Source organism: Mirounga angustirostris, unplaced genomic scaffold (assembly GCF_029215605.1).
Source record: "Mirounga angustirostris isolate CCGP_5_RB_7025 unplaced genomic scaffold, mMirAng1.0.hap1 SCAF_11, whole genome shotgun sequence".
Lineage (NCBI taxonomy): Eukaryota > Metazoa > Chordata > Mammalia > Carnivora > Phocidae > Mirounga > Mirounga angustirostris.
The window spans coordinates 9,490,337-9,633,434 of NW_026991719.1; the positions used below are offsets into that span (position 1 = coordinate 9,490,337).

Below are 143,098 nucleotides of genomic sequence, written 5' to 3' on the forward strand. Positions count from 1 at the left end.
ATGAGATATCCAAGTTGGTAATTCTAGATGTTGCCTATAAAATTGGAAATGGCACAGTGCACTTAACACGTTAAAGTAGTAATGTTCAATGTCCATAGATCAGAGCAGACCAAGCTTCAACGTAGGTCCCATTGAGGCTTTTCATCTGCTTTGATTTCAGAAGCACCAAGAAGAGTTCCTGCTCTCATAAAGCAACTACCTCTTCAGTGACGCTTTAAGTTACTCTTGTGGGACAAAGTAAATTTCTAATTACGTTCTCCCGCTAAAGCTTGGCTTTAAAGTGTGGATGGTGCTGAGAGGGGCAGCATTTTGTCTCAAAAGTTTGAGTAAAATACAAAGAACTAAAACAGCCTGCCAGAGAAGATCACAGCTTAAGACATAACATGATGGAATGTACTAGAAGGGAGGAAGAAAATGAAGGAGAGCTGGAATCCAAAAACTTCTACTTCACAATTACACCTAATAATGCTGTCACCCCTCTTCGGAAGTGCTTCATTTCATCTCGGCAGATCCTAGCAAATCTACCAGCTAACCTACGGGGTGGACAGGTTAAGTGTCAAAGGGAAAGAGGAAATACTAAGGGGTTCAGAGGATCGAATCGGGCTGGGGAGATCAGAAAGGGCTTTGTGAAGGGACTGCCATTATAGATGATAATTCATGGCAGAATTTTCCAGAACCAGATGGCTGTATTCCAGCAGCGACTGAAGCAGGACAGCATAGGGCATTTGGTACGTGATATGTTTGAGTGAGGATGGCCAGTGAAGATGGCAGTTAAGGGCTGAAGCATGTCACCATATTGTTCACGGATATTGCGTGGAGAAGTAAACAGAATCCCTCCTTTCTACTCCAGATCTTCACCTTGCTGATCTATTTCCCTGTAGCCCAGGAACACGCCCCTCCACCTCCCTGCCCTCGCTTTCCAGAGCTGTGTTCTGAAATGGTTTGCTTTACTGTAGTCTCTGAACTCTTGTTTTCCCCTCTGAGAGCAAAGTACATGATGCTCAGGAGCAGATTTCATCACTTAGTACAGTTAAAACAACAATAAAAACTCTTTGGGAGAGTTGCTTCACCTTTTGTGCCTCAGTTTCCAGAGATGAGAAATGGGATAATAGTACCTCTGTCCGGAGGTGATGAGGATTGAATGAGATCTCCGTACAGGGCTTAGAACTGAGTGTTTTGTACACTATTTTCACCTTTAGAGCAGGCATCTTAAATCTTCCCTTTGAATGAGTTGTGAGTAGATGTGAAGCAGCAAGATTTTCATGCATTTTCTAGATACCAAGCCGTGTGCCCGTGTGGTCTACTCACAAGCACCACCCCTCACCCAAGGGCACGTTGTCCTGGCGTGTGACCGTCTCTGTCCACGGCAGTGTTTGGTGGCAACAAATGGTTGTGTGTTGAAAATATTTCCAGTGGCTGTAGAAGTGACGGGGGACGGGGAAGAACTGCCTACAGTAACAGAGACCATGATCAAGGCCATTCACAGCAACCCGATTCGATTCTCCTTCCCAGCATAAAGCCAACCAAAAGTGGTGCCCAATATAAACAGGGCAGTTTATACTTTTTTTTTTTATCCCCAGCTGAGGATTCATTGGTGTAAATGCAACCAAAAGAGAATGTCAGTTACAGAAAACACATCCACGTTGTGCTCTCCCCAGCCCAGGCCCCTAGGACCCCTTCTGAAGGAGGGAATGAGAGGAAGGGGGAGCCCCCGGGCCCACACAGGGCCAGCCCGGCCGGGGTGGGAGAAGCCAGTGCCCCCTCGGCGCGTCCCGTAGTCGGTGGAGCGGAACAGCTCACACAGCTGGCCCGTGAAGACCAGGTCGTGATTATTCTCGGCACTGGGCCCCATGCCAATGGCGCCAAAGATCTCCTCGCCTGTCTTCGCTGTCAGATGGTCCTCCGCGCAGAACACAGTCTGCTTCAGGAGCGTGGCGGGGCCGGGGGGGCTCGGAGCTGGGGGAGAAGCTGGTGCTCTTGCTACAGCAGGTGGCCTCGGTGTTGAAGTAGGCCACTGGTGCGGGCACGCCGTCATCCCGCATCTTGCAGGCAGAAGGGGGAGGTGGAGGTCGGGTCTTCCACCTTGACCGTGTAGATGTCCACCTCCTTTATGAGGCAGGCCTTGGGTAGCAGCTACATGGGGTCCACCACATCCACCAGGGGCTCCTTGATGGCCACATCTTTGATGCAAGACACGTGGAAGCCATATACATTCTCCCACCAGTGGCTCTTGTCATCTTTGTACTGCCAGTCTTCAATGGCTGTCACGTACCGCGTGGCTCGGTCTAGGAAGATGGGGCCATCAGGTGCCAACCACTTGTCACGGGCACAGAGCACGGTGTTGAGCATTGACCCGTCGGAGAGGCAATAGCCCATCCACTTGCTGATGCTGATGTCTACGTTCTCCATGGACACTCTACCTCCTTCACCTTCCCCTTGATGATGGTCACCACGTGGTCTAATTTGCTGGCTTCAGCAATCTTCACCGCAGAATCAGAGATACTGGAACACTTGATCCCAGTGACCTTGCGGGCTCCAGCCTTGGCAGCCAACATACGGAGGATCCCTGTGCCTGAGCCCACATCCGGCACCACCTTGTCCTTGAAGAGGTGCGGGTTGTGAAACATGGAGTTTCGGTATCTAAGGGCGCGCACCTTATCTTTCAGCATCTCCTCGTGAGTGCCGAACTGAGCATAGGAATAAAGTAGTCATCTTTGGACGTTGTGTCCTCGGCCTTGGGCTTCTCGCTGCTTTCTGCCTGGCCACGGGAGACCTCCATGATGCAGTTCGTGGCCTCCGCTGCCACCATCCTCACCCGCACCTACTCCTCGCCATCCGCCCCCGCCCCCGTCCCTGCCCCGGTTTACACTGTTCTAATGGCAGAGTCCCACGAGCAAAAGAAAAACCAGCAGAAATCATTTTACATTTTCTTTTATTTTTCCATTTACATTTTAAAAGAGCAATAAAAAGAGACTGGGAGAGCGAAAGATGGCATGCCGTGGACAGTGTCCTAAATCAGGAGTGTGGCAGTCTAGAGTCTGGTTCCTGATATACCACTAGCAAGCTGTGTGACCTTGGGAAAATGTCTACACCACTCTGAGTCTGAGTATCTCTGCAAAAATGAGAGGGTAGATGATTGCTGAAGTCCCCTTTAATAGGGGGTTTTATAGTCTTCGGAGGCTATGCTATCTTTCTACATTTAGTGGGAATAGCTAGTAACTAAAGGTTGTGGTTCCAAAGAGGCCAAGACGGTTACGTACCCATCAGGTGAACCACTTGTCAAGTAACTGTAGAAGCCGAAGGGCTGTAGTCACGAATAAAGGAGGAAAAAGGGAGGCACTTTTAGAAAATGCATTTGAGGGCGCCTGGGTGGCTCAGTCGGTTAAGCGACTGCCTTCGGCTCGGGTCATGATCCTGGAGTCCCAGGATCAAGTCCCGCATCGGGCTCCCTGCTCAGTGGAGGGTCTGCTTCTCCCTCTGACCCTCCTCCCTCTCATGCTCTCTCTCATTCTCTCTCTCGCAAATGAATAAAATCTTAAAAAAAAAAAAAAAGAAAAGAAAAGAAAAGAAAATGCATTTGAGACCCGGCTGCCATTCCTTAGCACAGCAGCCCTCGGCACTGTCAGTGGTCTTTAGAAACCCCAGGGCAGACTGTCCCGAGGGTTCACTAATGGGCATGGCCCTTCTGAGCATTGAGGAGGGGTCATGGATCTGTGAGCACTTGGCCCTCCGTGTCTGAGGATGTATAATTCTCTGATTTACCCTAAACAGGGAGCATGAAATCCAGTACCTTCTTACATTGACGCCAAGACTATGAACCACAGAAAAAAAAAATGACTCAAGCTGAATTTGTGTCACTCTTTAAAACCATCAGGGTGTTTCCCCGGGGGGCACATTTTGATGTATATTTGCTGTAGAATGAACTCAGGAAGTGCCACTGACAGGTACTCACCTGAGGGACCAAGGAACGAACCCTAAATTTCTTCAAGCCCCACAATCTCCTCTGTTTAGGACCTGGGCTACTGAGCAGCCTCCTAGTATTGAAAAGGGGACAGACCCCTGTCCTCAGCAATGGTGCGTTCATTTCCCCCACTGACTGCATTCAGAGCCCTCAAAGGGCAACACTGGGTGAAGACAAGATTCACAGACAACGTCCTATGAATTAAAGTGCGTGCGGAGAAAAACCAGATGGCACAAGAAGACTAGTTTTTGATGAGTCACTAATTCCTTCCCAATTTGCATCGGTGCAGTCATGAACGACCCTGGTCATTTGAAGCTGTTTTGTTGTATGCACACAAGTTAGGCACTGTAATCGATCTGAGAAATGCCACTTGCTTCCACGGATTTTGATTGGATGTGATTTATTTGGGACCAGGGCCGCCACAGCGGTGGGTGGTCAGAAAGAGCTGATCACAACGCTTTCTCCCCCTCCCTGTTTTCTGCTATATCCTGCTTTGGTTTTGTGTATGTTTGATGGTGTAAAAAAAAAAATCTGAAATCAGAATCATTTCTATCTTGAGCCTACCGAGGCAGTCACACTCAGCATTAAATGTAAATAGAACAAAAGTGCACCTGTTTAAAAAGTGCGAGCACATCTCTTCCAGGTTAAAAACCTGCTTTAAGTTGCTTTATTGTTTTAATTGCCATTTCTGCTGCGCTCCTGATGTTAAGCACTTTTTCCTACATTTACTAGCTTCTTCTGTTTATCACATATTTTCCCCAGAGCCAGTTTTGTCCCCAAGAAATGTCTCAGGGTCCCTGATGGAGGCATTTCAGAATGGGGGCAGGGAAGGCCTGAGGTGAGGAAGGAAAACGGGGACGAGGGGAGCTGCTGAGTTTGGAAAGGGAGGGAAGCTGGATGAGCTAATGAGGACCAGCCTTTCCCTGGGCTCAGATGCCTCTCCCCGGGGACAGATCCCCTCTGCTCCATCCTCTTTGTCCCTCTGGCCATTTGCTTTTGCTCCCCCCCAGGAGAATTGTGTCAGGGTTTCTCAACCTCAGCACTAATGGTATTTTGGGCGGGATCATCCTTTGCCGTGGAGGCTGCCCTGTGAGCTCTAGGAGGTTTAGCAGCCTCCCGGGCCTCTACCCAAGAGACGTAGGCAGTAATGCCTCCCCCCGACCCCCCGCCACACACACACATATGTAACAATGAAAAGCATGTCTCCAGACATTGCCACATTTTCCCCGGGAGGCGGGGTGGGGTGGCAAACTTGCTCCTGGTCGAGAACCACTGATGGATTTTAACCAGGACCTTCTTCCTTGATCCTCTTTCCTGACATTCATTCAGGTCAGAATTCCAGAGTAGATCCATCCTGGCTTCTGGACCATTTTCAAGTAAAAAAAGCATTCTGGAACAAAGTGAATAAGGCAATGGCAATCATCAATCACTTAAAAAATTAAGCGGCATTGTTTGGGTAGGACTTGAAATTAATACTGAAATAATGACATTATCCTTTTGATGCAGGGCTACACACACTGACCCCTACATCTGGCAGGGGTTGGCTGAGATTTGAGTAAGTCACTAAGTTATTTGTTTTCTCAGTTTCCTCTGGGAATGGTTCCAGCCTCAGAATGGGTCATGAGGTGTGGGGTTTTTTGGTTTTGTTTTAATCACGAAACTGATTAAAACAGAGCAAACGTCGGGGTGCCTGGGTGGCTCAGTTGGTTAAGCGACTGCCTTCGGCTCAGGTCATGATCCTGGAGTCCCGGGATCGAGTCCCGCATCGGGCTCCCTGCTCGGCAGGGAGTCTGCTTCTCCCTCTGACCCTCCTCCCTCTCATGCTCTCTGTCTCTCATTCTCTTTCTCTCAAATAAATAAATAACATCTTTAAAAAAACCCCAAAAAAACAGAGCAAACGTCAAAGAGGTGATTGAATTTTAGTCTGACTTCAAGTGACCTCCGGAGAGCAGAGTTTCCAGTGCACTGGGCAGGTGGCGGGTTTCCTGGCCCTTTGGTGATTTTTCACCCTGCTGTGAGAGGCCAGCACGAAGACTAATGGTGGTGCCCAAGGCCATCGAACTCCTGGGCGCTGAAATGGCCAAAGTCTTCCGTGCTCAAACCATAGACTCCATCACCTCTCTTGCCAAATGTCACGGAATTGATTGGATTTTGGAGTGAGATGGAACATTCGAGACCAAATGAGTCCCCTCCCATTTTACGGGTGAGGAAACTAAGTTAAGGCTCAAAGGGATGAAGTGACTGGCTCAGTAAGACCACACAGTTCCTTAGAAGAAACAGGACCTCTTGCTGCCTCAACCAGAGATGTTTGCTGGAACCCAGGCAACCTCTGATGACTAACCACTGTATGAGGAAGGTGCACTTTATCATTAAGCCTCAGGGCAGTGAGGAAAAGCACAAAGTATGCTGTGCTAACTTCCATCAACCTGGATGCTTGCTTCTGTAGATTTGGTTGTTCACCTTCTTTCTTCCAGAAAGTCCCAATTGCACTCCCATCATTGCCTGGTCCTTTTTCAGAGTCATACCAACATGGGGAGATTCAAGATAACGGCACTGGGTCATGGGTGGTTTTCAGATAATGGTAATTTTGTAGGACAGTTCTCAAAGTTTGGTCCTGGATGAGCAGCATCTGCGTCACTGGGGAACTTAGGAAAAAGGCAAATTCTCAGACCCCATCCAGCCGTATTGTATCAGAAGCTCTGGGTACGGGGCTGTGGCATGCACGGGGAGGAGGGGCAGCCACGGGGTTCAATACACCAAAGTTTGAGAACTACTCTGCAAGGCTAAGTTTTCTTGGTTGCATATTGGAACCACCTAAGGGGCTTCGAAAAAATACTGGTTAAAATGAAATTGATTTAAAAAAATTTGTAGCTGTGTGTGGTGGGGGAGGTTAAGTAGACTTATTGTGGTGATCGTTTCTCAATATATACAAATATCAAATCATCACGTTGTAACACGTAAAACTAATGTTATATGTCAATTATATCTCAATTTAAAAAACAATGAAATTGGGGCACCTGGGTGGCTCTGTTGGTTAAACGTCTGCCTTCAGCTCAGGTCATGATCCCGGGGTCCTGGGGTCGAGCGAGCCCCGCGTCAGGCTCCCTGCTCAGTGGGGAGTCTGCTTCTCCATCTCCCTCTGCTGCTCCCCCTGCTTGTGCTCTCTCTCTCTCTCTGACAAATAAATAAATAAAATATTTTTAAAAAACAATAACAACAACAACAACAATGAAATTGTTGCCTGGCCCTTGCTGAGGTAGTGATTCCTGTGTGTCATGTAGGAGAAGATCCTTTCCTGCTTTAATAAAAATGCTTCTGACTCCGATAAGTTATAGTCACATTTCATTGTGCATAATTGTAACTATTGTATTCAACCCAAAAGTTAGGCCTGCTTTGTGGACATTTGGAGAGAATAATGGTTTTCAACTCAGTTAACCATTCAAATGTACCTAGAATAGAAGTTTCTGATATTTGTGTTCATTTAACTATCATTGCCAGGTACTTAGTTGCTTGGGGTATTTGAGTTATTTCTAATGCTTTTATTTTATTTATTTTTAAAATTTTTAAAAGATTTTATTTATTTATTTGAAAGAGCATGAGAGAGAACATGGGTGAGGGGGAAGGGACAGAGAGAGGAGAGGGAGAAGCAGGCTCCCCACTGAGCAGGGAGCCTAAAGCAGAGCCCCATCCCAGGACCCTGGGATCATGACCTGAGCTGAAGGCAGACGCTTATCCGACTGAGCCACCCAGGCGCCCCTCTAATGCTTTGATTTTATGAAGAGAAAAAGACAATGCTGGTTTTTTAGGAACACAAAGTATAAGATAATGCTCTTATATTAACATTCCATTGGTGAAAATATAGTTATTACCAAAAAATATTAAAACAAAATAGTGCTTAATCATTTGTAATAAGGGGTTCAACACACACTGCTTAGTATCTAAGTAATTTCCAATGGTTTTATTAATATGAGACTCTCCTTTAATAAGTAGGAAGGAAGCTAGAACCAAGAGAAAAATAATTGAAGTAGTTTTATTTGACACCATTTTTTTCAATATCATTGGTTAGGTAAAGAACAATAAAAAGTCAATGAAATCATGGTTACTTTTTCAAATCTGAATTCTGTAGGGCAGACCACAGGCTGGAAAGTCAAGTAGGATTTCTGTGTTACAGTCTTAGGGCGGAATTCCTTGTCCTGTGGGAAATCAGTTTTTGCTTTTAAGGCCTTCAACTAATTTGATGAGGCCCACCCACGTTATCAAGGGCAATCTCCTTTGCTTAAAATTAACTGATTATTTAAAGGTTAATCGCATCCACCAAATACCTTCGCAGCAACATCTCAAGTGTTGTGAATGATGGTGCTTCTAACTCAACGGAATCATCAACAGGGTGAAGGAACGTGCGGATGCGAGTTAACGTTTTTTATGAGATAGCCCTGTCCCTCAAATCCCAAGCGAGTGTCTTTCCACCGTGCCTCGCTACTAACAAATCCGCTCTTGGGGCTTTGGAAACCAGATGACGAGACAGACAACTGCCTGGAGACCATTACATCCATAAATAGCCTTTTCTCTTTTTAACCACATCATCTACGCCATTATTTGCATCTGGGGCCTTTTTTCAAAGCATCTGACCCTTTGGAGTCATCTGGTGAACACTAATACTTACTGGGGACCAGCCCTTGATGCGAAGGAAGGGTTTTGTTATACGAATTTGCATATCCTGTCGAGGGCATCTTCAGAACACTTTCATTTCGAGGTGAAATGAAACTTACAGGACTAAGCAGAGAGGCACTTGGTATTTCAGTTTATGGGGTGGGGGGAGAGAAGCAAAAGACAAGGTTAACGATGATACTGGGGCTTTACAATGAATTCTGTAGGCTTCTGCTTCTGCCTCTCACAGAGAGCCGGCTCACAGTATCTGCAAATTTCTAACAAAGAATATTATTTGAGGGCGCCTGGGTGGCTCAGTCGGTTAAGCGACTGCCTTCGGCTCAGGTCATGATCCTGGAGTCCCTGAATCGAGTCCCGCATTGGGCTCCCTGCTCGGCGGGGAGTCTGCTTCTCCCTCTGACCCTCCCCCCGCCTCATGCTTTATCTCATTCTCTCTCTCTCAAATAAATAAATAAAATCTTTAAAAAAAAAAAAAGAATATTATTTGAAAACGGTCATGGTTCTATCTAACTGAAGGGGTTAAAAGTTCAGACTCATCGTGGAAATGGCACTCCATTCAGGATGTATTAAAATAATTTGTTGGGCGCCTGGGTGGCTCAGTTGGTTAAGCGACTGCCTTCAGCTCAGATCATGATCCCGGAGTCCTGGGATCGAGTCCCGCATCGGGCTCCCGGCTCAGTGGGGAGCCTGCTTCTCCCTTTGACCCTATCCCCTCTCATGCTGTTTCTGTCTCTCTCTCTCTCTCTCAAATAAATAAATAAATAAATAATCTTTAAAAAAAATAATTTGCTTTTCAGGTATTAATATGACATTTGTCATTGTCACTGATTTTTTAAAAAAGGAATGCGAATGTTGGTTGTGGCTGTTTTCCGCATGCTATCTTCATATCTAAATGCTTCATTAATTATCCAAGCCTCCGGAGAATTAACTCTATTACATTTGTATAGTAAGTTTGTAAACTGCTTGACAGGTTTCTTTCTTTCTTTCTTTCTTCTTATTATTTTTTAAAGATTTTATTTATTTGACAGAGAGAGACAGCGAGAGCAGGAACACAAGCAGGGGGAGAGGGAAAGGGAGAAACAGGCTTCCCGCCGAGCAAGGAGCCCGATGCGGGGCTCGATCCCAGGACCCTGGGATCATGACCTGAGCTGAAGGCAGACGCTTAACGACTGAGCCACCCAGGCGCCCTGAAGTGGCAGGTTTCTGGTAGAAATCGGGCGAGTCCAATTTGGAGTTTTGAGTTCCTTGATTGATGAGAATAAAAAGGCATTTGGGGGGCGCCTGGGTGGCTCAGTTGGTTAAGCGACTGCCTTCGGCTCAGGTCATGATCCTGGAGTCCCGGGATCGAGTCCCACATCGGGCTCCCTGCTCAGCAGGGGGTCTGCTTCTCCCTCTGCCCTCTTCCCTCTCGTGCTCTCTGTCTCTCATTCTCTCTCTCTCAAATAAATAAATAAAATATTTAAAAAAAAAAAAGGCATTTGGGAATAAAAAAAAAAAAGTTCAGACTCGTTATAAAAATACCATGATGCTTGCCATTAAAGTCGTCTCTTCCTTTTATCCAGCAGACCCTGAAGGCCAGCATCTGCGGGTGGGAACAGCAGAAATCGGCGAATGGGAGTGGGGGTTAATACCTACCCCTGGCTCGCGTGCTCACCCAAAGCAAGCAACTCACACAGAGAAACGTAAGACGTCATACTTCCCCGTGCTGGGAACTCAGCATTCGGTGGACTGGAGCAATTTGTGTAAAGGGACTTAATTTAGGTTCCCATCAGCTTTAGGAGAGGATGTATGATGCAAAGTTCGTGCGGAACTACTCTGGTGTCCGTGTTGGAGTCCAACGGCAGGATAGGGACTGCAACATGGGGCTCTGTCCCCAGCTGAGTGCTTGCTCAGCTGCCGCGCTGGATGCCAGCTTTCAATGGCAGAGACCTAATCCCAGGAGTTTTGCAATGTTTAAGTCGCTAGATTAAAAATATGACACTAAACCAGGGCTGCCAGATAAAAGTCCAGGATACCCAATTAAATTTGAATCTCAGATAAACAAGAAATAATTGTTTAGTATAAGTCTGTACCAATTTGCTACATTTAGCAACCCTGCACGAAACCGTAACGACCCGCCAAGGGCCATGCCTGATCCTCTTTATTTCCACCAAAAAGGAAAAAATACAGTCAGGCTTAGAAAACCAAGTACGAGGCATCCAGCCAATGAGAGGCCTGTTCTCACTGCTTCATTTCTCTTGAGCTAACGAAGCCGCAGGGGACTGGGCCAACAATGTGGCCATCTGTGTGTCGTCACTCAGCCTGTGGGGTAGTCGACAATGAACTCTTCAGCAGAAGGTCCTTCATAGTTCAAGGTTAGTCGTTGCATGACTGCTTGTAATAGCGAAGATCTGGAACAAGCCACATGTCCGTCGATAGAGAGATGGTTAGACAACTTGGGGAATATCCAGAAGCGGGATGCTTTCTAGCTGTGGGAAAAGCAGGAGGATGCTCCCTGTACATCCTCAGGGGCAGAAGGCGTAGAAGAGCTCTGAATGGAAAAAGCAAGAGAGGAACAAAGTATTTGCTAACAAAGTGTACTGTGACCCAGCCCAAGTTCGGCTGGCCTTCGTCCGGAAAGGCCATCACTCAAGAGACCAGTTTTGACCGGCAAGGAATAGGAGCTTTATTCAGGAGCCCGGCCACCCGGGGAGAAGGCAGGCTCTTGTTCAAAGGCCAACTCCGAGGTTTCTGCCTGGCCCAGGGGTTTTGAAAGGGCTTCAGGGTGGTTCATCAGCAGAGAGAATGCAGTGGCCTGCAACGTTTCCTGATGCCGAGCCGACGTTCTGTCGGTGCTCGGGCTGGAGCCAGGGGCATCCGGTTTCTGTTTCGTGACATGCGGGAGGACTCGGTTCTTTCTGCAAAGGAGGGCAAGGTCTACAGATACACAAAGGGAGGTCAGGAAAATCCTTTGTGTGACCTAGAAAAAGAAAAACATTTCGCCAAAAAAGTAGCTAGGCTAATCAGAAAGCCGAGGCCGCTTCCGACAGACGGGCTGGCTTCTGGGGCCTGGGAAAGTTCTGGTCCTTCACTCCCCGAGGCCAGTGGTCTGCAGATATAAAGAAACCTGGGAAAGACAAGTAAGGATAAACCACAGACAATGGTTCCTTGTAGAGACGGGGGTGGGGGTGGGATGGAACTGGGTGGATGGTGAGCGAGGAGAGTGGACCATCTTTCCCTCCGTACCCATCTGTGCATGGGTGTCTGTCGGTATCGTACAGAAGAGACGACAGGGCAGGCTGCAGACGGCTCTCCTCAGAAAGCTTTGAAGGTCGGCCTTTGGAATCTGGGGACTGGGATTTCTAGTGGTTTCTCACCATTCCCAGAACTGATAAGAGTGACTCACTGCAACTCAACTGTTTTTGTAAACACTAAGATGTATGTCGAACACCAGCTGTCTGTCCGGGAGCCTGGAATTTTGGCACATGCTAGATAGAGGGTGCCTACATGGCCAGTCCCCCACAAAAAACCCTGGGTGCTTCGTCTCTAAAATGAATTTCCCTGGTAGACAACATTTTACATGTGTCTTGTCAACTGGTTGCTGGGGAAATTAAGTGCTTCCTGTGGGCCTTCCCTGGGAGAAGATTCTGGAAGCTTATGCCTGGCTTCCTCTGGTCATTGCCCCATGCACCTTTTCTCTTTACTGATTTTGGTTTGTGTCCTTTCACTATAAAGAATCATAGCTGTGGGTAAACTATATGCTGAGTCCCGTTAATCTTCCTCATGAATCGTTAAACCTGGGGTGGTCTTGGGGGTCTAGTATACATAAATGTATACTATCTATTAAAATACAAAACAGAAGTCCTTTATATATATATATGTTTTTTTTTTTTTAAAGATTTCATTTATTTATTTGACAGAGAGACACAGCGAGAGATGGAACACAAGCAGGGGGAGCGGGAGAGGGAGAAGCAGGCTTCCCGCGGAGCAGGGACCCCGACGCAGGGCTTGATTCCAGGACCCTGAGATCACGACCTGAGCCAAAGGCAGACGCTTAACCGACTGAGCCACCCAGGCGCCCCCAGAAGTCCTTTATATTTGCCTAAGAGTCCCAACAGTCTATCTCCCTTCTTTCCTTCCTTCCTTCCTTCCTTTTGTTCTTTCTTTTTCTGTTTTCTATACATAAGTTCTTGCCTCATGACTATGTATTTTCTGTTAAAAGTCAAGAAAAAGTTAAAGGCCTTGCCTTATGGGGCGCCTGGGTGGCTCAGTCGTTAAGCGTCTGCCTTCGGCTCAGGTCATGGTCCCAGGGTCCTGGGATCGAGCCCCGCATCGGGCTCCCTGCTCCGCGGGAAGCTTGCTTCTCCCTCTCCCATTCCCCCTGCTTGTGTTCTCTCTCTCGCTATGTCTCTCTCTGTCAAATAAATAAAAAATCTTTAAAAAAAAAAAGGCCTTGCCTTATATTTGCCCAACTAAAAGCCCCATTCAGAATGTTCTCAGGGGCACCTGGGTGGTTCTAGTCGGCTGGGCGTCCAACTCTTGATTTCGGCTGGGGTTGTGGTCTCAGGGTCATGGTCTTGGGGTCCTGGGATTGAGCTCCACATCAGGCTCCGTGCTCAGTGGGGGTCTGCTTCTCCCTCTGCCCCTCCCCCTGCTTGTGCTCTCCCTCTCTCAAATAAATAAATAAAACCTTTAAAAAAAAACCCAAAAAACCAAAACCAAAAAAACCCAAAATGTTTTCAGAGAGAGGAACGGGTGGGGGTGGGAGTGGGGGAGAAAGAGAGAAGAAACCCAAAAGAAAAGAATATAACAAATTTTGCTGCCTCTATCTCTAAGGAGATAGAAAATTCTTGTAGCTTTTAAATGGCAGTGTTCTTTTTTTTTTTAGTTTATGTAAAAAAAAAAAAACTTTTTTCCAGCTTTTACACCTTAATGTTTCAAAATCTTAGGGCTTTGTTCTAGAAGAATTTGTCCCTCTTTGTATATATGAAACTGTCCAGCACATAACTGGAAATACAGGTCTGCCATTCAGGAGAACGTTTTTGTCACAGAGCTTAAAGTCACCTTTGGGGGTGACATCCATTAAAAAAAAAAGGTTTTGTATAAGGAAAGAGTGTGAAAAGTTTACAGAGACATAACCAAACTCACTGTGTGAACACTTGAGTGTCTCCTGCATCAGAAAAAAAAAGGAAAAGCTAATAAAGGATGGTTTGGGGACACATTGGAGACATGTGAATATAGAATCAACATGAGATAGGATTATGGGATTATTGTTAACTCTTAGTTGTCATCCTTATTTTAGGAGATACAGGCTTACGTGCTTAGGGTACAATGTCATGTTGTTTGCAACTTTCAAATGATTAAGAAAACAAATACATACACATATATCCACAAACAAAGAGAGAAAACCAACGGGGTACACTCTTAACAACTTTTGCACTCAGGCAGCAGGCCTCCAGGCTGGGTCGTGTAATTCCTTCTGCTCTTCTATAGAGCGGAAAGTTTTCAAGATCAAGTTGGGCAGAAAAAGGAAGATTTTATTTAAACAACCAGGCCACTGATATAATTGAAGTTAAAGTAGAATGACATTATCCATTATTAGAAAGTCAATAACCATTCTGCTACTGAATTCACTACATTGATTTAAGGAGGACTTAGGATCTTTTGAATAAAAAAAAAAAAATAGGCTTTCTTTATGCTTGACTACTAGACAAGTGGCACTCGACCAAACTGGTTAATTTAAACAGCTAGTGAAACTCATCAGATGACTGGTCACTTCAATTGATTAATCTGTGTAACCATCTTCCTCTCAAGATTAACCTAACTGATCGAATTGTTCTTGTTTTCAAGATCACTTTCATCTTTCTCATCATGAAGCTTGATTTCTTCAGTACCCGCTGGGGACAGGATGCTGGGGACATCGCATTCCTAACTCTCGGGATCTGCAGTATCATTGGGGAGCTAGGAGATACGAATCGAAGATCAATAACAAGACAAGAAAGCATAATCAATACGCCACGTACAGAGCATCATCATTTCTCAGTATCTTACCATATGAAACCTGGATGTGTCTTTACTGATCACAAAGCCTCCCTGGCAGATGAGAGAGTAGATTTATTTTTATGTAGTCAAATATTTATTTCAGTGTTTCCTTTCAGACTCTGAGGTTGTTGCTGTTGGGTTTTTGTTTGTTGTTGTTGTCTTCATATGTGGAACAGCTTTCTCACTTTAAGATTGTAAAAATATCTCTCTATGATTTCTTCTGGTACTTTTAATGTTCAAGGTCTTACATTTAAATTTTTGAACCATCTGAAATTAATTTTGGTGTAAGAAACGAGGTAAGACTATAACTGAATTTTTTCTAAACTTTAAGCCAGCTGCCCAACATTATTTTAATAATTTCTTTTGTCATTGATGGGACTTTAAACTAATGTCCCATATGTGCCTTTGCTTAATTCTGGTATCTCCTCTCTTTCATTGACGTGCTGGGACTGTGCCGTAGGCAATGCATCGTTATAATGCATTTATAGATCTGGAAGCGAAATCCTCCCTTTGGTACTTTTCCATTTAGAAGTTACCTGGCTATTCTCACATGTGGTCTTTTCTTTTTTTTTTTTTTAAGGATTTTATTTATTTATTTGAGACAGAGAGAGAGAGAGAGCACAAGCGGAAGAGGATCAGAGAGAGAGGGAGAGGCCTACTCCCCGCTGAGCAGAGAGCCCCACATGGGGCTCGATCCCAGGACCCCGAGATCACGACCCGAGCCAAAGGCAGACGCTCAACCGACTGAGCCACCCAGGTGCCCCCTCACATGTGGTCTTAACCCAGTCAGATCCAGTGCCTTGTTTCTATAACAAATATTTTCTCTATGAAAGGAGATGACACTGGGGGACAAACTGGGCAAATTTGAATACAAAATCAACATTGAGATATTATGGGGTTATTGTTCATCCTCGTAGGTGTCATTATTTTAGGAGATAACCCTAATCTTTGGGATAAAGAAAAATGCCCAACTGATTTCCAAAATGCCTCCCTGTTTAGAGTCAATCTGGCAAGTTACTCGTGGAATCCTATTGGTATTTGGTTGGGGTTGCACAGCATTTATAAATCAATTTAAACAAGATTTCCATTTTTTACAGTGTTGTGGACTCTAGCCCTAACGGCGACTTACTTCTCTTCATTTATTTACATCTCCTTCACCAACTCCTGGGTCCTGGCCGGCAACAGGTGGCACGCTCAAAGAAAGAAATTGATGAATTTAGCAAAGTGCCTTATTTTTTTTTTCCTACTAAAAAGTGAATTTATTTTCTAGTTACAGAAATGGGTGCACTGAGGAAAAAATAAAACAAACAAACAAAAACACATATAAATTTGTAGATACCGTAGTAAGGAACTGACCTCCCAATCTTTTTTTTTTAATTTTTTTTATTATGTTATGTTAATCACCATACATCACATCATTAGTTTTTGATGTAGTGTTCCATGATTCATTGTTTGTGCATAACACCCAGTGCTCCATGCAGAACGCGCCCTCCTCAATACCCATCACCAGGCTAACCCATCCTCCCACCCCCACCCCGCCCCAGAACCCTCAGTTTGTTTTTCAGAGTCCATCGTCTCTCATGGTTCGTCTCCCCCTCCGATTTCTTTTAAAGACAGTTTGGACAGGATTCAGGGAAATCAGGTGAGTAGGGCACTTCAGGGCAGGTCTTCACAACCCCAGGCCTCCAAAGGCAAGGGGAAGGAACAATCAGTAGAATTGGGGAAGAGTGGTCTTAAGGAGAGCATCACCTGACGAGAGCATCATTAGAGGGTTTCAGCCCTACCCCCAGCCTTGCAAAGGGAGGGAGCCACGGGGATAAATACCCTGACCCCTTTCCACGTTGGCTAAACCCACCAAGCAGCCTTTAGCACCAACCAGTTGATGAAGTTCATATAGCTCAGCCTCCCGGGACACAGAGCAGGATGGAAAGGCGTGCAGAGTGGACCTGGGGGCAGGTGGAAAGCCTGCAGCCCGCGAGGTAGAGCATTCTAGTCTCCTGCCTTCCTCCCCACCTCCCTTGTTCCTGAACGTTCTGTGCCGGTTTTCTTCCCAAGTAGTTCATATTTTTGTTACTGTTTTCAATGGGATCTCTTCTATTGCCACTCTGGATCGGTCATTGTTTATATGTGAGACAATGACCGATTTGTACATAATGTTTGCATAGCAATTTGGTCTGATAAGAAGGTATTTGATGTTTCCTGCCTGTGTAACTATCACTTACCTGGTATGTGCGTCAATTCCAGTACTTTTTTTTTTTTTAAAGATTTTATTTATTTATTAGAAGAAACAGGGGCGCCTGGGTGGCTCAGTCGTTAAGCGTCTGCCTTCGGCTCAGGTCAGGATCCCAGGGTCCTGGGATCGAGCCCCGCATCGGACTCCCTGCTCCGCAGGAAGCCTGCTTCTCCCTCTCCCACTCCCCCTGCTTGTGTTCCTGCTCTCGCTGTGTCTCTCTCTGTCAAACAAATAAATAAATAAAATCTTTAAAAAAAAAAAAAAAGAAGAAGAAACAGCACAAGCAAGGGCGAGGGGCAGAGGGAGAAGCAGACTCCCCGCTGAGCAGGGAGCCCGATGCGGAGCTCGATCCCAAGACCCTGGGATCCTGACCTGAGCCGAAGGCAGATGCTTAACGACTGAGCCACCCAGGTGTCCCAATTCCAGTACTTGTAAAAAAAAAAAAAAAAAAATATATATATATATATATATATATATGTATGTTTACCTCTTTTTTCTTTCTTTCCTTTTTTTTTTTTTTTTTTTTTAGTATTTGACGAGTTAATACATACAAAGCAGTTAAAACAGTGCCTGGCTCGTAACAACGCCCCCGGAAAGATCTTTATTTTTATTGCATCTAGTCGTTTTTCAGCTGATCCAGGGCACTGGTGACTTTTCAGTATATTAACCCTGATCCTTATCAACTCATCTCCCCACGCCAACCTGCATTTTTCAAATTCTCTTCAGGTCGTCGAGATGGACTCAAGACCTTTAAACATAACTACCGATATTTTGCCTCTCCCTGCGAAAGGACCCAATCGTCAGTGAAGAAAGGGAACAGTTCTCGCGAAGACCCCACTTCGAGAAGCAAGGCTTTATGTGACACCAGACTACAAGTGCAGCTGACCTTTTTTACTGAAGTGAGTCAACCAGCTGGAAGCTCTGCTACTGCTTACAAACCAAAGGGGCCCTTTCAGAAAGGGGGGGTGGCAAAGACAGAGCAAGGTCAATTTAGGCCTGTCTCTCGATATCTATAGAACCGTGGCTCTCAACCTGGGGCGCTTCGGCCCCCCAGGGGATATTTTGCAATGTCTGGAGACATCTGTGGTTGTCACAACTGGAAGGGCAGTGTTTCTGGCATTTCGTGGGGAGAGGTCAGGGATGCTGCTCAACATCGTACAAGGCGACACAGAATTATCTCCCCAAAAAGGTCCATAGAGCTGAGGTTGCGAAAGTCGCCCATTAAAAAAAAATGGAAGGTCAGCCTACCGGGTTGTTCGGACTTAGACAAGACATCGCCCCAGTTAGGGTGGTAGAAATAAGAGGAACCTGGTGCTTCTGCAAACCTCCTGTCTGGGGTGGTTTTAACAGTCATGCTCCTCCCCTCCACCCCCCAACCTTGTCTTCGCACTGGGAAACCCTCGGGCTGGTAGCCTGGAGTCTCTGAGACTCCATACTTCCTGAGCACCATCTCTTCATCTCCGAAGACTCCAGACATAGAGTCACTCCATGCAACCCAGAAAGGTATTTTTCCACCCCGGGGACAAATTTGGGTAGTTTAACTAATTATGTGTGTGAGCCATTCTCAGGGAGTGGGGAGGAGAGGAGAGGGAATCCAAATCATATGCCAAATAATAATAATAATAATAAATAATAATAATAATAATAAAATAATTTTTTTTAACCTAAAGGAAAATTTTGGTAGTCTAGAATGTCAATTCTCTGAAGATAAAGTCAGATGTTTAACAGTACTAGAGATGGTTTTCTGGAGTATATCTCTAGTTTACATAACTTTGAGGAAGTAAATACTATTAATGGCTGTTTTCAAGAGCACATTTTTGAGCAAGTTCCCAGTGTGTTTTGGTACAGTCCTTTAACCTCTTTGAAATGTAAAATGCGGTGTTTTCTCTTTATCTTAGTTGAAGCTATTGGATCCATCTCAGGCTGATCTTGACATCTTTCCTGCTCTGCTCTCTTCAACCAGACTTCTATATTTCTTTGTGGAAGAAGACTAAAAATGGTAAGAACAGCCAAGAGATTCCCTAAAAAATTGTTCTCTGTCCTCTTGGTGGGAAGAACTGAAACCAGCTGGCAAGAGAGATGTTTAAGAATTTGTAGTTTGGTTATTTGCGGGGGGGGGGGGGGGACTTCTTTGTGATTGATATTTCATAATCCAGATTAATCATGGCAGTATTACTCAAATTCAGAATAATCAACGCTTGCGCTGTCCAGCTTCCTGCCAGAGTTAATGCGATCTGTAGTGAGGAGGAACAGATGTTCGAATTGGGGAAATTGCTTCTATGGATCTAATTTGTCCATCCTATGTTTTTGGGGAAAAGAAGCCTCGGTAGAGTACTGGGTTCTGTTGCTTGCACGGAAGGGACTCGTGGGGATTTATAGCCAAGAAGCAGGGTGGGGGTCGGTGGATGGAAAATGACTAAGGTGAAACATCAGGGGTTGGGGTGGCTTCTGGATAAACCGACTTGACAGGATTCTCGCTGCAAGCAGGCCAAGGAGATCAGCTATCACCTGGAGGATGGGAGGGGCTGAGGGATTTGAGCAGATATCAAGGATGATCAGAGATCAATGGTGAGGGAGTCTGGAGAAACTGACCTAACCAGACCTATGCTAAAACTGGGAAGACCGATACTTAAAGCTAACGGTCAAGGCCTAGGGACTGCGAGGAGCCTGAGTACCCGGCCTCACCTTCTCTGTCGAGGCAGAACATTCTAATACCTCTCCAGGTGCTTTCCAGGGCCACCATGAGGCTCAAGTCACAGAATATGTGTTCAGGTTCTTTGCGAGCAGTGTGAGCTATTAGGGATGCCGAAAATTAGTCAGAAAAAGATATCAGTGGCCTTTTTCTGAAATTATTTTGTCACCCAAATGAGCCATGATGGAGTACATTCAGTGGGAACCCATCCTGATTTCTAGATCTGAATGTGGGCACCATGGCTCATTTTGTGCCTGAGGTCTAATGAGGAGTTAACCCCGGGGGGACTGTGTTACAAAGGAAACAACTGCTTATAGTTTCATTTCCTAGAAACTCAGATGTCTATTTTTATGCAAACCCATGCCCACATCTGCCTTTGCCCCTTAAGGGATGGAATGAGGGCACTGGTAATAATAAAGACCGCTCAGGTTTATTGACCACTTGCTATATCAGTCAGGCGTCATGCTAAGGGCTTGATGTCTAGGGTTCTGTTTCAGTTTCCAAAGCAGCCTCGTGAAGCCCAGATGAGGGAGCTGGGGCTTCAGGAGATTAAGGAGCCTGAGTGGTCTTGGCTGGGCGGCCTGACTCCGGGAGTCGTGCTCGAGCCCCTCTGCTCTCTGCACCTAGACCGCCCCGGAGACACTCAGAACCTGTGATACCTTACTCCTGACGAGAAAAGGAGCACTTGGTAGATCTTTTATAAGAAAAGACTTGGAAACAATTTTCAAAAGAAGAGATACAAGAGGCCAGGAAGCACAGGGAAATTATTCGACCGTATTAATAGTTATATGTCCTCTCCTTTGATATGGAAACTCCACTTCTAGAAGCTCTCTTAAGACATGATCAAGGATGTGGCAAATTATTTATGAAGGTTGTCTATTCGGCATGGCAAAGAGAGTATCTCATGTCGAATGTTGGGGAGGGATTACTTAATTGTGGTCCCCCATTAAACGATATGTTATACAACCATCAAATCATGTTTTAATTAATTAATTTTTAAATATTTATTTTAGAGAGTGTGTGCAAGCGGAGGGGGGGGCAGTGGGAGGAGCAGAGGGGAGGGAGAGGGAAAGAGTCTCAAGCAGACTGAGTGCAGAGCCCGACGTGGTGCTCAATCTTAGGACCCTGAGATCATGACCTGAGCGAAAACCAAGAGTCAGACGCTCAACCAACCGAGCCACCCAGGCACTCCTCAAATCATGTTTTTTAAAAGAACACTGAGACACATAAGTACTTATAATATAGTGGTAAGTGAAAACAGCAAGCTAGAAATTGATAAGTATCATATATTCCTGGTGTTTTTAATGTGCACATGCTAGATGCTTACTCGGTGTTGGTTAATCTGGGAGGATGGTTTACATGAACACGTGTTACCTATTTTTCTTAATAGTTTCGCAAAATGCATTCTAACCATTTTACAGTTGAGAAATGAAAATTCTCATGAGGTAAAGTGATTCACGAAAGTCAGAGAGCTCTAATGTGGCAGAATAAGAATTGTTCTGGGACACCTGGGTGGCTCAGTCGGCTGACTCTTGATTTCGACTCAGGTCATGATCTCAGGGTCATGAGATCAAGCCCTGTGTCAGGCTCCCCGCTCAGCCCGAAGTCTGCTTGAGATTCTCTCTCTCTCCCTCTGCTCCTCCCTGCTCCTCCGGCTCGTGCTTGCTCTTTCTCTTTCTAAAATAAATAAATCTTTAAAAAATAAAATAAAATGAAATCTTTCCATCGACAGAGCCCTAGCTAAGACTGGGATGCTTCTCACTATGCGAAATAGACACAGAAATGCGGAGATCAGTATTTGAAAGAACATGCCAATGTGTAACCGTGGCTAAGCGGTTTTAAAAGTAAAACCATTATTCTGCTCTTAACTATAGCAGATTTCTCTGTGGCCAAGCAAGGAGGTAATGAGAAATTTATTTACTAAATGAATCAAACCTGATCATTTAAACATTTGAAAGATTGTGCTAAAATTAAAAACCATCATTACAGATGAACCAACCAGTGTCTTTGCACGCCAAGAGCAGATCCCTTCTATCTCAGAAGCTTGCCAAAGCTGAGGGCTGAGCGGCATGTTGTGGCCACGGCCCATACCCCGCTTGCCACCTACGTTTGCACAGCCTACAAGCTAAAAAGTTTTTATGTTTTTTTTTTTTAAAGATTTTATTTATTTATTTGACAGCGAGAGATACAGCGAGAGAGGGAACACAAGCAGGGGGAGTGGAAGAGGGAGAAGCAGGCTTCCCGCTGAGCAGGGAGCCCGATGCGGGGCTCGATCCCAGGACCCTGGGATCATGACCTGAGCCGAAGGCAGACGCTTAACAACTGAGCCACCCAGGCGCCCCAAAAGTTTTTATGTTTTTAAGTGATTGAAAAAGTCAGAGGAAGAGGGCGCCCGGGTGGCTCAGTCCATTAAGCGTCTGCCTTCGGCTCAGGTGATGATCCCGGGGTCCTGGCATCGAGCCCCGCATCGGGCTCCTTGCTCTGTGGGGAGCCTGCTTCTCCCTCTCCCTCTGCCCCTCCCTCCCCTGCGTGTTCTCTCTCTCAAATAAATAAAATCTTAAAACAAAAAAAAAGAAAAAGTCAGAGGAAGAATACTATTTCATGACCCATCCCAGTTACGTTAAATCCAAATTTCAGTGCCCACAAATAGTTTTATTTGTTTAGATATTGTCTCTAGCCGCCTTTGCACTGCATGGCAATCTCCTCGCTGGTTGAGTAGTTGTGACAGAGCCTAGATGGCCTGCAAAACAGAAAATATTTACTAACTGGCCCCTTACAGGAACGTGTGCCGACGGTTTGGTGGTGGTTTATGGGAAGCAAGCAGACAGGTGTAAGGTCAAATGAGATTTTTTTTTTTTTTAAGATTTTATTTATTTATTTGAGAGAGAGAGAATGAGAGACAGAGAGCATGAGAGGGAGGAGGGTCAGAGGGAGAAGCAGACTCCCCACCGAGCAGGGAGCCTGATGCGGGACTTGATCCCGGGACTCCGGGATCATGACCTGAGCCAAAGGCAGTCGTTTAACCTACTGAGCCACCCAGGCGCCCCTAAGTATTTTTTTTAAGATTTTATTTATTTATTTATTTATTTATTTATTTATATTTATTTTTAAAGATTTTATTTATTTATTTGAGAGAGAGAGAATGAGAGACAGAGAGCATGAGAGGGAGGAGGGTCAGAGGGAGAAGCAGACCCCTAGCCGAGTAGGGAGCCCGATGCGGGACTCGATCCCGGGACTCCAGGATCATGACCTGAGCTGAAAGTAGTCCCTTAACCAACTGAGCCACCCAGGCGCCCAAGGTCAAATGAGATTTAATATCTTCTGGTCTTTGGTGCCTGTTGTGATGCGTAATAGCTGTCGAGTTGCTAATTTATAGAGCGACTACTTTATATCATTTCATTCTTTTATTTTGAAAACTAGGTCTGTTGGGCTAAAATGGTAGGAAATAAATGATGAAAAGTCTCTATTTTTAGAGTAAGTCGGTTGTATCCTTATACTTTTTTTTTTTTTGGTTATATAATGAGACTTTGACATTTGTGGTAATTACACTTTACAGAGATTAGCCTATAATTAGAAATCTTCTGAATTTGCAAAAAAAAGGGGGTGCTATTTTGTCATAAATTTATTAGGGAAATTCCAAGTGGAGTCTCAGTCTATAAAGCAAATAGAAAAAGAAGGAAATCAGAGGCTCTTGAGGTAAAGTGATTCACCAAGGTTAAGTGACTTCCTTATTCCCAGGGCTTGGTTAGCCCTTAGGGTGATGTCCACATCCCTACCTCATTATCAAACAATTTGGGGTCCTGCTGAGTGGATGGGAGTTCCCTCAGAGAGTTCCAGATAGAGAGCACATCAAGTGGGGTGGTCCCGCACAGGAAAGTTTATTTGAAGCAAATAAGGAGACCTTGGGGAGTCACTTCCAAAGCCCCTGAGCAGATGGGACTGGGTTCCTTTTATTTATGGTTAAGATGAATATTCAGAAACGGGAGCTTTGTCGTCCACCGTCAAGGTGGGCTTCGGGCTGCGTGGTACTTAGCCAACGGCCTAAGTACTACATGCCTACAGGCTGGAACCACATCGGTTGACCTTGAGGGGAAAAGGGTTGGCTGAAAAACAAGCTTTCAGCCTTCTGGTAGTTTCAACCTCATTAACCCCATGGGGCACAGTTTCAATATCAGCGTGGCAAAAGGTGAGCAAATCCAAATTCATGGGTTTCCAGCAATTGCTCCCCGACTCCTAGCCTCTTCCGTGGCCCTTTGTGATTCCTTTCCAGCCGGGCCTCACCTCTGGTGCAACCCAGCCCAGCCATTCGCGGGATCCCCACCGTGAGGTGAGACCCCTTGCTTCCCAAGCTTGCCTGAAGCGGTGCCCGCCACCAGAAAGACATACTCCAATACCCTTTTCAACTCGGGACTTGGCTTTTTGTGTGCTGTGTGATCTTGCCCGGAGCTGTGGCCCCCTGAAGCCTGGCACACGGTAGCCCCAGGGGGCGCCCCGTCTGTTGGCCTCCTGACCCATTGGCTGGGTAAAGGAATGGCGGTGAGCATGGCGGTCATTGTTCCTAGGCCATCAGTATCCCCATCTCAAGATGCATTTCCCTCCGTGAGGGATGCGGCTGAGAGGACCGAACTCGAAGCAGAGTGTAGCTCTGCAGAGCCTGTGCGAGAAAGAGCCCAAGGGGAAGGCAAATTACCTACAGAAAGGTGAGGGGCTTGGGGGGGTGGCGTTCCTTGTTGTCACCGGTAATCACAGATTTCTTCGTGTGGCCCCCTCCAGGAGGGCCCTCTCCCCCTTCTCCCCTCTCTTCCACCCCTGCCCTCTCCTCACTTCCTGCTCCCCTGAGCACGCTGCAGCCACGGGCCGAGGACCCCCACGGGCCCCCTTCTCCTTGTGCGCCTCCCCGGCCTTCTGTGCCCACACGCCGGGCCTGCACGCCTCACAGGTGGCCCCGGAGTGCCTGGGCTTACAACAACAGCAATCCTATGCTCTTACGTGTCCTGGGTTCGAGGCTCAGCTGGGCTCCGGGAGGCGGCTCTGGTGCTCGGTGTCTCAGGCCCTGGCAGTCAGTTCCCTGGGGCCGGGCTCCGCTGAAAACTGCCTCCCTCACGGGTGTGGTGGGGCCGGGAGCTCGGCCGAGCCGGGGCTGCTCGGGTGTCTCCGGCGCCCTGCGGCTCTAGCGTGGCCAGGCCTCTACCGAGGCTGGTGGCTCAGGGCTCTAAAGAAAGCGGGGAGACAGAGAGCTCAAGAGAGAACAAGCGCGGGGCGCCTGGGTGGCTCAGTCGTTAAGCGACTGCCTTCGGCTCAGGTCATGATCCTGGAGTCCCGGGATCGAGTCCCGCATCGGGCTCCCTGCTCGGCGGGGGGTCTGCTTCTCCCTCTGACCCTCCCCCTCTCATGCTCTCTCTCTCTCATTCTCGCTCTCAAATAAATAAATAAAATCTTTAAAAAAAAAAATGTGCAGACTCTTAACACTAAGCATGGGATTTTTCTGCTCCTAGCTGAGCCGGTCTCCCTGCTGGTGCACTAGGTCTCCTCCCTGCTCTCCTGCTCCGGATCCACATTCCATTTTCTGTCCTTTACATTGTCATCGTCATCGTCATCCTCATCATCATCATGAATGCTTTTTGGTAGGTTTTTTTTTTTTCCGTTCTCACCAGCATTATAACATGCTGTTCTTTCTCTCCTCCTAAAATAAAATCTTTTGACCCTACTGGCCCTGTGAACGCCTGCCAGTGTCTTTGTTCCCCTTTGTAGGAAATTTCCCAGAAATGTTTGCTGTTTCTTTCTTTCCTTTTTTTTTTTTTTTTTTAAAGATTTTGTTTATTTATTTGACACAGAGAGACACAGCGAAAGAGGGAACACAAGCAGGGGGAGAGGGAGAAGGAGAAGCAGGCTTCCCGTGGAACAGGGAGCCCGACGCGGGGCTCGATCCCAGGACCCTGGGATCATGACCTGAGCCGAAGGCAGACGCTTAACGACTGAGCCACCCAGGTGCCCCTGTCTGCTGTTTCCAATCCCTCGTTCTTCCAAGAACTTTCAAGTCCTATTTTATTTGGCTTCACCTTCAAAATATATCCAGTATCTGGCAAGTTCTCGTCACCTGCACCCTCGCCAGCTGGGTCTGTTGCTTGAAATCCTGCAATGGCCTCTTGACTGGCCTCTGTCCTTCCACCTTTGCCCCTCATTGTCTCTTCTCAACACAGCAACCAGCATGAGTCTTCTAAAATGTAGGTCAGGCCGTGTCACTCTTTAGCATTCCACTCAGTAAAAACCACCATCCTTCCTTGGAATGGTTGGCAGGGCCCGGCATGTGTGATGCAGGGCTGGGGGCCCCCCCCTTTGACTTCATCTCCTGTCCTTCTCCTCCCCTTGTTCCAGGCACACCAGTCTTGTTACCATCTTTGCGAATATTCCAGCATGTTTTTCTCCTTTGCATGAGTCTTGTCCCTCTGCCTGGAATGCTTTTCCCCTGGATAGAGCTGCATGGTCAACTTCCTCCTTCCCTTGAGATCTTTGCTCAAATGTCTACTTCTCAGTGATGTCCACCCAAACCACCCCATTTATGGTCACAAGCCCGCCTCACATGCCTGAACCCCTTCACTCTGCCCTGCGTTTTCTTTCTAACCCTTATCACCTGACATCGATATGATTATTATAGTTCTATATTTTTCAGTTTATTATTTAGAGAAAATAAGCTTTAGGAACAGGAGGAATCTCTTCTGTTTGGTTCACTGATATGACCCAACACTTAGAAGTGGTACCTGGCATGTAGCAGGTTATCAATCAGTACTTGTTGAAATGTTCATTTTTCACCATTTCCTTCCACATTGTTATGCTAAGGTTTTATTACTTGCTCTGTAATGTTTAAAATGTTTTTAAGATAAAAGCAACACATAGCTTTATGAAAAAAAAAAACAACTCAAGGAATAGAGGATATCACATGTTCTTGCACTCTCTCAAATCAATCAATCAATCAATCTTTAAAAAAAAAAAGTCTAGGGGCGCCTGGGTGGCTCAGTTGGTTAAGCGGCTGCCTTTGGCTCAGATCATGATCTCAGGATCCTGGGATCAAGCTCCCTGTGGGGCTCCCTGCTCAGCAGGGAGTCTACTTTCTCTCTCTCTCTCTTTCTCCCTCCCTCTGCCCCTCTACCCTGCTCATTCTCTCTCTCTCTAATAAATAAAATCTTTAAGAAAAGCTCTAAATAGCACAATATGGAAACACTACAATGCTCAGATTCCTTGAACTGAAATGGAAATAAACCAAGACATAGGCAAACATGCCAAGTGCATTTGCTATAACTATATGAGGTAACTTGAAGAGGATTGGTCAGCATGGAGTTGGGCTCTTAGTTCAGTTGCCTCTCTGGTCGCTACCTCTTCATCAGTGAAATGGGAATATTTATATGTCCTTTCAGTTTCACTGTCAGGGCTCAGTAATATCAATACTGTGTCTTCTTTAGCATCTGACATGTCATAAGCACATGATAAAAGGCAGCCATTATGAAAAAACAAAAATGACTGATGACTGCTCAATGTGAATTCTACATTTTCCATTTTAGCAAAAAGGTGATTTACTGAGAGAGGAGAACACCTGTGCGTACACAGTCAAACATTCCCATTTTAACCATATTTAGCTCGCTAATTGAGCCTCCAAGTTTACCCAGTGTATTTGCCTGTGTAATTAGCTGTGATTCACAGCCAAAGCTGAGCTCATGTCATGGTGTCTTCTGTCACTTTACAAATCAAATTACTGAAGGGTGCGTGTCTTTAGGCAGTTGTTGCCAAAACAAGCAAAACAAAATAATGTGGATTCTTTGTATCAGATGAAAAAATAGGTCTGGCTCAACACCGAGTGAACTCTTTCTAAAGACTTTTATTTATTCATATATTTTAAGTAATCCCTACACCCAACATGGGTCTCAACCTCAACCCCAAGATCAAGAATTAGATGCTCTACCGACTGAGCCAGCCAGGCACCCCTTTGGCATCAAGTGAACTCTTACATTACCATTAGTTGAAGCTAGGGTCCCCACTTTAGTCCGAAGCAGGTAGTTCCCAGTGGTCTGAAAGGGGACATTTCCACACTTAAGGAATAAAAGAAAACTTCACATCTTTCTAAGACTTTATTTATTTATTTATTTTAGAGAGAGCGAGAGAGAGAACGAGCAGGGGGAGGAGCAGAGGGGGAAGGAGAGGGAGGGAATCTCCAGCAGACTCTGCATTGAATGTGGAGCCCGATGTGGGGCTCGATCTCACGACCCTGAGATCATGACCTGAGCCGAAACCAAGTGTCAGACACTCGACCGACTGAGCCACGCAGGTGCCCCAAAACTTCATATTTTTCAGTCATCTTCTCGAGAATATCTTTTAAATTTGGAAGCCTCAAAAGGTATTATTTCTCTTTAAAAAATTTAGAAAGGTTTTGTTCATTGAGTCCATTTTTCTTTCCTCCTTTGCTTGATCAGAACCCAACCTCTCGGGGCACTTGGGTGGCTCAGTCGTGAAGCGTCTGCCTTCGGCTCAGGTCATGATCCCAGGGTCCTGGGATCGAGCCCCGCATCCAGCTCCCTGCTCCGCGGGAAGCCTGCTTCTCCCTCTCCCACTCCCCCTGCTTGTGTTCCCTCTCTCACTGTGTCTCTCTCTGTCAAATAAATAAAATCTTAAATAAAAAAAAAAAAAAAGAACCCAACTTTTTGTTGCAGTTATTTTTCCCTTTGGCACCAATCGTAGAATGCGAACTCGCTGGTACCTCTGAGTTCCAGGCTCCTGGTGCAGTGGCAGGAGACCTGCCGCCTGCCATAGAGCATCACAAGGGCCAGCTGGGCTGGGGCTCAACTATGGAGCATAGGGTGTGCCTGTTCCCAGGAGAGACAAAGGATCAAGTAGGGGACCTTCTGCAGTTTCACTTCCCATGGCCTTCCTCTGACACTGTCCCCTTTCCTTCTGTGGCACTTTTCCCACTTTACCCCTTCCTTTTAGAGGTCCCAAGCCCTCCTGGTGTCTCCTCACTTCCTTGCCAACAGTCTGACCTTTGGAATACTTTACTATTTATGATCATTCAATATGTGTCTTCCATGGGATTTTAAGAAAGTTCAAAGCCTTGATTTATTCAGCAGATATTGATCTCATGCTCACTCTGTGGCAGGCATCGTAATGATAGAGTGCGTGTAAAGGCAAGCAAGGTTCTGGACCTAAGGTCGTTCACCACCCAGAGGGAGGAATGGTGTGTTGACATGGAGCCTTCTAGAAAGGTGGTATAACAGAGCAGCCAAGAGTGCAAGCTCTGTGTCTGGATTGCTTGAGTCTTACCTTGGTCCGGTTCTGTAGGCTCTGCATTTCACTCACCTCATTGCAAACAAACGTATTTCTTAGAATCACAGTGATGATGAAATCATTTGCTAAAGGCTATTGGTTGAAACTGACGACATGTGAACAGACTTACAGGCTTTGTAGGCAATATAATTTCTTCTCATCTTGGCAGTCTTAGGTTGAATTTGCTTAGAGTTAATTCTATGCGCAAGTTTAATACAGCCTAAGATTTTGTCTAGACCAGGGGTTTGCAAACTACTGCCTGTGGGCCAAATCTGTCTAGCCACCTGTGTTTATATGGTTCATGAGCTAAGGATGGTTTTTACAACTTTAATGAGTTACATTCTAAATGGTAATTTACATACCCACATAATAGTCTCAATTTTGCCTAAAATATTTACTCTCTAGCTCTTCACAGAAAAAGTTTGCCATCCCTTGGTCTAGACCAGTGTTCTCTAATAGAACTTTCTACAATGTATCTGCATGCTCGGACACTAGCCTAGTGCCTACTGCGGCTCTTGAGCACCTGAGGTATGGTTAGTGTAACTGAGAAACCAAATTTTAAAATTGCATTTAATTTTAATTAATTTAAATTTAAATAGCCACATGTGACAGGTGGCTATCATATTAGAGCAGCTCCAGACCATTTTAAGTGTAAAGATTCTGTATTCTGTCAATGTTCCTCAGTCTCAATGTAATCAACTCCCCAGAGGCTGTATGAGTCAAGGGCAAGGCAGCATTCCTAATCAGATTCTTTGCGCTAGACTGGCTTCCATTGTCTGCTGGAAAATACTTAATGGAAAATGCTTGAAAAATGCATGTGAGCACACACTTATGTTCTCTTAAGGCTGCTATTGACTCTGTCCATTCATCTGCTTTCCTTTGGGGTAAAGCAGGAGGCTTTTTCAGCCCTGCAAGGCCCCAGATTAAGGAAATCTTAATCAACTTTAGAGTTCTGGCTGCAGGCAGACAAAACCTCACTTGGTAGAGCTGCACTTCCTTCCATCCCTGCTTGCAGATGGCTGACTTAAGCCACGGCTCATGCCTCTCCTAATACTGCTAAAAACAGTCAGAAGCCCTCAACAGACATCGTCGTTCCCAGTCTTGCCAAACCATTTGCCCTAAGAGTAAAGTCACAAGTCACAGTTGGCATTCTGAGGCTGTCCTGTGCAGCATGGTGACTAGTTAACAATATTGTGTATTTGAAGGTTGCTAAGGGAGTAGATCTTAAAAGTTCTCACCGCAACAAAAACAGTTGTAACAATGTGAGGTGATGGCTGTTAACTAGACTTGTGATCATTTTACCATGTATGCGTTTATCAAATCATTAGGTTGAACACCTTAAACCAATACGATGTTATATGTTAATTGTATCTCCATAAAACTGGGAAAACAAAACAAAAGTCACAGTTGATGCGTGTTCTGCCTTCCAAGATGGCGTAGGTGATAGTTGTATCAGGTGCTTTGCTATGGTGTGACATGGGTTGCTAGCTTTCCAGCCTCCGATGTCTGAATCTGTCTTGCCCATGGCCTAATAACATCAACGTCACATATTTTTGGTTCTCTCACGAGCAGCAATTTACTTCCAAGTTCTAAATTCTACACTGGCTAAAAGTAGGTTTGCATTTGTACAATAGAAAGTCCAGGGCGCCTGGGTGGCTCAGTTGGTTAAGCGACTGCCTTCGGCTCAGGTCATGATCCTGGAGTCCCTGGATCAAGTCCCGCATCAGGCTCCCTGCTCGGCGGGGAGTCTGCTTCTCCCTCTGACCCTCCCCCCTCTCATGTGCTCTCTCTCATTCTCTCTCTCTCAAATAAATAAATAAATAATCTTAAAAAAAAAAAAAGAAAGTCCAATTAACCCTGGCTTAGTATAACAACTTTATGATTTCTCATAAACTCCTGGAGGTCAGCAGTTCTGAGCCATTATTTATACTCTGCTCTATGAGATCATGCAAGGATCTGGGTGCTCTGGCTCATCTACCTTGTTGCTTCATCATCCCTAGCACATTTTCCTCATTTGCAAAATTCAAGATAGGTGGCTACCACACCCATATTACAAGAAGCTGGATGGAAGTAGACAGGAAGAAGGGGAACAGCCCCACCATTTAAGGACATATCCCAGAAATTGCACATCTCGCTTCCTCTCACATCACATTGGTGTTAACTTAGTCACAAGGCCATGCTTAGCTGCAAGGGAGTCTGGGATATAGACTCTTTTTCAGAGTGGTGCATGTCCAACTATTAATGGAGACTCTATCACTATGAGAAGAAAGAAAGGGGACAAAGATATGGGGAGATATTTAACAATCTCTAGCTTCGATGAGGATGATAAAAATAACTAAAGTGTCAGAAAATACCATGTGGAATAAGAACAACATACAATTAAGCTCCACATACACAAGTGTCAGCATCTTGTCTGGAAAGAACTAATGGTCTTTCCACGTTTTTAGTTTAAATCCATATTTTTTTCTCTCCTCTGCTGTGTTTTGAACTCTTTAAGGGCAGAGGCTGTGTGTTTACTGCGCCTAGTAGGTATTCAATAAATATTTGTCAAATGAAAGAATGAATATGTCAGTGGAATTCTGTTATATTTTTTTATAAATTTTTTCTCACCAGTTTTCGGTGCAATTCCTCGCTAAGGAATTGTTGGGGAATTTTCTGGTCCAGGTCCACTGCCTTGGTCCTGGGCAGTTGTCTGGGCCCTTGGTGTGTCTTGTATTGTTGTTTCCATGTCTGCCATTCTCTTGGAGGGGGCTCTTCTGCTGAGCACAGTGGCTGCTTCACAAGGGGACATGGGTAGTGGGGTACCAAGCCAGGACTGGGAGCCATTTCTTCTAACCCTCAGTCCGGAGTGGTGTTTCACAACCTCATGTATAATCAGGGCAGTAGAAGATGAGAAGAGGGAGTGACTACTTCTGTCTGGGTTGATCCCAGAGAGTGTCTTGAAGAAGACGGGTTCGAACTGGGCAGTAGAAAACAAGAGCTCCTGAAACCTTTCTCCCCAAGGAATCCTCGGGCAAATAGATGAGACAGAATGTTATCTCTCGGCAAGTCCGGGGCTGTAGCCTAAAGCAATCGACTCCAAGGAGAAATTTGTTGGAAGTATTTTGCTTTATTTCATTCATGCACGCATTCATTCTTCTATTCATGTATTTAGCAAACATAATGCAACACGAATTAACTGCCAGGCATTGTTTTACACAAGGACACACAAAGCCCGGCTCTCTCAGAGCTTATCTTCTCATGCAGGATAGACATTAAACAAATAAGCACACAAGTCATAAGCACATAAACTACTGGCAAGATAATTTCTGATGGTGCTAAGGGCCATGAAGGAAATAAAGCAGGGTGATCTAGTACAGAGTACATATACCTCTCTGTACCTCAGTGGACTCATCTGTAAAATGGAAATTAATAATAGAGGTCCACAGTTCCAAAATCCCCAACCTGAAAGCTTTGTCTTTCAGAGGAGGTGAATCTTGATCTGAACTGAACAAGCTAGTTCTTTTCTTGCTTGGGTGCTTGCGTGCTCGCTTGCTTGCTTTTCTTGATTTCCCTCTCTCCCTTCTCTCCTCACTTAGTGTGGAGAGTTCTTTGTTTCACTGCACAAATTTTTGTGTGTTTGATTATGGGATGCTGCCCTGGGCCTCAGTAAGGATATTATATAATATGTGGATACATATATCATATTACCTTCTAAGATCTGAAAAATTCTTAGTTCCAAAACACATCTAGCCCCAAAGGTTTTGGGTAAGGATTGAGGATCTGTAGTACCACTCACATGTGGTTATTAAGAGGATTAAATGAGTTAATATATTTAAACACTGCAAATGATGCTCAGAATATAGTAAGTGATACCTAAGTTAACAAATGCTACTGTCACGATCATTAGTATTACATGGGAGGGTATTGGATGAGTTGGCCAGAGAAGGTCTGTCCGAATGTGTGTTATTTGTGCAGACACCTAAGGGATGAGAATGACCTGGCTACGGGAAGAGGAGGAGAAAGATAATTTCAGGAAGAGGGAACAGCAAGTGCTAAGACTGGCTCAAATGCAGAACAGAAAACAGGCCAGATGTCTGGCATGTGGTCAGAGTAGGAGAAAGATGGTTCAAGGTCATGGAACTAGGCTTGAGTCAGAACATGCATGATATAAGCAATAATAAAGATTCAAAGTGTAATAGGGAGTCATTGCAGTTGGTGTGATTCATGTTTATAAAGACTATTCTCATGCCATTTGAAGAATGAATTGTAGAGGAGAAGGAGAATTGGGTGGACCAGTTAGGAGTCTCTTGCGGTAGTCCAGGTAAGACCTAATGGCTAATGGCAGGAAGAAGGTGCTAGTAGACAAGGGGAAAGGTGGACAGGTGCCAGACAAAGTTTAGAAATAAGGGAGAAAAAAAGACTTTCTGATTAATTTTTCCTTCTAGTTCATACTATGTCCATATGTAGAGGCTAAAAATTTCACAGTCATTGTCGCAGGTGTGTTAACGGGCAGGGTTTGCTGGACCCGCTCCTATAGGCTTGCCAGAGCAGTTCTGCACATCTCTCCCCACCTCCGCATTCGGTGACATCACAGTGGCAGCTCACGCTATGGGAACTGGCAGATGCTATAAATCAGGACTTCGCGAATCAGAGATGTGGGTTGGGGGAGGACAGCCGGTTGTTAAACATTTACTAACACACCGCTGTTATTTTTTCTATAATTGAACTGCCTTCATCTTAGAGCATCTACTTCCCCCCATCATAGAAATACTTAAACTAGGTATATTCTGGAAACTCGGTGTGGTGATTGCTGTCACTACGTGTTTTTACCTCTGCTAATTCAGGGATCCTCCCAGTTCTTCCCAGGAGCTCATCAAGGTTCGTGGGAGTGGGATCAGAAGAGGGCACCTGGTTCACAATTTGTCCTTTATTTATTTTGGCCCCTTTTGGAATACAGCACACCTCCCAGGTCCACAGTAACGCCCTTAGCAGCATTACTTATTACCTTCTGATACTGGGGTTCATGAACCCATCATGTCTTCTGACAAAAGCATAGCTGGAGATGGGGTCCAGGGTCTGGGATCCTATAATCAGGGACCATAAAAATAGCTCACTCTACTTCTCTCCTTTTTCCATCTTGGCTCAACCCCTCTTCCCTGAGTGATGAACATTTCTCTTAAATCTTTTTTTTTTTAATTAATTTATTTGACAGAGAGAGACACAGCGAGAGAGGGAACACAAGCAGGGGGAGTGGGAGAGGGAGAAACACGCTTCCCGCTGAGCAGGGAGCCCGATGCGGGGCCCGATCCCAGGACCCTGGGACCATGACCTGAGCCGAAGGCAGACGCCTAACCAACTGAGCCACCCCGGCGCCCCTTTTTCTCCTAAATCCTTGAGTAAAATTCATGCTCAAGGGAGATAGGCCATATTTATCTAAGGGCCTCCTGTACACCCTGGCCTAGTGCCATATCTTCCCAGGGATCTGAATGCTCTAGATTGGGAGGTAAAGCCTTAAAGGATGACTAGAATTCTGCTGGGTGGAAATGGCAGAAAAGAGTAGTCCAGGTGAAAGGATTTGCAAGTAAGGGAGCTACAAACTGGGCTTGGGTTAGTGACTAGAGAAACTGGTAGGGGCAGTGTATCAGGGAAGCCTGGACAAGTAGATAGGGGACAAAGTATGGAAGACTTTGGATGCCATGATAAAAAGTTAGGGCTCATTCTGTAAAAAAGAAGAAAAAAAATCTAAAATTTTAAAGACTTTAGAGTAATGTCATCCGATTAATGTTTGGGAAGTTTGATGGTTAGGGTGGATTCGAAGAGTGAGAGCCTGAGGACAAGGATGAGGTTTTACAGTGGACCAAGGGTGGGATCATCTCAGCTGAAATTGTGTCAGCTAAAATGGCGAAGCAAGGAGGATGTCAAGAAGGTCAATGAAGAATGTCAACTGGACTCAGTGAATGGTTTTGATGATGAGGAGAAGACAAGGTGGTGAAAGAGAAAAAAAAAAAAAAGACAGTGTTGCACTTCTAACCTCAACAAACTTTAGGCACATAAAGATGTATGAAGAAGCACTCGAGATCCTTCTGAAACATCTTGCATTAGAGGAAAAAAAAGCTGAGGGAAAATTTGCTTATTTATTTATTAGAGGAATTAAGGAAAGTAGGCATTTGGTTTATTAGATATCAACACAATTGGCTGATTCAGTCAATTGGGATGACAAAAACATTAATTGATTTAGAAGCCTGTTGTAGAGACACAGGCTAGATCATTCCATGGGTTAACACCAGTTAAACTGAAACCAGTGTTCTGGAGTAAAATATTGATAGAAATCCTGAAACTTGAGGGCAAGTCCCTGGTTAAACCACCCTCTAAGGCAGGGCCAGTTCAAGTTAATATGGTGACTAGCAAAGCTCTTCAGTACTCCCCATACCACCTTTTAAGGTCTTTCTCCCCAGGGTCCCATTGTCTCTCATGCTAAACCTGGTTGCCCAAGAACCACCATTATGGGTAGGTTTCCATATGTCCCAGTTTGCCTGAGAGAGTCTTGGTTTTCTGCCTATAGTCTTAGCATAAGTATTACTAGGTCCCCCTTCCTTTTCACTCCCATAAGTCCTGATCAATCAGGACTCACTGAGGCAATGCCCTGACTCTCTGCTCTCTCCTTTCCAAATTTACGTAATGTAAAGCCAATATGTAGGGGAAATGTTCATCCCCAAATCATCTTGGATTTCCAAAAACAATCCAAGAGGAAAACAAGCTCATAGAATGGCAGCACTAAAATGGGAGTTGAGTGTCCTGGGGCAAATCAGCTACTATTGCTGAGCTCGGTCTTCAACTATAAAATGGGGATAATGGATCTCTTAATTTTTCTACTTAGAATATTAAGAGGATCGGGGCGCCTGGGTGGCTCAGTTGTTCAAGTGACTTCGGCCTTCGGCTCAGGTCATGATCGTGGAGTCCCGGGATCGAGTCCCCACATCGAGTCCCACATCGGGCTCCCTGCTCAGCAGGGAGTCTCCTTCTCCCTCTGACTCTCCCCCCTCTCATGCTCTCTCTCTATCATTCTCCCTCTCAATAAATTTTTTAAAAATCTTTAAAAAAAAAGAATATTAAGAGTCTTGAATATTGTGAAAGCCTCTTGTAATATGTACCAGAGCAGGCTTATTAGCAAGCAAACAGTAACTGCACTAAAGTCTTTTTTTTTTTTTTTTTAAGATTTTATTTATTTGAGAGAGAGAGAGTGCACAAGCAGGGGGAGGGGCACAGGTAGAGGGAGAAGCAGGCTCTCCGCTGAAGACGGAGCCTGATGTGGAGCTCCATCCCAGGACCCTGGGATCACGACCTGAGCTGAAGGCTGACGCTCAACCGACTGAGCCGCCCGGGTGCCCTGCACTAAAGTCTTAATGTGTCATTCTTCCCAATATATTTTTGTTTTAATATTCCTTCATCCACAAATTTCAGACTTTGGCAGCTAGTTGATAGCTCCTTCATTGTACTATTTTAAATAACAGTGAATAGGAAAATGCTGCTTCTACCACCTTCAAAGCTATGGAATCGAAAAGCTAACATGCTAAAAGCTAAATGTGTAACTCGATTATTATGAACCTCCGTAGTAGGGCAAGTACAGTCATGGGGGGTGGGGAGATGCCATTTAGGCAATTGAGAATAAGACCTGGGTTGTTTATTTTTTTTTTTAAAGATTTTATTTATTTATTTGAGAGAGAGAGAATGAGAGACAGAGAGCATGAGAGGGAGGAGGGTCAGAGGGAGAAGCAGACTCCCTGCCGAACAGGGAGCCCGATGCGGGACTCGATCCTGGGACTCCAGGATCATGACCTGAGCTGAAGGCAGTTGCTTAACCAACTGAGCCACCCAGGCGCCCCTGGGTGGTTTACTTTAAACTGTAGCACAAGAGCGGCAGCAGATGGGAAATTTCAAATCTGATTCTTGGTATGTTCTAGAATGACTTTGAATGATGATGATTTGGTCTTTCTTATGCTTTCAGGTGTTTCCAATGTGGACATTGAAGAGACAGTTCCTTATCTTTTTAAACATAATCCTAATTTCCAAACTCCTTGGAGCTAGATGGTTTCCTAAAACTCTGCCCTGTGATGTCAGTCTGGATGCTCCAAAGGCCCATGTGATTGTGGACTGCACCGACAAGCATTTGACAGAAATCCCTGGAGGTATTCCCACCAATGCCACCAACCTCACCCTCACCATTAACCACATACCCAGCATCTCTCCAGCCTCCTTCCACCAGCTGGACTATTTGGTCGAAATCGATTTCAGATGCAACTGTGTACCTGTTCGACTAGGGCCCAAAGACCATCTGTGCACCAGAAGGCCACAGATTAAACCCAGAAGCTTTAGTAGACTCACTTATTTGAAATCCCTTTATCTGGATGGAAACCAGCTTCTAGAAATACCTGAGGGTCTTCCTCCCAACCTGCAGCTGCTGAGCCTTGAGGCCAACAGTATCTTTTCTATCATGAAAAATAACCTAACAGAACTGACCAATATAGAAAAGCTCTACTTGGGCCAAAACTGCTATTTTCGCAACCCTTGTAACATTTCGTTTTTCATCGAAAAAGATGCTTTCCTAAGTCTGAAAAATCTAAAATTGCTCTCCCTAAAAGATAACAATATCACATATGTCCCTACTACTTTGCCATCTACTTTAATAGAACTCTATCTTTATAACAACGCCATTGCAAAAATCCAAGAAGAGGACTTTAATAACCTCCATCAACTTCAACTTCTTGACCTAAGTGGAAATTGCCCTCGTTGTTACAATGTTCCATTTCCTTGTACGCCCTGTGAAAATAATTCTCCCCTACAGATCCACCCATCGGCTTTCGATGCACTGACAGAATTACAAGTGTTACGTCTGCACAGTAACTCTCTTCAGCATGTGCCCCAAAGATGGTTTAAAAACGTTAAAAAACTGAAGGAGCTAGATCTTTCCCAAAACTTCTTGGCCAGAGAAATTGGGGATGCCAAATTTTTGTATCTTCTTCACGACCTTGTCCAGTTGGATCTGTCTTTCAATTACGAACTTCAAGTCTATCGTGCAGCTCTGAATCTGTCAAATGCATTTTCTTCACTGAAAAATCTGAAAGTGTTGCGGATCAAAGGATACGTTTTTAAGGAGCTGAGCAGCCATAATCTATCCCCATTACAGAGCCTTTCCAATCTTGAAGTTCTTGATCTTGGCACTAACTTCATAAAAATTGCAGACCTCAGCCTATTTGAACAATTCAAAACATTGAAAGTCATAGATCTTTCAATGAATAAAATATCACCCTCAGGAGATTCAAGCGAAGTTGGCTTCTGCTCTAGCACCAGAACTTCTGTAGAAGGTCATGCACCTCAGGTCCTCGAAACATTACATTATTTCAGATACGACGAGTACGCAAGGAGTTGCAGGTTCAAAAACAAAGAGACTCCTTCTTTCTTGCCTTTTAATAAAGATTGTTACAGGTACGGGCAGACCTTGGACCTAAGTAGAAACAATATATTTTTTATCAGGTCCTCTGATTTTCGGCATCTTTCTTTCCTCAAATGCCTAAATTTGTCAGGAAATACCATTGGCCAAACTCTCAATGGCAGTGAATTCCAGCCTTTAGTGGACTTGAAATACTTGGACTTCTCGAACAACCGGCTTGATTTACTCTACTCAACAGCATTTGAGGAGCTACGCAACCTGGAAGTTCTAGATATTAGCAGTAACAGCCATTACTTTCAATCAGAAGGAATTACTCACATGTTAAACTTTACCAAGAACCTAAAAGTTCTGAAGAAACTGATGATGAACTACAATGACATCGCTACCTCCACCAGCAGGACCATGGAGAGCGAGTCTCTTAGAATTCTGGAATTCAGAGGAAATCATTTGGATGTTTTATGGAGAGATGGTGATAACAGATACTTAAAATTCTTCAAGAATCTGCTGAACCTAGAGGAATTAGACATCTCTGAAAATTCCCTGACTTTCTTGCCTTCTGAAGTTTTTGATGGCATGCCTCCGAATCTAAAGACTCTCTCCTTGGTCAAAAATGGGCTCACATCCTTCACCTGGGAAAGACTCCAGTATCTGAAGAGTCTAGAAACTTTAGACCTCAGCTACAACAAGCTGAAAACTGTCCCTGACAGATTATACAACTGTTCCAGAAGCCTCAAGAAACTGATTCTTAAGTATAATCAAATCAGGCATCTGACAAAGTATTTTCTACAAGATGCTTTCCAGTTGCGGTATCTGGACCTCAGCTCAAATAAAATCCAGATTATCCAAAAGACTAGCTTTCCAGAAAATGTCCTCAACAATCTGGAGATGTTACTTTTGCATCACAATCAGTTTCTGTGCACCTGTGATGCTGTGTGGTTTGTCTGGTGGGTTAACCATACAGAGGTGATCATTCCTTACTTGGCCACGGATGTGACTTGTGTGGGGCCAGGAGCCCACAAGGGCCAGAGTGTAGTCTCTCTGGATCTGTATACCTGTGAGTTAGATCTGACTAATCTGATTCTGTTCTCACTTTCCCTGTCGGTGGCTCTTTCTCTAATGGTGATTACAACAGCAAACCACCTCTACTTCTGGGATGTGTGGTATAGCTACCATTTCTGTAAGGCCAAAATAAAGGGGTATCGGCGTCTGACATCCCTGGATTCTTGCTATGATGCTTTTGTTGTGTATGACAGTAAAGATCCCGCGGTGACAGAGTGGGTTTTGGATGAGCTGGTGGCCAAGTTGGAAGACCCGAGAGAGAAACATTTTAATTTATGTCTTGAGGAAAGGGATTGGTTACCAGGGCAGCCAGTTTTGGAAAACCTTTCCCAGAGCATACAGCTTAGCAAAAAGACAGTGTTTGTGATGACAAACAAGTACGCAAAGACTGAGAACTTTAAGATAGCATTTTACTTGTCCCATCAGAGGCTCATGGATGAAAAATTGGACGTCATTATCTTGATATTCCTTGAGAAGCCCCTTCAGAAATCCAAGTTCCTCCAGCTCCGGAAAAGGCTCTGTAAGAGCTCTGTCCTTGAGTGGCCAACAAACCCACAGGCTCACCCGTACTTCTGGCAGTGTCTGAAAAATGCCCTGGCCACAGACAATCATGTGACCTATAGTCAGGTGTTCAAAGAGACGGTCTAGCCCTTCTTTGCAAAATGGGACTGCCTAACTTACCCAGGAGAAGGTTGGCTGCCTAGATTTTCCAATAAATGGCTCACTAGAAGGGTGTTTTCCAATTCTCTTAAGACCGGGATGGTCCGTATCAGAGAGGAGAGTCACAGTGACAAAGAAATTGGAACAATGGACTTTGTATAATGCACCGAGTCATCTTTTCTTATCTCTCTGTGACTCCATTTGCACTTGAGCCTCTCCTTTCTGTTCCTGGATAGATACTATTGGGAGAAGACCGGCAAGGAGAGGACACGAGGCTCTGATTCTCCCATAACTCTCTTGTGATTATGAAATATACACACAATCTCGAAATACTGAGAAGAATTGCACTTCTACCCATAACAAGTACTGGCGTGTCTAGAAATAGGGTAAGAGATGCTCAGGGTCTGCGTCTATGACATTACAATGTACCAGAGTTAGTGAAATGAAAACAGTCAACTCCTTAACCGATGGCTTCTGTATCACCCAGCGCCCCCTTCTGTGTAGACTGAGAGTTGGCTCCCGATGGGTCGTTGCCTAGGTGCCACTCTCTCTTCGCCGTTGAGCCTGTTGCAGGGTTCCGTGTGGAAATAGTGAAAAACATCTATACCACTGATGGACATAGTGCACTTACACACGGAAAAAATTAAAGTGATCTGCCTTTATACAAAGTGAGGCTCTTTCCCTTTGATGATAATTTACCTGCTTAAATATTGCTATGGACTGACTGTTCCCTCCCAAATTCAGATGCTGAAATCCTAACCCCCCAGTGTGATGGTTTCAGGAGGTGGGCCTTTGGGAAGTGATCAGGTCATGACGGTGGGGCCCTCAGGAATGGGGTCAGTGCCTTATAAGAAGACAGCAGAGACCTAGCTTGCTGTGTTCCCACCGTGCCTGTGTGAGGATACAAAGAGAGGTCAACAGCCCGCAGCTCGGAAGAGGGCCCTCCCCAGAACCAGACAGCGCTGGTACTCTGAGCCAGGATTTCTGTCCTTCAGAACTGTGAGAAATAAGTGTGTGTTGTTCACGTCACCCGGTTTATGATGTTTCCTTATGCAGCAGCCTGAGCGGACTCAAACAAATATTTTTATCTGCGTTGCAAAGTTCTGTGTCCAAAGTAACATTGTCTCATGCAATGGTTCTTTCAGACTGCTTTGCTAACTACTATGGTGTATCTGTAATTATCTGCCAATTTGATCTGTCAACATTAGATGGTTTTGATAGTAAACTCTGCAGGAGGACCCCAGGAACATTTATTTATTTACAGTTATCGGCCAGGGATGACAATGATATGGACTCCTTTACATTGCAGGGAGGAGGAAGGGAGAGGAGAAACCGAGGTTTATAGACCTCAACGCTCAGAAGGCTTCAGTCTTGAACGCCAACTTTCCTACTCAAAGGCAGCAACAGAAAGGACCAAGACATACTGAAGACGCACCTACTTCCAACTGGGTCTAAAGTCACAGGAGTTCAACATTTGAAATCCAGTCGCTTGGCTTTATTTCATGAGACTGATTATCTACAGAGAGAGGCGTCCGTGCCCTTTGGAAAACAGTGTGCGTGGGTTCAAATCTTAGAGCATTCGTTGGGAGATAACTATGTATGTATGAAATGCCAAAGGTTTGACTTTAAGTATAGTTGTAAATACACAGTATATGCATTCTTTCCAAAGGACTTGTGATCAGTAAGGATTACAAATTCCCAAATCAGTCTCTCGAATGAATAAAGACATAAGCTGCTAGAACCAACTATTTGACAACGTCTGTAAAGCTTTATTGTACTTAATAGATGCCTTTCTTCTTCTTCAGTGAAAACAAAGATGCCATAAAACTTGGCTCTTGGCCATCATAAAGCTTCTTCGATTAAAACACATCAACACATAAGGTTGAATCGCTTTTGGTGATTTATACACCATAAAGCACTTGAAGACAGCTTAAACATCTTGTGAAATGGATTAAGAGGAAGGGAAACTGAAAATAATGCATCTCAGAAACCACAGCATATTTTGACAATGAGGTTATGTACAGGCTTTGTTGTAGGAAACAACCAAAAGCACATCGACAGATGGTTTTCATCTTAAATTCTTTGTAATCTTGGGTAGTCACTCTTTGAACCTTCAGAGGGCCCTCTGTGGACTTCTCTACGACTAGAGCTACTAACTCAGGCTACCAGGAGCGCATGACTGCCAGGTCCTCTCCAAAGCCCTGAATGTCTTGCTGCTCGGCTGACCCGCCTCTGGTGGGCTCTACCCCGGAAGGGACTCTCGACTGTCCACATGAATCCCACTCCACTGTCAAGGCTTGGCCCCCAGCTCCTTTGCCCCCTGGACTTGCGAGGTGGTGTCCTTCTTCCTCAGACGCATCCTGTGCCTCAGCAAGACTTGGGATCCAAGTCTTTGTGGGATCCAAGCCAGGTGGGGTGGGGGGACATTCGGCAGGGCAAGTGTTATAGCTGAGAAAAGGCAAAGCAGGCGTCTGCCGTCTCTAGAGGAGAGAGGGGATGAGCGTGATCATAGCCCTGTTCCTGCGTCAGGGTCTCCTGGCCCCATCCTCACATCGAGTGTGATCATAGCCCTGTTCCTGCGTCAGGGTCTCCTGGCCCCATCCTCACATCTGTTTCCAGCTCTGGACACTCCTAGAGCTAGATGGTCTCTTAAATGTAAACAGAAAGTATAGAGCACGTTGGGGAGGGGGGGGGCGGGGGATGGTGACCTGAGAACCTGGGCATGTCGGTCCCCAGGCTCCCAGGAAACTAAAAGCGTAACAAGGACACACGCCCTTCCTTGTGGGGAGGCTGCCCCCTCCCCCCAAACATGCTTTTTATGTACTTCCATCTTCTCCTCCTAACCAGGATGAATGGCAGAAACAGGTCGTACATCTGGCTGAATTTTAAAATGGGGGTGGGGATAAGGTTCGATTTGTCCGCCGCCTCTTCCGCACCTGCTAAAGTGAGCAGATGGACGAGACAGGCCGTGGGGGCACATCCCTCCTTGGAGCTTTGGGTGCCCGTATTCAGGAGCAGTTGGCATGGGACACACCGCCAGTCACCTCTGCTGAAGATTGAGCCCTTGACCCTAGGAACGCTGGGGACCACTTGTAGCTTCTGAGGCGCAAACAGCAGTGTGGGAGGGGAAGTCAAAAAGGGCTGTGCTTTGGGGAGCCCCAGGACCGAAAATTAACTCCTTTCACTGAGTTAATGTGATGCAGGAGAGCAGGAGACCAAGCCACCACCCACCCACCCAACAAAGTGAAAGGGAAGGGTAGAAGAGAAAGAGTCCCCAGGTCACGACGCGCTCGTGCAGACAGCAGGGCGGGCTCACGCTGTTTTAGCGTTTTCCTTCTTTTGCCTCCCCTGCCTCTCAGTTTCCTCTTTGGCTTTATGCGCCCACAGCGAGCCTCGGATAATGCACACGAGTGAAGAGAAAGAGCAGTGGCTGCAGGTGGGATCCTTCTGTCTGGAAGCGGTGGTTTGGTGTGTAGTGTTGGGTAAAACTGGATCTCCTTGCCACGCACCCAGAGCAAATCGCCACCTGCCTCGGTGAGCGCGACCTTGTACAGTCGGCTCCGTGAGACCTTCCCCAGGGGACGCTGGCCGGACTCTCTGCCCCATTCAAATTCATTTTCTCCTTATCTCAAATCTTAACCATTGAGGTAAGAAACCGGAGAAGATCTGGGCCTCTGCCTTTAAGATTACCTTCATCTTGGATGCTAGTCACTTTCTAACAGGGTTGCCATAGGCTTCAGTGGTTGTATTTCTCCACATTTATATGGATCCCTTCTCCCTCTTGGAGATTTACGTTAACTGTTTTGGAAGAGCCCCGACTCACATTGGCTGAGGAGGCCTGAGTTCCGGTGTCTCACGAGGAGCATGGTCCAGCAACAGGCTGGTAGGATCTGGAAGGAGAGAGGAAGTCCTGGTGGCCGTGTGGCAGTTTCCTGACCGCCCTAGAGCCCCCCAGTGGGGCAAGGTGAGGTGGGCAGACCGCCCAGCCAGCTAGGAAGCCCCATCTGTCTTGTATGATACACGTGACTGCTTCCCTTCTCACGGGCTGACGCAACGCACTGGGCCGTAGATTCTAGGCGCTTCCATCATGGCGAATTGCATGAGTCGACATCTTGAGCAGAAGTGTAGTAACACCTCCATGAACCTGTAACTGAGTCTCATTGTCTAGGGGTCACACTGCTAAGCAGAGTACTCTATTTTGGAAATTAGAACTAGTTCCCTGACCTGTAGCACCCCCGGGACAGGGGTTAATTCCCCCCCCCCCCCAGGGCCAGGTCCATATGGGAGCCCGCCAAGCAGGCCTCCGTCACCTTAAATACAAGGGTTCCCAGCGCCCACCTCTCTGTCCTAGGCCTGCATTTCCCACGATTCAGTTGCCTTTCGCGTGAACCACGGGAACTGAAATACCCGGTTAATTTATAACCTGCCAGTTATTGTTTTAACACACGACTCTTCTCCATTAACACATCATGATGGATTAATCTGTGAGATAATCAACTCCCCAGAGCTGGCCACCTCAGTTGACAGAACACAGGAAATGTGTTCTGAGTGGAGAGAATGAATCTGAAACAGTCTCGAGTTTGGCTCCCATTCCCAAGGGCAAGGCCCCCAAAAGGAATGACAGGGCAAGGGGAGAGTGAAGAGGATCTTAGGAAGAACAGTATAAAATGAAGTTACTGGTACCTGGACAGTGTTATGAAATGGGGTGTGGAGGAGGGAAGGAATTCACATTTCTTAAGCAGTGAATGCAAATTAATGCTTCATTTACTCCATTAAATCTTCACGTTGCCTCTCTGAGGCTAGTATTAGGAGCTCCATCTTAAAGATGATGGGTTAACGCAGAGATGTAGGTGAGATCAGAGGCGTTAAGCCAGCTACCCAAGGTCACCGAGGACGGACATTGTCCCACCCCAAACGGACCCAGCTCTGTCCCACCAGTCCAATTGGTTTTCCAGTTTTACTGGGGACCAGAATCACCTACGGCGCTTGGAAACCATGTGGATTCCAGGCCTCCACACCAGAGAGCCTGATCCCTGGGGCCCAGGAATCTACATTTCTAAAACGAGCCCAGGTGCCTCTGGCGCAGCTGGTCCGCAGAGCCCAGTTTGGGAAGGACCGCAGCTTCCTCTGGGACACCCGGGACGGTTAATAGAGGGGTCACTTCAGCAAGGAAAGCCCGCGTTCCCCCAGGCATGCTCAGTATCTCTTTCTCCTTCTGTGTCTAACCCTCAGAGCTCTTACCCGGCTGCTAGGGTCCCCCTAGGCACTTGTTTTGGAGGGATATAATTTACATAGGATTGTTCGAGGCTAAAATGTGTTCAAGGCTAAAATGTGAAGACAATTTGGACAAGAACACGGGACAGATTTAGGTAGAGACGGGTAAGTGGCCAACTGGATTCACAGTCCCTTAAGTCCTGACAGATAGAGCTGCTTATATTCACAATTTAAAGGGCGCCTTTGCTATAATTTTCCTACTATCTGACGGAATTCGTGGTTTTATGTATACGGTGCAGAGCGCCACCTAGCGGAACCTCATGGCTGTTGCTGTTCATTTCCTGCCACCCCCAGCTGGGTCTCCAAAGTGAGGTGTAGGAAGAAAATATAAAAATAGATATCATCTTTTCAAAAGTGTGTTTGTGGCTATTTCATCATATACCCATTGCGTTAATACAGAAATATGTAAGGATGTATGTTAAATGTTGTTTACTGATGAGAGGACAATATAAAACAATGTTGAAGACCATAGATTATCGAATCTTGGTTTTGAGCATTTATTTCCCTTGCTTTGGCTTGGTGTCTCAAGTTGGGGGGTCATGCATTTCCCTTTGCAAGTGCAGGTGTAGATGAAAAACCTGAGCAGCCCTCTTTCCCTATGACACATTTCTGTTTTTCATAGACAGTGGCCCCCAATGTTACACTTTGGTTTAAGCAAAAATGGAATCCCTCTTATTTTTGTCTCTGGCTCTCCGACTCTCAACCTCTTTTGCTGAGCACCCCCCACTCATATTTCTGAATAATCTAACCACTAACCATTCTCTCCTGCCACCACTCTCACCCCACCGGTCCATAAATAGCATCTTTGAAGGCTGCTGAGACTTGATAGTTCGAGAGTTAGTGGTCTTTTTCATCCTAATGACCTGTGAGTTCAGGAGCACTGTCCCTGGGTGGGCATGATGCTTGGGTGCTCCATGCCCACTTCCCACAAAGTTAACCAAGTCAAAGATGATGGAATGCTCACATGCATATATATATATATACACATATGTATATGGCATATATATATTCATTCATATATATGTGTGGTTTTGTGTGTATATACATACATATATATGCATGGGTGTATATATTTGTGTTTATGTGTATGTATGTGTGTTATTAGAATTGCTAAGTCTAACTTCTACATGGGTTAGTTGTAAAACTAAGTGATATAATCCAAGAAAAGTACTCAGCATGGGGTGTGATATCTACCAAGTGTTCCATAAATATTAGCTTATATTACTATTTTTAGTTTATTACTTTAGATATATGGTCGATTTTATATTCTTGAGCGGTGAATAGTTTTAATCTTTTTTTTAAGCACACAGATTCTGAGAATTTTCTTCTACTAACCATTTCTGCTGTGTATAAAGTTTATGCTCAACATTTCATGTACTATATTCATATACTGTTTTAAAATTTTTTCATGTAAGGAATGACACTCAATTTGTTAGGTCTTCCCTTCATTACCTATTCTCAATCACTGTTTGGTCTACTCTTGTTTTCTTTGGCTGTAAATCTATCAAACTTTCCAGAAATGTCTCAGATACCCAGAGCTCATTTCTGTAGGCTTTTTTTAAATATAATTTTTCATTTTCCCTAATCTTCTATCTAACCATGAGAATGCTGACCACTTCCTGCTTAAAATTTATTTGAGGAAAGTCCCTTTTTGTTGGTCCAAGTTCCTATATTTCCCCAGTTCTGCTTTTTCCTATGATCTTACAAGAAGAAAAATAAGAAAATCCAAACATATGAAACCCTGTGATGGTTCTTTTTTTTCTATTTTAAAGATTTTATTTATTTATTTGAAAGAGCAGGAGCAGAGGGAGGGGCGGAGGCAGAGGGCAGAGAGAGAGGGAGAAGCAGACTCCCCGCGGAGCAGGGAGCCCGATGCGGGGCTCGATCCCAGGACCCTGGGATCATGACCTGAGCCGAAGGCAGACGCTTAACGACTGAGCCACCCAAGCGCCCGATGGTCCTTTATCTGTAAGAATCAAAATTGAATTCTGATACTTGCCCTAACTCTGGGTATAATTGGTCTTCACTGTCACATGGGAGTTTACATTTTTCCTGATATAGCCTGTTTTCGTGAAACTTTATTCAAAAAGCCTCCTTGAGAGAGACCATATCAAGGTTTATATCCAAAAATATAAAGTGCTTTCTTCTGAGACGGTGATGTGCAGGGTTTAATCTCTCCATAAGAGGGGCTGGTCGCCAAGTCGAACCACGCCCAGCCTTGCTGAAGCTCACTTGGTCGTTTCGAATTCCACTCAGAAAGTCTGCAGGTTTCAGAATTGCTGGTGTCTGAGGGACCAGGTCACTTACATCTCTCGGCAGCTGAGCAAGACACACTGGCGCCAGGTGGGGCTCAGATCCAGCACTGGCCCAATTTGATGCCCAGAGCTTGGACTTGTCATCTTGTGACTCTCCAATACCCCGACTCAGCTGAGGTGACCCACCCAGGCATAGGTCGAGAAACAGAAATGCAAACCTTCAAGCCAGAGTGAGGACTTCCTGCCATACAGAGCTAATTTAGGGCAGTGGAAGCAAAGACAGGGTACACTCTGCTTATGGGCAGACGGTCCCAAGAGAAGAAGAGCCGGGAGACAGGAGCAAGCAGGAGCAGAGACCATTTCCCCACTGTGGCCAACATGGCAAGTCACTCTCTGCCGTGAGAAGCACAGGAAGGGGTGAAGGGCAAAAAGGACATGTCTCCGTCCTTCACTGTGATTTTGATTTGCATTTCTCTGGTGATTAGTGATGTTGAGCACCTTTCCATATATATATATTGGCTGGTCGTGTATCTTCTTTGGAAACATGTCTATTCAGTTCCTTTGCCCATTTTTTGAAATTGGGTTTTTTGTTTTGTTGTGTTGTGGGTTTTTTGCTTGTTTTTTGTTTTGTTTTGGTTTGGTTTGGTTTTTGTTTTTGCTGTTGAGCTGCACGAGTTCCTTTGTATTTTAAATATTGACCCCTAACCAGATTTGTGGTTTGCAAATGTCTTCTCCCATTCTGTAGGCTGCCTTTTTCATTTTGTTGATGGTTTCCTTTGCTGGGCAGAAGCTTTTTCGTTTGATGTGCTCCTACTTGTTGATTTCTGGTTTTGTTGCCTGTGATTTTGGCTAAAAAAAAAAAAATCATTGCCAAGACCAATGTCAAAGAGCCTTCCCCCTATGTTTCCTTTAAGGAGTTTTACGGTTTCGGTTCCTACGTTTAAGCCTTTAGTCCACGCAAACACACAGGTGGGAGATGACTCTGTCCCATGAATCACGAGGGTTGTAACCGCAGAGATTCTCAGGCTGGGGATAATACCAGGGTATCTCACCAGGGAGGACATATTTATTGTGAGACAGCCACAGAGATTTGGATATCGGCTCGCCCACCTGTCCTAGTAGGTTCTTAACCTTGGTTGCCCCTTAAAATTACCTAGGGAGCTTTAAAAATCCCCATGCCTGGGCCCCACGTACGCAGACTTTGGTTGAACTGGTCTGGGGGATAGCCAGGGCTTTGGGATGTGAAAGCTCACAGGTGAGTCCAGGATGCAGGCACAGTTGAGAACGGTGGCTTCAGGATAACTGCTCTATGACAACCTCTTCTCAGACTTGAGCACGCAGCGGAGTCACCCGAGGGGCTGATTAAAACTCACTGCAGGTGGATCCCACGTCAGTTTCTGATTCAGTAGGTCTGGAGTTGAGCCCGAGAATTTGCATCTCTAACAAGCCGGGCCCCCGGGATGCCAACGCTGCTGGGTCGGGAACCACACTTTGAAAACCCATGCTCTCCTGAGTGGTCCCCAAACTTCACTGGCTTCGGTGGCCCGGCCCTGGAGCTCCTGGGTCCATACGTTTGAGTCCTGATTGCTGCATTTTATTTTATTTTATTTTTTTTAAAAGATTTTATTTATTTATTTGAGAGAGAGAATGAGAGACAGAGAGCATGAGAGGGAGGAGGGTCAGAGGGAGAAGCAGACTCCCTGCCGAGCAGGGAGCCCGATGCGGGACTCGATCCCGGGACTCCAGGATCATGACCTGAGCCGAAGGCAGTCGCTTAACCAACTGAGCCACCCAGGCGCCCGATGGCTGCATTTTAAATAAGAGCCGGATGATCCCCTACCAAGTGATCTAAAGACCCGTCTTTACAGAGCTGTCCCCTGGGCACAGTTTATATGTACCACTTTAGGTGCTGAGATGACACTGGTAGACAGTAACTGAGAATGTCACCTTTTCTTTCCCTTTGCCCCTCTTCCTTTGTTTCCATCCAAGCTGACCTTCGGCTCTGTGCACGTTGCCTTGGGGGACATGTGCGGGCTAAGTTATTTGGATTTTGTCTTCTAGAGGCCTACTGGTCTTAGGGGATCATAGGGGGTGTTGGGGAGGTAAGGCGATGCGAGGACATCTGGGTCTCCAGGAAGGGCAAGGGGAGAAAGCTGCTTCTCCACCCGTTTTGAAGAGGGAAGGGAAGAGGCGGGCCAGGGAGGCCCGTTGTTCATTCTGAGAAAAGAGGGAATGTGCCAACTTCATGTGCATAATGATTATGAAATGGATGGTGCATGCACACGCGCGCGCGCACACCTCTCTGAAACTATTACATCACACCCGGGAACTGCGCGCAAGCCCTGGGAGGCATGGCTCCTCCAGGCCTCCCCAAGGCTGACTTAGGCTTCGGGAGAGTCCGGTAGGGTGAAGCTCAGAGATGGAAGAGAAACTGAGTCCTAGAAAATCAGTGTTTCTTTCTGCACATCGCAGGGGGTAGACATTCACACCACATACACTAGCCACACGTTCAACTACGTGAGTGTTTTCCACCTGCCTAAATCGGATTTTGTTTTCTCAAAATCAAACTCAGTAAGTGGACTTAGAATATGCATTGGGAAGTCTGAGCTTGATTTCCTATCACTTAAAATTTATAAAATTAAGCCTTCTCTAGCTCATCGCTTAGTTAGAATTCTCTACCTATTCCCAAACGGGGGAGCAAAAGTTTCTTGTTTTGCAGTGTTTGCATTTCTTAAATCTCAAATCCTTTTGAGACCCATAGGCCAAATCGTGAATATCAATTCTTTTTATTTAGAAACTTGCGCTGCCTTCACTGAAACTGCCCCCAAACTAGGAATAAAGCCTTTATACACGTGCAGATTTGTATTAACTTTTACAGTGATTTAAATTTTCATACTCCTGTATACTTTATCACACACAAATGACTGGGCCTGCTAGTCAGGAAATCCGAAATATTGGGCTGGGAGCGCCACCTGGTGGCAGGATGGTTATTAACACCTTTGCCCTTGGCTGGATCTTCCAGAAGTAATTTCTGACCTTGAAGGCCTTTCTGCAATCCCCTGGGGTGCAGATGCAGAAAGGAAGAAGCAAAAATGGTTTTCTCCAACTCTAAGAACACCCCTGTAAGAGAGTTGGAGACTGGAAAAAGCGAATTCGAAGGGAAGAGAAAAGAAAACATGTTGGGGGTGGGGGGAGGGGAAGAGGTACTTGAGATGGTGAGGAATCAGGGGAAGACTTTATGGAGTCTTCCTCTCCACTGGAGCCCTGGGCCTCCAACCTAACAGACTGTTCTCCAGTTTTCAGAGTGCCCTCCTATTTGAATTAATTGGCTGTTCCCCAAATCTTCCCGCATGGTTTCAGGCTCTGGTATTGACCCCCTCCCCCCCAGCAGACGCTCTCACCCCCAAGTATCCAACGTGACCGCCTACATCCCAAAGACACCGGAGGCTCCCCGACATGCACTTTGTCCAATGCCCTCCGCTCCACACCAGAATGTTTGGTGTCACGGTCTTCCGCACCTTCGCACAAAAATGAGATTCTCCCCCCAAAGAGCCCGTCCACCAAGATGCCTATCTTATTCCTCAAGGAGAGGTGGGCCTCCCATAGGGGTTCCTTCCCCTTGGAAAGTGAAAACCCCGCCCAGCCTGCTCTGGGCTCGATGACTTTTGCCGACTTGGAAAACCTGTTCCATCAGGTATAGCCCGTGTGTTGTACAAACACGCTTTTCCGTTCTGCAGGCGTTTCGTCTTCCCGGAACATGGTTCTGTTACTTTCCTTACAAAGATGTTTGTTGTGGCATTGTTTGTAATTAAAAAAAAAAAATTAGGCAAAATCCAAATGTCAATCATTGGGAGATTCGTTAAGTAAAATGTTACATCCGTACACTGTGCACGGCAGAGCCATTAAAAATGATAATAAGACAGAACTACAAATTCAAAACAAGGCTAGGTGGAAAAAATGGTACAGAGTAGTACTCGTCGTCTGATCCCAGTTTTGCAAAAGAATTGCTTGTAACGCGGGGCGCCTGGGTGGCTCAGTCGTTAAGCGTCTGCCTTCGGCTCAGGTCATGATCCCAGGGTCCTGGGATCGAGCCCCGCATCGAGCTCCCTGCTCGGCGGGAAGCCTGCTTCTCCCTCTCCCACTCCCCCTGCTTGTGTTCCCTCTCTCACTGTGTCTCTCTCTGTCCTATAAATAAATAAATAAAATCTTTAAAAAAAAAAAAAAGCAAAAGGAATTGCTTGTAATGCCAGGTCATATACGCAGAGGGAGTATCTTCAAGATCATACACCAAATTGTTACTACTGGTTTTCTTTGACGGGTGGAATTTGGAGGGCTTTCAGCTTCTATGTTGTACATTCCTGAATCTGAATGTTTAGAACTCTGTGGTAATATTATAATCAGGAAAGATTTATATATATATAAATGTGTGTGTATATATATATAAATATGTATATATATGTGTGTATATATATATGACTTCCCTTAATTTTACTGATCTAATCCTCTGTGTCTCCCTTCCATTTTTCCCCAACATTTATCAACTGATACGGGCACTGGGGCCGTGCTGGCTGAATAAAACAGCTCTTGGACTCAAAAGGTTTGCAGTCTGGCAGAGTGGAAAATGGACCCGGACACATCGAGTGTAGGGCAGGATGTGACAAGTGCCGCAGAGCTGTCGGTTCATGTGGGCAAATTACTGAACCTTTGCAAGCCAGCTTCCTCCTCTGAAAGTGGAAACCGTAACCCCCACCAAAGCTGAATGTGGACCGTAGATGGGGAGAGCCTTGGAGGGGTGCCCGGGAAGCCAGGAGGGGTGTGGAGGACGCCTACCTGCTCTGCGGGCCGGCAGAGTGGGGGGCCGAGAGCGCACCGGCCCACCGAAGGCAAGCTCCCGTGACTCTCCCAAGTGGGGCGCAGGGGGGCAGGTGAAGAAGGCTGCAGAGTCAGGACCGGGCGAGGGCGGTCGCGTGAACTCAGGAGCAGGGCTGAGGTCTGAGCATACGGAGAGGGAGAGTTGGCAAGAGCTGGGCTCTGGATTGCAGAGAAGCTCACATCGCCGCCCTCTGGGGCCCTGCTGATGATGGGCGCTCCGGCCGAGATGCTGGCAGCCCGTGCCCTCCTTCGGGAAGCTTCCGCGATGTGCCGGGCTCGCTGCTCCGTGGGCCCGGTGATCGGGTCTGATTGCCTCGCCTGCTGCTGTGAAACCCCTTCTAAACTGGCTTTTGAGTCTTCTGCTCTCAAAACGACTTTGTCGAATGTCGCGGGTCAGCTTCTGTTTGCCAAATTAGGTGACTTTTTATAGGTCCCCGGGACCCTTTCTGTTGGTGGAATATCCGGTAGTGGTCAAGGGCACAGTTCTGGAGCCGGAGTAACCTGACTTTTTTAACCTCTTTGTGCTTTAGTTCCCTCCTATAAAAACTGAGCACAACCACAGCCCCTCCATCAGGGGTTCCTGGGAGAGGTGAGCAAGTTCGGAAGGGCCAATCTACTGAGGCTCAGCTACGGCTTGGGGAGCCCTTCCTTTCTTCTCCGACTCTCCCTCCCTTTATTCCAGAAACCTCGACTGAGCTTGCCACTATGCTACAGCCCCTGGGCTGGGCGCATGAGGATACAGTGATGAAGTCCCTGCCCTCAGGGACACTCACTAATCAGTGAACGTATGCTAAGACTTTGGAAAAAGGGCAACAAGGATGGCTTGGCCCTTTGGGAGTGCAGAGCATGAGGCCCCGCCGGCTGGGGTGGGGGGTGCAGTTTAGACGAGGCCACTCGGAGTTGATGGAGTCCAAACTGAGTCTTGGAGGAGTCCCAGAAGGGAGCCAAGTTTGGGTGGAGGGGTGACATGGGGGCACTGTGCGTGGCACTTGGGAGGGGAGACGGAGGACTGGGTCGGAAGGGGGCTTGCCCTTGGGGAGTTGGAACGGTCTTGTGTATCCACCCAGCCCTCTGTTTTGGATCTGTGGATCTGCCCTCTGCTTCCCACCCCCCCGCAGTACTCGTTGTGCGGAGGTAACATTGTACTTACTGATGCTCCTATTGATTAACATTTGGGTTTGTCCTAATTTTTTTTTTTTCTAAATTACAAAGTCACATCAAGTATCTTTGGAGGGGAAACAACACATCACGAATGTCCACACCTTCTGCCTGTGCTTTTCTTTGGAAAAAGCTGTTTGTCTTCTTGTATTGTTTTAAGTGGGAACATTCACCTTTGATTTTATATATCTTTACACCCATTTGCATATACAGAGAATCTTAACCTAGCTCAGTTTATATAGTCATTTTTCTTTTTAGTGTTTAAACAAATCTCTTATTTTAGGCTGGTTGTAGATTTACAAAACAGTTGCAAAGAGAACACAGAGAGTCCCTTAGAGCCGGCACCCAGTTTCCCCTGTTGTTAGCATCTTCTATTACTATGCTACATTTGTTGATACGTTATTATTAGTTAAACCCCATACTTTCTTTGGGTTTCATGAGTTTTCCCCTAACGCTCAGAATACCTTATTCCATGTAGTCAGCACATCTCCTTAGGCTCCTATGAGCTGTGACAGTCACTCAGATTTTCCTTGTTTTTGATGACCTTGACAGTTTTGAAGATTACTGGTCAGGGATTTTGTAGAGTACCCCACAATTTGGGTTTTTCCGATGTTTTCCTCATGATGAGACCGGGGTTATGGGTTTTGAGGAGGAAGAGCCACAGAGGTGAAGTGCCGTTCTTGACACATCATACCAGGGATAACTGTTAGCAACAAAATTCTTTTTCCCTTTGTCCATCAGTATCTATTAAGCTAAATATGGGTTCCCACTGACGTCTCCAACCAACCCATTGCCGCATGGTTCTTTCTGTCCTGCTCCCCCCACCCCTCCCCCCCGCCCCCGGCCATAAGCTCTATTTTTGACCGAGCCCCTTTATATCTTAACTTTCTAAAAAAACCCCTCACCCCCTCGCCACCCCCCTCTTTAGTCATGGATAAGGATGGCTAAGGCTTAAAGCTTTACAAGCTATAAACACCTTTCCATGTGACTGCAGGCTCAATGGAACAATCACACAGGATGGTCTCGCTTCATCACCCAACTCCTTCAACTGTGGCCCCTCCTTCGCTCTGTCCCCACCACCTGACCTTGAAAGCCTCCCCCTGTGTCAGCCAGCTTTCACTCCCCTCTCGGAAGCCTTTCCCTCCACGATGCTGTGGGGTTTAGAGCAAACCAGGGCACAGCCGTGTCAGGCCTCCTTTGCCTCCGTGCTCCCCACCGCTCTCAGGTAGTGAGGAAAGTTCCAGACACTGCTTCCCCTGCTCCTCATTCCCAAAACTTATCTGCGGCTTCTGAGTTTCCTCTTGAACTTAGCACAGGCCAGGCCCTTGTCTGAGACCCAGCTGGCATGTCTCTCTCTCTCTGTCAGGCTCCTCTCTGACCATCCCCTCCTCTTCCGGCTGGATAAATTAAACCTTGTCCAGGGAAAGGAAATGCCGTTTTATGTGTGGTTTCATATATTTCAAACATCTAGAACTCAACTGCAACTTTTGCAACTGCTCTTTGCTCGGGTCCTGTGGCGCCGACCCTTCCCTGAAGCAGTGACCGCCTCAGAGCCCCCTTCCCACCGGAGGGAGGTCGGGGGGTGGGGGGAGGACTCTCACTGGGAAATGTCTTATGAGGCCTTTCTGTCTCCCTAATCCCTTCTGGCCTGGGAACCCCTGTCAACACCTGAATTGGCTTTGGCGGACCGGGAACAGCCAGAAGGGACGTCAGGACACACGCAGTGCGTCACCGGAGAGAGAAATTGTATGATGATGATGAGCTGTTAGCAGAAGAGGTAGGGAGTAAGAACACAGAGTTGGTGGGAGCCAGAAAACTCACCCTCATCCTCTTCTCAAAACGTGGATGGGAGGCTTGATCCTGTCTGGCTTTTCACTTAGGGCATTCGTGAAGGGAGAAGTTGAAAGCACACAGAGCAGAAGTGGGGTGGTGGGTTCCCATGCTCCCTTCTACCGCTGCTGCCCTCCTGACCTTTGCTTTCAGTTCCCACAGCCCTGAAGTAAGGTGGCCCTTCCAGCTCTCAAGGGCGATGGCTTTTTGTGGTGTTTTGGCCCATTATTTGAGACACTGGCTTCAGGAAACACAGGAATGCGTTGCAATGGATGGAAAGACCCAGATTTTCAGATAACTGGTCTGCAACCTGGGACTGCCTCAAGAAGGGAATTTGTGGAGGATTGCAAGACCTTGCCTTGGCCCTGCTTGTGCGGTCAGACGTGCTGTTGAAAGGAGACAGTTCTATTTATGATGCTGAAATAGGCTTCAATTTGGTTTAGCTGAGCCACCATGTACAGTTGCGCAGGTTGTCCACTGCTCAAGAGTAGTTGGCCATATGACCAAGTGAGGCAGTAATCCAGCCCTCCCTCTTCATACCTCTGTGCCCTGATCTGGGGCTATATAGGCCATAGGAAGAGTGCCTTTAGCTAACTTTTTCATCCAGAGTGCTGCCATTTTCTGATGGGTATTGAGGTATTGTATAGACTAGCACTTTAAGCTTTTGTTTGAAATGAGAAATAATAGTACAAATGGAGAAGAACTGGTTGGGAAGGAGCATAATGGAGCAGGTGTAAGTCTGAGTGCTAACAGAGTGCTCTGGAGGTGGGTTAAGGGACTCGGGAGTGAGGGAGGGAGGGGGAGTAGGGGAAAAGCTATGGAATTGTGGGAACAGGTGCGGGAGGGCCATGAGATGGACAGTAGCCGCTACGTGCGGCCCACGTCACCGGTGTGTGCGCTGACCAGGGAGGGGCCGCGGGCCTGGAGGCGCCCTGAGAAGCTGCAGTGGGGCTCCCAGACGTTGGCCCATGGCAGCCGTGCCCTCAGGAGCTCTGCACCTCAATTTCAAGCCAGGATGGACTCACATCAGATCGGCCTTTGTGTAGAGGAATCCTCTTGTGCACGTCTTCATCCAAATCCATTGCTTTTAAAGGGTTCTTTTCCATGACTCCTCCCACTGTAGCCTTTTCTATGTTCCATGCTGATTTTTTTCGGACACACAACTGATGGCAGGTACCTGGTGCTGTCCTAGGTCTTGAGCCTTCTCCAGGGCTCCACGGGATTTCCCTGTGTGGCACTTCGCTGTGGCCTGGATGTGCAGAAGCCATCCGCTGCCCTGGGACTGCTCAGGTGCCCACTGACGCCAGAGGGAGAGGGGCGCGGGCAGCACCCCGACCGTGGCTCCCTTGGCCCGCTGTGGGCAACAGCCCAGGGGAGCGAGAAGCCCAGGACGAAGGAGTAGCGATGACACTGGCTGTGCCAGGTACTGTCCTAAGGGTTCCACGAGCCTGGCTTAATCCTCAAAGCCACCATAGGAAGAAGATACTGGTGTTTTTATCCCCACTTGAGAGATGGGAAAACTGAGGCTCAGGGAGGTTCATCTGGGACGTGCTGTTGCCTGACTGGAGCACTTAACGACAGATCATCTCCATTTTGAAATAAAGACCTGTGTCAGCATGGGGGGCAAAGGGAAGAACAAGGAAGGGGGAGCCGAGACTTTGGACCCACGCAGGGCAAGGCAGGGAAAGTGGGCCTGGCCACTGAGAGCCAGGTTTGGGGCTCAGGCAGAGGGCCCGCTCCTCTGGCCACTTTCCACATGGGACTAAGCTTCCAGTTTGCAGTGACTGTCCTGCCCTGGTGTCAATGTCATTGTCCTCTTTCATGGTTACTGGTTGGGTGGAAACACCTGCGACGGTTCACTTGATTTGAGTAAGTGGCCCATGTTCCCGAGCTTGCCAGGCGCGGGCACTGACCAGACTGGGCGTGAGTATCACCCAACCGTGCGCCGTGCTTGACGGGAGCCCAGTTGACTGGTCTGTGATCGGCTGACACTTTGTGGCCGGGGAGCCAGGGCATGTGTGTCTGGCTTTTCTAGAAAGGCTGGCCAGCAATCCAGCCTGGAGTTCAGCCCATTACTGGCAGTCATTTTTACTTCTTCTTTTTTTTTTTTTTTTTTAAGTTTTTATTGATTTATTTGAGAGAGAGTGAATGATAGAGCACAATTGAGGGGGAGGGGGCAGCGGGAGAGGGAGAAGCCGACTCCGCACTGAGCAGGGAGCCTGAAACAAAGTGATCTCAGGACCCTGGGATCATGACCTGAGCCAAAGGCAGATGCTTAACCGACTGAGCCACCCAGGCGCCCCTTTACTTACTTTTTCAAACCTTATTTTGGAGCAAATGGTTCAAGGGAAACCAAGAGACTGGTGGCAGGTAGATGAGATCTCTGAGCTCACTATCATGAAGGCTTTGGGGGAGCCCATGAAGCCACAGTCTGTGTTCCCTGGTGTCATGGGAACCCTGGGAGGGGGGAATAATAATGATACAATGTGTGTGCGTGTGTGCACGTGTGCGCACACATGCGCACACGAAAATATCACCCCCGCCCCACCCTGTCCCCAGTGTCAGGCAAGATGAAGCACATACTATCCCATTCCAAATGACTCTCTTGGTCAGGGGTCAGCCAATGCTTTCGGGAAAGTAAATATTTTAGACTCTGTGGGCCAAGAGGCACATTAAAGACATGATGTAGGTACTTACATAATAAGAGAAAAACACATTGCACGATTATTTAATTGATAAAATTCAAAATATAATAATCGAGTGCACTTTTTTGTAACATAGGCCTAATAATGACAAGAACGGAATTCTTTTGGGGGATGATCACATTCTGTGTAACTGAAGTTTAAGGTTAGTGTTCCTTATCATCAGATTGATTGCAAATGTTTATTTGTAAAAATTATTCTTCACCCCCATCCCCCCCACCCCGGGGCTGGATTTGGCCAACATGCTGCAGTTTGCTGGCCCCTGTGCATAGTTAGACCTTTGGAGGGGCTCTGAGAGCCCTAAATCCTGTTCACTTATCTGACAGAATCAAGAAATTAACGTTTCCTGGGCGCCTGGGTGGCTCAGTCGGTTAAGTGACTGCCTTCGGCTCAGGTCATGATCCTGGAGTCCCGGGATCGAGTCCCGCATCGGGCTCCCTGCTCGGCGGGGAGTCTGCTTCTCCCTCTGACCCTCCTCCCTCTCATGCTCTCTCTATCTCATTCTCTCTGTCTCAAATAAATAAAATCTTTAAAAAATAAAAAAAAGAAAAAAAAAAGAAAAAGAAATTAACGTTTCCTGCCTCATGAACGCCCATGCTCATCCAGTCACTCACTCACTCACTCATTCACTGGATGTTTATTGAGCTTCTACCATGGGCTAGGTGCTGGCTGAACTGCGGGGACACTGGGGGTGAGACTCCTTCTCTGCACCACACCTCGTGGGGGACCCACACCCACCTTGCTCTGTGCTGTCTTGGAAACGTGTGGAACACAGATGGAGCAAAGCAAATGTTATTTCGCTGCATTATATAACAAAAGATGAGTTTGGGCAATCCTACACTGACTTCAAATGTGTGGTAAAGTTTACAAAAACACACCAAAGTTTTCTAAGTCTAAGAAAAAATGTCCCTGTTTCTCTCCCTCCTTTTCCCTTGATCCTGCTCTCCAGAACAAACCCATGTTAACATTTTGATGAGGATCCTGCAGCCATCTCCCCCCACCCCCACTACACACACACATACACCCAAATATACACAAATTCACACACACACACACACACAACCCCATATGTGTTGTATTTGTATCATTCATTTAAATCATTTTATAAATAACTTTCTCCCCCTGAATTTCAGTTTTGAAATTTTAAAGCACAGTCAAGAAATGATTTGGCAACACTTAAGAAATCACAAGTTCCCTTCTTCCCACATAAACTTCTGCAAACCGTGTGCTAGGTTCTGCTGATGGTAAAGCTGCCAAGTTCAGGAAGTTGGCCAGTTTCTTTCTCCTGAGGGTGCCTGCTGACAGACGGTGGCCCTCCCCAGTGCTGCAGGTGACCGAATGAGAAATTAGGACGACGAGAGAGCCCGGTAAGCCACTTCTATTCTCTTAACACAGCTTTCCTACAAAATACATGATTTCTGACTGACTCCGAAATATGGTTTGGTGGCAAATGGTGTGAACACAGAAAGGGCTGAATGGGGCCAGTAAGTATAAAAAGGTTAAGTATTGAAGCAACTCTCAGTGACAGGTAGTAGATGTTAAAAATCAAATGCTGTGGTCTTACTAATTTGAACAGGAGAACGAGCAAATTCCAAGTTAGGAGCTGACTATCACTCTCTGGTCCTGCCAGAAACAATATTCTCTTCTAGAACCAAAGGGTTGGAAGTGAAGTGAGTGGCGGAAGTGTTTTTCCTTTGCTAACTCTACAAAAAAAGGGACAAACTCTCATCTCACATGTTCCAGTCACTTGCTAGGGCCTAGGCAAAGCCTGAAATTAATATACTCCTAGGCGCTTAGTGTTCAAAATTATTTACTACTTTTCTTGTTTGGGGATTTTTTAAGTGAACATGTTACCATTTCTACGATTGTATTCTATAGTGTTTAGACATAGCAAGTGATCAGTTTTTGTTACTGTTGAGAACCGTCAGATTGAAAAACAAACTTTACAATTTTAAGAAGTGATATGTTTTCTAAAAAATTTGGTGAGATTTGAGAGCAGTTGGAAAGTCTGGTTTTGGGGCGCCTGGGTGGCTCAGTCGTTAAGCATCTGCCCTTGGCTCAGGTCATGATCCCAGGGTCCTGGGATCGAGCCCCGCAGCGGGCTCCCTGCTCCCCGGGAAGCCTGCTTCTCCCTCTCCCACTCCCCCTGCTTGTGTTCCCTCTCTCGCTGTCTCTCTCTCTCTCTGTCAAATAAATAAAATCTTTAAAAAAAGAAAAAAAGAAAAGTCTGGTTTCAAGAGAATCTCATCCAAAATGTACCTTATCTTGTTTCCATGCTCATCCAGTGCTTAGTAGAGTTCTTGGAGTTATTTATTTTTACAGCCATTTAGTGTATATTTAAGTTTTTAAGGTGAATTTTCTTTCTTTTTTCTTTTCTTTAAAGTTTTAATTTTATTTCCAGCTAGTTAACAGACTGTAATATTAATTTCAGGTGTACAATACAGTGATTCAACACTTCCGTACAACACGCAGTGCTCATCACAAATGTATTCCTTCATCCCCATCACCTGCCCACCCCATCACCATCAGTGTGTTCTCTAGAGTTAAGAGTCTGTTCCTTGGTTTGCCTCGCTCTCTTTCCTCACCCCCTTTGCTCATGTGTTTTGTTTCTTAAATTTCACAAATGAGTGAGATCATACGGTATTTGTCTTTCTCTGACTTACTTCGCTTAACATTATACTGTCTAACTCCATCCACATGATTGCAAATGGCAAGATTTCATTCTTTTCGATGGCCGAATGAAGTTAGTTTTGAAATGCATGTGATGCCCGTTTGAGATCTTGAAAGGAAGTTCAGTCTGTACCGGAGTTTTATGATGCTTTATAAACAGACTGCAACGGCCCAACGGGGCCACTGACATGTGTGGAATTGGGGTTGAAGTTATCCGATTTCTACTTGGCACGTGAAGCTGCTGTGGGAGCCACAGCCAATATAATTGTATTATAAGAAAGTGAAAATAGAGGAATAACAAAATCAAACTAAGCCTGGAAGGGTGCCCTGCCTCCCTCCCTCCCACTGGTGATATAGGGAGAGGTCAAGGACCTCGTGGGCCCCTGGCCGATGAAATCAGAATGTCGGGGGCTGGGCCTGGCTGTTCGTAGCTTCTCAACCTCAGAGCTCTCTCAAGGTAAGCCCAGGAGCCACGGCCTTAGAACAGCACCCCAACAGCTCTTTTAGTCCTTGGCTTAAAGAGCACAGTCCTTTCGTAGGGGGTGAGAAGGTGCCAGGAAGACCCGAAGCTCCCTCATTAGCCCCTTGCTTGGATCTCAGAAAGTGAAATAAAGGCTCCGAGTGTGCTTATCTGAAAAGCCCAGGCTGTGGTTCAGGGCGAGGGCAGGGGCTGATGCTCATTCTTCTCCAGGGGCTGCTTCTCATCCTGCAGCGTAGCAATCCTCAACACTGCACGGTGGGGGGTGGTGGTGGGGGTGACGTGGAAAATCTAGACTTAAGGAACATCAGGGCATGTGCATGGGGGAGGATGACGTTACTCATGGTTAGTCTTTGCAAGTCAGTTGGAGATTATTTGTAAGGGCATCTTAGGGTCACCTCCAGAGTCCATTGAGGGGATCATCATTCCAGTGGAATGTCTTGACTTCAGCCGAGTTATTAAACAGAGCTGAGGGATTTGTTGTTTTTTAAATTCTTTATCTCCAATTTATGACTCTTCCGGGGCTATGAACACCGAGTAAATCTGAATGCAATAACCCGTTGGTTCTGGGTCAGCATTAGCAAGTACGGGCCGTGATGACTTTCCAGAAAGTTACAGATCACTCCTGGTGGGTGCGTATGTCTACAGTCAGTGGGTTTCCAGTTGTTCTGTGGAATTACAGACGTCTGGAAGTGCCTGGTGGTAGACGGATCAGTGCAGAAAGGCAAAGTAGATAATCCACCCCTGGCATTCGAATCCTGAACGTTCCAGGCGTGGCTATGAGGTCTCTGCAGATCGTCGAAACCAGACCATTGCCAACCAGGTGCTTGCTTCTAGAACTACCAATTTGCTAACTCCTCGGGGATCTCTAGGCTCAGTTGCAGCTCTGTCACCTACCATTTGAGTGACCCCGGGTAAATTAGCCTCTCTGAGCCTCAGGTTCCCCATCTATAAAATGGGGGCTTAGAGTAGCACCCACTGCATTGATTTTTATGAGGATTACATACAGAAATGTGTGACTTGCACTCGTCCCAGTGTTTGCTTCCTGGTAAAGCACTCACCAAGTGCTCCCTACTGTATTTCTGGGAATTCAAATAGCATGATTTGTCATATTTCTATGTATAGGAAATCAGGATTCATGTCTTCATTGACATGAGCATTTAATGTGGTAGTGGTTTCTTTTCTCTTCCAAAGCCGTTAGTGAATCCATCAGATTTGGGATGGATAACATATCTATTGATTAATTTTAAGCTTCCTCTAAGGTGACAAATCCTGTCAACCGCTTCTTTATTAATTTACTTTCGTAATGTCTCCGTGGTCACCAGTCAACTGCAAATGAATCAGAACCCATGAAAATTAGAAATATATCCAGTCTGGCAAAAATTCAGATCTGGTTGAACGCCACATCATAGCCAAACAGCTAAGTAATTCAACTGGGAGGATTAATCATGTTTTATAATCAATAGGTTCTCTTGACCCTTTAGCGTTAGGGGTTATCAGGGGGACCCATCCTGAGAAAGGGGGTGCAGCTCGGGAGATGGTCTGAGGCAAAGGAAGCCTTTGAAGAGGGAGGAGGAAGGAGGCATCATTGCAGAAAGGCCGTTTGCAGCTTAGGAAGGGGATGTGGAAAGATAAAAAGCTGTTTTATTTCAGGAAGGCAGGCTCTGCCCCCATCCCCCACCCCCAAGCCCCCCGCAGATGGTTTTTGCCCAAGATTGTGAAATTGTGTAGGAAAACGTGTGGGATTGAGGTTAGCACTGCCCAGTGGGGGTACTCCCTTTGTGCCCAGCATGGTCCCTCACCCCGCGGGCGGGGTTCTGGGGGTGGCCCCTCACGGTGTCCTTAGCCAAGGCAGACTTTTCTGAACCCTTCTTCAAACTGCCCTGATCTTTGAAAACTGCTTTTTTTTTTTAAGATTTTATTTATTTATTTGAGAGTGAGAGAGAGAAAGAGCACAAGAGGGGGGAGTGGGAGAGGGAGAAGCAGACTCCCTGCTGAGCAGGTAGCCCGATGTGGGACTCCATCCCGGGACTCCAGGATCATGACCTGAGCCGAAGGCAGTCGCTTAACCAACTGAGCCACCCAGGCGCCCTGAAAACTGTTTTTGGTGTCCATTGGCGTCCAAGCAGAGAAGGAAGATTTGAGGGAGGACTAGGGTGGGTTGTTCTCATTGGGCTGTTTGGGTCCTTCAGAGCCCGAAGGTGAGAGCTCGTCTACCGTGCGCCACGGACCCAACCAAAGAACAGAGTATGCACGGAAAATAGGAAAAGAGTTGTGAAATCGTTTCCTCTATAGCTGGCAACAGCGGTCTTTGGCAGGGAGGGGAAGTTAAGCAGATTTCTGTGTGTGTGTGTGTGTGTGTGCGTGAGTGTGTGTGTGTGTGTGTGAGATTCATATGCTTTCTTTAACGAAACGGGTCCTGAGTTTTTCTGGGTGTTCCCAGGCAACACCCAGTGAGAGATCCAGGCCATGCAGACCCAGTCATCCTCAGGGAGCTTTCTAGGCAGGGAGCTCCCTGGCATGTCTGGACAAGGGCTTCTTCGGGCGGCTGGGCCTTGTCTGGGCAGTGGGTCCCACCGGCTGCTCTCAGTCCCCGCTGCCCGTCCTCACTCTCTCAGGCACCACAAACTCGGTGGCTCAAAACAACAGAACTGTGTCCTCTCACCATTCTGGAGGCCAGAAGTCCAAAAGCCGGGGGTTATCGGCAGGGTCGGTTGCTTCTTGGCGGCTCAGAGGGAAACGTTCCAGGCCCTTCTCCTGGCTCTTGGCGGTGGCCGGCAGCCCTCGGTGTTCCTTACAAACTTCTCTCTTCTCCTAAGGACATCAGGCGCTGGACTAGGGGGCACCCTCACGCGGCATGACCTCACTTTGACTCGATTCCATTGCTAAAGACCCTACTTCCAAAGCAGGTCATACTCACAGGTACAGAGGTTAGAGGTTCAGCACGTCTTTTTGGGGGGTTACAACTGAACCCGCAACACTCTCCTTGCCCTCCACCTCGGTCACTCCTGTTCTAATACTTCTCTTTCTGCCTGCAGCTATCTCCTCACCTTGCTCCTGTGATCTGAGCCCCAGGGTGACACCATGGACAACCGGGGCTGGCTCCTCTTTAGAGAGCTCTTCTTTTCTTAGAAGGCCCAGGGCCTAGGGCCCGTGACACTTTTGGGAAAGGTTTTGTTTTCTTTAAACTCAGGAAAATAATATAATCCAGCCCAGATTGTGTTTGTCTATATGCCAATGAGGTAGTAAAAGAGAATTATATATATATATATATATTTTTTTTATTATTATTTTTTTTTAATGGAAGAAGAGGCCCACAAAGGCCAAAGTGCTCTTGGGCCCTTGAAAGTCGTAACTTGGCCCTGTTGACAACGACATTCTATTTTCTGATTTACCAGATATGCTGAGGAAAATTCCGGAATTGCTAATAGGTCCCCAGTGAGGGAGATTTAAGTATTTTAAAAAATGTATTTATTTTAGATAGATACATAGATAGAGTGAGAGCACGACCATGGGCACTCATGCGAGCAGGGGGAGGAGCAGAGGGAGAGGGACAAGCAGACTCCGTGCTGAGCACAGAGCCCGACACAGGGCTCGACCTCACAACCCTGAGATCATGATCTGAGCCGAAACCAAGTGTTGGATGCTTAACTGACTGCGCCACCTGGGCCCCCCAGGAGATTTAAGTATCGATCCACAATCCCTTACCTGAAACCTGTGGGCCAGCGTGGCGTCAGAGTTCAGAATTCATATTTTAGCAAGATGATACGGTGCATGCATGATACATTACAAAACACTTTCAGTGGGTCCAGGTCATGCAACACGGCTGTTTCTGCCGTGAAAGAAGAATGCTCACGCTAAGTAGCTAAATACGGGTTATGGTAGCCTTAGGTCCTTTCAGGTCAGGTTTTGCTGCCAAATAAGTTATAAAAAAACAAAGTCTTCTGGTGCTCAGATTTTTTAGGATTTCAGACTTGCAGAGAGGGGACTGAGAATCTGTGCAAGATGGGACCTGCATTAAGAAAAGAAACATAAACCACTGTCCTGGGTGTCAGACGCCTCATTCTATCAATCGCTGTGTCTGATTTTTTTTTTTTTTTTTTTTTGCTTTTTGCTTGTGATGCTTTCTCTCATGCCAGGTGAATTGCTCAGGTGACAGGTACTGACTGTTATTTCATATTCAAGGGTAGAACACCAAATAACTGATGAGAAGCTTCAGTTTCAAGGCCAGAACTTTCCAACAGATGAGTCTCTGCCCAAGATGAATGGCTGTGAGTCGTTTTTGGTCAGAGCGTGCCAACATGATCACAGATCCTTTCCGCAGTACAGGGCTGAGGCCAGGGTGAGGAGAGTTAAGGCACTCATTTGGGGGCAAAATTTAAGGAAGGGAGGATGCCCAAAATTTGCTCCATAATCAAGATAAACAATATTTTATTTTATTTTTTTAAAGCTTTTATTTATTTGACAGACAGATACAGAGAGAGAGGGAACACGAGCAGGGGGAGTGGGAGAGGGAGAAGCAGGCTTCCCGCCGAGCAGGGAGCCCGATGCGGGGCTCGATCCCAGGACCCTGGGACCATGACCAGAGCCGAAGGCAGACACTTAACGACTGAGCCACCCGGGTGCCCCTGAAGATAAACAATATTTTAATGTTCTATTAAAAAAAAAAAATCAAACTGGCCAACTCCAGCCTGCAGGCCAGTTGCCTGTTTGTGGTGAATAAAGTTTTATTGGAACCAGAGCCGCGATCAGGGTGAGGCGAGTGGGGCGGTGCCTCAGGAGTGCAGGCTTGGATTCTGTCTTTATTTAACACGTTGAATATTTAGCCCGTCAGAGATCTGAAGTCGTTACACTAGCATTCGTCTTGATGACAAAGTGTTGGGGTGCCCCCTTAAATGTGACACCCACAGCCCTGCTACCGTGCTTGACCCTTTGCCCAGGGCGATGCTCCAGCCTCCGGCCGCGGTGCCATGTGACTGGCTTGGCTCTGCTCGGCCTTAGCCGCCTGCGCCCTTCTCTGCTGCCCCCTGCCCGTCCGCCCGCTCTCCATCTTCCTCCGCTTGGTGCCCGTTCCTGGTCTGCGGCGGGTGGTCTCTCTCCTCAGCGGGCATGTCGCCCTTGATGAGCACTTTGGCGGGAGCCCAGACCTGCCGGGGGTGGGGGGCGGATGGCAGAAGTAAGTGTCCTCTCTCCTCTCTGTCTCAGGTTCGGTTTTATTTGCAGAGTTGCACTTTCTGTCTTACTCGCGAAATTGCCCCTTTCCCCGTCTATTTGATTTGCAGAGTGGCCATTTCCCTATCTGGGTGGGTGGGGTGCCGAGTGGCCACTTCTCTTCAGCCAGGCTCGATGGTTTTTGGTGACACCTTGGTGAGCATAATTCTCCCTGGCACCCTTCTCCCTCCGTCGGGGATCTGGGTCCCTCGGAAGTGCTTTCGGAGCCACTCTTGGCAGCCAGAGGCATGGGGGTGGCCAAGAGGGGGGGCCTGGCTGGGGAGGCGCAGCTCCTGCTGGGCTGTGTGTGGGGGGTCCCCCCTCTCCCCTCCGCTCCCGTCGGACCAGTGAGCGAGGGCCTGCTCTGCGCGGCCTCCGCCCCGCACTCCGGGAGATGACGGGGCCCTTGGGGTCCATTCGCCGCTGTGAGGCCCTGAGGCAGATGGAGAGAGGCTTGGCGGGTCGGGGTTTTCTCCTCAAGTCTTGGCTAGCTGCCTGCTCGCCACTTCTCATTCCGCCCCACCATGTGTTTCCCTTCAAATTGAGGTTATGTGGAACTGAAGCAACTCACGTTGGTACCTCAGGATTCTTGGAAGGGTGGACTTCGGAAGCTCAAGCTCCTCACCCACAAATCTGCAGAATATTCTAATCCCTTCCATGGTGTGCCATTTACTTGAAGTTGCTTCAGACTCTCTGGGAGGCCATTTTCACCCTGGGGAAAAAACCAAACCAAACCAGGGAGTGTCAACAAGTTCTCCTCCTGGTCTCTAGTGCCCCCTAGAGGCTTTTCCGCTCACTTGTTCCTTGTTGTAGGAGAGACCCTCGCCTCCGAAATGAGACGTGGAGGCCACACAGGACAGCTCTGTCCTCTGGACCTGCCCAAGTAACCACTGAAAAATGCCTCTCCTACCAACAGAGCTGTTCAGCATGACTTCCCGGAGACGGGAAGAGTCTCCGATCTGGCCTTCCCCAGCCATCAGTTCCTCGGGGGCCTTTTTAAACATGAATTTTGAATGTTTTATTAATGAATAATGAAAAACTCGGAGCAGGCACCTGACAAGCACTGCCTCGGCCGGGTGCTCCCGGGCCACATCGACGGAGAGTCACCTGCTACTCTGTGCTCCCGGTGGGACGGGGCTACATGGGCACTTTACTTTTGTGCTCTTCCTCCCCGAGACCCGTTACCCCAGCTTCATCGTGAAGGAAACAAATCCCAACTGAGGGACAGTCTACATAACCATCCTCTTCCCTGTCTTTACTTTTCTCCATAGTAATTTCCACCATCTAACATACTATCCTGTAGGGTAAGCTCCAAATGGGCAGGCATTTTAATCTGTTTTGTTCATTGCTATAGTCCCAGCTTGAAAATAATTCCTGAAGTAAAGTATATGCTTAATAAATATTTCTGCATGAATGAATACATAGCGATAGAGCTTTTGAACCGCGGCACGGTATTCCCTTCTATGACCACTACTCAAAGGCATTTGGATGATTTCTGATCTTTTGCTATTGCCAACAGCCTTACGTTGAACATCCTTGTGCGTAGTCATTTGCGTATGTGAGGGTCTATCTTTAGGATCTACTTCTAGGAATTGCTGAGTCTATGTCTCCATTTTTTTTTTTAAGATTTTATTTATTTGAGAGAGAGAGCACAAACAGGGGGAGGGGCAGAGGGAGAGGGAGAAGCAGGCTCCCCGCTGAGCAGGGAGCCCGATGCGGGGCTCGATCCCAGGACCCCGGGATCATGACCTGAGCCGAAGGCAGACGCTTAACGACTGAGCCACCCAGGCGCCCCTATGTCTCCAATTTTGATGAATATTACGAATTTCTTACTGTCTTAAAGGTGGCATTAATTTAGATTCCTGCCAGCAAAATATGAGAGCACCGGTTTCTCCATGCCCTCACCTACACAGTAGAATTGGTTAAAAAAAAAAAAAAGGTATCTCGGGATAAGTTTTTGAGTGAGGTTGAGTATCTTTTCCTACGTTTAAAAAGCTATTTGTGTTTCCTTTTCCTGTGAGCTGTCTTTTACTATGTCTTTGTCCATTTTTCTGTTGGGTTATTTGTCTTCTCACTTATGCATAAAATGTCTTTATGTGTCAAATCTCTTACTCCCTTATCTGTGATAAGGACTGCAAACAGTTTCTCCTAATTTATTGTTTCACTTTTGGCATTGTTTGCCATGTTTTGTTGTGAGGCAAAATTTTAATTTGGATGTGGCTGCATTGGTCAGTGTCTGCTTTTTTTTTTTTTTTTTTGGCTTCTGCTCTATTTTTTCGTTGTTCTGGATTAACTAGGCAATGCAGTTAGACAATAAAAATAAATTAGACTGCATAAAGGATATTAGGAAGATAATCGCTATTTGCAGATGGTTTAATTGCTTACCCAAGAAAATCACAAGGAGAAACAACTATTCTAAATAACCAGGGAACTTAGTATAGTGATTTGGTATAAAACTAATATATGGAAATCAGTAGTCTTAATGTATATCAGCAAGGACCTGTCAGAGGGTAAAATAGAAGTAATCCATTCACAAAAGGAGAGCAATGACCAGGACTTGCCCTATCAGATACTAACATCCCCCCAAACTGTAATTATTAAAACATGTGCTGCCAGCACGTGAATGATGAACAGATTGATGAAGCAGAGAGTCTAGAAACAGATCTAAATACACAGGAAAGTTAGTATATGATAAAAGGAGTATATCAAGTTGGGTGAGCAAAAAATTATTCAACAAATGATGCCGCACCTCAACAAAACAAAAGCAACCTACTGAATGGAAGAAGATATTTGCAATGGTATGTCTGATAAAGGGTTGATATCCAAAATACATAAAGAACTTAACACCAAAAAAATAGTCTGATTAAAAATGGACGGAGGACCTGAATAGACATTTTTCCAAAGAAGACATACAGATGGCCAACAGACACATGAAAGGATGCTCCACATCACTCATCATCAGGGAAATGCTAATCACAACCACGATGAGAGCTCACCTCATACCCACCACAATGGCTAAAATAAAACGCACACCAAAAAAAGCCATGTTGATGGGATGTAGAGAAAAGAACCTAAGTGTCCATTGATAGATGAACAGATAAGGAAGATGGAGTGTACACACACAGCTATACAAGAATGGGATCTTGCCATTTGCGACAACGTCGATGGACCTAGAGGGTATTACACTAAATGAAATAAGTCAAAGACAAATACTATAGGATTTCATTTATACGTGGAATCTAAAAAACAAAACAAATGAACAAATAAAAGAAACAGACCCATAAATACAGAGAACACACTAGAAGTTGCCAGAGGACAGGGTGGTGGGGGAATGAGCAAAATGGCCAAAGGGGAGAGGGAGGTACAGTTTCCAGTTACGGAATGAATAAGTCATGGGGATGAAAGGTACAGCATAGGGAATGTGGTCAGAGGTACCGTAATAGCACGGTAATAATGGCAGACGGGAGCTACACTTGTGGGGAGCAAAGTATAACCTATGGACTTGTTGAATCACTGTGTTGTACGCCTGAAACTAATGTAACATTCTGTGTCAACTCTGTTTCAGTAAAAATAAATACGTAAATGATGTTGGGGCCAGCAGGTCTCCATTTAGAAAAAAAAAATGTGGGTCTGCCCCTCGTATTTTTTGCCAAAACAATCCCAGTGGGATAAGATATTTTAGTGTAAGAAAATGAAATCATGAAATTATCAGAAGGGCGCCTGGGTGGCTCAGTTGGTTAAGCGACTGCCTTCGGCTCAGGTCATGATCCTGGAGTCCCTGGATCGAGTCCCGCATCGGGCTCCCTGCTCGGCAGGGAGTCTGCTTCTCCCTCTGACCCTCCCCCCTCTCATGTGCTCTCTCTCATTCTCTCTGTCTCAAATAAATAAATTTTAAAAATCTTAAAAAAAAAAAAAAGATGAGAAAATCATTGTTGATAGAACTGAAGTGTCTAGTGTCCTTTACGGCATACGTTACCCTGGATGATCTGATTCATACCTGGGGCTGTACTTGCCACGACTCCCAAGTTCATCCCTCCGTGAGCACTCTCCTCTGAGCCAAAGGGGCATATATGTAACTGCCTCCTGGACCTCTCCACTGCAAGATCACAAACTCAAATTTAACGCGTCAAATTAATATTACTAGAAGCTTCAAACAATACCGTTTATCAGCTCAAATTTCTGTAGGTCAGAGTCCGGGTGGGCTTGCCTGGGTTCTCTGCTCTAGATTTCATAAGGCTAAAATCGGATGTATTGGCCAGGCTGTGAGTGAGGATCCATTTCCAAGTTCATTCAGGTCGTCAGTCAATTTGAGTTCTGTGGTTGTAGCATGGGGGAGGGGGTGTTTCCTTGCCAGGTGTCGGCAGAGCAGTGTTCTCGGCTTCTAAAGGCTGCCTGCATTCCTTGTCAGTGGCCCCCTCCACCTTTAAGTCAACAAGAGTGAGTGCAATTATTCTCCTGCTTGCAACCTCTCTGATAATCTCCCTTTGGCCGCATGACATAGCTGCCTCCTGCTACTGCCTCCCAAACCAGGTAAAGCCCGGCTTTCTTTTAGTAAAAGTAAAACATCAAGCAGCGGCACCTGGGTAGCGCTGTATTTGAAAATAACTGCAAGTAACTGAGAATGCCTGGGAGTTCTGTTTCGCCCGATTTTTCATCCCTGCAGCAGCTGGCTCTTCCTCGCCTGCTATGAACTGGCAGTGATCACTGATCCTCAGAAGAATCACTATCCACATACTAAGGGTATAACAGTGACTGTTAGTTCATTAACCCTCAGCTTTAGAAGAACTTAAAAAGGAAGTGCTTACCTGGCCAAACTCACAAGCAGGACAGGAGTTGGGCTCTAGTGAAAAATACAATTTCGTGAAGGTTGGTCTCCAGACCCAGTGAAATAAGATTTTGAGAGCTCTTTTGACCACAACGCTTATCACACCAATCACATTAATCTGTTTATTGCATCGTATAACTACCAAAGGTAATATATTCAGCCCTCGGTTAAGAGAGAGCTGCGCAAAGTGAGGCACTCTACTGAGTGTTACAGAGGTTGTGTGAAAATAGAAAACATCACGTCTTCCCTACAGAAGTTTACCATATTAGCCAAAGAATAGCTATTAGCGCCAATGTTCATATAATAAGGGACACAGGAGTACTGGTAGCCATTCCACAATCTGTTTTTTGAGTGCCGTTAAAAGTGCAGACAGCACTAGACCTGTCTGATAATTACATCACACACATAACAATCGAGGTACTGTTCTGACACAAAGACTTCAAAGTGAGGTGGTGTAGCATCATGGCCACTGTTGGAATCAGAATGACTGGAATCCAGCTCTACAACGTGTCATCCTTCTGAAAGCCACTGAAGTGTCTTGAGTTTGTTTCTCCCCTCGAAAAATGTGGGTAACATAGAACCTATCTCATTTTGTTGCTCCGGGCATTAACGTGGGTGAGAAAATGTTTATGGTTAGCACACTACCTGATACTTTGTTATCATTATCAACAGAACGTGTCCCCGTCGCTCCAGGAGAGAAGAGATCCGGATACGTACCACCGGAGAGGTAGAGAAAAACTGTGGGGAAGGCCAATGAGAGATACGGTTGTGTAGAGAGATGGCAATATAGATAAGGTAGAGGTGACCCTGGCTTGCAGATCTCAGATGATACCATAACGAAAGCTGGATCTGAACTCTCCTTGGGACGGGCCAACTTTCATCAAGAGCTCTGCTAATAGGTCGAAGCTATGACTCTATAGCTTGCTGTGCTACAGATCTAGCATGTACCATAGCCATAGGCCAGCATCAGACCCGTTATGGTGATGGGGCATCTCGATGAATGCCTCTGCAAAAGCTTCCCGGGCTTTCTCACCATCATCATCTCAGTTTCACTTCAACTTCTTTGAGCACCTTGAAGCTGAATGCGGTGAGAAATTAAAATTGTTCTGAACCTGGCACTGGGTGTTGTATGTAAGTGATGAATCACTAAATTCTACCCCTGAAACCAATATTGCACTGTATGTTAACTAACTGGAATGTAAATACAAATTTGAAAAAGAAAAAAAAATTTTTTTTAAATGAAACTGTTCCGAACCTAATTTAACACAGTTTGTTTAATTGGTACGAGAATTCACACTTCGAAACACATGCACAGTGTGGTGAAGCACCGTTAATTTCACGGTGAAATGCCTAGTCAATACTGCAAATCTAACTTCGTGCCTCCACTTTTGATTTTCCTTAGGAAAACATGACCCTCCTGTTTTTGCTTCTGACCTGCCTTTTCCTGCTCATCTCTGATTCCTATGAATTCTTCACCAAAGCAGATTATTCTAGAAGCTATCCTTGTGATGAGAGAAGACAAAATGGCTCTGTTATTGCAGAGTGCAACAGCCGTCGACTGCAAGAAGTTCCCCAAACAGTGGGCAAGTATGTGACAGCACTGGACCTGTCTGATAATTACATCACACACATAACAAATGAATCATTTCAAGGGCTGCAGAATCTTACTAAAATAAATCTAAACCACAATGCCAATCCACAACACCTGAATGAAAATCCTGATACAAACAAAAATGGCATGAATATCACAGATGGGGCGTTCCTCAACCTACAAAACCTAAACCAGTTACTGCTTGAAGACAACCAGTTACACCAAATACCTGCTGGCTTGCCAGGGTCTTTGAAGGAACTTAGTCTAATTCAAAACAACATAATTTGGGTAACTAAAAAGAACACTTCTGGGCTTACGAATCTGGAAAGGCTCTACTTGAGCTGGAACTGCTATTTTGGCAATAATTGTGATAATAAAACTTTCGACATAGAAGATGGAACGTTTGCAAGTCTTACGAATTTGAAGGTGCTGTCACTGTCTTTTAATAAGCTTGTCCATGTGCCACCTAAACTGCCAGACTCCCTAAGAGAACTTTATCTTAGCAACGCCAAGATTAAAATCATCAGTCAGGAAGATTTCAAGGGATTGAGAAATTTAAGAGTGCTAGATTTAAGCGGGAACTGTCCGAGGTGTTTCAACGCCCCATTTCCCTGTACACCTTGCGAAGGAGGCTCTTCAATTCAGATCCATCCTCTTGCTTTTCAAACCCTGACGGAACTTCGCTACCTGAACCTCTCTAGCACTTCCCTCCAGAAGATTCCGGCAACGTGGTTTGAGAATATGCATAATCTGAAGGTGCTGCATCTGGAATTCAATTATTTAGTTGACGAAATGGCCTCTGGGGAATTTTTAACGAAACTGCCCTCCTTGGAAATACTTGACTTATCTTTTAACTACGTAAAGGCGAAATATCCAAAATATATTAATATTTCCCGAAACTTCTCTAATCTTAAGTTGCTCCAGGCATTGCACTTAAGAGGTTATGTGTTCCAGGAACTTAGAGCAGAAGACTTCCAGCCCCTGATGAGTCTCTCAAATCTAAAGACTATCAACTTGGGCGTCAACTTTATTAAGCAAATTAATTTTACACTTTTCCAAAATTTCTCCAACCTGACGATCATTTACTTGTCAGAAAACAGAATATCACCCTTGGTAAATGATATCCAGCAAAATGACCTAAGTGGTTCCTCTTCTCCAAGTCATGTCCTTAAGCCACGCTCAGCGGATGTTGAGTTTGACCCACATTCAAATTTTTATCATAACACCAATCCTTTAATAAGGCCACAATGTTCAGTTTATGGCAAAGCCTTAGATTTAAGCCTGAACAGTATTTTCTTCATTGGGCGAGAGCAATTTGAAGCTTTTCATGACATTGCCTGCTTAAATCTGTCTTCAAATGGCAATGGTCAAGTGCTACATGGGACTGAATTTTCAGCTGTGCCGCATATCAAATATTTGGATCTGACAAACAATAGACTAGACTTTGACGATGACAGCGCTCTCCGTGATCTGCCCGAGTTAGAAGTTCTAGATCTCAGCTACAATGCACACTACTTCCGAATAGCAGGGGTGACACACCGCCTGGGATTTATTCAAAATTTAACACAACTGAAAGTTTTAAACTTGAGCCACAACAGCATTTATACTTTAACGGAGCAAGACCTGAAAAGCATGTCCCTGGAAGAATTAGTTTTCAGTGGAAACCGCCTTGACATTTTGTGGAATGCTGAAGGTGACAAGTACTGGAAAATTTTTACAAGTCTCAGGAATCTGACACGGCTCGATTTATCCTTGAATAACCTTAGGCGCATCCCGAATGAAGCTTTCCTGAACTTGCCCCAGAGTCTCACCCAACTATACATAAATAATAATGCATTAAATTTCTTTAACTGGACTTTACTCCAACAATTTCCACATCTCCAGGTGCTGGACTTGAGTGGAAACAGGCTATCCTCTGTAACTAACAGCCTCTCCAAATTCACGCCTTCCCTGCGGACGCTGCTACTGCATCGAAACAGGATTTCTCACCTGCCCTCCAGCTTTCTTTCCGAAGCCAGCAGTCTGATCCACCTCGATTTGAGTTCCAACCTGCTGAAGATGATCAACAAATCCACGCTTCAAACTAAGACCAACAGCAGTTTAACCATTTTGGAACTAGGTAGAAACCCTTTTGACTGTACCTGTGACATTGGAGATTTTCGAAGATGGATAGATGAAAACCTGAATGTCACAATCCCTAGGTTGACAGACATCATCTGCTCTAGTCCTGGGGATCAAAAAGGGAAGAGCATCATGAGTCTGGAGCTAACAACTTGTATTTCAGATACCATTGCGGCAGTGCTGTGTTTCTTCACATCCTTGATCACCATCACTGTGATGTTGGCTGCCTTGGGTCACCATTGGTTTTACTGGGATGTTTGGTTTATCTATCATGTGTGTTTAGCTAAGGTGAAAGGCTACAGGTCTCTTTCCACGTCCCAAACTTTCTATGATGCCTACGTGTCTTATGACACCAAAGATGCCTCTGTTACCGACTGGGTGATAAATGAGCTGCGCTTCCACCTAGAGGAGAGTGAAGGGAAAAACGTGCTCCTCTGTTTAGAGGAGAGGGACTGGGACCCCGGATTAGCCATCATCGATAACCTCATGCAGAGCATAAACCAAAGCAAGAAAACCATATTCGTCTTAACCAAAGAATATGCCCAGAACTGGAACTTTAAAACAGCTTTCTACTTGGCCTTGCAGCGGCTCATGGATGAGAATATGGATGTGATTATATTTATTCTGCTGGAGCCAGTGTTACAGCATTCTCAGTATTTGAGGCTGCGGCAGAGGATCTGCAAAAGCTCCATCCTTCAATGGCCGGACAACCCCAAGGCGGAAGGCTTGTTTTGGCAAAGTCTGAGAAATGTGGTCTTAACTGAAAACAATTCCCGATATAACAATTTGTATGTTGATTCCATTAAACAGTACTAACTGGTGTTAAGCCACGGTTCACCAACATAATAAAAATGCAAAGCAATTACCCTTCTGTCTTAGGTATTTATTGCTGTGTAACAAATTACCCCCAAACTTAGTGGCTTACAGTAGCACACTCTTGTGATCTTACCGTCTCTGGTCAGGAGTGCAGGCGAGGCTTGGCTGAGTCTTCCGCTGAGCGAGAGCGTCTCTCAAAGGCTGCAGGCTGGGTGTCGTCGGTTAGGGCCACAGGCATCTCCCAGGCTTAGGATCCACTTGCAAGCTCAAACTCATGTGGTTGTTTGCAGGAATCAGTTCCTCCCGCACTGTCGGTCAAAGGGCTGCTCTCCGTTTCTGGCCACAGGGATCTCTCCCACGTGCCAGCTTGCTTCATCAAAGCCAGCGAGAGAGAGGTTGCTAGCAAGGTGGAAGTCACCATCTTTGATAATCTAATCAGGGAAGTGATATCCCATCACTTGGGCCATATTCTGTTTGTTAGAAGTAAATCGCAGGTCCTGCCAGCTCTGTGGGAGTCATCACCTCAGTCCAGGAAAACTAGTCCATGACCAAAATGGCCACGTTTGGCCTGCCCTCTTGGTCATAGATTGTGACTACCAGGAGGCAGGGATTATTGTTGGCCAGCCTAACAGTTGGCTTGCTACACCTTCTTTTCGGTATCCAAGAACTTTTGGAACTATAACTCATGGTTCTGATGTCAAGTTGCTATTTAGATTTATCCATGGCTACAGGGTTATATTATGCTGTGGTTGCATTAGTCTTCCTTTTACAAATACTTTTATAAATATTGGCTATAATATTTGACCTCTAAGGTTTAGAGGCCATTTAAAGGCTTAAGAGGGATATTTTCAGGTGTTTTTTTTTTTATCTCTTAACCATTTTTTTTAAAGTACGCAGCCAAATTAGATGCATTTGAAGTATCTGCCGATTGCCATTGCTGTAAATCCTGAATGATTAAGAATACTTCATTTCACATGGTGAGCATAGGGGAATAGATCTATAATGTAAAAGAAATTGCCATCTACACTGGGTTTTTTGGGAATACTTAAAAAAAATCTTTGGTAAAAACCAAAGGGCATGGGGTACCTGGTTGGCTCAGTCATTAAGCATCTGCCCTTGGCCCAGGTCATGATCCCAGTGTCCTGGAATCAAGCCCCATGTTGAGCTCCCTGCTCTGTGGGAAGCCCGCTTCTCCCTCTCCCTCTGCCTGCCACTCCCCCTGCTTGTGCTCGCTCTCTCACTCTGTGAAATAAATAAATAAAATCTTAAAAAAAAACCCCAAAAACCAAAGGGCAAAAAGTTTTGATGAAGTTTATATATTAAGGTAATTATTAATAGAGGAATTAATTCTATCTTTACTCCCCACTCAGAAGACGAAGTCAGAATGCCTACCTCCTGGTGCCCTTTATGCAGTTCTCCCAAATGAAACAACTTTGGCTCTCTCTGCCACCTCTACTACCCCCGTGGTTCCTCTGCCACAGCTTATGGCATCCTCCCTCCACTACAAGTATGAATCTTGAAGAGGCACCTTAGGAAATTTACCTGAGAATAACGAAATTAGCCAAGCTTTAAAAAAGTCCCTTCAGAAGGAAAGGAAGAAGACTCCCCAATGCACCATCCATCCTTAAGTAGTCTCTTAGTTAATCTTGCAGGATGAGTTATCTTTAATTGTTTTTAAGGAACCGAACAACATGGGGGCGCTTGGGTGGCTCAGTCGGTTAAGCACCCAACTCATGATTTTGGCTCAGGTCATGATCTCAGGGTCCTGGAATCGAGCCCCTTGTCTGGCTCCACACTGGGCGTGGGGTCTGCTTGAGATTCTCTCTCTCCTTCTGCCTCTGCCTCCGCTCATGCTCTCTCTCCCTCAAAAAAACCCCGAACTGAACAAAATGGTATGTCATAGTGTTATTTAATAAGGACAAAGTGGAAATCAGCACAAGTTTGCCAAGGACAATTTTAGCTTTGTCACATTGGGCCCTGTTTTGTGACCATGACCATGATGTTTATAGGAAGGTATTTATGCTTGAGTTTGTTGAGGCATGGGGACAAATATCTAAAAGCAGGATCATTCCAGGAAGGTACACCCTCAAAAGAATGGTGGGCGGGGGCAGGTACAGATCATTCCTGTTGAGGCTACGTTCATTCCTTGTCTAGTAGAAGCTCATTCATTTGTTTCCTGATTGTTTTGGTAAAAGAAAAAGGTAGAATTTTCAGTAGCATTAGTAATTATGGATCTATGTGAGGCTCACACAGTTTGGTAGTGTTCTGTTGACAAAATCAAAAGTTAATGAAGGTCACGAACAGTTTTCCCCTCCAAGGTATTCTCAAATATTACAACTATATTAGTTTCCTAGGGCCACCATAGCAAAGTACCATGAACTAGGTGGCTTAAAACAATGTAAGTTTATTGTCTCATAGTTCTAGAGGCTAGAAGTCTGAAATCAAGGTATCTGCAGGGCCATGCTCCCTCTGAAACCTTGATGGGAGGGTCCCTACTTGCCTCTTCTAACTTCCGGTGTTTGCTGGCAATCCTCGGTGTTCTTTGGTTTGTAGATACATCGCTCCAATCTCTGCCTCCAATGTCACATGGCTGTCTTCCTTCCATGTCTCTCTTCTTTTCTTACATGGACACCAGTCATTTTGGATCAAAGGTCCACCCTACTCCAGTGAGGCTTCATCTTAACAAGAACATCTGCAATAGCCCTATTTTTCAAAAGAGGTCACATTCTGAGATACTAGGGATTAGGACTTAGACATAAAATTTGAGGGGGGCCAGGGGACACAGTTCAAACGACCACAGCTTTTCTTCTTTGGAAGTTACTCAGAATTTCGTGGAAGTTGAAAATGCCCTTGTGAATGGGAAAGTCATTTATGATTGTTGAAAGAATAAAGGCAATTTCCCTCTCAGCTATTAATAAAACTATTATGGTGATATGGCCAGGTTTCCACTGTCATTATCCTTGAACTTAAAGCCATAATAGTAGCCATTATTTCCAATGAGTACAAAAGAAGTTTACACAGTTCTGTTCTCTTCCCCTCTGCCCTTGAGTACCTTTAGGGAATGGGGGAATTGATAAAGCCCCATGTCTTACTCAGAAATCATGTAGTCTTGGAGGATACAAGGCAGGGGATAACTGTTTTAAACCTGAAGGGGACATCTCAGGACTTCCTGTGCTAATGACCCAAAATGGAAAATGGTCTTTATAAATGTCCCTCCAGTGTACAAAGAGAAGAGACTAGATTTCAAATTCATAAGATATTAACAGAAAAACAGAAACCAAAATGCCACTTATGATAGCAGAATTTTGCCACTGGGAAGCTGTTTGACTCTTTTTATTTCTTTTCTAGTGAGAAATGCATTTCTAAGGGTAGAAAGAAAAGACCCCTCTGTCTTATCTTCCCAGTCTTCCTCTCCTTTGACATTGTATCTGGACTATTTTAGGGATAACTCCTTAGTTATCACAGTAATGATAACACCAGAAGAGCAGAGATGATCAAGAGTAATGTCTGGGTTTGCAAGAAAAGCCCCAAATGCAGTTGCCCAAGCCAGAAACCTGAGGCTCCTTGTTGACTCTTTCATCTGACTCCACACCCAACCATTCACCAAGCACTCTTGATTCAACCTCCTAAATTTCTTTCCCACCCATCCTCCATCTCCAACTCTCGTTGACACCCCTTGTCCTGGCCAGCATTTCCCATTGGCTTCCTGGTATCCACTCTGGCCCCTCCAATTCAGTTCCAGCGGCCAGAGTGATTCTTGTAAAAGGTGTGACTGCTGAATTAAGTCTAAAAACCTTAACTCCTGAGCAAGATGCACAAGGCCCTCTGTGACCTCCCATTTCCTGCCCCTCCAGCCTCCGCTCTGAGCACCCCCATCAGTAGCCTTTGGTTAATGCTGAGAACAACCAAATTCTCCTGCCTCAGCACCCACACACATGCCACTGCCCTGAGTCACCTCTTCCTGCAGACTTCACTTAGCTACTTCCTGCTCATCCTACAGGAAGAGGTTAAATGTCACATAGAGAGACTTTCCCCTAACTTCCAAATTTCACTTGGGTGCCCCCTTATACTATCGTCTTAGCATTTATCACAAGTTTGGTTGGGTAGATAATAGCGAAATGGATGGAGTGGTATTAACACATGGGTGTTCCATTAGGACTGTAGGCTTCAGAGATGAGGGAAGTTGCCTTTTGCCCATCACTCTGTCCCTAATGTCGATTACCATGCCTGATACACAATAAGGGCCCTCAATAAATGCTTTTCAAGTGAATGAGTGAATGAATGAAAGTTCAGAGAGACTTCTCGAGCTGCACACTAGGACAGATGAGCTATGAGTAGGAGGTCACACTGTCAAATGTCACACTGTGACATCTATGCAGGGGGCTGGGCTTCTTCCCCCTTCATTTTCCCCTTTCCCAGTCCCAGTAGCAAGCATGCTGGTCGACTCTTGGGTACCATATAGCACCAAAAATCTTGGAGGCCATGATGCTGATTCCAGGAGGCTCTGAGCCTGGGCAAGAGTCACTTGCATTCTTTTTTTTTTTTTTTAAGATTTTATTTATTTATTTGACAGAGAGAGACAGAGAAAGAGAGGGAACACAAGCAAAGGGAGTGGGAGAGGGAGAAGCAGGCTTCCCGCGGAGCAGGGAGCCGGATGTGGGGCTTGATCCCAGGACCCTGGGATCATGACCTGAGCCGAAGGCAGACGCTTAACAACTGAGCCACCCAGGCACCGCAGTCACTTGCATTCTTATCTGAATGTCAGGCTTTGGTTCAGAGCAAGTATAGCATAGACAGAGAAGGAACCAAGGGAAGAGGTCATGAAACAGAAGAAGTTGGCTACCACTGTATAGAGATCATGTGATGGTCCATAAACAAATACATCATAACAGTGAGTCTGAAATCAGGTTCATAGAACGGTGTCAGCATGGGCTGGTTTACAGGTTCTATGGCCCCATTCAAAGCAAAGTTTCCCCAAGTTAATCCCATACCATGTTAGTAAGCACGCCACCAAAAATGTTTCCGAGGTCAAATACGTTTGGGAACTGCTTGGTTATTATAGTATTTCTAATAGGCATTGTGATCTCCAAGAGGGAGCGATATTACGCTGTGTCGCAAACTTGTTTGACCATGGCTTCCTTTTTTTCTTGCAAGGCATCTGCTGGAATTAATGTTTCTCTTTCTCTTTGGGAAATGCTGATTTGAAAGTCTGATAGAGAGTCAGCCAACCTGGTGAGCCCCTGGAAATGTTTCCAGGTGTATGTTGGCAGTCATTATTCTGACATGGATTGTTTTGTTTTAAAAGCAGAAAGAGGGGCGCCTGGCTGGCTCAGTCAGTTAAGCATCTGCCTTCGGCTCAGGTCATGATCCCAGGGTCCTGGGATCGAGCCCCACATCGGGCTCCCTGCTGAGCAGGGAGCCTGCTTCTCCCTCTCCCTCTACCTGCTGCTCCCCCTGCTTGTACTCTCTCTTTCTAATAAAAAATAAAAAATCTTGGGGCGTCTGGGTGGCTCAGTCGGTTAATCGGCTGCCTTCAGCTCAGGTCATGATCCCAGGGTCCTGGGATCGAGTCCCACATCGGGCTCCCTGCTCGGCGGGGAGCCTGCTTCTCCCTCTCCCTCTGCCTGCCTCTCTGCCTACTTGTGCTCTCTCTCTGTCAAATAAATAAATAAAATCTTAAAAAAAAAAAAAAGGCAGAAAGAAGGGCACCTGGGTGGCTCAGTCGGTTAAGCATCTGCCTTCGGCTCAGGTCATGATCCCAGGGTCCTGGGATCGAGTCCCATATCGGGCTCCCTGCTCAGCAGGGAGTCTGCTTCTCCCATTCTCTCGTGCTCTCTCTCTCTCAAATAAATAAAAGCAGAAAGAAATAATAATTTAGGCCACATGCCTTGAGGCTTTTATAGTCCAGCGAGTGGCTCCTTGAACTAGGCCTACCAGGTCTCCACATTATTGCTTCCAAAGAGAGAAGTGACAATACAGCAGATTATAAGTCAGAAGCAATAAATAATGAAACTGTAAAATGATAGATTCTTCTTTAGGATGAGGTGATTCATGTTCATTTCGAAAACATTAGTAGCCCTATAAAGGGTAATTTTAGTACTTGACATGAACTGAAAACGGACATGGTACTTCCATTGACTGGGCTAACCTTTGCTGTGGCTGAACGAGCTCTGTAGTGACTTAAGGAATATTGTGGCGGTTAGTCTCTGATCTGGAAAGAATTTCCACCATTAAATCAGCAAACCAGATCCAGCCCAGTGTATGTATGTTTAATGTACACATACGGATGTATGTGGAGAACTATATAAAGATGGTCATTATTGACTGATGAGTAGATATTAAAATACTAAGTGAATGCAATTTCTTTTAAAGATTTATTTATTTATTTGAGAGAGAGAGAGAGAGCATGAGCAGGGGCAGCAGCAGAGGGAGAAGGAGAAGCAGGCCCCCCGCTGAGCGGGGAGCCCGATGCGGGGCTCGATCCCAGGACCCTGGGATCACGACCTGAGCTGAAGGCAGATGATTAACCGACTGAGCCACCCAGGTGCCCCAATTTACTAAATTCTTAAAAGAGTCCACGTCTCTATCCAATAGCTATAGTTTTTAGAAAGTGGACCGCTTTTGTCCTTAAACTTGGGAAAAACAAGAGAGGATTTATGCATATCTGTTTCCCAAAAGTGGCTTGTTTGGAGGAGAAAGCAAGATGTTCACCGGTGTTTGTGGGCGACTCAGCCCCCTCGATACTTCTTGATTTAATTCCGTCTGTTCCAGCTCTGCCTCAGTGGCTGCCATTTGCACACCGAACAGTGGAGCTCCCCACAGTTCCACATTGGATAACCCCAGAAATGCGAATAAATCTATGAACAGGAGGAAGGCATCTGTAGAGAATCCATCTGTAGTGAAAACTGTGGGGTAAGGAAACCAGTGCAGGACTGAGACTCTCCAGGAACCCAAGTGGCAGCCTCATGTCCACAATTAAGCTTGGGTTTTCTCGTGGCCAATAGGGGATTATAAACATAATAAATAGGGGGCTCTTGGGTGGCGGTTAAGCGTCTGACTCTTGGTTTCGACTCAGGTCATGATCTCAGGGTCCTGGTGAATAAGGAAAGGATTAAGGTCTAGGCAGGGAGAGGTAGGGGGCCTCTGGCTGGGCTCTGAAACTATTCCTGGCAGGCAGAAGTGCTAAGGCAGAGTGGACAAGAGATAAGGAAACAGGCCACCTGGTCCCAGGTGTGAGGGAGTATTTTTCTTTGGTGACTACAGTGTAATCATAGAAAATGGCCAAACCTCAAAGAATTAAGTCCCTAAGGGTGTTATCAATAGTCCCTGCTCAGACCAAGATGGCACAACCATCTCAAGGCCACAGACTCTCTGGTCGGTTCTCAATAAAAGACCGCCAGTGACAGCCCCCCGTGGCAACCCATTCGGAACCCCTCTCACTCTAGAGAGCTCTTTTCTTTCCTTTCTGCTCTCACCTTCACTTAATAACCTCTCACTTCACTTCACCCTTTTGTGTCTGCGAGATTCATTCTTCGACTCCGTGAGACGAGAACCCTGCGGTCCTGTAACACTGGGATGGATCCCCGCGTCGGGCTCCACGTTCAGCAGGGAGTATGCTTGACATTTTCTCTCCCTCTGCCCCTTCCATTCGTGTTCTCCCTGTCTCTTTAAAATCAATAAATATTTTTTAAAATAATAGAAATAATAGCCATTCGGTGAGCAACAACTCTCTGTGTTATATGTATCCTATCTAATGTTTACCGAACCCCCCCCCACTGTGAATATCACCGTTCCCATTTACAGGTGACAAAGTGGGTTCCAAACGGGTAAGGGATGTACCCCAGCCAGCACAGCTTTGTGTCAGAGTGAGGATTTGTATCCAATTCTTATTTGCTTCCAAAGCTAAACTTCTTGCACTTCCCTCTCTGTCTCATGTCTGCTGTTGTAAAGGTCAAATCAGATAATAGGTGTAATGCATTATGCCGATGTAAGAGATCAGTAGCATAAATGCCCTCCCGCCATCCCTTAATTGGAAAAGTACTATGTGTCTTTTGAGGCCTCTTTTTATCTTATATCATCTTCTCTTTGAAGCAGTGGTTTTTGTTTTTTTTTTTTTAAGATTTTGTTTATTTATTTGACAGAGAGACACAGCGAGAGAGGGAACACAAGCAGGGGGAGTGGGAGAGGGAGAAGCAGGCTTCCTGTGGAGCAGGGAGCCCGATGCGGGGCTCGATCCCAGGACCCTGGGACCATGACCCGAGCCGAAGGCAGACGCTTAACGACTGAGCCACCCAGGTGCCCCCGAAGCAGTGGTTCTTAAACTTTGAAGAGTGCATCAGCGGGAGGGCTTATTAAAATAGTCTAGGGGGGGCGCCTGGGTGGCTCTATCAGTTAAGCGGCTGCCTTTGGCTTAGGTCATGATCTCGGGGTCCTGGGATCGAGCCCCCCATTGGGCTCCCTGCTCAGAGGGGAGCCTGTTTCTCCCTCTCCGTCTGCCCCTCCCCCCCACCTGCTCTTGCTGTCTCTCCCACTTGCGCGCGCTCTCTCTCTCAAATAAATAAATAAAAATCTTTAAAAAAAAATAAAATTAAATAAAACAGTCTGGGGCAAGCCTGAGAATTTGCATTTCTAAGAAGTTCCCAGGTGCTGCTGCTGGTTGGGGACGGCACTCTGAGAACCACCGGTCTAAACATCAGCCAAGTAGCACACTCACAATCAATGATTTCCACCTCCACAGTGGATAGCTCTTTGCTCCCGTATCAGTGCACCTCTTTGTTCTGTCTTGGACACAGTGATCTCATCTCTCTCCCGGACAAGATGAAAAATTCCTTGAAGGCAGGGACCACAATTTTTACTCACAGCTACAGTATCACCCAGAGTATCAAGCACAGTAAATCTTGGCTAGCTGTTGTTTAAAAAAGTGTGGAATAAAATTCTGGAAGGTGATCCAGTAAATATCACTATCACCAAGTATCACTAGTAATATCATTCTTGTATAGAATGATTAACATTAACCTTTTGAGACGCTCGTTTAAGAGTGACATGAACACGGCCCAAAGATCACGTACGGCACTAGGAGAGCGCACCTCCCCGTTCTCGTCACCGCCACCTGCTACAGCTGAGGGCCTAGCCCTTTGTGCCTCCGCCCGGCCCGGGGAGGTGGCCGCCACCGCAGGGGACGGTCGGGCTGGGATTCACCCGCCCGCCGCCAGGGGGCTTGCGACTCTCTCCGGGGCGGAGGGGCGGGGCCGGGGCGGGGGCGTCCCCCACCCATGACTCGCTGCCGCCGACAGGTGGCAGCAACAGCCTGCCTAAAGCTTTGGGTTTCGCTTCAGAGAGCGTTCAAGGGCGTGGAAGGCTCAGTGTTGACTCTGAAACCCGGCTTCTCACCTCGCTGTGGGCTCACATTTGCCTCGCAACGGCACTCCGGCCGGCTTGGAGCAAACGTGTTGGAACTAAGAGAGCTCAGGAAAGGCCGGGTCGACTGCAAATCAGAGAATGGGCTCTCCCTCATTAAAAAAAACCCAAAGCCGTTTTGGGGGGCCCTCATCCTACGCGGTTTGTCCAGCAATGTCCAGGCTTAGTCAATTTAGACATTAACTGGTAAACTCAAGTGGAAGTTTTTTATTGGCTCCGGGTGATGTCACACGAAGCTGGGAGAACTGGTTTTCTCGGTGTGGGGCTTCTTAATCCCTGAAACATCTAGACAATAAATAAATAAAAAGCCCTGAGCCCTTTCACCTCCTGCCGAACCAGAGCCTTTGGTTGTAAGTGGATACGCAGCTTTTGCCAAACGTCTTTGAAAACAACAGAAAACCCAAGAAACAGCAATGCAAAGTGGGAGCGAGGAAAATAAACCGCCGGGGCGGCCCTCGGCTGCACCTGGAAACCACCTGGGAGTTTCCTGTGCCCGCGCACATGCCACGGCCCCTCCCCAGGTTCTGATGAACTGGTCTGGATACCACCTGGGCGCCTGGAGTTTGGAAAGATCCCCGGGTGCCGCCCGGGTGCCGCCAAGACGACATGCCATTGTTAGATGCGTGACCGGCCTCCCGGGTTAATGACATCCTCACACCCGCCAACTAGTGTACATTCCTTATGCCTTGAGCGCAGTTAAGATAAAACCCAAGGCTTAGTTCAGAGAAAGTTAGCACAGGGTCAGAGGGATAGGAAGCAGACTGAAACTGAACATAAAGCCAAGTCAGGTGTTTTTTTCCTTTCTCTCCCTCTCTCTCTCTCTTTCGAATTGCCACCACTAACTGCTCCCAAAGAATACGGGCCTGTTATTTACTTTATCTTCGGAACAGAGCACTTGTATTTGCTGACCTTGAAACACTTCCACGTTGTCTAAAGGGCGGGGGGCGGGGGTTGGGGTGCACCCTGATTTGCAGTGTTCGCCGGCCGACTGCAAGCTACTGAGGTGACGCTGGCAATTATGGAACTGGAGACTCACGACCCATCACATCCCCCCTGTCTTCACCCCAGAGGAACCTTTTTTTTTTTTTTAAAGATTTTATTTATTTATTTGAGAGAGAGAATGAGATAGAGAGAGCATGAGAGGGGGGAGGGTCGGAGGGAGAAGCAGACTCCCCGCCGAGCAGGGAGCCCGATGCGGGACTCGATCCCGGGACTCCAGGATCATGACCTGAGCCGAAGGCAGTCGCTTAACCAACTGAGCCACCCAGGCGGCCCCCCAGAGGAACCTTTATGCCCACCCAGGGCTTTCCCGTTTTTAAAGCATTTTTACAGACACTCTCTCATTAAATTCTCAGGGCAACACTGCGCAACGGCGGGGTGGGGATGAGAAGCCTCCGGGCTCAGAGAGACTGAAACCAATTGCTGAAGGCCGCGGAGTGAGTGACCAGTAAAATGGGCAGCGTGGGCAGAATAATGCCCCCCCGCCCCGGATGGCCACATCCTCATCCCTGGCACCTGTGAGTAGGTAGGCTGCAGCTAGAATTAAGGCTGCTAGCCAGCGGGCCTTAAAGTAGGGAGAGTCCTGAGTTAGCCAGGTGGGGCCAGTGTCATCACAAGGGTCCTTAGCCCTTGCACGTGGAAGAGGGGGGCGGGACAGGAGGCCGGAGGGGCGGAGAGATCAACATTGCTGGCTTTGCCGATGGAGGAAGGGGCCACAGGAGCCAAAAGGCAAGAAAGGAGATGCCCCCCCCTCCCCCCACCAGAGCCTGCAGAGAGGGACACAGTCTCCAGTCCCTTGACTTTGGCCCCGAGAGACCTGCCTGGGACTTCGGACCTCCAGAAGTGTAAGCGCGTACATTTGTGTGGCTTAAGTTGCTAAGTGTGAGACAGCTGTTCCCGCTGCCAAAGAGCTGAGCTCAGTTAGGCCTCCTCCTCTTCAAGTCTCAGTGCACATTTCAGCTCCGGGGGAAGGTGGGGAGGCTGCTTTTTCTCGCCCTTTCTAGGCCCGGGCTTTCTCCCCTGAGCTGCCATAATATCTGGCTTTGAGCACTTACCCTGAGGTGCTTCTGCTCTGCATCCTCGGCCTCATCCCTGAGGGCAAGATAGCATTCCCTCACTTTGGCCTGCCTTTCCACCAGCGCGGCGCCTTCCCCAGGAGCAGAGCATAAGCCCCAGACCCAGCGAGCCTGAATGTGGGGTTAGAGGAATGAACGCTTGACTCGGACCGTAGAAACGGCACCAGCCCTTCGGCACCACCAGAAATGCTGGCGCTGAGCTGTCAATGCTGCGGGATCGTTCAAAGCTGCTCTCGGTGGCATCGGGAGCTGCCTGCCCCCCTCCCTCCAGTGCGCCCCGGGAGGCGCAGGAAAGAGCAAGACGGCCCGTCTCCCCATGGCCCCGCACGAGAAGCCTTGCCCCCAGCCCGGCGTGTGTCAGCCCCTTTTGCAGAGCAAGGAGGGTTCTGGCTCCAGAGCGCGGAGAAACAGGCACGATGGATGGGTTCCCGGAGCCCCAGACTCTGCTGCTCCCATCTTTGTCTCAGCAGAGCCTGTATCGGATTTGGGCCTTCGGGCTAGTCACTTGTTTACTCTGGCCTCGTTTATCAAACGTGAAAAAGAGCCGCTCTGTGCCCTGCTTGCTTTCAAGGCTTATGAAAAAGGGAATGAAAGAGGTCTGGCCAGGCCTTGAGTCCTGTCACGTAGTTGATAGCCTAGGAGCCGATGTGGCCACGTGCTAAGAAGAGCCCGGGCTACGTAGGAAAGTTCACGTTGACATGGGAAGTGAAAGTGAATTGCGTCACTTTCTGTCATGTGACAGCTGTGTGCTGTGGAGCAAGTCACCGAGCGCCTGTTTCCTCGGGGCTGAGGTGGCGATCATGACAGGTCCCATTTATTGATCACTTCCCAGGCAGCCCACCCTTTCCCACTCAAGCCCTTCGCCATTACCCTTCTTATAGCGTCATACAGCTTCTCAGTGTTGGAATCGGGGCCGGCTACGTAATGTGTGAGCCCAGCAACCTTCTTCCAAACTGACTAAACCTCCTGACGGCTGCAGCACAACACGACCAAGCCTGGGGCTCGCCCGAGGGGACCCCGCAGGGTGCACAGCCAAGAAGCCGGCCCTGGGCAGTCTGACTCCAGAGCCTTCTATCTTAGCATCTGTGCTATGATGGCTGCCTCCTAAGGTGGCTGCGAGGTTGTGAGTGAGACTAATGCATTCCTGGCAGAGGGAACAGCATGAGTAATGGTCCGGACAGGGATATGCCTAAAGAATGATAAACCCCTGTGGCTACCGCTGTGGTGACTTGGAGGAAAGAGAAATGTGCTGGCGGATAGTCCTGGTTCCAAGCGGTGGCACTCCGAAGGCCCTTGCACTTGAAGCTGCGGGTGGTGGCGAGTGCTGGACGGTTCAGAAGCTGGAGGCCATGTGGACACAGGTCAGGGGACTTACCCTAGGGGGCAGGGTGGAGCGGGGCGGACTGGGGAGAGAGCGCCCCTAGAGGAGACTGGTACAGCAACACTCGCGGGGCGCCGTGAAGAGGGGCTCCTGGAGAAGGGGCAGGGGAAACCGGGAGAGGCAGACAACTTAGGGGTAAATGGAAATGACAAGTCTGGGTTACAAGCTGGATATCAAGAACCGAGGGGAAAAAGAAGAAGCTGCTGATGCCCGACGGCCTATCCTTCTGTTCTGCGGACATCAGGCCCATCTGAGCATGTTAATCACATACGCAGTTTGCCTTGGAGTACACAGCAGACAGGGTACATTTCTTGAGGAAGTAGAAACTCTTTGAGAAGAAAAAAAAATCAGTTTAATTTCCTAAAAAGAACAGCTGTTACTGTCTATAAACTCAGCCATTTCTCAATTTGGGTTTTTTCCCCTGAAATCTTCCTTTCTGATTTTCCGAGGCATTTATCAGTCCTTTGATTATGATATAATCTATGTATCCTATAGCTCATATTTGCAGGTAATTATGTCCTATAATAATTGTACATTTCAGAGGAAACCATACGATTAAAAACAAAACCAAAAAAAAAAAAAATCTTCTTCCAAATGTCTACCATATTCTTCTCTCAAACTTGGTAGGGCCCTGAGAAGGGGGGCACCTCAGGCCCAGCCGCCTGGGCTCAAATCCCAGCTCCCACCCACTAGCAGTGGGACTTTGGTCAAGTTAGGGTAACCTGGATCCCTTCTCTCAAGTGGGGGTAACAATACTAGTTCTTACCTCAATCCTACTGTGTTACTGAGCAATGCCTTGACTAGTCCGTGGCTAGCAGAAAGCAGGCCATAAATGTCACTTACATTCTCTAGATGATCTACAATGATCCCGAGTGACATTTAAGATCAGAAACATCTCCATGAAGTTGTATTATCATTATTATTGCGTGTCTATCCCCAGTGGGCCACAAAGGTCAAGCCTGGAAGGCCTAGAAAGAAGGGCTCATGGGCTCTTCTTCCCACATGGGCTGACAACAGTTTTTGACGGATTCAGCAACCTGAGGTGAGGTGAGCAAGGCCACAGAGGAGCGGAGGAACAGATCTACATCGGTACGTGTTTTGAAAGAGGAGCTCTCTGGATGAATAACAGTCTCGCTACTTTCCGTGACGCGGGATTGGAATTCTGCTGCCCGGTATGGTTGTGGCCCAGCATTCAACAGGCACTCATTCGGGCCCCACGTTGTCATGCGCCGGAGATACCGAGGGAAGACCTGGGCCCACCACTGAGGGGACCCAGCCCGACAGGGAGAGGAGACAGGGAAGAAACAGGTGGCAAAACAGGGACAAACGTCACAAGAGAAGACTTTCCCAGGCACGGGAGTATGAGGACAGCATTCTGCCTCAGGGAGTAAAGAAGGCTTTCACCCCCATGCCACCCCCCCCTGCAAGGCCAGCATTCAAGCACAAGTCTCTAAAATGGCTGCCAGACAGGGAACTTTCTGGGCTGATGGAAAAATTCTGTATCTCGTTGGGGATGGTGGTTCCACAGGCACGCGTGGTCGTCAGAACCCATCTTAAGCAGCCATAAAGTGAATGCATTTTGTTTTCTGTAAATGAAACCTCAATCAAGTTGAGTGTGAACAGAGTCCGCACGTACAGGGACCGTGTTGTGGCGTCAGCACACTGCCTGGCACTTAGTGGATTCTCTGCTGAATGACACCCTGAAGGGCTGAGCATGCTGAAGCTTTCTGTGTCCCCGGGAGCCGGCTCCCTATTGCTCCTGGGTCTGAATCCCGCCTTTGTGCGGCCACCAGGAGCCCGGGGCTGAAGCCGGCCTCTGCAGGGGAGGAGCCTCCGCTAAATGCGCTGACCTCGCCAGGCCTTAGGCGGTTCGGGGAAGTCTTTCTGCTTACTCGTCTTCTGCTCTGAATGCTGGGCCCTATTGGCCGACCAGCTCCAAGCCCTGAGGGCACATTTATCAGTCAGTGGCTCCCATCTGCCCTTGGAGTTCGCGGCCTACAGACTCTGCGGGGCTGAGCTCTCAGCCCCCTCTCCCAATGCCGTTCTCTTCCGAGCCTCTCTCTCTTTCTCTTCCCCCCTCCCTCCCCCCCTCCCCCAGGCGGCAGACCCAGCTGGGGCAGGGCTGGCGGGAGCTCCTAAGCCAGAACTGTGAGGCCTGAGACTTACCAAGGCCTGTGTGTGTGTGTGTGTCTGTCTGTCTGTCTGTGTCTGTCTCTTGTGTTTCGGTGGATCTGGATGGACAGACAGCTAAAGTAGTGATCAGTCTGTGAAAGGGCCTCAGTTTCCCCCCCCACCAAGGTAGGGTTGCCAGATAAAATACAGGACTCCCAGTTAAATGGGAATTTCAGAGAAATAATTTTTAACTATGTCTCAAATATTGCACGGGATAACTTATCCTCAAAAGTCTTTGTTATTCATCTGAAATTCCAATTTAACTGGCTGTTTTGCATTTTGATTGGCTACATCTAACAACCCTACTGGGGCGTGGTGGGCAGCCACAGGAAAGGGGAGAAGAGCCTATTTTGCTAAACCCGCACACAGCACTCTCAGGGGAGCAAGGGGGGGGGCCAAGCCTTCATGGTTGTTCCCCAGGACATCGGAATCAATGTCCATAATGGGGATCACAGGTGGGTGCGAGGCTGCTCTGCTCGACTTATCCGATCATCCCATAATTCACATGGGAGAACAGCAGTTGGCAGAACAGGCTGTGAATGTGCTCCATTTCCTCCCGACAGCCACCTCCGCTGTGTGGCTCCTCCCTCCGTTCTCGAAGCCAGCTGGGGTAGACGGGCGGGTGCGGGGGCGCTGGCTGAGAGGGAGGCAGACGCCCCTCCTGCGCCACCCGCCTCACCTGCTTTCCCAGGCTCACCCCATCCGCTACCCACGTGGCCCCTCCCTCCTCAGAACCTTCAGCTCAGGGCTGCCCTAGCACCGAACTCTCTAGGTCGGCATAGGAGAAGTCAGTGGAAAATTACTTGCAAGTAAACAGATGGACGGATGATGAAACTCCAGGAAACCGCCGTTCTTCCCCTGCCGGGGCACCAGGCCAGAGGCCAACCTGCTAGGCTTGGGACCCACTTCTGGCCTCACCACATGCCCAGAGACCTTGGACAAGTCACTTACCATGTGCCCCGGATTTGCATTTGTGGATGGGATGCAGCTGCCCAGTCGTACCCTTCCGGGGCTGCAAAATACTGGTAACATTTAAAATGAAGCATCTGTACAAATTTATGGTGGTTCAACCCAGCTAGAGGTGCTTCTACTTAGAGAAATGCAATACATGAATATTCTGACACATACACACACACATCGTTGCATGATTCAGAGTAGCTTCTCTACCTCACTGAAAATATGATTCGGTTCACCAAAATGTAACACCGTGCTGGCATTTTACAGGGAAACATGGAAGACACAGCTTCTGTAATTGAACTCGGTGTGTACTTCAGCTGCATTCTAGAAAGGACGCCTATTGCGGACCTGTCTACAGTCCCTTTGATTTAGGATTATGAGGGTGATAGTCTTAGTAACTGTCCTCCTGCCCCTTTAAGAACAGAAGTCCGTCAATTGCAGATAAGCAGGAAGTGCCCCTACTCTATCTTGGCTGTGTGTTTCACTTCCTTCCAGAGGTGTTTTCTTACTAAAGAAACCCCAAGTCCAAGGTCACGTCTGTTTCTTTCAAAGGCATACTCAACTGCCTTTGTGTTGGTTTCATGAGATTTCTGGGGCAGGAAAATACACAAATATATATATACTTTTTTTACTTTTTATTTTTAAATAGCCTTTATTTTTTAGAGCAGTTTGACATTCGCAGCAAAACTGAGTGGAAGGTACAGAGATTTCCCATATGCCCCCTTTCCACACACGTGCACAGGCTCCCCATTATTGACACAAATAATATTTTTAAAGCTCTTTCTTTTTTATTTTTTAAATTTTTTTTAAAGATTTTATTTATTTATTTGAGAGAGAGAAAGAGCACAAGAGGGGGGAGCGGGAGAGGGAGAAGCAGACTCCCTGCCGAGCAGGGAGCCCGATGTGGGACTCGATCCAGAGACTCCAGGATCATGACCTGAGCCAAAGGCAGTCGCTTAACCAACTGAGCCACCCAGGCGCCCGACACAAATAATATTTTTAAATATATAAAAGATGAAGGTAAAACATAAATGGTGTTTTAAATATTTTAAAATATAAAAGTAATACATGCTTCCAGTAAAAATGCAAGTGGTAGAAGATTCTCCATTCCCCTTCCCCAGAGGTCACTTCTGTTAATACTTCTTAAAATTCCCTTCTGGAACTTGTCTCTATAACCTCACTTTTTTTATTACACAGACAAAGATCATACGGTATTTATAAGGTTCTCTTTTTTCTACTTAGGAGTATACATGAGGGGCGCCTGGCTGGCTCTGTTGGTGGAGCATGCGACTTTTGATCTCAAGGTCCTAGGTTCGAGCCCCATGTTGGGTGTAGAGATTTCTTAAAAAACAAAAACAACAACAAAAAAACTTAAAAAAAAGTATACTTTGGCTGTCTTTCCATGGCATCATGAATAAAGCTGCCTCAACCTTTTTCTTGCTTTATTTAGAGAGACAGAGAGACCGAGCAGGGGCAGGAGCAAAGGGAGAGGGAGAGAGAGAATCCCAAGCAGACTCCACACTGAGCAGGAAACCCGACGCGGGGCTCGATCCCAGCACCCCAAGATCATGACCTGAGCCGAAACCAAGAGTCAGACGCTCAACCGACTGAACCACCCAGGGTACCCTCGGTCATTTTCTAGCGGCTGCGTAACTTTCCATTGTTTGGGTATTCTATCATGTATTTAACTAATTTCCTAATTAATATACACTTAGTTAATTCTAGCGTTTCCTCTTACCTACAATGCTATGGGGAAAATATATATAGGTATGTGCATGTGTACAAATATATAGACACATATCTTGGCCTATCTGTCCGAATATGGCCCTAGAAAACATTTCTAACAGTGGAACCGCCGCATCAAACTGGAAATGCTGTTTTGACTGTGAGAGCGGCTGGTACCCCTGAAAAGTCTTTACCAGTTTACAATTCCAGCAAGAGCACGTGAGCGAGCGCGGCTCTCACTCTTCTTTCCCTGCCTTCTGCCCAACCTCAGACAGTACTCAACATTTTCATTTCTGTCAGTTGGAAGGGGGCAGAGAGGGCCTGGTTGGTTGATTTGCATTTGAAAGCCTGCAACCCAGGGGCATCTTCCCGTATTAATCCTGACTCAGTGAGGAGGGGCTTAGGGGCCAGACTTTGGAACCTGAGAGAGCTGGATGCCATCCTAGTTCAGGCACTTGCCCATAGTGGTGTGCAGGGCCTCAGTCTTTCCTTCTGTAAAATAAGCATCCTGGGGCGCCTGGGTGGCTCAATAGTTAAGGGTCTGCCTTCCGCTTAGGTCGTGATCCCGGGGTCCTGGGATTAAGCCCCACACCGGGCTCCCTGCTCAGCAGGGAGTCTGCTTCTCCCTCTCCCACTCCCCCGTTTGTGTGCACGTGCTTGCTCTCTCTCTCTGACAAGTAAATAAAATCTAAAAATAATAAATAAATAAATAAATAAATAAAATAAAATAAGCACCCTAAGACCAAAACCATGGGGTGATGGAAAGGCTCCAAGCAAGCAGTCCAAAAGCCAGCAGGACAAATGTTAGTGTGATTCCCACCAAAGCAAAACGAAAACCAGAAAACCCGATTTCGACTGGCCCAGTCCGAGGCCCGGAAACAGTTTCTGCAATGTCTGAGATCTCCCCTTCTCACTTGCTGCCCCTGCTTGAGGGAGGAAAATGCAAATAAAATGCTGAAAGAGAAAACTGAAATGATCACATCAAACGGTGCGTCTGACCAGCGAGTGACCTGGCGTGTGTTATGTCTCGGAGCCCCAGTTTCTTTTCTGTAAGATGGGGTGTTCACTTTACCCAGCCCGGTCGCTCGGGGAATCAAAAGGGACACAGGACAGTGCCTGGCTCTGGCAAGCACTCTGGATGACCCGTGTGGTTATTCCTAGCCATAGATCCCCCGCCCCCAGCTGCTCAGCCCGTGTCCCCCAGCAGGACAGGTGAAGTCCCCTGGACTCTGGATGATGCACAGCACCTACTCAATGCCGGCCTCGTTGAAGGCCCTTGGGGACCATAAACACTGCAGTAGGAGCACTGGCTGGAAAGGGCAGCCTGCAATTTTCTGGCCTGTCCTTGGAGACAGAAGTCTATCCTGCAGCGCTCAGCAAGCCCGTGGAGTGAACAAGTCCCCATTTCCCGTGGCTGGGGTAAGACCTTCATGGGCCTACTTTGTGAAAAGATAACTGGCCATGTTTTATTCTTTTTTCTCCTTTGGAAGCGGGGTGCACTCTGAATCCTGTGGGGTGGTTCCAGTGACATCGAAGTCACTTGTAAGTGGGGTTGGCACTGACATGGTTTCCTTCAGTGCCACAGACTCTCATGTGGGCTTGTGCGTGCGGGGTGGGGAGAGAAATTCACCTCCCCTGAGGCTACATCTAATCCCACCAGTGCGGAGAGCTATGGTCCAAATATTCGTGTCTCCCCCCAATTCACATGTTGACATCGGAACCCCCATGACTACGATAGCAGGAGGCGGCCCTTGGGGAGGTGACTAGGTCAGGAGGGTAGAGCCTTCCTGAATGGGACCAGCGCCCTCCCCCTCCTGCCACGCGAGGACAAGGACAAGAAGTCCGTGACTGGGAAGAGGCCTCTCACCCGACCACGCTGGCCCCCTGATCTTGGACGGCCAGTTTCCAGAACTGCGAGAAATAAACGTCTGTTTTTTGTAAGCCCCCAGTCTGTGGGATTTCCTTGGGGCGGCCTGAATGCCCGGAGACCCTGAGCTCGGCACTCTGTGAAGACAGGTGACACGGCCACACCACGTAGGCAGTAGAGATGCGGGAAAGAGCAGGTCTCAAAAACGAATAGCTTCACAGTGGAGAAACCTGGCAGGTAACACCTTCATCAAGTGATCAAAGTGAGCACCCCCAACAACGGGTCAGGCCAACATCATGCGCCTCCGGACTCAAGACCCCGAGAAGGTCACGGCCTCCCTTGTGTAGGATTCCTGCCAAATGGGCAAAGCCCAAATCTAATCATCAGGAAACATTGGACAAACCGAAATAAAGGGGAAATCCACAGAACGAGTGGCCTGTTGTCTTCCAAAATGTTAGTGTCGTGGAAGAGCCAGAGAGCCTGGGGAAGTTCTAAATTAAAAGACACTAAAGGGACGTGCCGTCTAAATGCGATGCATGCTCCCGGACTGGAATCTGGACCAGAAGAAAAAATTGCTATAAGGACGTTATTGGGCTAATAGGCAAAATTTGAGTTAAGATCTGTAGATAGCAGTATTGTAGCAATGGGAATGTGGCTGTGTCGGAGAATGTCTTGTTTTTTGTTAGATTCGTAACTTGCTCTCGGGGTTTAGAAGATACGTAGAGAGAATGATAAAGCACACGGAGCAAAATATTCAACAACTGATGAATCTGGGGGCAAGGTATACAGGAATTCTTCATTGTATTTTTGCAACTTTTCCGCAAGCCACCTCATTATCATAAACAATCAGGCACAGTCCAAGGGGCTCACCAGGAATAACAAAGACACTCCTACCACTTGGGAAATGGAAAAGGTTTAGACCAAGGTCAATCACATTTGTTTATGACGCAAAACCAGATCCAGCCTCCTAGCTATAAAAGTAAGACATTTGTGCAAACATCTCTGTAGAGTACAAAATACAATATCCAAACATTAAAGTACCTCCTTCTGGCCCAAACTAAAGTTGTGCCCCAGTCTGTAAGTAGACAGAAAAATAGAAAGATTTAAGTCCAGATGTATGCTTTTTCTTTGTGCCGAGGACTACTGGTAGTCAAAAAAGGGGGGTGGGGGTGGTATGTCAGGAAAGCCATTTCCAGGAATGAGGAAATTGAGGTCTTTGGAAGCCTAGCGTGCAGGTTCAAATCTGGGCAATGGATTCTTGGATGACAAAACTCAGTAACCAAGCACACTACCATCACCATCCCTGCCATGACCACAACAAAACCAGGAGTGCTCCTGCTTACTTAGCATCGGGAACACTTCCAGTACCAATAAATCGTCCTCTAGTGAGCTACGATATTGCTCCTAGATGACTGACTTTCATAAAGGACGGGCCTGGGCTCCTGCTCATCCGACGCGTATAAGCTGCTTCTTGAAGTATTTGACCTCCTGCTCCTAAAATCATGCCGAAAGGACTATAGGCCCACGGCTCAAAGTAAGGAGTTTTGGTTTCTGGCCGTGGCTCTGCTAATCGGCTGAATGCCCTTGGGCAGGTCACTTAACCTCTCTGTGCTGGGTTTCAACCCTCTGCAAAAAATTGATGCCAATACCTAGCCCCTTTATCAGCGTTAAGACTGCTTTAAGGATAAAATGACACAAAAGATGAAAAAGTGCATTGACAAAGTTCACAAACACCAGATAAATGCGACTCGTGTTACATAAGGAATTATTGGCGCCCAAGATGTAAGGTGACACCTATAAGCTGGTCTTTTTTTTTTTTTCCCCCCCCAACTGTTGTCCAACTGACAGGTTGCTCTGAGCTGGTGCCTAAGCCCTTTTGAGTAAGCTGCTGGTATGGACCGTGGAATTGAGGCCGGGACGAGAAGATGCAGGAGGCAATGGTAAATTGCATTTCCAAAGCAGATATTCGGTGGTTTATCTGGTTCATTGGTAGCCACCCCGTTATCTCTTCCATTCCCTCTCAGAAATTCTGTTGGTGACTTTTTCTCATTCCAGAGACCCTCTCCCTTCGATAGACCAGGGTGCACAGACATCCCAGAGAATCCAGGGAGTCCATAAATTTAGAAAGGAAAAAATTACACCTTTTCATTCACCTCTAACTGAGCGTTAGCATTTCCTTCAGGGACGCCGGCAAGCAAGTCTCTAAGCATGGGCTGCCGTATCAAAATACCACGGAACGAGCAGCTCAAACAACACACATGCATTTCTCACCGTTCCGGAGGCTGGGAAGTCCAAGATCAAGGTGTGGGCACATTTAGTTCCTAACAAGAACCTGCTTCTTGCTTGGCTTACGGACAGTGCCTTCCTTCAGACAAACGTTCGGTCCATAACGGCAAGGAAACTCTCTCGCATTAGCAGTTCCTGTGACTGTGTCAACAACAGACACCACAGATATTTTTCTATCTGCCAACATTTTGCAGCTATCTACACACTCCCCACTATTTTGAATTTATGCTGGATCTGAGACCGACTATGGGATTGTGTGATTTAATGCACAAAGCAGCACGTGGATGACTCCATCACCGTGTTTAATAAAACTCTTTTGGTAACTGTATGGCAATCTAATCGCTTTCATTCTTTTTTTTTTTTTTTAATTTTAGGTATTTACATAATTCTGAGATAGGGTCTCTGGGCTTCATCAAATTGGCACGGCACAGAAAGAGTTAAGAACCAGACTCTCACTCCACCCCTGACTCCCCTCCCATTTCCTCTGAACCAGACACAGGGGTGTGAGGAAATGGGACTATGATTTACTTTTCTTTCTTCCTCTCTCTCTCTCTTTTTACACCACCCCCCCCCCGCTTTTTTTTTTTTATCAAGGTAAAATTCACATAACATGAAATTAACACTTTGAGAGCGAACACTTCAGTGACATTTCATACATCACCGTGTTGCGCAGCCCCCTCCTCTGTCTAGTTCCCAGACATTTTCATCACCCTAAAATGAAACCCTGTACCCAGACAGCAGTTGCTCCCCTTGGCTCCCCCCTCTCAGCCCTTGGCCACCTCTAATCTCCTTCTCTCTCTATGGATTTGTCCATTCTGGATGTTTCACAGAAGTGGAATACTGCCATGTGTGGTCTTTGGGACCTGGCTTCTTTCACACAGCATGCTTTCCAGGTTCATCCATGTTGTAGCGTGCATGGACTTCATTCCTTTTTATGGCGGAACACCGTCCCATCGGATGACTACACCATATTTCATTTATCCATTCATCCATCAATGGGCATTTGGCTCCTTCCACCTTTTGGCTAATTGGATTGGTGTTGCTATGGACAAGAAGACAAGTATTTGTTTGGATACATGCTTTTGACTGAATCTATTCGCTAAAGTGCGATTTAGTAACTGTAGGGTCTGTGAATCTCAATTGTCCATGTCATCTTGACCAATTCAGACAACTGAGTCCTGGCTATAAATGGCACAGTAGAAGCCTAGAACTCAAGCATCCTCTCCTGGTGCTTTCGTTTGCCCCGCGTTTGGCCTTCGTGTGAGAAAATGACATCCTCCTCTTCTGGCTTGGGTGCAAATTCTTTCTGTGGAATTCCGCCGCAGGGAAGCCTCCTGTGAGTGAAGGCATCAGAGAGCATTGGAGAAGTGGGCAGAGATGGCGGTAAAGGCTTGCTCCTTCCCTGGCCCTGGCACATGCTGGGGAATTCTGACGTGCGAGGAAGCTAAGAGCCGCAAGCATCCCTTGGACAGGACAAAACCGCTAGGCAGAAGGGAAGGGAGGAGAACTGGTGTGCGTCCCTGGCACAGTCCCTAGAAATGCGTGGCGATCACCAGCTCCAAGGGCAACTGGGCTCAGATGGAAGCTTAGCAGAGGGTGCAGAGGCTGAACCATCCCGTGCACACACTCAGACCTTCTCACACCCGGGTGGCACAGGCAGGAAGGATCAGAGAGGGCATTGCAGGCAGAGGAAGGGGCACATGAGTAGATGGGCCCGTCCCTGGGTCCTAGGAAAAGCTAGGGAGGGCATTGGGGGCACACAGAGAAGGAGAATAAGAGGGGCTGGACTGGCTTCATAACTGGTACAAAATGAAGGCGTGGGGCCCTTTGTTCAAAATCATGAACAATTAATTTCAAGATGGTGGCAGCAGAGCGCGAAGCTGAGCAAAGGGTCTCTGTGAGTGTGGGGGCCTTGTGCCCCCGCATAGGTCACACGCCCTTGGAGCCAGCCCTGCAGAGGGGAGAGGGTCTGGGTCGGCCAAGGAGGTTCATCTTGGCCTATGGGATCAAATCCAGTGCCCACCTGTGCTTCACTTTCCTTACCACGAAGCCATTAGCCACCTTCTGCTGATGGTGTGGGAGCTATATTCTATTTAAAGAGCACCGACGTCCCCAGAAGCAGCAGATTAAAATGCATGAACACTTACTACTTGCTAATGATAATTCTGCTTCACGACAGAATAAAAAGTGTATCACTTTTTTTTTTTTTAAAGATTTTATTTATTTATTTGAGAGAGAGAGACACAGCGAGAGAGGGAACAGAAGCAGGGGGAGTGGGAGAGGGAGAAGCAGGCTTCCCGATGAGCAGGGAGCCTGATGCAGGGCTCGATCCCAGGACCCTGGGATCATGACCTGAGCCGAAGGCAGACGCTTAACGACTGAGCCACCCAAGCGTCCCAAAAGTGTATCACTTTTAACACAGAAGGCCATCTGGAGTATGGAATGCCTCCCCTTTCAATATGTGGTTTGACCTGCTAATTTTTTGTAACCAGTGTAATATGAATGACTGCTGGGAAAAATATTCAAATAGTGAAAAGCTGGGTGAAACTGCCAATGTTCAGGATAAGAATTCCCTTTATTGCGCGTGCACTGGGCTCTGTAGGATGAGGCAGAGAGCAGACTGAATTTGTGTAATGAAATCATTTGACAATGGAAGCGGGCAACTTTTTAATTTATATGATACATGACCAGGATATCTGTGTTTCAAAGTTTTAGTGATGGAAACATTGGATGGTTTACTGTGATGGGATAGAACTTTACCCTTAGCTGGCCTACACAACAAAATCTAAGGGCCCTATCTGAGGATTCTAGAAAAGCGGAATATTTAACTGAGGCGGCTTCTGCACCAGCCAGTCTGAGTTCGAACCCTGCCTCTGGTTTTCGCTGTGTGGTTTCGGGTAAATTATTTAATCTCCCCAGGACACCCTCATCGGCAAAATGAGGAACATAACAGTGCCTCTGTCATGGGGTTGTGTAAGGGTTTAGGGAGATTATGCATGGAGAGCTCCCCTGTATATGGTAAGCACTCAGAAAATGTTAGCATTACAGACAGGACTGCGGCTGCTGTTGTTCTTATTAATTATTCTTATTATTATTACTGTTATTATTGAATCTGGCCCCCGCCTGCCTCCCCACCTTATTTCCTGTCACTTTCATTCTGCACAAGCCCCAGCCAAACAGAGCTACTCACCGCCCCCTGTATGTGCTTGAAGCTTCTCTGCCTGCTTTTTCTTGCCCTTGCTGTGCATAGACTGAGCAACCACTTGGAGGGGATGTTGTAGAGGCGAAATGAAGCCACGGCAGGGAACTGGGTTGAATGAGAGCCCCCTGAAAGTTCCTCTTGGCTCTAAGATTCCATCAGATCGACAAAGTGAACGGGAGAGTTAGCGGGCACGTTTGACATTCTCGAGAGCGTTCTTTGATTCCTCTCTGCTTCGCCGGTCTCCTGCATTCATTTTTAGCACACTAGCCGAGGGAACCTTCTGTTCCATCACACTGAGCGCAAGGTGGAGCTGCCGCAGGTGGGAGTCCTGGAGACACACTCAGGTCGGGGACAGATGGCCCCGTTGGGTGGGCAGAGGCTCGGGAGACAGAGCCTGTGTGTTTGATCGCGAGCAAGCTTGCTTAGATTCTCTGAGCTTCAGGGTTTTCAGTAGTAAAATGCGGGTATTAATGCCCACTGCAGAGGGTGAGAATTGAATTAGATATGGTATACACAGAGCCCACTGAATATCCCTTCCCTGTCGTTAGGGAGGGGACTCGGGCTGTGCCTCTAAGGAGGTTTACCTGAACCGAGAGAGATCGCAGGGTCACCGGGGAGAGTGGGGTGCAGGCAGGGAGGGCAGATGGTAGGAGGCCCTGAAACCGAGACAAAGGGACCTGGGCTCGAGAAAGCAAAGGGTGGGGAGCCTTGCTGTGGTCACTTTCTTCTGTTCCTTTCAGCGCTCTGCACAGAATTTAATAGGTTAAAAATAATAGGACTAATTTTCATGTACCCAGACCTCTGTGGCTGTTTCTCCAGCCTTGGAAATAGCTACACATCTGCCCCAGGCCTACCCTGGAAAGGAAAATAAAACAGAGTGTGCCCTGACACCTCTTCCTGGTTGCACCGGGCATGGGCTTTGGAGGTGGGCCACCGTCCAAGGCAGGCTCTCTTGGCACATGGGTGCCGGGTGAGTTCTTCTCCCCGAGAGCCCCGAGCTTGGGAGCGCACCCTGCGGTTCCGTTGCTGCTCTCAGCCTCTGTCTTTCCACTCGGGATTGAAAACCCCCACCTCCATGCTGCTCGTGCCCAGCACACGCTAACCCACTTAGAACGGTAGCTTCAGTGAGGCGGGAACTAACCCTGACATGTGAAACATTAATACCGACAGGTTTGAATGATCTGGGGAAGAAAGCAAGATGGCTCGAGCCACAGGCTCAGAGTTTGGCTGAGCCGGGTTCAGGGACCTTCCTCGCTCAAGCAAGTCAGCTCAATGCAAGGCCCTAACTGTTTGAGCAAGTGCTCTCTCCCAGGCGCTGCGGGAAACAAAGCAGCCTGTCCCCTCACATGCTTCCTGATGATTCTCAGGCGCAGACTTGGGGGACCCGAGCGGGGGTGGGGGGTGGTGGTGGTGTGTGTGTGAAGACTTTTATGAAACCCTTAGCACAAATAACAGACGGTGGCTACCGGCTGAGTTATCACAAGGATGGATCTCTAAGCTCAGTTTCCCCATCTGTAAACCTCTCCTCATGGAGGGGGGGGGCAGCAGGGGGGAAAGGCAGAAGCAAACATGAAGCACCCATGACCGTGTCCGGCTCTTACAAGGCATCAACCAACAGGGGTTGTTAGTTTTTATTTGCTATAAAACTAACAAAAGCTCTCATTTTTACTGGTACTTTTTAAGAGAAATGACGAATCTAAAAACCTCCAAAATTTGCAATTCCAAACACTAAACATTATATTTTTCCCCTCAACTTTCCATCCTAAATAACAATAATACAGAACACTTACTAAGTGTCATGCACTGTCCTAAGCCTTTACAGGGCTCCCCATGAGCCCCATGAGGTAGGTTACTGCAATGATCTCATTTTACAGATGAGAAAACTCAGGCCCTGAAAAATTAATTCACATGGCCAGGGTCACACAACCCTTAAAAATATTCCTTTAGTTTGCGTTCTCCTTCATCTGCCTCCCCCCACTTCGGGCTCTCTCTGGGTCGCTGACCAGGGGCAAGGCAAGCCCAGTATGGAAGACTCTCTTCCTTTCAACGAGTCCCCTTCTTTTTTTTTCTGTCAATATCTAAACACAACGGAAGGCAGCTTGCTACCAGACGAGAAACATTCTCCAGGCATTTCCAAATTTCCACTCCTCTGTCTCTTCTGGAGACATGGCTCTGTTAAGGCCTAAGCCTTTCTAAGGAAAAGGCCTTGGGGAGAAGCAGCACTGGGTTGGTAGTGGCCTTCCTTTGTATCCAGAGACACCTGGGAGGAAAGAAGTGATTTCTGACGGCAGCTGGATGAGGCAACATGGAATCATGGAACTTAGAGACAGTGTATCATGCAACTGCCCGCTGCCATGGGCCAAAAATTCATCCTGCGTGATCCTTAACGAGCTTCCCCAGTGAAGGGAGCTCTCAGGCCAGTCAGCTAGGGTAGGGTCAGGGGGGAGGTGTAACCAGAGAGGTGACATCCTGTTTGAAGAGCAGAATGGCCGTCACCCACCAGAGCATGAACTGAGGAGCCAGACAGTCACCTGCCCCTGCCCCCCTTCCCGCCTCCTCCCCCCAAGAAGGAAGTCAAGTGGATAAAGAAATGGGGAAGTCCGAGCTGCTCCTGCAATGGCTTTTGAGGGTCTATCTAACACTTGACTTTAATCCTCACGGGACAAAAGCCTCTGCCATAAACACGATTAGCAAGGGGTTTCTGGAAGCATTTCCTCAGGATGAGGAAAGGGATAAAAAGTATTGTGTGTACTGCTTTGCGTCTCAAAATAATCTCAACTGGGTCTTTCCCAACCCGCGGGTCTTTTTGCTCTCACGTGCCATTTGCGGGCACGGGGCACAGTATTCGCGACTGATTCCAGCGGCAAGGGGGGTCACTGGTACTCACAGGCAAGGTGCCATTTTGAAAACTGCTCTTCTCTACCGAAATCTCCCATATTTCCGGATGTAACTTAGAAGCGCCCTTCAAAAACATCTTGTGCTGAAAAGGCTCTCTTCAAAACAGAGTGAGATTGTTACATTTTAATCTTTCGATTTTAGAGATGATGGGATTGCAGTCTTTGGCACTGGACACGGGCCTCCTTAGCAATCGCTTTTATATTTAGGAAAATAAGGAACAGGAAAGTAAAAGAACTTCCTTATTGTCAGGCAGCAAGTCAATGGCAGAGCTTGAACTTGACTTATTTTTCAAAACGGGGAGGCGTTGTACGCTATAAAATCCAGATAGATTAACCTCCAACCAGCAAATATTCCGGTTATTTGATTCGGGTGCTCACAAAAAATTACAGCGATGAAAAAATACGCATGTCACAGTGAGGAAACTTTTTTTCAAAGAATCACTTAAGGGTGCTTTACCTCCCACCCAATTTCAGGAGAAGCCTGGTGAGGAGACAAAGAGGGCCGGGGTGGGGCGGAGGCCCTGGGCTGGCCCGAAAGCTGAGTCACAGGAATCGCACCCCTGCAGTGGGCGAGGCCCTCCAGCGCGGCCACCGCACCCTCGCCCGGGGATGTCCGCGCCAGACAAAGCCAGCTTCGCAGTAAAGGAATGCCTGTCCCCCTAGGTACCACCCAGACCCTTAGTTATCATGCCTCGGTCCCCAAGAGCAGGTTGGCGCGGCTGTTGCAAAAATCCATTAGGATAAAATAGAACTAAGGAGGGACAATGCATGATGCAGGAAGTGCTGGGGGGAGGGGGCTCTGGCTCCTTTTAATTTTCCGCCGTCGTTGCGGTTAGGGTGCACTGGTGCACGCGGGGGGGGTCCCCCAAACGCCAGGCCCGCCTCCCGACGCCGGGGCCGAGGCGAGGCGCGAAGGAGTTAAGCGGGCCCGCGGGTGACGTCACCTCATTTACATACGAGCGCGCATATAGCGGCGCGCCGCGCGCCCCGCCCGGCATTCGGCGGCGGCCACTGAGCAGAGCGGACTTGACTTGCACGCGCACCTCGCTCCGGTGAGCCCCGGGGCCCCTGACTCCTACCCTCGGTCCTTTCCCGCCCGGCGCCCGCGCTCGCCTCTGGGCGCCCGTCTCCCTACGGAGGCATCCCTACAGCCGAGCCCAAAGGGTCCTCCCGGGGAAGCCTGCCTTGGGGTCTTGGGGATGCCAAACCCTTCCAGATGCTGGGGAACGGGGTCGGGAGCTTGGTGATTTAAAGACACCCCCCCCCCAAGCCGGGCGTTTGGCAGTGCAGTTCCGAGGGAACATTTTTTTTTTTTTTCCTCCCGCCCCGGGCATTCTGCACTGCCTCTTAGGCGGTGATTAATCAGGAACAGAAAAATCCTTTGTTCCGACTCACACCCACCCAAGCCCGGAGCTTCAACAATTACGTTTTTTCTGTAGTCTCTGATGGCTTCTTGGGCCGTATCTGTCCAGATTTAAGGAGGCTGGGCTATACTGTGAAATGGGGGGGGGGGGCAAACCAACCCTTCTTGCAGGGGAATGTGTGCGGGGGTTGCCGAATTGCCCCTAAATGCAGATCAAGCCTGGTTTATGGGGTGTGGGGCAGCTCGGTGCGCCGCCGGCTGCATTGTTGAGCGCGAGTGAGGAAGCAGTAGGGCGGTGGTCGGGGGCGCCGGCTGCAGCTGCCGCCTTTGTGAGCAGAGAAGAAAAGCAGCACGGGCCCACATCTTTGGAGGAGACTCATGGAAAATGGAAGCACTGTGCAGCCTAGGCTTCATTTTGAGAATTTTTACTCGATCCTACCACTCCCGCCCCCGAATTGAAATGGCCTCACTATTCTAGCCAAATTTTAATTTTCAAACGTTGTAACTGACAGCCCACGCTGGTCAGTTTCATCATTGAAAAGAGTCGCCTCCTAATGGGAGGGCAATCTTCCCAGTTTGGCCCCCCGCATTTGGAAATAATGAAGAGGGGTTCTTTTTCTGTGTAGAAAGAGGAAGAGCTGTAGGCTTGAATGAAAGCGGAAGGAGGCAGAGGTGGGGTTTCAGGCAAGGGATGTGAGGGCAGAAGCGCATTTCTGAGCCGGGAGAGAAGGGTGGGTCGCTTGCTCGATCTCACCCTCCCTCTTGGTTTTGTATATGCAGCTTCCTCTGCAACCATGTCTGACAAACCCGATATGGCTGAGATTGAGAAATTCGATAAGTCGAAATTGAAGAAGACAGAAACGCAAGAGAAAAATCCACTGCCTTCAAAAGAAAGTAAGCGCCCCCCCTCCCCCGCCATTAAGAAAAGGCTGGGCGGGAGGGAGGATGGGAGGGGCTGGGAGAAGGACCTGGACTGGGAAGGGAGGGGGCGGGGGGGAGGCGAGGGAGTGCGGGGGAGGAGCTGACAGTTTTTATGATGAATGTGGTCTGGAAAGGTTAATTAAAAATTGTTTTGCAGCCAACAAACAGGGCTTTAATAATTTAACAATCATGGGATGTTTGGTATACTATATTAATATGCAGTATTCTCATTTTATGTTAAAATTTTTTAATGGCCATATTTTCGCGATGGGACGACTTGATACTTGGCGGATTTTTATGATAATGGGAAGACACTGTAAACGAAAAGTACGATAATCTTACACTAGGGTGTACTGAGTCTGCCTAATGAGCTCCCTCCATTTTTTTTTCTTTTTCTTTCCTGTCACAGCGATTGAACAGGAGAAGCAAGCAGGCGAATCGTAATGAGGCGCGCGCCGCCAATATGCACTGTACATTCCACAAGCATTGCCTTCTTATTTTACTTCTTTTAGCTGTTTAACTTTGTAAGATGCAAAGTGGTTGGATCAAGTTTAAATGACTGTGCTGCCCCTTTTCACATCAAAGAATCGAGAACTACTGACAACGAAGGCGCCTGCCTCTCCCATCTGCCTGTCTGGCTGGCAGGGAAGGAAAAGAACTTGCATGTTGGTGAAGGAAGAAGCTGGGTGGGACGACAGTGAAATCGAGAGTAAAAACCAAGCTGGTCCAGGGTGTCCTGCAGGCTGTAAAATGCAGTTTAATCAGAGTGCCATTTTTTTTTTGTTCAAATGATTTTAATTATTGGAATGCACAATTTTTTTAAGATGCAATAAAAAGTTTTAAAACCTGCTGGTGTGCCTATTTGGTGTCTGGAGGGAGCGGCTTCCTGGCAGATGAAATCTTTGCAAAAGGGCCAACAGTGGCCTCACTGGGGGAATGATAAATAACAAAACATCTGGTAGTTGGGAAAATCGAAGAGTGCGTAGAGATGAGTTTCATCCAGGTATGTGAAACAATACTTCATGTGTACTAGGTGATTGGAAGGTTATTTTTTTAGGCTGCTGGAATTCCTAGTAGGAGTCCTAGGAAAACTTGCTAAAAATATATTTGCAGTTCTGGCCTTTTCACAGGGCTTGCTAAGCCAACACAATTAATTGCATCTGATGGAGAAAATGAAGGCGCTGGCAATTCACAGCACGGTATTTGTTTCGGGTATCAAACCGAACTTGGTTATTAAGCCAATTACCAGCGTTGACACAATTAGGATCTAAGCAGTTCGTCATAAGGGAAAAATTTTAACAGCTGCTTTGTAAAAATTCAAGACGTGCTTCCTTGCCTAACGGCTGGTTCCAGTATTCAAAATTGCTTTCATAAAATGATCTCTGCACTTAATGATTAATGAATATAATTTTAAAAGTATTGAGTCCTCAATTTGGATGAGAACAATCTTTGGATTTAAAGGACACTGCGACGAGGATGAAATTTGTGCTTAAATTCCTTAGAATTTAATTGGTACACTTCAAGGGTTTGCCTTTCTTGAGGCTGATAACTCCTCATGAAGTACGTGTTTTAACTGGTGGGCAAAAGCCAAGCCCTTTTTCTGGGACATTATGTACAGAAAGGGGAACGAGGCGTCAGCTTTTCAAAGTAAAAGGGATGTCATCAAACATCCTTAATGGATTCCTCTGTTCTGTCAGGGTGCAAGTATTTTTTTTCAAGAATAGTATGCCTTTTCTTAAATGGAAGCAGCATTTAAGGATGCCCATTCACCCAGTATCTCAGCAAATGTCCAGGAGGTCAAACGCTGCCCCCCAACCCCCAAGACTGAAGAAAGGGCCCTTTTGGAAGGAGAGGGTGGAGGGCAAGTTGTTGATCAGTATTAAACCGGTTGATTTCGTTTCCTTTGCTCAACACTTATTTCGAGAAATGCACAGGAAACCATTTACCTGTGGTTTAGACAGTCAACCAGACCATCAGCTAGAGGCGGATCTGTATATTGCAAGGGAAGGGCTGTGTGCCCACGGCTGCAAAACCCGAAGTGCCACAGCCTGCTCGCTAGAGAACCGAGCAGGGAGCACGAAGGTCTGGGAGCCTTCTCAAGATGGAGCCGGCCTCCAACCCTGCTTTTTCTTTCCCCCCACCGCAAGGAAGGGTGTGGGCAAAATGAAAATGCCCGAGGCACAAAGATAAGCCAAGCCCGCACGTGTTTTTGCTGTGTACATTTTTCAGACAATGCAGAGATGAAATCAGGTTTTAAGAAATTAGTCCCAGCATTCTCCAGTTCAAAAATAAAAATAAGCATTAAAAGGGGAAAGGGATGATTCATGAAATAATGAGGGAGAAGGGAGAAGACCTTCCTGTGCTGAGAGGACAAAGCTAAAGCACAGCGGGGGCTGGCGGGTGGGGGGGCGCGGGGGGGGGGGGAGAAAAGAAGAAAGTAAAATGAAAAATCTGGTAATTGAGTTTGGGCTGCGTGGTGTGTGGGACGCGGGGAAATGCAGAAGCTTCAGCACATATCACCCTGTGCACTTAAGTGCTGCACGGGGAGGTGGGGGGCACTTAAAAAAAATTTTTTTTTAGATTTTTATGAGTGCATTCTTTTTTCTTCCCAAGATAGGATCTTCCCAGAAGGGCCTGGGGGTATTTATGAATCCAGAGGGGAATTTATACTGCTATTAGGAGCTTGAGGTGGACAGTCTTCTCAGACGCCAAGGGGACTGGACTGGAGGTTCCCCATTTGACCGAGGGACCGCGCAAACTGAAGGAGACCCTAGCCACTGCATCTCTGACCCTCTCCCCTCCCCCAGGAGGAAACAGGCCAAGGTTGCTTATGTAAGAGCCGAGGGTCACACAGTCCTGTGTGGGACTTCCGCAAATTTTGAATTGATCAGGCCCAATGAAGCAAAAATAGAGGAAGTGAAAAGAGGCTCACCAGAGGACTCTGGGGACAGAGCCTCATTCATTTCCAAACCTGGCACATTTCTCAACTATCGCGTCCACGTTGCTCAGTCTTCCAATGCATGGAACTTTAAAGCTACTTTACTCTTTGAGGAGCACAACACAGCTTCTGGGCTGTCTGCAACGACAGAATGTGCACTGAGGGGGTGGGGGTGGCGGGGAGGCAGGCGAAGTCTGAGACATGGAGCCCCTCTTCTGTACAGGGCCTCTTCCGGCCCTGACCATCACCGCATCCTCCCCACACCTTTGTGAGTTAGATATTGTCTCCTTCAAATGCACTAGGAAGATCTCTTGATTTCCCTAAAGAAGCATCTAACTGCTCAAGACGCAAAACTAAAATAATTTTCTACCCTTTCTAAACGTATGGGGCCAATTTTGTGCTTACTAGAAAGAACAGGAAATTTTGGAAACAACATTTTGGCAAAAAACAAAACCAACAAAAACCCCACACCCAAAACTTGAGCCTTTCTTAGTTTAAGATTGTAAATTGAAAATACTATTTTAAGATTATTTATTTATTTATTTATTTGAGACAGAGAGAAAGAGAGAGAGAGAGCACATGAGAGGGGGGAGGGTCAGAGGCAGAAGCAGGCTCCCTGCTGAGCAGGGAGCCCGATGCGGGACTCGATCCAGGAACTCCAGGATCATGACCTGAGCCGAAGGCAGTCGCTCAACCAACTGAGCCACCCAGGCGCCCCTGAAAATATTATTTTATAACTTTGCAAGCACTTCGCACTTGACTTATCGTAGTAGCCTTCACTGTCCGAGCAAGAGAATAAGGAAAAAACCCTCCCCAGCGCCCCGTATCTCTCACTTTTAAGAGAGCCTTACAGTGCAATCTAAGAGAATTAAACACACCGATTTGAAGTTCAACTATATTTTATTTGAGTGTCTTGAGAAGAGGCCATATTACAAATTTAAGACACAGATGTGCAATGAAGTAAGCTAAGAAGAAAAGGTTTCTAAGGCTTATATTTACCCGGCTTATTTTTTCCCTGGATACTTACTTGTACTCTAGCCTCTTAGCTCTCTAATCATACAGTTGTGCTAGGACCGTCCCTACTCTTGGCTTCTGAGACTTTTGTGGGCATGATATGTGTGTACCCTACATTCCTACTCCTGTGTGTTCCCTTCTGTGTCCAACAGGGCCTTGCCTGGGAATGGGCACATCTTAGGGCTTCAGTATACACTCTTCTGCTCTTAATGGATGGAGAGTTCAGGTAACATGATTGTTTTGGGGTACCTTTGAATATGTGAACGTCATATTAAATAGCCCAATTTTAAATATATGTATTTTTGTAAACTTACTTTGAAGTGGTGTTTTAATCATTTCACAGATAACAGTAATCATTGCTACTGATAATTAAACAAATGGTTGTCAGTGGCCAATGGCCAAAGAAAGCCATAACTTAGAAGCAGTCATACCAAATTCCATGGAATGTTCTTCCTTTTTCTGTGACAGTCTCAGACTAGAATGGCCAGCCAAGCACATTGGCATTGATTCCATATAGTAAGCCTCATTATGCTTTCGCTTGGCCTCACATATATATATATATTTTTTTAAATATTTTTTAATCAAGGACATTATACAGGGACATTTTCCTCAGTACTTATCGCTAATCCCCACCTAAATGTAATGCAAAGAAATTCAATTCACAGATAATGTGGAATCTCCACTTGTGAAACCGAAGAATTATTTTACAAATATATTTAAAGAGCTTGGATGGCTAATTTGCCATTGTCCTTGGCTGTGCTGATTTTGAATCAACATTTACAGCCAACTACATACTATTGAGCTGGCTCATTAGTTCACCCCACCAATATTTATTGAATGTCCAGCCCATGCCGGGTATTTATTAATATTATTATTTTATTTGCCACAGAGATACAGTCATGAGTAAGATGCAGTCCCTGCCCTCATGTATGTTCCCTTGGCTAAAGATGTCCTTTTCATCTAAATCTGAGTAGAAAATGCTAAGAAAGTTTTCCTTTTCATTTTTAGGGTGAATGATGAACCTAAGAGCTTTGAGGTTTGTGTAATTTAAAAGAAAAAACAACAACAACAATGTGTTTTTTTAAGTGAACTCTATGCCCAACATGGGCCTTGAACTGATGACCTTGAGATCAAGGGCTGCAGTCTCCACCAACTGAGCCTGCAGAGCGCCCCAGGGCTTTGAGTTTTCAAATATGTATTAAAATCTATTCTTTGGGGCGCCTGGGTGGCGCAGATGGTTAAGCCTCCGACTTGACTTTGGCTCTGGTCAGGGTCATGAGCCCCACATCGGGCCCTGCGCTCATCAGGGAGTCTGCTGGAGATTCTCTCTCTCCCTCTCCCTCTGCTCTCCCCCAAATAAATAAATAAATCTTAAAAAAAAAAAAAGTCTATGCTTTACCATGGACTTTTCCCCCCAAATGTATCTATAACGATTCCATTCAAACCCCTCCAAAAGCTCGATGGTGAATGAAATTTGATGGAAACCAATTGATTCTTTGCACCACAATCAAATATTTTGTCAGCATAGAGAGATTGGGCATAATAACTCTTGCTTGTTACCTTTTTATTTCATTTTTTTAAATCTTTACACCCAATATGGGGCTTGAACTCACGACCCTGAGATCAAGCATTGCATGCTCTACGGACTGAGCCAGCCTGGCGCCCTTTGCCTGTTACCTTTTGATAATCCATTATGAGGGATGCCCAAGATTCATGAATGGACTGAAATTATTTTAAATTCTTTTTCTAGGATTGTATGATTTAGATGCTGAATTTCCAGAGAAACACTTCTTCTTGCCAAATCCTTACCCTTCTTTTGTTAGCCTTCTTTCTCCAGTTCAGCTGTAAGATAGTTGGGGCAGAAACAGTCACTTGAATGTTGCAACCCCCCCGCCCCGGCCCCGCCACCCCGAGAACGTCGCAAAATCACATCCACATCAGGATATCCATAAGCATAGCGCTTCTCTGACCCACCACTGGGTCACATTTGTTTAGTAGGATTCCGTGGCTTTCTTATTTATTTATTTATTTTAAAGATTTTATTTTTTTTGACAGAGAGAGACACAGTGAGAGAGAGTACACAAGCAGGGGGAGTGGGAGAGGGAGAAGCAGGCTTCCCGCCAAGCAGGGAGCCCGATGTAGGGCTCGATCCCAGGACCACGGGACCACGACCGGAGCCGAAGGTAGATGCCCAACGACTGAGCCACCCAGGCGCCCCAAGGATTCCATGGCTTTCAACAGAGAGGGCCACGTTCTGTTCATGATCTATTCAAAGCAGTTGGAGCTATTCCTGTCACATTGTTGTCAAACCACAGGAAATTAGGCCTTTCCTCATTACCGCACAGAGCTCTGTAAGTGGCTGATACCCTTGGGCTACACAGAGGCTTCATGATAGCGTTTTCCCCATCTAGAAACCAAAATAGTTCCGAAGATTAAAAAACATTTATATAGAATCTCGAGGGCCATCGAGTTATTTCAATCTAAAGTAATGGCTTGCAAAATAATAATAATAATAATAATAATAATAATAATAATAAAGTAATGGGTTGCGTGAAGGGTGGAAAGAATCATTCTTTGTTTATTCAACAAACACTTACTGAGCACCTCCTGCATGCCAGCCCTTTTCTAGTTGCTGGGAACAGAGATCAATCAGACCCAGGCCTGATGGGAGAGGCAGGCCCAGGTGAGTGAAGAGCCAGATACGGCTACATAGCAAGAGCCATGTATCTGTTCATTTGCTCAACAACTATTCGTTGAGCTGCTTTTTTTTTTTCCCCAGGTGTTACAGTGAGCTGAGAGATACCCTGGAACTAGGTAAAGGGCCGCCATGCCTGGCTGACAGGCTTGCAAACTACCCTCGGGCAATGGGAAGATATGAGAAGTAAAACCACTTGGCCCACAGGAGACCACGTGGGGACACTTTGCGCAGAAACAGAGCCATTTGCAGGGAAGGGCAAAGAAGCAGCTGTCCATACTGGTTATCCAAAAAGCAGATTATCAGAGTGACATTAACCGCGTATGGGAAGGTAATGAGTCACACTTGTATTGGTATTCCTTAGTCTGCATTTCAATAAGATGGGCTGGACCACCTCCACGTTATAAGCGCTCCTCCTGTTGATCTGCTACCAAGTTTCATACTTGTATGGACAGAAGGTTCGTATATTTGAAATGGCCAAGATGACATGTTTTTGGTGGAATGCCACTTGTTCTCCCACAGTTCCAACATCAAGGTGCGGGCAGGCCATATCCCCTCCGAAGGCTCTAGGGGAAAGTGCTTCCTTGCCTATTCCAGCCTCTGGCGACTCCGGGTAGTCCTTGGCTTGTGGCTGCGCAAATCCAATGTCGGCCTACATCGTCACATGGCCTTCTCTGGCTCTGTGCCTTGTCTTCTTTTTTAAGGACACTTGTCATCGGATTTAGGGCCCCCTGGGTAATCCTAGATAATCTCATTTTAAGATTGGTTACTGTATCTGCAAAGACTCCTTTTCCATGGGGTGCCTGGCTGGCTCGGTCGGTGGAGCATGAGGCTTTTTTTTTTTTTTTTTTTTAATTTGAGAGAGAGAGAGAGCACGAGAGGGCGGAGGGTCAGATGGAGAAGCAGACTCCCCACCGAGCAGGGGGCCCGATTGGGGACTTGATCCTGGGACTCTCGGATCATGACCCGAGCCGAAGGCAGTTCCTTAACCAACTGAGCCACCCAGGCACCTAGAGCATGAGGCTTTTGATCTTGGGGTTGTAAGTTCAGGCCCCACGTTGGGTGTAGAGATGACTTGAAAATAAAATCTTAAAAAAAAAAAGACCCCTTTTCCACATAAGTTCACATTCCCAAGTTGCAGGGATTTGATGTGGATGGAGCTTATTGGAGGGGCTGCCATTTGACCCACTAGGAATCGTGACCAATAGGACCCCTGGTAGGAGCATTGCCCTGTGATGGTGGGAGTGGTCAAGTGGCGTGCCACACTGTGGGCAGGGACCTTTTACCGAACAACTGGGTTTGTAGGAGGAGAGAGGATAGCTGCAGGTTTTTCATACTAATCAGAAGGTTACTCCACGCTCTGAGGATTGATACGGAAAACTTACGGGAGCTGTGAATGAGTGGAGACAAAGGGGCATAGAATGGAAGGAACATCAAGGGTTGGGGAATCATTTATATGTTGACTGTGATTACAGAGGTGAGTAACATGGGTGGTCATAGAGGAAAATAATTGGGCTGGTACGGTAATTTGAAATGTCTTCAAGGTGAGTGAAAAATACCATTGGGGAAAATAAGTACATATACCCTTATAAGTAGTTGGAGAGGCCAGTCCTGAAAATTAAAAAGGAAATAACCAAGTTAAAAAAATATAAACTGGATTATTTACAGGAAGGATTATAATGTATAACTCTGAACTTGTCACTTCACAATTGTTGACTTTGAGCTAAGATGATGACAGCACTGTGAGTTCATACATGACAACAGAAATTCTCAAAACCATACATAGATGCCTAAGGTATTCCTCTGAGATTCCACTGACTTTCTCTTTGAAAGCTCTGTGTTACAACAGAGAGGCACGAATGTGTACACGCAAGGACAGATGCTCTGGCAACTAATGTTGGGAACCCTCATCCAAGCAGGGCTGCTTTTCTGGAATAGGTAATGAAGTTTCCTAACAGGAGAGATGGATACCCGACAGTAAATTTCTTTCTTTCTTTTTTTTTTTTTAAAGATTTTATTTATTTATTTGACAGAGAGAGAGAGACAGCGAGAGAGGGAACACAAGCAGGGGGAGTGGGAGAGGGAGAAGCAGGCTTCCCACCGAGCATGGAGCCCAATGTGGGGCTCGATCCCAGGACCCTGGGATCATGACCTGAGCCGAAGGCAGACGCTTAACGACTGAGCCACCCAGGTGCCCCCCGAAAGTAAATTTCTTTAGGTCCTCAACCCAAGTTTTAAAAGAATGAATTCTTCATATTAGAAAAAGGTGAGGTCAATCGAAACTAACTCAGACCTCGAGACCCATCTATCTGCCTCACGAACTAATCCACACTCTTGACCATATTCCTTTTGAAACAGAGATGATTTATTTTCCCTCTCCTCCTCTCCTGCTAGCTGACCCCTGTGCATGTTGGCATCCATGTATGTTCAGAATTTCTTACACTTTGGGCTTGACTGCGGCCCCCGGCTGCCAGGTTCTCGGCCACCCAATTAGGGCTTCACGGGGCTGGGCGGGCCGTTAGGGCCTTAGGTCACGGGACCAGGTGAACAAACCCGGGAGGGGCCAGGGCTTAGCTAAGGAAGGCAGGCCGGAGGGGACGGCTGTAAAACCGGACAGCGGGCGGACCCCCGCCCCCAGTGCTGCCCCACTTGGGCCACACCTTAGAGCGAAGTCTTCAAACCACACGCCGTGTCCCCTTACGGTTCCAGACAATCAATTTAGCTGATGCTTCCAGCTTTCAAGACAAAAATACAACAAAAGCCAACAAGCCAAAAGAAACCTGCTGAGGAGAAACGGAACAGGATGACCAGACTCTCCTGCAGGGTAAGGGTAGGTGTTGTTTGAGCGAACTTCTGTTTCAGTTATCCGTGTGGGAGAGAGTGTGTGTGTGTGTGTGTGTGTGTGTGATATAAAATGTTATTTTCAGCATGAGTCAGAGTCACCTTTTCAAAACATCCATTCCCCGACCTCCTGACTTCTGATGGCCTCGTTCCCTTTCCTTTCTCTATCTGCCTTCCACTCCTCATCCGTCACTTCACCGCCGATTTTGAGCCTTCTTCCCATGTCCTGCTGCGGACCCCAGTCCTGACTCCACTCCACGAGCCTATGTTTAACCCTATGTTTACCGTTCCTTCATCCAGGCTCCCAAGTGCTAACAAATAAAATGATACACTTTTCCATATAGTTACCACTCAACTTGGCATCTGTCTCCGCTCAGCTCCCTTTTGGCTGTGCAACCTTGTCTACGCTTCCTAACTTTTCGGAGCTTTGCCTTTTCTCATCTGCAAAGCGGGGGAGGGGCTGGTCCTACCCCGCGGGCTTGCTGGGAGGGCTGAAAGCAACAGGGGCACCTCGCAGGTGCTAGGTGCTCAGTAGGTGGTCGCTTTTATAATCAGCACATTCTCTTCCATAACCAAAGGACAAGGATCAGGTTCAGGAAATTTAGCATCCATGCTGGTATTATCTGCTACAAAGTTCTACTTAGATTTTGCCGGTTGTTCTATTTCATGTCTTTTACAGCAGTTTTCTTCCTCCCCAAAGGGGATCCAATCAGCCTCCCGCATCGCAGTTATTCCTCATGTCTCTGTAATCTGCAACAACCCGCCTGCTGTGCTTTGTCTTTCTAGACCTTCACGTTTTTGAAGGATACAGGCTGGTTTGTAGAATTTCTCGCCACTTGGGTTTGCCTGATGTTTTTTCACAGCTCGAATCAGATTGTTTGGGGTAGGAATCCCCCATCAGGGACCTTGTGTCCTCGCTGCCTCACAGAGGAGGCACGTGATGTCCGCTTGTCCCATTTATTGACCATGATGGTGATGGCTTGTCCACACGAGTGCCACCAGGCTTTTGCACTGTCAAACTGTCCTTATCCCTTTGTAATTAGTGAGTAACCTGTGGCGAGACACTTCGAGGATTCTTGCCTGGGTCGATGATCTCTATGTCAGCAAAAGTGAACTTCCAACTCTATGGATTCCTTCTAATGTGACTTCTCCTCTTTGTGTCCCACCTTCTACGCATAAACCAGTGAATGCAATTTCAAAATTTCCATGCTAACAATATGAAAAATCAAAGCAGCTTCTGCATGTAGGCCTGGGGGCTTGCTCTGCTTGACCTGTCCCAACATCAGGGAGGTGCCATGTCGTAAGAAATATTGCCACAGGACCTTTCAAGGTGTGGCTAGCACAGGCAGGCCTGTCTGTCATTCTGTCTGTGAGAGTCCGCTCCGGGCTTGTCTGCGACCAACATTCTCTTTTTTTTTTTTTTTTTTTTTATGATTTTATTTGTCTGAGCATATATCTAGTCCATATTTTTTTTTTTTTTAAGATTTTATTTTTATTTTCTAGAGAGCGCTCGCAAGAGAGCTCGTGACAGCACAAGCAGGGGGAGGGGCAGGCAGAGGGAGAAGCAGACTGTGCGCTGAGCCGGGAGCCAGGAGTCAGGGAGCCTGATACGGGTCTCAGTCCCAGGACCCTGAGATCATGACCGGAGCTGAAGGCAGACGCTTAACCGACTGAACCACCCAGATGTCCTTTTTTTTTTAAGATGTCATTTATTTATGTGACCAACATTCTCACGTGACATGGCTGTGATTTTATTTTATTTTATTTTTTAAAGATTTTATTTATTTATTTGAGAGCGAGAATGAGAGAGAGAGAGCAGGAGAGGGGGGAGGGTCAGAGGGAGAAGCAGACTCCCTGCCGAGCAGGGAGCCCGATGCGGGACTCGATCCCAGGACCCTGGGATCATGACCTGAGCCGAAGGCAGTCGCTTAACCAACTGAGCCACCCAGGCGCCCCATGGCTGTGATTTTAAAAAGGGATACAGATGCCTATGTGTAAGTCATTTCCGTTCAGTTCAAATCAGATCTTTAATGTTAACTCGGATCTACTAAAAATATTACTCATGATCTGGCAGGGAAAGTGCTGGCTGGTAGTTCTGCGTGACTGCCGCAGAGGCTTGAGGGGCGGCAGGGGCAGATCCTTCTCAGGTTCCCCATGGACAACGGATGTGTGCCTTATAAAGGACAGCTGAACCCAACTGGAATAATCGGCAGGGCCCTCCGCAACTGCACCACTGAAGAAGGCTTCTGCTCGTTCTCTGAGAAGCGAGAAGCAGCTTCAGATTTGCGAGCTTGACTCCAGGTCAGGTGCCCGTGTTTCAACAAACCTTAAACAAACATCACCTGCTCCACTGGTCAAACATACCTTCCCTGTACCAGCGCGAGAGGAATAAACCGTAGGAGAGCTTCAAGGATGTCTGGCCCTCTTCCACTGTCCGCCTGGAAAGAATGTCTTCACCCCAATACTGCTGTTTGCTTATACCCATGGTGCCCTAGCCTATCTTGAGTCTTGAGGTCCGTGTCCAAGCAGCTGCATACTTGAACAATGACTCACCCCCAAAGTCATTTTAAGGACACCCTGGCCACGTATTTGTTATGGAAACCGGGGGAAAGTCTGCGATTTCAGTAGGAGCATATCCTCAAGAGAGCGTCTCCAGTATGTAATTATAAATAATGAAAATTTTCTTTTGTGTTTTGGGGAAGTGGGGAGATAGCAGTTGACCTTTTAAAAGTGTTTTTGATGATTAAGTTTTGGACATAACACATTTATACGGTATAAATATTAAAACAATATAAAAAGTATATTCCCATTCAGTTGATTTCCCTTTGTTCCCTTTGGGTGATGCTTTTTTTTTTTTTTTTTTTTTTTAGTTTCTTGTTTAACCTCTAATATATATATGCGCAAAAGCAAATAGATATTTTTATCTCCCCTCTCACACAATTTAAGTCTTTCTAATACAGTATTCTTAAACTTTTAGAGTTATTATAAGAATAATACGTATTTAAGATAAACAGAACAATATAGAACGAACTGAATGAAAAAGGAAAAGTTCCCCCAACCTCCAACTCATTTTCCAGAGGTAGCCACTCTTAACAGTTCTATGTGAGTAATTCCAGATGTTTCCTAACCATGTATTGGTGGCAAGAGCCACTTGTTAAATTCTTCAGAAATTTGAGAGCTGGTGGTTGAACACAGCCACTATTCAATACTAAGTTATATAAACTTACAGTGAAATTATATTAGAAGTTAAGGTAATAACCAACTTATCACTGCTTACTTATTTTACTACTATCTATGCTGTCATGGTTAATAACATCTACTGTGTATATCTGTTTGGTGGAACTACCATAAAATGGCAGCTACCAGTCATCTCAACTCCTCTGGAGAACTTTAGGCCTCCATTGACATAGAATGTGGAAGAGAATTCATCAAAATAAAAAATTTAAGTTAGGACACGTAAAGATGTAACTAAAATGTCAACGCGATTATTTTTAAATTTAAAGCGAATAGGCATTATAATAAATGACATGGCTTAGTTAGAAAAAAAAAGTTGGCTAACTCTCATGGAGGTTTTTTTTTTTTTTTTAATCCCAATGCCCAAGTAGACAAGATCTGTCCTCCCTTATCCTGGAAAGTCTCCTCTCTCATCCACCTGCCACTTTTTTGGTGTGTTCCAGGGTCTTCCCTTGTCCCGAATTTTCCTGCTTCTCTTCACTCTTATTTTTTTCTCTGGTACTATTTCTTTAAGCTGTCCCTTAAATACTGGTTTGTCCAAAGAGCTAATCTTGACCTTACGCTCTTTCTCATCTATATTCTTTCTTTCCTCAAGGCTTTAGTTACTCTCTCTAATCTGGTGACTCTGTGTCTCCCAAGGACTCCACCTGACTGACTCTCTCGGGTGCCATCTGCCTAGACTTCTCCCCGATTGTTGTTTAAAGTCATCCTGTCTACAAAACTTGTCCAAGTTGGTCAGTGGCATTATTATCGTTCAAGTCACTCGACAAGTCAACTGTGCCTTGTCCCTCATGGCTCCCATCCATTACTTACCAGTACAGAGGATCGAATCCAAATGCTGTCCTCTATAAACCTCCAGCTCTGTCCCTGGGCTCAGGATTTTGCTTTTTTCTGTCAAGCTCTCTCTTCCCTATGTGTCCCATCTTCATCCCAGCCATCTTCCAAGGCCCAAGTCATTTCACACCCTCTAAGAGGTCTCCCTAGATCCTCACTCAGATTAATTCTGCCCTCCCCACACCCCCACTACATTCTGCTGGTACTTTCTATGAAGACCTAGAGCCCACGACTAATTAACTAAACCTCTGTTTTCCTCACCAGATTGGAGGCCCTGATCTGGGCTGGGAGGAACTGAACAGATCATGGCATGGAGCTCCATGGAGTATGTGCTTGAGAACTCTAAGTTGAGTTGTTTTCTATAGAATGTATGTCCTACTACTAGGAAAACTGGCAATGAAAGGTGGAGGGAAGAGCAAGTGTTCTCTGCCTCTGGGGTCACAGACCCATGTGTCTGCAAGTGCCCAGCAGGTCACACAAAAAACTGGAGAGGCCAAGCTCTACAAAAGGACAGGAAGCCCTTTCTTGGCTCCAGCCACTTACCATACATGGACCCAGAGTTGCCAAATCTGATTTTTTGAGAGAAGGCAGAAATAGACATATTTGAATCTGCAATCTTCCAAGTTTTACTTAGTGGCAACTAAGTAAAAACTTTTTAACCTTTGCATTGTAAAATAAAAAAGTAAACTACATGGGGGCGCCCAGGTGGCTCAGTTGGTCAAGCTTCTGCTTTCAGCTCGGGTCATGATCCCAGAGTCCTGGGATTGAGTTCTGCATCAGGCTCCCTCCCTGCTTCTCCCTCTGCCTGCCGCTCTCCCTGCTTGTGCTCTGTCTCTCTCTCTCTCTGACAAATAAGTAAAATCTAAAAAAAAAAAAAAAAAGGAAACTACAAAGAAAATGTATAGCTTGATGCGTTATTATAAGGCAAACTAACCAGCAGCCAGGACAAGAAACAGAACTTTGCCACCTACCCCAGGAGACCTACATGGGCCCCATTCTAGTCTGAACACCCCCAAATTAATCACTTCCCTACCTTTACACTAATAATTTGCTGTTGTTTCCTTATGGTTTTATCATCTAGGTGTGCATCCCTAGGTGCTAAATTCTTACTAAAAACAAGCCGAGTCTTACTCATTTTTTGAAATGTGTGTCTTCTTGTCTATGGCTCCCCCCTCAGCCCTTCCTTACAGTTTTTCTGTTGATGCACCTGGGGTATTTGACTCGTAAACCTTCCCACAGTCTGGATTTTGCTGATGTTTACTGTATAGTGTGGCTCAGCGTGTGGTCTGTATTGCCTACATTTTGGCAACTAGATCCAAAACTCATGTTCGTTAATTAAAACATTGTTTTCAGTTGAGGATTTCTGGCAGCTCATGTCTACATCCCCTACCTTGCTCTACCTACTTACTTTGTTGACTTACTTTACCTTACCATGAATAATACATCACTAGTTTTTTTTCCGCTTTCCATGTTTAGAGGATGAAGATGTATTCTGACCTAACAGAATCTAAGTATGCACAATTATCACGTTGCTGACCACACATACTAAGTGCGATGGCTCCTTTGATTCTAGAACACGGGCTATATAGGGATGCTTTAAAGAGCGAAAACCAGGCATCATGCCAGAGACTGATTTGTTTTTAGCCAGATGGTTCTCTGGGTGGGATTCAGCTAAGACACCAGACTTTCTCTCACCGGGTGACAGGGCTTCCTCCAACTGTGGCACATTACTGGTTTGAAAGAGAACTCTAGAACCACTTCTGACATGTAGGATAACTCTTACTGCAGGTACCTAAATCAGGAAGTTTTGTTTTTTTTTTAATATTTTATTTGTTTATTTGAGACAGAGTGAGAGAGAGAGAGAGAGAGAGAGCACATGAGAGGGGGGAGGGTCAGAGGGAGAAGCAGGCTCCCTGCCGAGCAGGGAGCCCGATGCGGGACTTGATCCAAGGACTCCAGGATCATGACCTGAGCCGAAGGCAGTCGCTTAACCAACTGAGCCACCCAGGCGCCCTAAATCAGGAAGTTCTAAAGGCAAGGGGTGGGAGGCTTGGAGGCATGGTGTGAATACAGCAGAAGGGAAACTGAGCCCGTCCGACAGACACAATCGTACATAGGGACCTCTGTCTTCCATGGGGGTAGAAGGGTAAAAGGAAACCAGATTTGCAGAGGTACCCTCAGGGTAGCAAAGCCCTGCTGAAAAATCTGACAAGGAATCTGAAAGAACACACACAAACAACAGAATGGGGGTGGGGGTGGGGGAGGATCTAGACAACAGAACTGAGAGATTGACCTAAATGTCCCAGATCAGAAAATGTCCCAATCCATGAAAGGGCCTGGGGAACAAAGCTGAGGTGCATTTATGGCATGGATGTGATTGATTAGAATCATTCAAGCCGCTTAATCGTTTGAGATACAACTTGGTCCCAGTGTTAGATTGCTGCGCAAGTAAAACTTTTTGTTGCGAGTCAAAGACTAAGAACCCAAATGCATAAAGCATAATGACCCTTGATTAGTGGACTAACAACCAGGCAAAAACCAGTCTCTAGGCGAGTAGACCAGCTGTGCAGCTTCTGCCCGGGGGGGTGGGGACCGCGCCTGCTGCTGAGTGCACGTAATGTCTCCTGGCAGGTAATAACCGATTATAACAGCAAGTAGGCCCTTCATCTGGTCTGACCCCTTCCTTCTCCTTCCCAGCCTCTTCACTTCTTTCAGATTGACTCTTTCACGTCTTCTACCTCACGCCTACCATTAATTAGACAAGGAAATGTCCGATTTCATGTAGATGGCCAGGTGAAATTTTACCAGAAGTTCAATGTCTGGTAGTCATGGACTTTCATTAGCATGGCTCCCTATGGAACTATTGACTTTCAGAAGACGTTTTCTCTGAATGCAAACATGCCTGGTCCTCATGCTTTGGGCATTAAAAGATCACATCCTGGGGAAGAAGGCAGGAATATGTCTCTTCCTTACACATCTTCCTTACAGAATAATTCCAAATTGTGTATATAGATACTCCCCTCCTCACCCTCCAGGAGAAGGAGAGGATTTCTTCCCCCTGCCCCACCTGGTGAGATTTAGTGATTCGCTCCCAAAGACTGGGGTATGGACGAGGAAGGGAGAAACAGTAACATTATAGTGGAGAAACTTGGCAGACAGCACCTTAAGTTAGTGACAAAGGGTAACCCTGCCAGTGATGTCGCGTGGGTTTCAGGTACCCTCTGGTAGGTTGTGTTGAGAAAGGAACTTGGCCTCTTCCCCAAAACGCATAGCCCCAGGCTAAAGGGAAAAACAGCAGGCAAACCCATATTGAGGGCCATCCTACAAAATTCCTGACTGGCACTATAGAAAACTGTAAAGGTCGTGAAAGGTAGGGAAAGATGAGGAAATTGTCACAGCCCAGAGGAGACTAAGGAGGCATGATGCCCAGATGCAGTGTGGTGTCCTGGATCGAAACCGCCTCTGGGACGGAAGGAGGACATTTAATAGAAAAACAGGTGAAATTTAAATGAAGTCTTGAGTTTAGTAAACAGTATCATACCGTTGTCGGTTTCTTAGCTGTGACAAATGTACCATGCTGTCGTAAGATGTTCACGCTGGGGGAAATTGGGTGGGGGATAAATGGGAACTTTGCCCTCTTTTTGCACCTTTTCTGTAAATACAAAAATTATTCCAATATGAAGTTTATTTCAAGAAATTAAACAGAAACCAAAAGATAACCTCTTCTAATCGGGTACTGAGTATTCAACATAGATTTGTTTTCATAATTCAATACTCCTCCTACCCTGTTACCGCACAGACCAACTGTTAGCAGAGTGAAGACCTGTCTTCCCGGGGAGCCTGGGAGGCTCAGTGGGTTGAACGTCCGGCTCTTGGTTTTGGTTCAGGTCATGTTCTCAGGGTCGTGAGATTGGGCTCTGTGCTCAGCAGGGAGTCTGCTGGAGTTTCTCTCCTGCCCTTGCCCCCGCTCGCGGGCTCTCTTTCCCTCTAAAATAAATAAGTAAACCTTAGGGGAAAAAAAAAAAAGAAGAAAGAAAGAAAGCCTGTCTTCCAATTGTAATAGTTTACAGTAGGCCATTTAGTGTATAAAGCAGTGAAAATCAAGACTATAAGGTTTAACATGGGCTCGTTAATTCTCTTTGCTTCCATAGCCATCCTGTCCTCTCTGTCCCAGCTTTGTCTAGAAAGATCTTGTGCAAATGTGCCCTGCCCCCAGGTGGGTAACTCCTGTGGTCTCCCCTGGCCCCCAGGAAAGAACCGAAAGTGCGTGTTCTCTGGAAGGTGAGTCGGGAGTGTTGGTTTTCCATATGAAGACCTGCTTTGATTATAATTAAAACTTTCATTTGCCTATTAAAATTAAAGAGCAGCTATAAATTAAGGTAACAATATTAAAACCTCTGGGGGCAAGTCTAAAAATCCTCTCTGTAATTAGAGAGCTACAAAATCTAAGGAACACTAATTCTTTCCAGCATCAAAGTCTCATTTTGTAAGGGAGCTGGTATTTTGTAAATCACAGCTCTTCCAGGGCTGAGGACAGATTTTGGTTCTTACCGAGGGTGATTGCCTGAAACATTTTGCCCTTTATGGGCTATAGCCTACTGAGTTAGAAAACTGATTTCTTATCCTGGTTGGATATGTGAGAATTTGGGTGGTCTCGGTCATGTCATGGCCTTTCTAAATTAGAGTTTCCATTGCTCTATGGTTAGATGTTGGGTTATTAACCTTATTTGACTTTTAGTCAGAAAGTTTGGAGTTTTTATTGTAATAATAGAAATAATACCCCCTAACACAACCTCTCCTTCAAAACAAGGTATTAGTTATCTTTGAGTGGTAGGTCTGGTTATTCATGGTTTATATATTCTTTGTACTTGTCTGTACTTTCCAAATGTGTGTATGTGTGTTTAGTCCTGTATCACTTTAAGATCATGAAAAATAAGATAGCTGAAAACATAGTAAGGTCATATACTAATAGATTTTTCATTAAGTCTTACTGAGTTAAACAAAGGTACTGTGCTCAGGTGGGCCTTCAACCTTCATGTAATGAAAATTTTGCCAGGACAATCTGAAAGTTGAACTTGGCCTTCAGTCCATTTCCTGACCATCTTTTTCCATTTGCCAGTCTTAATATTTGTACTTTCTCTCTATAATCTTACACCTCGGTTTTTATCTCTTTTTTTTTTTCTCCATTGGATTAAAGCAAACAATGAGCTTTAAAAAGAACATTCCTCATAGTAGATATCTCCAGAGAGTTTAGATTTACTTTAAAGTGAATTCTTGCCAGGCCACCCAAGTGGATACCCCTGATTTTTCATTATCCATCAACATATTACACGGTAGCGGGCACAATGGCATAAAAACGGTGTCATCAGGCAAAACTTTGAGCAGACTGACAGGACAACATAAAACCATGAGAACGTTTTCCTGTCCAGTTCTAGAAAAATAATTCATCCTTTTTCTTCCTCCCTCCCTCCTTTCCTGCCTTCCTTTCCTCTTCGTCTCGAGGTTTTTAAGAGGCAAAATTATAGATTTGGTCATTTGGGTCCTATGAATTTGGACTCCGAAGAATGGGACCACCGCTTGCCATGTTTCCCATTAGCTAATGAGATGCCTTTCCTAAGCATATAAACACTCTAATCCAGTCTTTCATATTTTAGTTATACTTGCTTGTTTCATATCATAATGCCTGCACAAGGCTCTAGTCAGCTGTCTCTGAGACTAGCACTATATATCTTGTGTTCACAGTGATGAATGAGGATATGGAAAAACTGGACATTTGAGTTTGCCCATGATTATCTTAATTCCACAGAGATCTGGATCTGGCTGGGTCACTTCTGGCTTGATTATCTTGGCTGATTGCTCTCAACCAGGTCTAAGGATTCTGCCATCACATGGCCTGTTTCTCGTAATACTGATCTGTGTATGTCAGATGGTGTAAAGCACTCTATGATCATTTTAACCTTGCGCTTGGGCCCTCAACTGTAGGAACCATAGGGTGCATCCCAGTTTCAGTAGAATGAAATGCACGTGCAGAACCAGTTCTATTAGCAGAAGTAAAATCAGTGTCCTCTTTGAAGATCTGGCATAACTCGTGAACCTGACCTCTGTAAGGACATCTTTGTTAATTTAATATACATCTGTATCGGGGCGCCTGGGTGGCTCTGTTGTTAAGCGTCTGCCTTCGGCTCAGGTCATGGTCCCAGGGTCCTGGGATCGAGCCCCACATCGGGCTCCCTGCTCCTTGGGAGCCTGCTTCTCCCTCTCCCACTCCCCCTGCTTGTGTTCCTGCTCTCGCTGTCTCTCTCTCTCTCTCAAATAAATAAATAAAATCTTTTTAAGCCTATTGTCAGCTTTTTTTTTTATTCTTATGTTAATCCCCATACATTACATCATTAGTTTTAGATGTAGTGTTCCATGATTCATTGTTTGTGCATAACACCCAGTGCTCCATGCAGAATGTGCCCTCTTTAATATCCATCACCAGGCTAACCCATCCTCCCACCCCCTTCCCCTCTAGAACCCTCAGTTTGTTTTTCAGAGTCCATCGTCTCTCATGGTTCATCTACCCCTCCGATTTCCCCCCCCTTCATTCTTCCCCTCCTGCTACCTTCTTCTTCTTCTTCTTTTTTTTTTTCTTAACATATATTGCATTATTTGTTTCAGAGGTACAGATCTGAGATTCAACAGTCTTGCACAATTCACAGCGCTTACCAGAGCACATACCCTCCCCAGTGTCTATCACCCAGCCACCCCATCCCTCCCACCCCACCCCCCACTCCAGCAACTCTCAGTTTGTTTCCTGCGATTAAGAATTCCTCATATCAGTGAGGTCATATGATACATGTCTTTCTCTTTTTGACTTATTTCGCTCAACATAATACCCTCCAGTTCCAACCACGTCGTTGCAAATGGCAAGATCTCATTCCTTTTGATGGCTGCATAAATAAAATCTTTTAAAAATTAAAAAAAAATATATATATATGTCTGTATACATCCGGCTACTTTTTCACCCGTATTTTCATTCTAAAAAGAGAAAAATCTTTAACAGTGATTAATTTGCTAATCCTGATAATATCTCTCTGCAAACGGGGAGTCAGCCAACTCTGGCCCAAGGGCCAAATATATGGCCAGCTACCTGTTTTTCTACAGCCGGAGAGTTAAGATGATATTTACATTTGTAAATGACTGGATATTAAAAAGACTTTCTTGGTATGCACAAATTCTATAAAATCTGAGCTTCAGTGTCCATAAATAAAGTTTTATTGCCACGCTCGTTCATTCGTGGCTTGTCTGTGGCAGCTTTCATGTTCAGTGGCAGAACGGGCTAGCAGTGACAGAGACTATACGGCCTGCAAAACAGAAAGATACTTACTCTGCGGCCCATTTCAGAAAAAGTGCGCTGCTTCCTGGCATAGATGAAGCTCTTTTCAGAAGGAGAACTGAGGCACAGCCCAAAAGGTGACGGCACAGAAAAATTACCACCGTGAACGAATGGGCATGGAGCGTGAACCAAAGGTCTCGTGTGCTAGGATTTCTAATGAAACGTCTTGTGTAAGCAGGGAAAATAAAGATCTGGTGCTTAAAAAACAAAACTTGAAGACCTGAACTTTGCATAACGGGAAAGTTTGAAGAATAGAGCGCAAAGATGGAAGGCATAGTAGATCAAATATTGCCACCATGTGCCCGTTCTGGGCTGGCGTGCTTCCTTCTCTGGAAGCAGAGCTGTGTAGCCCTGGACCATCTCTAACCCTTGCTGACTGACTGACGCATGAGAAACACTCAGCTTTGATTCTGCTCTGAGCAGGCAGTGATGAGGGTGACCTTTGAACATCTAGGGTCTCGAAGCAAACTTACTTTGTGGCGGCGGGGGAGGGAAGTTCCCATGAAAAGGCTGAGTGTATGTCCTTTCATCAGTGGCCCCTTAGAAGTGCTATAGTCAGGTTCTCAAAAAGCCTCTCTATTCCTGTTATTTGGGACATATTTTAGTCCATTTGGGAGCGGATAGCTAAGCTTAGAGTTTCAACACTTGTTATAACCTCTACAACAGGGAAGAGAATTGTTGGTAGAGGAGGGACGTGACGAAGAACAATGGCTGTCATTTTTTCCCAGTTTGTGTGTTATCTGTGTGTATGGAGTGTTTTATTGTGGGGTAATCTCTTGGTATAGTAGTTCTGGTATGTCATTTATAAATATGTTATTGTTATCTATTTGTGTGCTCAAACATTTTATTGCTTTATTTGTGTTACCGAGTAGTTTGTGCACTTGTTGGCTTAATTTTCTATTGTGTAACAAATTACCACAAATTTAGTAACTTAAGGCAACACGTTTTTTTTTTTTTAATTTTTTTTTTTAAGACTTTATTTATTTGCGAGAGAGACAATGAGAGACAGAGAGCAGGAGAGGGAGGAGGGTCAGAGGGAGAAGCAGACTCCCTGCCGAGCAGGGAGCCCGATGCGGGACTCGATCCCGGGACTCCAGGATCATGACCTGAGCTGAAGGCAGTCGCTTAACCAACTGAGCCACCCAGGCGCCTGGCAACACGTTTTTTTATCTCACAGTTTTTTTCCCTCAGGAGTCTGGGAATGGCTTTAGCCAGATCCTTGGCCCAGGGTCTCACAAGGCTGCAAGCAGAGTGTTGGCCGGGGCTGTGTCCTCATCTGGAAGCTCGGGTCCCCTTCCAAACTCGAGTAGTTGTTAGCAGAATTCCTTTACTTGAAGCCTTGAAGAAGACACAGCTTTTTTTTTTTTTTTTTAAGATTTATTTATTTATTTATTTATTTGAGACAGAATGAGAGAGAGAGCACATGAGAGGGGGGAGGGTCAGAGGCAGAAGCAGACTCCCTGCCGAGCAGGGAGCCCGATGCGGGACTCGATCCCGGGACTCCAGGATCATGACCTGAGCCGAAGGCAGTCGCTTAACCAACTGAGCCACCCAGGCGCCCCAGACACAGCTTTTGTCTGCAAACTGCGCTGGGTCTCCCCCCGATGCTTCCTGTGTGGTGGACACCCACGGGCCACGGCGGGGTCTCGGCTTCACACGAAGCTTCACACGGCAGCTTGCTTCTGCACGGTTGTCAGGATATAGTCTCTAGGACTCAGAGAAGGCCTAACTGCTCTTTTGAGGGATGCCCAAGTGATGAAGTCAGGCCCCTCAAGGAGAATTTCCCTTTTGATTATTTAAAGTCAGCTGATTTAGGACATTAATTACATCTGCAAAATCCCTTCTACCTTGCCATATGATGTAACATAATCAAGAAAGTGACCCCCATCACCCTTTCATGTAACATAACCTTCAGCATGGCATGACCCTGGGGGGCTGAGATCATGGGTGCCATCTTGGAATTTTGGCCATCCCACTGTGGGCAAGAGGAGCATGGCTCCCAGAGTCAGAGGGGCCCAGCCCAGAATCTTGGCTCAATCACTTACCAGCTGTGTGCCTGCACAAGTCACTTAACTCTCCCTCTCTCCATGCTTTTACGTGTACGTTGGAGATCATACTGGCAACATTTTAGCATCCTAGCACCTACCACTTTGGGCTGGTGCCAGAATTAAATGAGATCATACTTGTGGGCGCCTGGGTGGCTCAGTTGGTTAAGCGACTGCCTTCGGCTCAGGTCATGATCCTGGAGTCCCGGGATCGAGTCCCACATCGGGCTCCCTGCTCAGCAGGGAGTCTGCTTCTCCCTCTGACCCTCCTCCCTCTCATGTGCTCTCTGTCTCTCATTCTCTCTGTCTCAAATAAATAAATAAAATCTTTAAATAAGATCATACTTGTAAGGGTCCAGTGCAGTGATTGGCAAACAGCAAGTGGTGAAGAGGTGTCAGATGTTTTCATTAGATATTCATCTTCATACAATTTATTCATACAACAAAAGAATCACATCGCACGTCAATAGAATGTGCATCACAGGATCTCCAAGAGAGCAAGATGAGAGGCGGGATATTAGGAATGCAAATTAATCCTGGTTTTATAATAGAAAGGGCTTATTCTGGGGTGATTAAGAACAGGATAGTTCAGGAAATGGTGCTTTAATGCCTGGACAGAAGTAAATGCTTCATAATTGTTAATGGATTAATTGATGTGATTATTTTAGTTTTAAAGTCAAGTCATTTCCTGAACCAAATTATTTCTTCCCCTTTACTGTTACCCACTGAACTATGTGAACATGACAAACATTTAATTTGCTACATGGCCCCTCCCTTCTGTCCTGATCTAAGGTAGGCTCTGTTAATATGAAACCAATAGAGAGGGTCAAAGTGTGAGAACATTTGCCAAAGACTTTGAAGAAGCACTGTGTAGCAAATGGAGAAATAGAAATATCAAACTCAGGACCTGTCGTTTCTGTCCTGAAAAACAGTTCACAGTTTCAAATTAAAAGCCTGCACTACACTCTTCCTCTATGCGGGGGGGGGGGGGGGGGGGGGGGGTGAGGAAAAAAAAAAACAAAACCAAAACCCAAGAAGGCCCTCCCCAAAACACCACTCTAAATTGCTCACATCCCTGGAAATAAAAACAGAGAGTTCCCCCTGATGACAGACTTCCCGATATGCAGAGAATGCACCCCCCCCCCCCCCCCAGCTCCCTCGTGGCTCCTAACAATGGGCAGACAGAAATGCACACAGGGCAGGCCTTTGTCATCTTATTCCCCAGAATGGCTTCTGGCCTGGTGATGGGGAGAGGGCCTGCTTGCAGGGGAGGAGCCCTCTTCAGCCTGGCTGCTGTGGCTGAGGGCGGTGTCTGCGGACTCTAGGAGAGGACAAATCCTGGGAGCTGGGGGGGGGTGGGGGTGGATGGGGGGGTGCTGTGCCATGCCTCCAATAATTCGGCCACCCTGGAATTCCTGACAAGGCTGGCGCTTTGAGCTCCCAGAGTTCCTATCAGAGTGAATCAGAAAGCCACGTATTCTAAACTTTTATGGAAAAGAAGAGAGAGAAGGAGAGAGGGAGGGAGGGAGGATGACATCAACATACAGCAATGCTCTGAGTCTCATTGTCAAGTACTGGTAAACCAGGCTTGGTGGCTGCTGCAGATCTTACTAAATTTCTCGTAAAACAGGACTTTTTTTTTTAGAAGGCGGCAGGAACAAAGGGACTACAGGGTTGGTAGATCACTTTTTGGCCTTACTTCAGAACCTCTGTATATAAAATTTCCATTTTTATCATTAAATAATTGGAGGAAAATAGAATAATGGAGACAACCATCTAGAAGTTTCCAAACCTCCAGGTGTTTGAGAGTATGGAAATATACATAGACACACGTGGTCTGGGCTTTACATGGGCTCATGATCTTTTTATTTATTTGTTTATCACATCCTTATTTGGAGGGGGTGGGATGGGTGGGCCACGCACGCAGACTTCATTCATTCAACATACCCTTGGGACACGCGCACTGTGGTAAGACGCCGTGTGAAACACACGAGTGAAACACAGAGAGACTCTGGCCTTAAGAGATTTGCAGTCCTATCCCGGGGACTATGAATCTGGGAACAAGCGTTGTTCCAAGCTGTGTTGCCATCCATATACGTCACTCATCTTCCAGAAAAGCTGGTCAGAAACATCCAACGGGTTGCCTACATCTAGAGGAGAACAGAGTCCCATTGATCTGACCGGTAACTCAGCAAATACGGTTAACTCGGTTTCCAGTTTACCAACAGCCAAACCAAAGGCTTCTAGAAGGAGTAAGTCAGCTTTCTGAGCCGTGTCCATCTTTTCTGTGTCTGTTGGAGGACAAACAGCCAGTCCAGCTGCTGTCACGGAGGCCACATTGCAAGCGACCCGTCAGACACAGCTTTTGTCTGCAAACTGCGCTGGGTCTCCCCCCCGATGCTTCCTGTGTGGTGGACACCCACGGGCCACGGCGGGGTCTCTCCCCATCCAACTCATCCACTTCCTTTTCAGTCCTCAGGGGCACAACGGCATAAAATGCCCTTAGTATTATTTGAGGCTCAGCGTTATACCTAAGATGATTTTCCTGAAAGACTAGGAAACCATCGCGTTTATCACAAGGAGAGAAGTAGTGGATGTGAGTGCGGGGCGAGGGGGCAGCTCATGCTGCCTGCAGATACTGCAGATCGTGCCGAAAAGATCTGAGAGTGAACATCTTGTGTTACCAGCTTCTCAAATTCGACTACTGTGATTTTTTTTTTTTTTAACATTTTATTTATTTGAGAGAGGGAGAGAGAAAATGCGTGAGCAGGAGCGGGGGAGCGGCAGGCAGAGGGAGAAGCAGGCTCCCCGATGCGATGCGGGGCTCGATCCCAGGACCCTGGGATCATGACCTGAGCTGAAGGCAGACGCTTAACCGACTGAGCCACCCAGGCGCCCCTGTAGAACCCCTTTGAATACCCGACAGAGAGGTCCATTTTAACTAACGCTGCACCCTCTTTACGGCTCTGGTAGTCCCTGGAGTGTTGGGGAAGGGGTGCTGAGTCCGAAGTCCACATTACTTAAATGTTTGTTTCCACGAAAGGTGTCCTAAACGGTGGCCCTCTATACTATTTGAAGATGTGTCTTCAAATAGTGTAGACGGCCAGGAAGTGACTCTCTGCTCCCCAGCGCCAGCATTTGCCAGTTGCTCTGTTCTGCTCGATAAAGGTGAACAGGAAGTGAAACCTCGTGTGCTCTTATGCACGGCTGTTTTTCCAGACAGAGCAGAAACGTCCGCCTGAACATTCTTCTGAGGACTTGTTAACAAAGGGTTGAAACTAGCAGGCAAGCAGTGTATCCGTTTTGCTGCTTGTTCTTTGCCTACGAAATGAAAACAAAAAAAGTGGCATTGAATTTGGCGTTTGAAACTGCTGTGATGACCGGCTCGCCCAGCCCCTGATCTTCTAGAAGCGTGAGCCCGTCCCGGGAGCCAGCACAGCCATTTCTCAAGAATGAGAAAAGGACTGGGGCCATGCAGTAGTGTTTCTTCTTCCTGACCTCTGTAGCAACCAGCTGGGCAGAAACACATGGAAAGAAAAATCAAGAACCCTGGAGAGGAACCAAATCCTTCCCAGACAGACTGAGAATGCACTTCAAGCCTTCGGCTCAGATATCACCGATTTGATCCATTTGTTCTAGCTCTTTAGTAGAATGTGAGGTTAAATACACAAATTTCCATTAGCGTTCTCTGTACTAGCGCTGGCATGTGATTTGTGTTTTGTTTTTTTTCTTAAGACACCATATAGTGGAGTGATTTTTAAACATCTAGCATTTATGTCCTATAAAAAGCCGGGGGTGGGGGTGGGGTGGAAGACCCAGCAGAGAATGAGAGAAAACATAAGATCCTTTTGGATTTCCCTTCCCTGATTTTGAATGTTGTTGTTTTTTCCTTTCTTTCTTTTCTTTCTTTCCTTCTTTCCTTCCTTCTTTCCTTCCTTCCTTCCTTCCTTCCTTCCTTCCTTCCTTCCTTCCTTTCCTTCCTTCCTTCCTTCCTTCCTTCCTTCCTTCCTTCCTTCCTTCCTTCCTTCCTTCCTTCTTTTCTTTTCTTTTCTTTTCTTTTCTTTCTTTTCTTCCTTTCTTTCCTTTCTTTCGAGACCTTAAAGGTTTTAAAATTTCAGTCACATGTGAGCGCTGAGGGACAAGGAAGCAGCATTTTATTCACCTTTGGGTGCCTGACAAGCAGAAATGGTAGTGTTGGGGTGGGTTGAATACAAGAATCCTTGGCCTTGTCCTTCTGTTCTTCTAATCCATCTAATCTGTCCTCCTCCTCCTGTGTGGGATAATGTTAGGCTTGAATCATGAGTGACGGCTGGGATTACATTCAGGAGAAGTTTAGATCGTCCATCTCGAAAGTCTTTTTCCCCCTGTGTCGGAGATTTATTGAGAAAATCTGCCTTCAGCTACTATAGTGGCTTGGCACACACTCACTTCCTGTCAGTTATTTGCATTTCTATGGCCTATTATAGCTAAACATTTCAAAGAACCTCCTAAAATGTGAGGGTTAATTTAATCAAACTGTACTGCTCTGTCTTGGGGATGAATATGACAATGTTTTGCTCATTTCAGAGCTGGAAAATTCAGGCCCCAAAGTTATAAAAATATTTCTCTCTACTTCTACTTCTGAATAAATCATTCAGTATAGGGGGGAAAAAAAGTCATATTTTTTCTTTTGGGTTGGAAACAAAAACCCTTTTCAGAGATTTTGATGATTCTTCCTCCAAACCTTTGCTTCATTCACATGCTCTGCTAACTAACCCCACTCCCCTTCTAAAATCAGTAGAACCATCTATCTACCTCTGTGATGGGAGAAGCCATAATGAAATTAGCTTAAGAATTAAAATTCTCCTTTTCAAGGACTTTCATGATCTTTCTCCTCTATAAAATCCCTTGATCTCTCCCTGTGTGAACTTCCCACTTATATTGCTATAGCAATGGTTCTGAACTTTTAAACAGGCGACCCCTTTTTGCCTGCTAAATTTTTTGTGGCCTCCCACAAGATACTATAATTATTTTTTAGAACTTCGAAATTTATTAGAGAAGAATCTTCTAGCTGAGGAATTACATTCATTTGATTGGGAAAATACGTGTTCAGTATTGGAGCTCTTCATCCCTATTATTACCCTGTGAGCCCCCAGGAGTCTGAGGCCCACAATAAAGAGCCTCTGGTGGTTTTCACTCAGCCATTTGGCTGTTTCTTTGCCTTGTTTTCTAATTGCTCCTCAGTGTTTAGTTTTAGAGGATGGAAGTCAGGCCATCTTTTTTGCTCTCTCAGGGTTGGCCACATAGTGTGGATTCAGAAACTAGTGGTTCACGCATTGCTTGGTCCGTTCTCTTGATTCTCTTTTGCCTTAGCAAGAGGCACTGCACTGACCTTTCAAACAAATCTTTGGCTTCCGCAACTTGTTTTGTCTCTCGGTGAAAAGAGAAGGGCCTCTGACCTCCACCTAGTGAGAATCTGACTAAATATTCATGGATGAACAGCTTCCACCTTTGCAGACTTTGTCCTTTGAAGCCTGTTTTGCTTTCTTTTCTCACTATTGCAGGGTCTTTCAGTTGTCTGATGAGCATAAAGTTTCCAAAGACCTATTCCCTCCAGAAAGGAACGTCAGGGCCCCTCGACTGGATGGACAAAGGGTCTAGGCCGGACCCAGTGGCTCTGGAATAGTCAAGCGAAGAAACAGTGGCCCCGTTGGCCACCGTTTCTATCTGTACTTTGGTCCTGCTTGAAGATGGTTTGTCTCTGAGCTCTTTTCATCACCGTCTTTACGATCATCTTGTCAACAAGTTATTCTAAAAATTGTCCAAAGGTCTCCATGAATTCTCAGCACAGAAGCTATCCTTTGGAGTCTTTTGTGATTATTGCTTTGCCCTTGACACGTGGCTGGTATTAACTAGTTTTGAAAATCTTGACACTGGAACAAACCTTCACCCAGTAGAGTCACCGCCACCTTCCTCGAGGGCTGGGTTTTCTGTTGTTGGTTTTTGTTTCTGGTTTTTGTGTGTGTGTGTGGCGGGGGCTGGTTGTAAGGGGCTTCTTCAGCTAATTGGCAGTGATGCCAGAAACTTACCCCCTCCTGCAATGATCTCCCAGTTAACTTCGCTCCCACCCCTCAGCACTGCTTCTTCTCTCTGGGTTGCTGGATGGATGTTGAACGTAAATCACCTTAACTGTGGGTGCGTAGGATGGGTTGGGAGTCACATGTGTCTCTCCACATAAGGACTAGTAAGAACGCTTCGTGGGTCACATCCTGGCGTGTGCTGGCTTCTGGCTTCTCCAAAAACAAGTGGAGATGCTTGTTTTTTCATTTCAAATAATGTGCAGGGACTTGCCATTAGCTCCAGGTTCTTTTAAGTGTATGTTTCTCCGATGTTGGTGGGGGCGGGGGTGGTGGGTAGCAGACCAAATAGATCCAGATTCGGGCCTACAATGCTAACTGCACCTAGGCAGCCAAGATGAATGGCCCTGGTCTTCTAATTAGCCATGTGACTTCAGGCAGGTCCCTTTCTCTGGCTTTGAGTTTTTCATTTGTAAAATGATGCAAGTGGATCAGATTCTTTCTAGGCCCCTTTCTGGTCCTTTCCCTCTCTAAGGGTCTGTGATGAATAGGTGAGCTGGGTCACCGCAGATTCCAGCATAGCGCCGAGAGCCTCGCTCCCTATTCCTAGCGCACACACACATCTCCACACAGGGCTCCCTGGTTTTTAAAGAAAGGCAAATGGAAAAGGAGATCTGAAACCCACATAGTTTCAGTTCTGACTTAGTGAATTTTGATTTTAAACGCTTTCACATATGAAACAGTGAGTGGGCAGAAGAATCCTACGATGAGAGCCCTGAGGTTGGATGAGCAACACACAACCTCTTTCTATTGGTGGTTGTCTTTTGGAACAAAACAAAGCACCACTCAAAGCCAAAAAAGAAAAAAAATAATAAGCAGAAGAAAAAAGAGAACTCACCACACTCTGTGAGAGGCACTGTTGAACAAAGAGAAATAGAACATGGTGGCATGCATAGCCTCGCAGGCCCTTGGCCAACCCACCTACTTCTAATGCTGCCACACTTGTGTGTATCAGGGTGATTTCTGGGATGGACAGTTTCACTGAGCCTTTGAAGACGGAGAAGTTTACTTAGTCTCAGGGCTTTTAAAACAAACCAAAACAGTGCTAAGAGAGAAAACTGTTGGGATTTATGCTACACGCAATAACGTCTTCCAAGCGGCTCTGTGGGATGGGTAACACTTGAGTTGGGCTGTGTGGCAGGAATGGACCAATGGTGCATCACCATGGTTTCCCACAGCCTCCTCCCAAGGCAGAGCTCCCTGTTACGAAGGGGCCTGAGCACATTGCCTGCAAATAACGTGTTAGCAACTGTTAAATTCATGTGGGTCCTGACAGACAAACCTGCTCCAGGCAAATGATTATCTGCATGATTTGTCATACCGGCTCTTAGATAAAATATGAAAATTAATCAGGGAGCGAGGGAGGTCTAAAATGTTGCTCGGGAGTGTAAAGAAAAGAGAGAGAGAAATGTTAAGCATTTAAATAGGAAGCACTAATAAGGAAAAACATATGACACTATTACACTGGAATTTTTCCTTTTTTGGCCATTCCTGAATTTCTATAGTTGTAACCGAGCTACTCAAGCTATTCTTGTGATTTTTTTTTTTTTTTAATGTCGTATAAAAATGGAGGGTCTATCAAAGACAACATCTTGTAGGTTTGGAGCATTTGTAAGGGAAGTTTTGAAAGAACTTGTTACTTATCTGCCTGTGAGTGTCTTTCCAAGCTTTCTTTGGGTTTTTTTTTATAGGGGGAGGGGGATTTGTTTTCCTGTTTAAATGCTGGACCTCCTGGGGGAACATCTGTTTCTCAGAGAATGATAAATAAGGGTAGGGATATGATGCATTCAACAAATTAAAAAAAAAATCATCAGTTGTGCAAACGTACCTAAAGAAAACACGATGTACAGTGAATGAAGAGATCTCGCTAGAGCATCAGAAAATGAGGAAGAATTGAAAGTAGTGTTGATTTTTCTCTTGGGCTTAGAAAGTGTGGGGAACCATTTAAAAATAAATACTCAGGGGCGCCTGGGTGGCTCAGTCGTTAAGCGTCTGCCTTCGGCTCAGGTCATGATCCCAGGGTCCTGGGATCGAGCCCCGCATCGGGCTCCCTGCTCTGCGGGAAGCTTGCTTCTCCCTCTCCCACTCCCCCTGCTTGTGTTCCCTCTCTTGCTGTCTCTCTCTCTCTGCCAAATAAATAAATAAAATCTTAAAAAAAATAATAATAATAAAATAAAAAATAAAAATAAATACTCAAAAAAGTCTGTCATGGAGTGTTAGAGATGGGAAAGATTGATGTCTACAGGACCACCACTGCAGGCCTGTGGCCGTTCCGGGCCTTGGAGGCGCAGTGACCACAATGCACAAAGTTCCTTCCTCCAGGGAGCTTGCATTCTAGTGAGGGGATGCTGGCAAAAAGCAAAGAAATATGCAATATGGCAGATGTATTGGTAAACGCTTTGGAGAAAAGTCAAATAGAATAGAGGTGATGGAGGGCGCCTGGGTGGCTCAGTTGGTTAAGCGACTGCCTTCGGCTCAGGTCATGATCCTGGAGTCCCGGGATCGAGTCCCGCATCGGGCTCCCTGCTCGGCGGGGAGTCTGCTTCTCCTTCTGACCCTCCCCCTTCTCATGTGCTCTCTCTCTCTCTCATTCTCTCTCTCAAATAAATAAATAAAATCTTAAAAAAAAAAAAAAAGAATAGAGGTGATGGAGAGAGCATGGAAGGATGGGGACCCATGTTGTGATATATAGGTTATGATCACAAAGATCATTAAGTCTAGCTACCATTCTCTCTCCGTACAGATGAAGGGACCCGACGCCCTGAGCGATGGCCCACGATCCCCCGCCTTGCTAGTGGCCCATTGGGAATACAACCCAGCTCTCGTGACCCAAGACCAGTGCTCTTTCCTCTGGCCTCCACCCTAGGCTGGTCCACAGTTGCAAATGAGTTGTCGCCATCAGTTTTGAATGGGTTAATTGACCGGTTGGTGGCTTTGGAGTTGTCTAGAGGTGACCCACTGGCGGTGTGGTCAGTAAGTGTTCGTGACACTGCTTGGTACGCTTCGTGGTGCCGTGACACACCCAGGACGAGAGCCCCCCACCTTTAATGTGCTCGTGAGTCAGGCGGGGATCCTGTGAAAAATGCATGTTCTGATTCAAAATGTCTAAGTGGGGCTGCGATTCTGCCGGCCAGGTGATGCTGATGTCGCTGGTCCAGAGACCACGCTCGGAGCACCGAGGGTCCAGTTTGTCGGCACAGCTGGAAGAGACTTCAACGTTAAAGCCTGCGTTTTTCTTCCTTCATTCCCCCACTGCCCTACTCCCCTCCCCTGGAAGAATCCGGCTTAAAAAAAGAAAACATCGTGGGGCGCCTGGGTGGCTCAGTTGGTTAAGCGACTGCCTTCGGCTCAGGTCATGATCCCGGAGTCCCGGGATCGAGTCCCGCATCGGGTTCCCTGCTCGGCGGCGGGGAGTCTGCTTCTCCCTCTAACCCTACCCCCTCTTGCGCTCTCTCTCTCACTCTCTCTCTCTAATAAATAAATTAAAAAAAAAAAAAAAGAAAAGAAGACGTCGTGAAACACCAGTGCCAAGCCTGAATTACAACGTTAGGCGCGTAATTACCTGGGCAAAGCCCAGATGTTTCAGACGGACGGTGAGCTCAGCCAGCCGCCGCCAGGGTCCCGTGACGACGTTGCTGGCTTGAAGACACGGTCGAGGCCGTGCCGCATATGCGAGAGGGAAAGCCGTACGTGTGCTTGAAACTTGGGGAGGTGAGACGTGAGCAAGGCTTACGGTTGCCCCAGATACCGTTGGGAGTGGCTCCTTCCCCCCCAGATTGGGAGCTTAGACTCCTGCATGCTAGTCTGGGCTGCAAGCGTGACTCAGTCCGTGTCTGCAAATGAAAGCTTTGGTCCTTGGCTGTGACACACATAAAAGTAGCAGAGTGCAGGCCGTGAGGGGGCTCGTCCCCTCCAGGGGGCTGCCGCCGTCTTGAGCCATCCTCTGCTGGAGCCATCGTGAAGGCAGGAGTGAGCGTGAGCGGGGACTTAGTTTGGGACAGATTGCAGAACCGGCCTGTGGGAAACAGGCTTCGTGCAAAGTCTGCCCTCATTGCTCTTTACATTTGAGCGTATTTGCTCACTCACTGCAGTGTCTCGCTGGCAACAACTTTGATCGACCCTGTACGTGTGAAGTCATGTCCTGGGGCCTGCAGCTCGGGAGGGAGGAGCCAGCCCCCCCACCCCCCGCACCGCTGCGATCTGGCTGGGCTTGGGAGAGGTGGGCTCCCCAGGTGTTTTTGCAAGCTCAGGTTCTTGTCAGAGGACAATGGGAACAATGGTAGTGAGAAAAAATTAAATTGATATCTCTAAGTGGACGGAAGCTGATGGCCACTATTTTCATGGAGGCAAAACCATCAGTTCTGGTGGGCGTAGGCTTCCACGGCGATGTGGGGCTTTGTTTCAACTTGAGGCTTTAGACCATTTGGTCTGTATCCAGTGAGACCCCGCGGGGTATGTGGGGATGGGGTGGTGAGTGGGTGGGAGAGATCAGATTTTGGATTTCAAGGCATTTGCCAACATCTTTTAGGCTGCCTTCTTCCTTCTACGGTCAGGACTTGTGACCCCCAGGGGAAAGTGGTCATTCACTTTGGAACAGTTGGAATCTCCCTCATGCTCGCAGGACAAACGGAACACTCTGGACCACCAGCCACTGACCCAGAGGTTGGACTTCACCCTGGACATTTTGTCAGGCTCTTTTGTTCAAAGTTGAACTGGAGAGGTGGCAAGCAGAGGTGGATCTCTCTTACCAGTCCCTAGAATGCTTTGTCATGACCGAGACAAGCCATCCGGGAAACCAAAGACTGCTCTTCCCTGGCCCTATCTAGCTAACCTAGCACCAGCCATAACAGCTCCCCAGCCTGAGTGGGCATAGCAATGCAAACACCCTCTTCTCCTTCACCAAATCTCAATCCATGGCAAGTGTCTCAAGGATGAGGCTCTGGGACAGTCCCGCTCTCCTGGGCCTGAGGTTTCTGCAAGAGTCTGCTCTCGGCTTGGCAAATACCAACTGTTTCCAGCAGGAGATTCTGGCAAAAGAAAGGAAAAACCCTTTTTAAGTCAAGTGGCCCTTCTCACTGTCACTTTGAATGGGTAAATCATTTATACTTTTAAGTGTCCACACTCCAGACGTGGTGTATGTGAGTGGACACCCACTGATAGGGCCCTTCTATAGCTCTGTGCAGTGAACCAGGCCCCAGGAGAGAGGTGGCGCTGGGAGGGATGGAGAAAAGCTTGATCCGTTTTTCTTATGATATGACTCATTTTAAAACATTGCAACGCCTTTAAAGCAAAATGGCATGCTTGTTTTCGTTGGAATAAACTTTTTTACTCTGGGATATTTTTCAATTCATAGAAAATTTGCAAAGATAGTAGAAAGTTCCCATATACTTCTCATCCAGCTTCCCCGAGAGTGAACATCTTACATTTCCACTGTTTATTTGTCAAAGCTAAGAAATCAACATGGGGGCGGTACTGTTAATCAAACTCTAGATTTAGCTTTTGTCAGTTTTTCCCATTCATGTGCTTTTTCTATTCCAGGAGCCAATCCAGGGCACGATGTTACATTTAGTAGCTTGCTCTTTCTGCCAAATTCCACTTGATCTAATCTAGCGGATTTTTTCACCCGCCTTACTGAGCACCTGTTCTGAGCAGGACCTTGGCTGGACCAACTCTAAGGCCAAGATGAGTAAGTCCTCAGCAGTTTGCTGTCTAGTTGGGAGATCTGATGCACAAATACCACCACGGGACGTGCACCGTCCGAGTAGTTTCAAACAGTGCCTCGGGATTATAGAACCTGGGCATAGCTGTGCCCCAGGCCTCGCTGAGGACAGATTTGCTATGAGCCTGGGAAAATCAGAAGTCATTCCTGGCTAGAGAAGTAGCCTGGGGAAGGAAGTCTGGGAAGGTTTAGCAGGGCTCGACCCAATTTGACTTCAACAGGAAAGGGAAAATACTGTGTGGTGCTGAGCCAGTCATTCAAGATGCAGGTGCTTGGAACTTAGAAATGTCTTGGTCTCCAAAAATGAGGAAAGGAAATACCCCAACACTGGCGAAATTGCATTTGTGTGTGCATGTGCGTGCGTCCGTGCGTGTTTGTGAGTCAATCGGGGCTTGTTAGGAAGAAACCCTACCAACCTTTCTTTTCTTTTACTACACAGTTGCTGGCTGAACTCTGATTTCACGGCAAAGAACTCACAAAAAGGTGCTTTTTTTTTTTTTTAAAGATTTTATTTATTTATTAGAGAGCGAGCGAGAGAGAAACAGCATGAGAAGGGAGAGGGTCAGAGGGAGAAGCAGGCTCCCCGCTGAGCCACGAGCCCAATGTGGGACTCGATCCCAGGACCCCGGGATCATGACCTGAGCCGAAGGCAGACGCTTAACCGACTGAGCCACCCAGGCGCCCACAAAAAGGTGCTTTTATTCCCAGGCCGAAAGCACAGGAAAATGCCACAAATCCTATGGCGTTCTAGCACCCAGATAGAAAAATCATCCACTTAATTTTGTTGGTTGTAGTTTTTGTGGCCATTGCCTCTGCTCGTTCCTCACCCTGGTGCTGCTGACTCTCAACATGGCAGAGGTATGAGTAGTGGAACGGGACCCCATTTCTCCCCCCGAAAAGCAGATGGCTGCAGGCAAATGGGGCTGTCAGACCGACACACGGCCTCACCTCAGTCCCCAGAGAAGACTGAACATTGAGTTGAAAGCGGTTCTTTCCCAAAGCGGGGCACCCACAGATGGCAGAAGCAATTGCAGTGTTGACCTGTAGGACTTCAAGTAGGGTTCAGTCGGAGTGTTCCCAAGTTCTGCTTCCCATAATCAAAGCTTAACTTCTGTTTGCCCACAAGAATTTCTTTCTTGATGCAAAGGAGGCCAAGCTCTAGCATCGATGCTCTGCACAATTCCCAGGATGCACCAGCAAACCCAGACTTGGATAGTGGATGTAGGGGTGGGGGCGGGGCTGTGGGCAAGGACCAGCCTGGACTGGGGGCGGCCACCGTGAGGCCGGCAGTTTAGCTCAAGGGCTCATCCGGCAGGAGAGCCTAACTTAAAAGGCAAGAAAAGAGGGGTGCCTGGGTGCCTCAGTCAGTTGAACGTCTGACTCTTAGTTTCAGTTCAGGTCCTGATGTCATGGGTCGTGAGACTGAGCCCCAAGTCAGGCTCCTTGCTCAGTGGGGAGTCCCCTTGCTGCTTGAAAATTCTCTCCCTCTGCCCCTCTCCCACCCCTCTTTTTTTTCTCTCTTTAAAATTAATTATTTTTTTTTAAAGATTTTATTTATTTATGTGACAGAGAGAGAGATAGCGAGAGCAGGAACACAAGCAGGGGGAGTGGGAGAGGGAGAAGCAGGCTTCCTGCCGAGCAGAGAGCCCGATGTGGGACTCGATCCCAGGACCCTGGGATCATGACCTGAGCTGAAGGCAGACGCTTAACGACTGAGCCACCCAGGCGCCCCTAAAATAATTTTTTTTTTAAAGGCAAGAAAAGAGGGCGAGAGTCTGGGGGCAGGCCTCCGTGGGTGAGGGCCTAGAGGTCGAAAAGGCAGGGAAAAGTGTGTCTTTCGTGGCTGAATGAAAGCCAGTGTGATTCCAGTAGCCGGGCAGACCTTCATCTTCTGCCCATCAGATCGGTTTTCATCTGTAAATGAGAATATCATCATCTGCATTGTCTGTTTCGCAGGCTGCAGTAAGAAGTGGAAAGCAAACCCCGTCCAGAGTACATTGGGGGCCGAAGAGCCTTCAGGCGTGGGCGGCTATTGTTCAGACTCCTTCAGGTGTCACCAGAGAGCACTTTGCTGCATTTGAGTTCCTAGTAAACACGAGGGTCTCGTTGCAGTAAAAAGAGAACAGCCCTTATGCTACTAAGAAAAACAAATCGGGGTATTTGCCTCTTGTGGCGCCAAGGATAA

The 143,098-nt window shown here is 46.6% G+C and overlaps 3 protein-coding genes and 1 pseudogene across 6 annotated transcripts; 3 read left to right on the forward strand and 1 right to left on the reverse strand.

Moving 5' to 3' along the window:
* Positions 1-1,516: 1,516 nt before the first annotated feature.
* LOC123843356 (protein arginine N-methyltransferase 1-like) lies at positions 1,517-2,978 on the reverse strand (annotated as a pseudogene).
* Positions 2,979-18,776: 15,798 nt separating this feature from the next.
* TLR7 (toll like receptor 7) lies at positions 18,777-42,078 on the forward strand. The gene is made up of 2 exons (XM_045885337.3): positions 18,777-18,882; positions 36,872-42,078. Exons 1-2 carry the CDS (start codon positions 18,880-18,882, stop codon positions 40,019-40,021), a joined length of 3,153 nt encoding a protein of 1,050 aa, XP_045741293.2. The 5' UTR covers positions 18,777-18,879; the 3' UTR covers positions 40,022-42,078.
* A 17,273-nt stretch (positions 42,079-59,351) lies between these two features.
* Positions 59,352-75,887, forward strand: TLR8 (toll like receptor 8). Of its 4 annotated transcripts, XM_045874642.3 has the most exons (3): positions 59,352-59,491; positions 71,981-72,035; positions 72,711-75,887. In XM_045874642.3, the coding sequence occupies exon 3, from the start codon at positions 72,717-72,719 to the stop codon at positions 75,834-75,836; it is 3,120 nt and encodes a 1,039-aa protein (XP_045730598.1). In that variant the 5' UTR covers positions 59,352-59,491; positions 71,981-72,035; positions 72,711-72,716; the 3' UTR covers positions 75,837-75,887. The 4 variants fall into 4 exon arrangements, 3 of the variants coding, with proteins under 3 accessions (XP_045730598.1, XP_045730606.1, XP_045730588.1); XR_006790749.2 differs by lacking the exons at positions 71,981-72,035; positions 72,711-75,887 and adding an exon at positions 67,297-67,363; XM_045874650.3 differs by lacking the exon at positions 71,981-72,035 and having other exon boundaries at positions 59,355-59,491.
* Positions 75,888-104,711: 28,824 nt separating this feature from the next.
* On the forward strand, positions 104,712-106,948 carry TMSB4X (thymosin beta 4 X-linked). The gene is made up of 3 exons (XM_045874669.3): positions 104,712-104,867; positions 105,959-106,072; positions 106,509-106,948. The coding sequence occupies exons 2-3, from the start codon at positions 105,973-105,975 to the stop codon at positions 106,541-106,543; spliced, it is 135 nt and encodes a 44-aa protein (XP_045730625.1). The 5' UTR covers positions 104,712-104,867; positions 105,959-105,972; the 3' UTR covers positions 106,544-106,948.
* Positions 106,949-143,098: the final 36,150 nt, after the last annotated feature.

What these genes read in the sequence shown, in the direction of transcription:
- TLR8 (XM_045874632.3), top strand. Translation starts at nt 72,309, where the DNA reads ATGCCTCTGCAAAAGCTTCCCGGGCTTTCTCACCATCATCATCTCAGT. An exon ending in GCACCTTGAAGCTGAATGCG is followed by an intron (nt 72,396 to 72,710) that starts GTGAGAAATTAA and finishes GATTTTCCTTAG; the next exon opens with GAAAACATGACCCTCCTGTT.
- TMSB4X (XM_045874669.3), top strand. Translation starts at nt 105,973, where the DNA reads ATGTCTGACAAACCCGATATGGCTGAGATTGAGAAATTCGATAAGTCG. An exon ending in TCCACTGCCTTCAAAAGAAA is followed by an intron (nt 106,073 to 106,508) that starts GTAAGCGCCCCC and finishes TTCCTGTCACAG; the next exon opens with CGATTGAACAGGAGAAGCAA.